Here is a 133,374-nt window from a genome sequence, read left to right as displayed (position 1 = left end):
CGTAAAGTACTCTGATTTTGGGGTTAGATGCTTGGGAAAAGGGGGTTTCGTGAGGCTTGATCACGCCTTTGTGTATGCCAAGCTTCCTTCCACATGACCTTTGACATCGGCGGAGTTCCTCACGCTGGCCCCCAGCAACTCAGTGACTTCACTTTTACTTTTCACTTTCATGCACTGGAGAAGGAAAAGGCAATCCACTCCAGTGTTCTTGCCTGGAGAATCCCAGGGATGGGGGAGCCTGGTGGGCTGCCATCTATGGGGTCACACAGAGTCGGACACGACTGAAGTGACTTAGCAGCAGCAGCAGCAGCAGCAGCTTGGTATATATATCTGTAGGTCTCTTTCTGTTGTACATATACTTTTTTTTTGTATTATTTTTTAGTTTCCACATATAATGGTTATCATATAGTATTTGTCTTTGTCTGATTTAATGTCCATCCATTTTCTGTAATTGGAAGAATTTCATTATTTTTATGACTGGGCAATATTCCATTATATGCATATACTAAGTCTTCTTTATTCATTCATATGTTGACTGATACTTAGCTTGCTTTCAAATCTTCACTATTGTAAATAGTGCTGCTAGGAATATTGGGGTGCAAATGTATCATTTCAAATTAGGATTTTCATTTATTCTCAATATATACCCAAGATATGCCCAAGATTGCCAGGAAAAAATATCAACAACCTCATATATGTAGATGATACTACTTTAATGGCAGAAAGTGAAAAGAAACTAAAGAGCCTCTTGATAAAGGTGAAACAGGAGGGTGAAAAAACTGGCCCAAATCACAACATGCAAGAAACAAAGATCATGGCATTGAGTCCCATCACTTCATGGCAAATAGATGGGTGGAAGGTGGAAACAGTGACAGATTTTACTTTCCTGGGCTCCAAAATCACTGCAGACAGTGAGTGGAGAATTTTTAATGTCCTTTAAAATTAAAAGACATTTGCTCCTTAGAAGAAAAGCTGCGACAAACCTAGACAGCATACTAAGAAGCAGAGATATCACTTTGGCAACAAAGGTCCATATAGTCAAAGCTATGACTTTTTTAGTAGTCATGTATGTATGCATGTGAGAGTTGGACCATAAAGAAGGTTGAGAACTAAAGGATCGATGCTTTGGAATTGTGGTGCTGGAGAAGACTGCTGAGAGTCCCTTGGACTGCAAAGAGATCAAACCAGTCAATCCTAAAGGAAATCAGCCCTGAATAATCATTGGAAGGACTGATGCTGAAGCTGAAGTTTCAACACTTTGGCGACCTGATATGAAGAGCAGACTCCTCGAAAAAGATCCTAATGCTGGGAAATTTCAGTTCAGTCGCTCTGTCATGTCTGACTCTTTGTGACCCCATGAACCGCAGCACGCCAGGCCTCCCTGTCCATCACCAACTCCTGGAGTCTACCCAAACCCATGTCCATTGAGCCGGTGATGCCATCTCATTCTCTGTCACCCCCTTCTCCTCCTGCCTTAACTCTTTCCCAGCATCAGGGTCTTTTTAAATGAGTCAGCTGTTCGCAGCAAGTGGCCGAAATGTTGAGTTTCAGCTTCAACATCAGTCCCTCCAATGAACACCCAGAACTGATCTCCTTTAGGATGGACTGGTTGGATCTCCTTGCAGTCCAAGGGACTCTCAACAGTCTTCTCCAACACCACAGTTCAAAAGCATCAATTCTTTGGCATTCAGCTTTCTTTATAGTCCAACTCTCACATCCATACACGACTACTGGAAAAACCATAACCTTGACCAGACAGACCTTCGTTGGCAAAGTAATGTGTCTGCTTTTTAATATGCTGTCTAGTTTGGTCATAACTTTCTTTCCAAGGAGTAAGCATCTTTTAATTTCATGGCTGTAATCATCATCTGCAGTAATTTTGGAGCTCAGAAAAATAAAGTCAGCCACTGTTTCCACTGTTTCCTCATCTATTTGCCATGAAGTGATGGGACCTGATGCCATGATCTTCGTTTTCTGAATGTTGAGCTTTAAGCCAACTTTTTCATTTTCCTCTTTCACTGTCATCAAGAGCCTCTTTAGTTCTTTACTTTCTGCCATAGGGTGGTGTCATCTGCATATCTGATGTTATTTATATTTCTCCTGCAATCTTGATTCCAGCTTGGGCTTCATCCACCCCAGAATTTCTCATGGTATACTTTGCATATAAGTAAAATAAGCAGGGCGACAATATACAGCCTTGATGTACTCCTTTTCCTGTTGGGAACAAGTGTGTTGTTCCATGTCCAGTTCTAACGGTTGCTTCCTGACCTGCATATAGGTTTCTCAAGAGGCAGGTCAGGTAGTCTGGTATTCCCATCTCTTTCAGAATTTTCCACTGGAAATGAATGTTGGGAAAGATTGAAGGCCAAAGGAGAAGGGGGCAACAAAGGATGAGATGTTTGGATGGCATCACTGACTCAATGGACATGAGTTTGAGAAAACTCTAGGAGATAGTGAGGGACTGGGAAGCCTGACGTGCTGCAGTTCATGGGGTTGCAAAGATTCAGACACGACTTAGTGACTGAACAACACAATACCCAAGAGTGGAATTGCTGGTTCTATTTTAGCTCTGTGTGGAACTTCCTTACTACTGATATTTTTCTTAGTGGTTACACCAATTTACATTCCTATGTCTTAACATCTGCTCCATTTGTTTTTTTTGTGGTCTTTTTGATGATAGCCATCTGACAGGTGTGAGATATCTCATTGTTTTGATTTTCATTTCTCTATTAATCAAGAATGTTGAGCATCTTTTCATGATCTTGTTAGCTTTTAGTGTGTCTTTGTTTTTTTAAAATTTATTTTAATTGGAGACTAATTACTTTACACTATTGTAGTGGTTTTTGCCACACATTGACATGAATCAGCCATGGGAGTACATGTGTTCCTCATCCTGAACTCCCCTCCCTCCTCCCTCCCCATCCCATCTCTCTGGGTCATCCCAGTGCACCAGCCCTGAGCACCCTGTCTCATGCATCGAACCTGGACTGGTGATCTGTTTCACATATGATAATATACGTGTTTCAATGCTATTCTCTCAGATCATCCCATCCTTGCCTTCTCCCACAGAATCCAGAAGACTGTTCTATACATCTGTGTCTCTTTTGCTGTCTCACATACAGGGTTATCATTACCATCTTTCTAAATTCCATATATATGCATCGGTATACTGTATTGGTGTTTTTCTTTCTGGCTTACTTCACTCTGTATAATAGGCTTCAGTTACATCCACCTCATTAGAACTAATTCAAATGTATTCTTTTTAATGGCTGAGTAATACTCCATTGTATATATGTACCACAGCTTTCTTATCCATTCATCTGCTGATGGACATCTAGGTTGCTTTCATGTCTTGGCTATTATAAACAGTGCTACGATGAACATTGGGATACTTGTGTCTCTTTCAATTCTGGTTTCCTCGGTGTGTATGCCCAGCAGTGGGATTGCTGGGTCATATGACAGTTCTATTTCCAGTTTTTGAAGGAATCTCCACACTGTTCTCCATAGTGGCTGTACTAGTTGGAGTTCCACCAACCGTGTAAGAGGGTTCTATTTTCCCCGCACCGTCTCCAGCATTTATTGTTTGTAGATTTTTGAATAGCAGACATTCTGACCAGCGTGAGATGGCACCTCATTGTGGTCTTGATTTGCATTTCTCTGATAATGAGTGATGTTGAGCATCTTTTCATGTGTTTGTTAACCATCTGTATGTCTTCTTTGGAGAAATATCTGTTTAATCCCTTGGCCCATTTTCTGATTAGGTCATTTTTTTGGTTTTTCTTTCTGGAATTGAGTTGTAGGACCTGCTCGTATATATTTGAGATTAATTCTTTGTCAGTTGCTTTGTTTGCTATTATTTTCTCCCATTCTGAAGGCTGTCTTTTCTCCTTGCTTATAGTTTCCTTTGTTGTGCAAAAGCTTTTATGTTTAATTAGGCCCCATTTGTTTATTTTTGCTTTTATTCCCATTACTCTGGGAGGTGGGTAATAGAGGATCCTGCTGTGACTTATGTCAGAGTGTTTTGCCTATGTTTTCCTCTAGGAGTTTTATAGTTTCTAGTCTTACGTTTAGATCTTTAATCCATTTTGAGTTTATTTTTGTGTATGATGTTAGAAAGTGTTCTAGTTTCATTCTTTTACAAATGATTGTAAAAGAATTGTTGTACAAGTTGTCCCAGCACCACTTGTTAAAGAGATTGTCTTTTCCCCATTGTATATTCTTGCCTCTTTTGTTGAAGTTAAGGTGTCCATGAGTGCATGGATTTATCTCTGTGCTTTCTATTTTGTTCCATTGATCTATATTTTGGTCTTTGTGCCAGTACCATACTGTCTTTATGACTGTGGCTTTGTAGTAGAGCCTGAAGTCAGGCAGGCTGATTCCTCCAGTTTCATTCTTCTTTCTCAAGATTGCTTTGGCTATTCGAGGTTTTTTGTATTTCCATATAAATTGTAAAATTTTTGCTCTAGTTCTGTGAAAATACCGTTGGTAGCTTGATAGGGATTGCATCGAATCTATAGATTGCTTTGGGTAGTATACTCATTTTCACTATATTGATTCTTCCAATCAATGAACACGGTATATTTTTGCATTTATCTGTGTCATCTTTGATTTCTTTCAACAGTTTTTTTAAAAATTGTATTCTATATATAGGCTTTTGTTTCTTTAGGTAGCTATATTGCTAAATATTTTATTCTTTTAGTTGCAATGGTGAACGGAATTGTTTCCTTAATTTCTCTTTCTGTTTTCTCATTGTCACTGTATAGGTATGCAAGGGATTTCTGTGTGTTAGTTTTATATCCTGTAACATTACTATATTCATTGATTAGCTCTGGTAATTTTCTGGTGGAGTCTTTGGCATTTTCTATGTAGAGGATCATGTCATCTGCAAACCCAGTGAGAGTTTTACTTCTTCTTTTCCAATTTGGATTCCTTTTATTTCTTTTTCTGCTCTGCTGTGGCCAAAACTTCCAAAACTATGTTGAACAGTAGTGATGAAAATTGGCACTCTTGTCTTGTTCTTGAGTTTAGGGGAAATGCTTTCAATTTTTCATTATTGAGGATAATGTTTGCTGTGAGTTTGTCATATATAGCTTTTATTATGCTGAGGTATGTTACTTCTATTCCTGCTTTCTGGAGGATTTTTTTTTTTTTTATCATAAATGGATGTTGAATTTTGTTGAAGGCTTTCTCTGCATCTATTGAGATAATTAAATTGTTTTTATCTTTCAATTTTTTATTGTGGTGTATTACATTGATTGATTTGCATATATCAAAAAATCCTTGCATCCTTGGGATAAAGCCCACTTTGTCATGATGTATGATGTTTTTAATATGTTGTTGGATTCTGTTTGCAAGAATTTTGTTAAGGATTTTTGCATCTATGTTCATCAGTGATATTGGCCTGTAGTTTTACTTTTTTTTGTGGCATCTTTGTCTGGTTTTGGTATTAGGGTGATGGCGGCCTCATAGAATGAGTTTGGATGTTTATTTCCTCTGCAAGTTTCTGGAAGAGTTTGAGTAGGATAGGTGTTAGCTCTTCTCGAAATTTTTGGTAGAATTCAGCTGTGAAGCCATCTGGACCTGGGCTTTTGTTTGCTGGAAAATATCTGATTACAGTTTTGCTTTCATGTTTGTGATGGATCTACTAAGATTTTCTATTTTTTCCTTAATTTTAATAAGTTGTACTTTTCTAAGAATTTGTCCATTTCTTCCAAGTTGTCCATTGTATTGGCATATAATTGCTGAGAGTAGTCTCTTATGATTCTTTGTATTTCTGTGTTGTCTGTTGTGATCTCTCCATTTTCATTTCTAATTTTGTTGATTTGATTTTTCTCCGTTTGTTTCTTGATGAGTCTGGCTAATGGTTTGTCAATTTTATTTATCTTCTTAAAGAACCAGCTTTTAGCTTTGTTGATTTTTGCTATTGTCTCTTTTGTTTCTTTTGCATTTATTTTTGCCCTAATTTTTAAGATTTCTTTCCTTCTACTAACCCTGGGGTTCTTCATTTGTTCCTTGTCTAGTTGCTTTAGGTGTAGAGTTAGGTTATTTATTTGATTTTTTTCTTGTTTCTTGAGGTATGCCTGTATTGCTATGTACCTTCCCCTTAGCACCACTTTTACAGAGTCCCACAGGTTTTAGTTTGAAGGTTTAATAGGGAAAGTGGAGATGTGCTGCTTGCAAACAGGATGTTCTGCTAAGGAGATGGACACAGCCTTGAGATTAATGGTCCCTTGCAAATAAGGGAACATTCCCTTCTTGTGATAAGGGCTCTGGACAGACTCTGCAGTAAGCTGGAATTTCACTTCCTCTTTCTGTATGATAACATTTATGCACATGCGCTGTACTGAATAAGTTTGGTCATACAGTCTGGAATTCTGCCCAGGGGGGGCTATATAAAAATAGACCGTGAGCTTGCTTGCTTGGGCAGTTATTATTTTTCCTCTGGCCAGAGTGGTGTCTGTCTCTTGTATGTGTGTCTTGTTTTGTGTCATTTCACTCGTAATCTCCAGAAATCTCCTACATCTGGTGTCCAACGTGGGGCTCGAGTGAAACCGAAAGGGTGAGTAACCCCGGGGGGATTTTAAATCCATAGCAGGGGAACTTTCAGGAAAATCTTGGGGAATTCCTCACCCTAGCAGGGGAACTTTCAGAAAATCATGGAGAATTGCTAGGGGAATTCATGTACATGGAGTTAGTCAAAGGACTTCTCCACTCCATAGGCGCTAAGGCCTCGACTCGTCGATTGAGTGGGCTCTTTCGCTTGGTGGAGCAATATTGTCATTGGTTTCAATATCAAACTAAGTTACAATTAAATTTGAAGAAATGGAAAATAATTTAAAAAAATTAAAAAAACAACATCAGAAGGGTAATGTGATCCCTTTGAAGTTATGGACTTTATGTAATGCTATAATACAGGCTTTGACTTTGCTATCTACTGATAATGAGATTAAATCTAATACTTCAATGAAGGAAGAAACAATTTATGAAGATGTGCCAAACGTTGGTGCGGTTTCTGCATTGCCTGAAGGTAAGGATACAAGTAAGCCTCCTTCTGGAAATGGTGAAACATCTGATAGTTCAGAATCAGATTCAGAGGCTTCTTCAGTTTCGTCAGAGGAGGGTAAAGAGATTAAAGAAATCACCCATCTATTTCAGGAATGGTGGAAATCCTGTAGGGAGGAGAAGAAATCTGCGCCTTCTGCTCCTCCTTATGCTTCTCTTCTCCCCACTGCAGTTGGTCAACCCGATGTGGGGCAGGGAACATTGTCGGTTCTCCTTTCCTTTGTCTATGTTTCATGATGATGACTTGCCTGCTCCCCCTAGTGGTTTTATCGATCCTCCACAATTATTTCCCATCCAGAGACAGCAAGATGGCAATGTGATAAATATTCAATACACTCCTTTGGAATATAAAATTTTTAAAGATCTTAAAGCTGCAGTAGTGCAATACGGTCCTCAATCTCCCTTTGTTTTGGCTATGCTGGAATCATTGGGAAAAGGCAAATTAATCATTCCATTAGATTGAGAAACATTTGCCCCTGTGTCTATTAGTCCCTCAAAGTTTTTTCCTTGTATAATCAAGGAGAGAATAGGGCAAGAATCTTTGATAAGCATTTCCCAAAATATATGTCGCCCAGTACTTCCAAATCCTCCTGTTCGTTCATTAGGAAGAGCCAAAAAGGGTTGGGGTAGGCGGGACGGCAGAAGGACAAGGAGGAAAAGTCCCCAGTATACGTTTGCATTCAGTATTTGCATTCTCAAATGCTAAAGTTTGTAATCATATCTGAAATTTCATCCCTCCCTATAGCTCGTTCCATAGCCATCCTCAATCTTGCTAAAAGATCAGTATATGGCTCATTGGGGCCTTGCATTGTCTTAATAAAGGAGGGCCGGGCATGGCCAGTAAGCACCACATGATGACATGCTCGTAAAAAGACCTGGCGGATTTGTTGTAGCTCCTGATCAGAGTATTGACCCTGTCCTCTTAAAGCCCGATAATGGCCCTCTCCCATTAATTTATCCTTGAGGGGACCAGGGGGATTCTGTCCTTCATTAATCTGAGCCTGCTTTCTAGCTTCTTCCTTCCAGTTATGAAGTTGCAGCCATTGAGAACCCTCCAATACAGTTTTCTCTTGCCTCATTTCCTGGTTCATTTTCTAATCATTATCCGTCTTCTAAATTGATTGATTTTCTCCAGACTAACTCTATGATATCTTTATCCCCAATTTCAGATGTTCCAGTTAAGGGACCCACTATTTTTACAGATGCAAATAAAAATACTGCTGGATATTGGTCCCCGGAAAGTTCTAAGGTTCTTCCCCACTCATTTTCTTCTATACAGCCTGCTGAATTGTGGGCTATCTATTTAATTTTACAAGATTTTCCCCAAATTCCTATTAACATTGTTTCAGATTCTCGATATGCTATTCTCCCTTGCCTACAGCTTCCCCATGTCTCCCTTACACTGACCCTTAAAACAGCTATTGATAAATTGTTTTACCAAGTACAACAATTGCTCTTGCAGCATTCAGAATTAATTTTCTTTACTCACATTCGTGCACATTCCACCCTTCCTGGACCCTTATCATTCAGAAATGCTACAATTGATGCCTTACTTTATCCTATAGAAGCAGCAAAACAAGAACATCTCTTACAGCATACCAATTCCAAAGGGTTAAAAAAATCTCATGCTATTACTCGAAAACAAGCTCAAAATATTGTTCGTTCTTGTTCCATATGTGCACCCTTTGCTTTACCGTTTACCTCACCAGGTGTCAACGTAAGAGGACAACAAGCAAATCAAATATGGCAAATGGATGTAATTTACACTTATTCTTTCGGACAACAAAAATATGTGCATCATACTATAGATATGTATACACATTTTCAATGGGCCACTGCATTACATTCTGAAAAGGCTGACGCTTTTATTACTCATTTGTTATCTTCTTTTGCAGTTATGGGATTACCAATTGAATTGAAAACTGATAATGCACCTGCCTACCAATCTGCGAAATTAGCTCACTTTTTATCCCAATATCATATAACTCATACTTTTGGTATTCCTTATAATAGTCAAGGGCAAGCTATCATTGAAAGAGCTAATCGTACCTTGCGTGAATATCTTGAAAAAATAAAAAGGGGGGAACAGGAGAGATTTATGAAACCTAAAGACATTTTGAATAAAACCTTACTTACCCTAAATTTTTTGAATATTTGGAGTATGGGAAATCTATCAGCAGCAGAGTTGCATTTTCAAGGGAAAAAAGAAGACAAGAAGATCTTGAATACGCCTATTTGGTATAAAGCTAAAGAGAAAGGCTGGATCCCAGCATCATTAATATATCTGGGACGAGGGTATGCTTTCATTTCTGTTAATAATTATAGGTTTTGGACCCCAGCGAGATTGATTAAAATCAACAATGGCTGATTCCTTTGTTCAAAAATGTTAACTTTTGCTTCTTCTTCTCTAGAATCTTTGGAATGGGAACGTTGCCGAGGTCATCGACCCTTTAAAGTCATGAATTATTCTGGGTCTATCATTATAGATTGGAGTCCAGATTATGGGCAATTCTTAGAAAAATGGTCAAATAAATCTCTTAGGTGGCATCGTGCAAATAGCACTTTGATGGGTAATGAGAATGAAACAATTAAATGGCAGCAATTTGCACTTGTCCCTCCTCAATTACAATTGCAGGGATATCCACATATTCAAAGGGATATTTGGAAACTATGGGCGGTTTCTGGTAATCTCACTATCTGGTCAGGAAACTATAATTTGGACAGTGGTGACTCTTCGGGTCCATTCCATGTTAATTTACATGTTAATAAATCTTATTCCACAATGGCATGTGTAAAATATCCTTTTGCATTGTTATATGGGAATTGGACCTGGAATGATACTGTGCAGTCTATGTCATGTGATTATTGTAATCTAACTCAATGTGTAAATCAGTCTTGGTGGAAAGAATTTGTAAAACAAGCCTGTAACTCCAATTTTTCGTTAGTAATTGTTAAAGCTCGGACAGAAGTATGGTTGCCTATAAATCTGACTAGGCCATGGTCAGATTCTTTTGCTGTCTCTCATCTAGTAACTGCTGTACAGACTTTGCTGCATCGATCTCGACGTATGCTTGGTGTGGTCATTGCTTCGATTCTAGCAATTGCATCAGTAACTGCAACAGCGGCGATGGCAAACCTTGTGTTACACCAAGGAATTCAAATAGCTGATTTTGTTCGGGACTGGCATAAAGACTCTCATTTGTTATGACAAGAACAGCAAGATTTGGATGCACAACTTGCTACCGACTTGCTCAATCTTCAACATACCCTTTCCTGGCTTGCAGATCAATTAGCTGTTTTATCTACACGAAGTGTGTTGAAATGTGATTGGACTTCTTCTCAGTTTTGTATAACACCTCTACCATTTAACATGAGCCCTTCAAGAAATTAACCGAGACATATAAATAAAAAGAGTTCTAGATGCCCATCATCTAGAGAGATTCCGCCTCGCCCCCAAAAGGTGGCTGGATAGCCAATGACGGGTAAGACCCTCAGAGGAGGGCAACCTAAGACAGGCACAGCCACAAGAGGGGCTGGCGAGGCTGGAGGTTGGCCGCCTACAGCTTTACACCTTGCTCTACAGAACATCGATACAAATGTCTTGATGGCTTAAATAAAATAAAAAAGGGGGAGATGAAGGGTTAATGCAGTCAATAGGGAAAGTGGAGATGTGCTGCTTGCAAACAGGATGTTCTGCCAAGGAGACGGACACAGCCTTGAGATTAATGGTCCCTTGCAAATAAGTGAACATTCCCTTCTTGTGATAAGGGCTCTGGACAGACTCCGCAGTAAGCTGGAATTTCACTCCCTTTTGCTGTATGATAACATTTATGCACATGCGCTGTACTGAACAAGTTTGGTCATACAGTCTGGAATTCTGCCCAGGGGGGCTATATAAAAATAGACCATGAGCTTGCTTGCTTGCGCAGTTATTATTTTTCCTCTGGCCAGAGTGGTGTCTGTCTCTTGTATGTGTGTCTTGTTTTGTGTCATTTCACTCGTAATCTCCAGAAATCTCCTACATTAGGTTGTTGTGTTTTCATTTTCATTGGTTTCTATGCATATTTTGATTTCTTCTGATTTGTTGGTTATTCAGAAGTGTGTTGTTTAGCCTCCATATGCTGGAATTTTTAATAGTTTTTTTCCTGTAATTGACATCTAATCGTACTGCATTGTGGTCAGAAAAGATGCTTGAGATGATTTCAATTTTTTTGAATTTACTAAGAAAAGTTATGACCAACCTAGATAGTATATTCAAAAACAGAGACATTACTTTGCTGGCTAAGGTCCGTCTAGTCAAGGCTATGGTTTTTCCTGTGGTCAAGTATGGATGTGAGAGTTGGACTGTGAAGAAGGCTGAGTGCCGAAGAATTGATGCTTTTGAACTGTGGTGTTGGAGAAGACTCTTGAGAGTCCCTTGGACTGCAAGGAGATCCAACCAGTCCATTCTGAAGGAGATCAACCCCGGGATTTCTTTGGAAGGAATGATGCTGAAGCTGAAACTCCAGTACTTTGGCCACCTCATGAGAAGAGTTGACTCATTGGAAAAGACTCTGATGCTGGGAGGGATTGGGGGCAGTAGGGGAAAGGGATGACCAAAGATGAGATGGCTGGATGGCATCACAGACTCGATGGCCATGAGTCTGAGTGAACTCCGGGAGATGGTGATGAACAGGGAGGCCTGGCGTGCTGCGATTCATGTGGTCGCAAAGAGTCGGACACGACTGAGCGACTGAACTGAAGTGAACTGAAGGCTAGATTTATCATGCAGGATGTGGTCTATCCTGGAGAAGTTTCCATATGCAGTTGAGAAAAAGGTGGAATTCATTGTTTTGGGGTAAAATGTCCTATAGATATCAAATAGGTCTAACTGGTCCATTGTATCATTTAAAGTTCCTGTTTCCTTGCTAATTTTATGTTTAGTTGATCTATCCATAGATGTGAGTGGGGTATTAAAGTCTCCCACTATTATTGTGTTATTGTTAATTTCTCCTTTCCTACTTGTTAGCATTTCCTTACAGATTGCAGTGCTCCTATATTGGGAGCATATATATGTATAATTGTTATATCTTCTTGGATTGATCCTTTGATCATTATGTAGTGTCCTTCTTTGTCTCTTTTCACAGCCTTTAAAAGTCTATTTTTTCTGATATTGGTATTGCTACTCCTGCTTTCTTAGGGTCTCCATTTGCATGAAGTATGTTTTTCCAGCCCTTCACTTCAGTGTGTGTGTGTGTACCTTGTTTTGAGTTGGGTCTCTTGTAGACAGCATATACAGGGGTCTTGTTTTTGTATCCATTCAGCCAGTCTTTGTCTTTTGGTTGGGCCGTTCTGCCCATTTACATTTAAGGTAATTATTGATAAGTATGATCCCATTGCCATTTACTTTATTGTTTTGGGTTCAAGTTTATACACCTTTTCTCTGTTTCCTGTCTAAAGAAGATCCTTTAGCATTTGTTGAAGAGCTGGTTTGGTGGTGCTGAATTTTCTGAGCTTTTGATTGTCTGTAAAGCTTTTGATTTCTCTTTCATATTTGAATGAGGTCCTTGCTGGTACAGTAATCTGGGTTGTAAGTTTTTCTCTTTCATCAGTTTAAGTATGTCCTGCCATTCCTTCCTGGCCTGAAGAGTTTCTATTGAAAGATCCGCTTTTATCCTTATGGGAATCCCCTTGTGTGTTATTTGTTGTTTTTCCCTGGCTGCTTTTAATATTTGTTCTTTGTGTTTGATCTTTGTCAATTTGATTAATATGTGTCTTGGATGTTTTGCCTTGGGTTTATCCTGTTTGGGACTTTCTGGGTTTCTTGGACTTGGGTGGCTATTTCCTTCCCCATTTTAGGGAAGTTTTCAACTATCATCTCCTCAGGTGTTTTCTCATGGCCTTTCTTTTTGTCTTGCTCTTCTGCAACTCCTATGATTCGAATGTTGGGGCATTTGACATTGTCCCAGAGGTCTTTCAGGTTGTCCTCATTTCATTTAATTCTTTTTTCTTTTTTCCTCTCTGCTTCATTAAGTTCCACCATTCTATCATCCACATCACTTATCCTATCTTTTGCCTCCATTATTCTACTGTTGGTTCCTCCAGAGTGTTTCTGATCTCAGTTATTGCATTATTCATTATTGACTGACTCTTTTTTATTTCTTCTAGGTCCTTGTTAAACATTTCTTGCATCTTCTCAATCCTTGTCTCCAGGCTATTTATCTGTAACTCCATTTTGTTTTCAAGATTTTGGGTCATTCATACTATCATTATTCTGAAATTTTTTTCAGGTAGACTCCCTATCTCCTTCTCTTTGGTGTGGTTTGGTGGGCATTTATCATGTTCCTTTACCTGCTGAATGTTTCTCTGCCTTTTCATCTTGTTTAGATTGCTGTTTGGGGTGGCCTTTCTGTATTCTGGCAGTTTGTGGTTCTTCTTTATTGTGGAGGTTCCTCTCTGTGGGTGGGGTTGGACAAGTGGCTTGTCAAGGGTTCCTGGTTAGGGAAGCTTGTGTCAGTGTTCTGGAGGGTGGAGCTGGATTTCTTCTCTTTGGAGTGCAATGAAATGTCCAGTAGTGAGTTTTGAGATGTCTATGGGTTTATTGTGACTTTGGGCAGCCTGTATATCGAAGCTCAGGGCTCTGTTCCTGCGTTGCTGGAGAATTTGTGTGGTATGTCTTGCTCTGGAACTTGTTGGCTCTTGGTTGGAGCTTGGTTTCAGTGTAGATATGGATGCTTTTGGATGAGCTCTTATCGATTAATGTTCCCTGGAGTCAGGAGTTCTCTACTGTTCTCAGGTTTGGGGCTTAAGTCTCCTGCCTCTGCTTTTCAGTCTTATCCTTACAGTAGCCTCAAGACTTCTCCATCCATACAGCACCGATGATAAAACATCTAGGTTAATGGTGAAAAGATTCTCCACACTGAGAGATACCCAGAGAGGTTCACAGAGTTACATGGAGAAGAGAAGAGGGAGGAGAGAGATATAGGTGACCAGGAGAAGAAGAGGGGGAATCAAAAGGTGCGAGAGCAATCTAGCCAGTAATCAATTCCCTATGTGCTAGTGTGTCATTGTAATAATGACTGTTCAGATCTTCTGCCCACTTTTTGATTTGGTTTGGTTTTTTATATTAAGTTGTATAAATTGTTTTATATATTTTGAATATTAACCTCTTGTTGGTCATATCATTTGCAAATACTTTCTTCCTGTCTGTAGATTACCTTTTCATTTTGTTGATGGTTTCATTTGCTGTGCAACAGTTTTTAAGATTAATCAGGTCAGGTTTGTTTATTTTTGCTCTTGTTCTCTTTGTTTATATATTTTGAGCATTAGCTCTTTATTGGTAATATCATTTGCAACTATTTTTTCCTGTTCATTAGATTGTCTTTTTGTTTTGCTGATGGTTTATCTGCTGTGCTTTCACAACTGCTTGTAAGACACATTTAGTGGTGATAAATTCCCCCAGCTTTACTTTATGGAAAACTCTTCTTTTTGTTAATATGGTTACCTCTGCTATATAATAGGATCTTGTTTTTTTACACTTTACTTAAAATGTTTTTGTTTTTTTTAAATTGAAGCATAATTGCTGTATAGAATTTGTTATTTTCTGTCAAACCAATATGAATCAGCCATAGGTATATATATATCCTTTCCCTTTTGAGCCTCCCTCCCTTCTCCCTCCCCATTCCACAGCTCTAAGTTGATGCAGAGCCCCTGTTTGAGTTCTTGAGACATACAACAAATTCCCATTGGTTATCTTGTTTACATATGGTAATGTAAGTTTTCATGTTACTCTCTCCATACATCTCACTCTCTCCTTCCCTCTCCCCATGCCCATAAGTCTATTCTCTATGTCTGTTTCTCCACTGCTGTCCTGCAAATGAATTCTTCAATATCATTTTTCTAGATTCTCTATATATGCATTAGTATACAATATTTATCTTTTTCTTTCTGACTTACTTCACTGTGTATAATAGGTACTAGGTTCATCAACCTCATCAGAACTGCCTCAAATGCATTCCTTTTTATGACTGATGCTGAAGCTGAAACTCCAGTACTTTGGCCACCTCATGCGAAAAGTTGACTCATTGGAAAAGACCCTGATGCTGGGAGGGATTGGGGGCAGGAGGAGAAGGGGACGACGGAGGATGAGATGGCTGGATGGCATCAGTGACTCAATGGACATGAGTTTGGGTAAACTCCAGGAGTTGGTGATGGACAGGCAAGCCTGGAGTACTGCGATTCATGGGGTCTCAAAGAGTCGGACATGACTGAGCGACTGAACTGAACTGAACTGAATATTCCTTTGTGTGTATGTACCACAACTTCATCCATTTATCTGTTGATGGACATCGAGGTTGCTTCCAAGTTCTAGCTATTGTAAATAGTGCTGCAATGAACAATGGGACATATGTGTCTTCTTCAATTTTGGTTTCCTCAGGGTATATGCCTAGGAGTGGGATTGCTGGGTCATATGGTGCTTTGATTCCTAGTTGTTTTTTGTTTTTTTTTTTTTTTTAAGGAATCTCCATACTGTCTACCATAGTGGCTGTATCAATTTATATGTCCACCAACAGTGCAAGAGAATTCCCTTTTCTCCGCACCCTCTCCAGCATTTATTGTTTGTAGACTTTCTGATGATGGCCATTCTGACCGGTGTGAGGTGATATCTCATTGTAGTTTTGATTTAAATTTCTTTAATAATGAGTGATGTTTAGCATCTTTTCATGTGTTTGTTAGCCATCTGTACGTCTTTGGAGAAATGTTTGTTTTGGTCTTTCCCCCACTTTTTGATTGGGTTGTTTTTCTGGTATTGAGTTGTATGAGTTGCTTGTATATTTTGGAAATTAATCCTTGTCACTTGTTTCATTTGCTATTATTTTCTCCCATTCTGAGGGCTGTCTCTTCACCTTGTGTACAGTTTCCTTTGCTATACAAAAGCTTTTAAGTTTAATCAGCCCCCACTTGTTTACTTTTGTGTTTATTTTTACTGGAAAATTCTTTATCTTGCCTTCACTTCTGGAGAATAACCTTACTGGGTAAAACATTCTTCATTGGCAGGTCTTTTTTTTTTTTTTGGTTGTTGTTCTTAGAACTTTGAATGTATCATCCCATTATCACCTGGTCTGCAAGGTCTCTGTTGAGAAATATTTCAATAGCCTTAAGGTTGGGTCCCTTTTCTAAGAGAAATATGTTTTCTCTTGTTGCTTTTAAAGCTCTCTCATCTTTGATTTTAAATAGTTTCATTATGCATGTTTTTGGAGAAGATTGTTTTCTATTGAAGTTTTGGGGTGATCTATTTGCTTCATGAACTTGAATAGCCAAATCTCTCTCCAAGTTTGAGAAGCTGTTAGCCATTATTTCTTTAAGTAAATCCTTCACTCCTTTTGCCTACCTTTCTCCTACTTGGACTCCAGTGGTGCATACATTATTTCTCTTGAAGATGTCCAATAAATTCCATCACTTTTTTCATTCCTTCTCTGCTGCTGCTGCATTGTTTTATTAATTTACTCCTCTGAAAATATAATTTCAATCTTCTGTCTTCAGGCCCACTGCTTCTTTTCTTTGCTTGCTCCAGTCTGCTGTTGAAACTGTCTATTGTTCAGTCATTGTACTCATAAGCAATGTTTTGTTCTTTTTATATTTTCTATTTCTTTGTTGAACTTCCCATTTAGTTCTTTTATTGTCTCCCAATATTGTTAAGTTGTTTATCTGTGTTCTCTTGTAGCTCTCCGAGCACCGTTAGAACAATTGTTTATAATGCTTTGTTGGGCAATTCCTAGATCTCCATTACATTAGGGCTAGATACTGGAGATTTACTGTGGTCTTCTGAATCATTTCCCCCTGATTCTTTGGTGATCCCCAGAACCTTCCACATAAGTCTACAGATTTGAAAAAGCATCCACCTCTTTCAGGCCTATGGACTATCTTTAGTAAGAGAAGATTTTAACCTGTGAGTGGGAGTATGCCGATGTATGCTGTTACTCTAGGTCAGGTGCTGCAAATTATGAGTTATGGGAGCATGTGGAAGCACTGAGTCTGAGAAAAGGGGCATGATGTCTCTTCGGCTCAAGTCATGGTACCACAACACTGACAAACTGTGTGGACCTTGATGAACACTGCTGGGGTTGCCCAGTGGCTGTAAGGATAATAGGCATTTTCAGTGGTGCCTAAAAGCTCAGTGGCTAGGAAACAGGACAGGCATTGATCATGGCCAGAGAAAGTGGTGGACAGAAACTCAGCAGCATGAGTCAGCTACAGGTCTTATGTTGGGGCAGAAGCCAGGTGCAGACATATGTGTAATGTATAGGAAGCAAGAATCAGGCCAAGTAAGGGCTCACTGGCAGTTGCAGGGGTCCTGGATGTTGGCAGATTCTCCTATAGCTGCAAACTCTCCTTCTAGACATGTGCATTGCAGTGGAGGCTACACACAGGGCTCAGGTTGGGTGTTTGCAGGTGCTCTGCTGGAGTGGTTAGTCTAAGTGTATGACCAGCAGTGAGTATCAGCCAAAGGAGTCTAGGCTTGCTTCTTGCACTCACACAGCCTCAGAAAAAAGAGCTGGCTTTGGGTATGGGGACTCTGGACTCTGGCTGGGGTCTGGGGACGGACTGGGAAGGGGCTCCAGTGGCCACATCAGCAAATGTGAATACCTGTAGTGCAAAATCTGGTGTCATCTGCAGGAAATGCCAGGTGGCTTGCAAGATCTTTGTTTGATCAGTGGTGGAATCCACTTAGTTTGTCTCTTAAGTAGGTCCCTGTGAACTGTAACAACTTCTGCTGTGTGGCTGCTATTAGTAGTCCCTGCTTTTCTTCTTGTTCCTCACATCTCTATACATATGAGCTTTGTGAGTCTGGGTAGGGTGAAATCAAAGCAGGACGTTTGTACAATGACCCCAAAGGCTGGAGAAGCCTGTTGCTCAGAATTCTCTCCCTCTCCTGGCGAGAGAACTCTTTACCTGGGAGGTTCCCTCACCACACGGAACATTGCTAACTTGGGGGATGGTGTGATCTTTTTAGCCTCAAATAATGCCTATTCGCTACCCACTCACAAATTAGAGTTCTGGTCAGTTCAGTACAGTTCAGTCACTCAGTCGTGTCTGACTCTTTGCGACCACATGAATCGCAGCACCCCAGGCCTCCCTGTTCATCACCATCTCCCCGGGTTCACTCAGACTCATGTCCATCGAGTCCATGATGCCATCCAGCCATCTCATCCTAGGTCATCCCTTTCTCCTACACCGCCAATCACTCCCAGCATCAGAGTCTTTTCCAATGAGTCAACTCTTCGCATGAGGTAGCCAAAGTACTGGAGTTTCAGCTTTAGCATCACTCCTTCCAAAGAAATCCCAGGGTTGATCTCCTTCGGAATGGACTGGTTGGATCTCCTTGCAGTCCAAGGGACTCTCAAGAGTCTTCTCCAACACCACAGTTCAAAAGCATCAATTCTTCGGCACTCAGCCTTCTTCACAGTCCAACTCTCACATCCATACATGACCACTGGAAAAACCATAGCCTTAACTAGATGGACCTTAGTCAGCAAAGTAATGTCTCTGCTTTTGAATATGCTATCTAGGTTGGTCATAACTTTTCTTCTAAGGAGCAAGCTTGTATTAATTTCATGGCTGCAGTCACCATCTGCAGTGATTTTGGAGCCCCCAAAAATAAAGTCTGACACTATTTCCACTGTTTCCCCATCTATTTCCCACGAAGTGATGGGACTGGATGCCATGATCTTCGTTTTCTGAATGTTGAGCTTTAAGCCAACTTTTTCACTCTCCTCTTTCACTTTCATCAAGAGGCTTTTTCACTCCTCTTGGCACTCCACTTTGTGCCATGAAGATGGTGTCATCTGTATATCTGAGGTTATTGATATTTCTCCTGGCAATCTTGATTCCAGCTTGTGTTTCTTCCAGTCCAGCATTTCTCTTGATGTACTCTGCATAGAAGTTAAATAAGCAGGGTGACAATGTACAGCCTTGACCTACTCCTCTTCCTATTTGGAACCAGTCTGTTGTTCCATGTCCAGTTCTAACTGTTGCTTCCTGACCTGCATACAGATTTCTCAAGAGGCAGGTTAGGTGGTCTGGTATTCCCATCTCTGTCAGAATTTTCCACAGTTTATTGTGATCCACACAGTCAAAGGCTTTGGCATAGTCAATAAAGCAGAAATAGATGTTTTTCTGGAACTCTCTTGCTTTTTCCATGATCCAGTGGATGTTGGCAATTTGATCTCTGATTCCTCTGCCTTTTCTAAAACCAGCTTGAACATCAGGGAGTTCACGGTTCACGTATTGCTGAAGCCTGGCTTGGAGAATTTTGAGCATTACTTTACTAGCATGTGAGATGAGTGCAATTGTGCGGTAGTTTAAGCATTCTTTGGCATTGCCTTTCTTTGGGATTGGAATGAAAACTGACCTTTTCCAGTTCTGTGGCCACTGCTGAGTTTTCCAAATTTGCTGGCATATTGAGTGAAACACTTTCACAGCATCATCTTTCAGGATTTGAAACAGCTCTACTGGAATTCCATCACCTCTACTAGCTTTGTTCATAGTGATGCTTTCTAAGGCCCACTTGACTTCACATTCCAAGATTTCTGGCTCTAGATTAGTGATCACATCATCATGATTATCTGGGTCGTGAAGATCGTTTTTGTACAGTTCTTCCGTGTATTCTTGCCATCTCTTCTTAATATCTTCTGCTTCTGTTAGGTCCAGACCATTTCTGTCCTTTATCGAGCACATCTTTGCATGAAATATTCCCTTGGTATCTCTAATTTTCTTGAAGAGATCTCTAGTCTTTCCCATTCTGTTGTTTTCCTCTATTTCTTTGCATTGATCGCTGAGGAAGGCTTTCTTATCTCTTCTTGCTATTCTTTGGAATTCTGCATTCAGATGCTTATATCTTTCCTTTTCTCCTTTGCTTTTCGCCTCTCTTCTTTTCACAGCTATTTGTAAGGCCTCCTCAGACAGCCATTTTGCTTTTTTGCATTTCTTTTCCATGGGGATGGTCTTGATTCCTGTCTCCTGTACAATGTCACGAACCTCATTCCATAGTTCCTCAGGCACTCTATCTATCAAATCAAGGCCCTTAAATCTATTTCTCACTTCCACTGTATAATAATAAAGATTTGATTTAGGTTATACCTGAATGGTCTAGCGATTTTCCCTACTTTCTTCTATTTCAGTCTGAATTTGGTAATAAGGAGTTCATGATCTGAGCCACAGTCAGCTCCTTGTCTTCTTTTTATTGACTGTATAGAGCTTCTCCATCTTTAGCTGCAAAGAATATAATCAATCTGATTTCGGTGTTGACCATCTGGTGATGTCCATGTGTAGAGTCTTCTCTTGTGTTGTTGGAAGAGGGTGTTTGCTATGACCAGTGTGTTCTCTTGGCAAAACTCTATTAGGCTTTGCCCTGCTTCATGCTGCTTTCCAAGGCCAAATTTGCCTGTTACTCCAGGTGTTTCTTGACTTCCTACTTTTGCATTCCAGTTCCCTATAATGAAAAGGACATCTTTTGTGGGTGTTAGTTCTAAAAGATCTTGTAGGTCTTCGTAAATCCGTTCAACTTCAGCTTCTTCAGCATTACTGGTTGGGGCATAGACTTGGATAACTGTGATATTGAATGGTTTGCCTTGGAGACGAAGAGATCATTCTGTCGTTTTTGAGATTTCATCCAAGAACTGCATTTTTTTTAAAATTTTTATTTTTACTTAATTTTACTTTACAATACTGTATTGATTTTGCCATACATTGACGTGAATCCACCACGGGTGTACATGTGTTCCCAAGCATGAACCCCCCTCCCACCTCCCTCCCCATAACATCTCTCTGGGTCATCACCGTGCACCAGCCGCAAGCATGCTGTATCCTGCGTCAGACATAGACTGGCGATTCGATTCTTACATGATAGTATACATGTTTCAATGCCATTCTCCCAAATCATCCCACACTCTCCCTCTCCCTCTGAGTCCAAAAATCCATTATACACATCTGTGTCTTTTTTGTTGTCTTGCTTACAGGGTCGTCATTGTCATCTTTCTAAATTGCATATATATATGTGTTAGTATACTGTATTGGTGTTTTTCTTTCTGGCTTACTTCACTCTGTATAATCGGCTCCAGTTTCATCCATCTCATTAGAACTGATTCAAATGTATCCTTTTTAATGGCTGAGTAATACTCCATTGTGTATATGTACCACAGCTTTCTTATCCATTCATCTGCTAATGGACATCTAGGTTGTTTCCATGTCCTGGCTATTATAAACAGTGCTGCGATGAACATTGAGGTACATGTGTCTCTTTCAATTCTGGTTTCCTCGGTGTGTATGCCCAGCAGCGGGATTGCTGGGTCATAAGGCAGCACTATTTGCAATTTTTTAAGGGATCTCCACACTGTTCTCCAAAGTGGCTGTACTAGTTTGCATTCCCACCAACAGTGTAGGAGGGTTCCCTTTTCTCCACAGCCGCTTCAGCATTTATTGCTTGTAGACTTTTGGATCACAGCCATTCTGACTGGTGTGAAGTGGTACCTCATTGTGGTTTTGATTTGCATTTCTCTAATCATGAGTGATGTTGAGCATCTTTTCATGTGTTTGTTAGCCATCCGCATGTCTTCTTTGGAGAAATGTCTATTTAGTTTTTTGGCCCATTTCTTGATCGGGTTGTTTATTTTTCTGGAATTGAGCTGCATAAGTTGCTTGTATATTTTTGAGATTAGTTGTTTGTCAGTTGCTTCATTTGCTATTATTTTCTCCCATTCAGAAGGCTGTCTTTTCACCTTGCTTATATTTTCCTTTGTTGTGCAGAAGCTTTCAATTTTAATTAGATCCCATTTGTTTATTTTTGCTTTTATTTCCCGAATTTTGGGAGGTGGATCATAGAGGATCCTGCTGTGATTTATGTTGGAGAGTGTTTTGCCTCTGTTCTCCTCTAGGAGTTTTATAGTTTCTGGTCTTACATTTAGATCTTTAATCCATTTTGAGTTTATTTTTGTGTGTGGTGTTAGAAAGTGATCTAGTTTCATTCTTTTACAAGTGGTTGACCAGTTTTCCCAGCACCACTTGTTAAAGAGATTGTCTTTACTCCATTGTATATTCTTGCCTCCTTTGTCAAAGATAAGGTGTCCATATGTGTGTGGATTTATCTCTGGGATTTCTATTTTGTTCCATTGATCTATATTTCTGTCTTTGTGCCAGTACCATACTGTCTTGATGACTGTGGCTTTGTAGTAGAGCCTGAAGTCAGGCAGGTTGATTCCTCCAGTTCCGTTCTTCGTTCTCAAGATGGCTTTGGCTATTCGAGGTTTTTTGTATTTCCATACAAATCTTGAAATTATTTGTTCTAGTTCTGTGAAAAATGTGGCTGGTAGCTTGATAGGGATTGCATTGAATTTGTAAATTGCTTTGGGTAGTATACTCATTTTCACTATATTGATTCTTCTGATCCATGAACATGGTATATTTCTCCATCTATTAGTGTCCTCTTTGATTTCTTTCATCAGTGTTTTATAGTTTTCTATATATAGGTCTTTAGTTTCTTTAGGTAGATATATTCCTAAGTATTTTATTCTTCTCATTGCAATGGTGAATGGAATTGTTTCCTTAATTTCTTTTTCTACTTTCTCATTATTAGTGTATAGGAATGCAAGGGATTTCTGTGTGTTGATTTTATATCCTGCAACTTTACTATATTCATTGATTAGCTCTAGTAATTTTGTGGTGGAGTCATTAGGGTTTTGTATGTAGAGGATCACGTCATCTGCAGACAGTGAGAGTTTTACTTCTTCTTTTCCAATTTGGACTCCTTTTATTTCTTTTTCTGCTCTGATTGCTGTGGTCAAAACTTCCAGAACTATGCTGAATAGTAGCGGTGAAAGTGGGCACCCTTGTCTTGTTCCTGACTTTAGGGGAAATGCTTTCAATTTTTCACCACTGAGGATAATGTTTGCTGTGGGTTTGTCATATATAGCTTTTATTATGTTGAGGTATGTTCCTTCTATTCCTGCTTTCTGGAGAGTTTTTATCATAAATGGATGTTGAATTCTGTCAAAGGCCTTCTCTGCATCTATTGAGATAATCATATGGTTTTTATTTTTCAATTTGTTAATGTGGTGAGTTACATTGATTGATTTGCGGATATTGAAGAATCCTTGCATCCCTGGGATAAAGCCCACTTGGTCATGGTGTATGATCTTTTTAATGTATTTTTGGATTCTGATTGCTAGAATTTTGTTGAAGATTTTTGCATCTATGTTCATCAGTGATATTGGCCTGTAGTTTTGTTTTTTTTGTGACATCTCTGTCAGGTTTTGGTATTAGGGTGATGGTGGCCTCATAGAATGAGTTTGGAAGTTTACCTTCCTCTGCAATTTTCTGGAAGAGTTTGAGGAGGATAGGTGTTAGCTCTCCTCCAAATTTTTGGTAGAATTCAGCTGTGAAGCCGTCTGGACCTGGGCTTTTGTTTGCTGGAAGATTTCTGATTACAGTTTCAATTTCCGTGCTTGTGATGGGTCTGTTAAGATTTTCTATTTCTTCCTGGTTCAGTTTTGGAAAGTTGTACTTTTCTAAGAATTTGTCCATTTCTTCCACGTTGTCCATTTTATTGGCATAGAATTGCTGATAGTAGTCTTTTATGATCCTTTGTATTTCTGTGTTGTCTGTTGTGATCTTTCTATTTTCATTTCTAATTTTATTGATTTGATTTTTCTCTCTTGGTTTCTTGATGAGTCTGCCTAATGGTTTGTCAATTTTCTGTATCCTCTTAAAGAACCAGCTTTTGGCTTTGCTGATTTTTGCTATGGTCTGTTTTGTTTCTTTTGCATTTATTTCTGCCCTAATGTTTAAGATTTCTGTCCTTCAGCTAACTCTGGGGTTCTCCAATTTTTCCTTTTTTAGTTGCCATAGGTGTAGAGTTAGGTTATTTATTTGACTTATTTCTTGTTTCTTGAGGTATTGCCTGTATTGCTATGAACTTTCCTCTTAGCACTGCTTTTATAGTGTCCCACAGGTTTTGGGTTGTTGTGTATTCATTTTCATTAGTTTCTATGCATATTTTGATTTCTTTTTTGATTTCTTCTGTGATTTGTTGGTTATTCAGAAGTGTGTTGTTCAACCTCCATATGTTGGAAGTTTTAATAGGTTTTCTCCTGTAATTGAGATCTAATCTTAATGCATTATGGTCAGAAAAGATGCTTGGAATGATTTCGATTTTTTTGAATTTATAAAGGTTAGATTTATGGCCCAGGATGTGATCTATCTTGGAGAAGGTTCCATGAGCACTTGAGAAAAAGGTGAAATTCATTGTTTTGGGGTGAAATGTCCTATAGATATCAATTAGGTCTAACTGGTCTAATGTATCATTTAAAGTTTGCGTTTCTTTGTTAATTTTCTGTTTAGTTGATCTGTCCATAGGTGTGAGTGGGGTATTAAAGTCTCCCACTCTTATTGCATTATTGTTAATTTCCTCTTTCATACTTGTCAGCATTTGTCTTACATATTGTGGTGCTCCTATATTGGGTGCATATATATTTATAATTGTTATATCTTCTTCTTGGATTGATCCTTTGATCATTATGTAGTGGCCTTCTTTGTCTCTTTTCACAGCCTTTGTTTTAAAGTCTATTTTATCGGATATGAGTATTGCCACTCCTGCTTTCTTTTGGTCTCTATTTGCATGGAATATCTTTTTCCAGCCCTTCACGTTAAGTCTGTATGTGTCCCTTGTTTTGAGGTGGGTCTCTTGTAAGCAGCATATAGAGGGGTCTTGTTTTTGTATCCATTCGGCCAGTCTTTGTCTTTTGGCTGGGGCATTCAACCCATTTACGTTTAAGGTAATTATTGATAAGTATGATCCCGTTACCATTTACTTTATTGTTTTGGGTTCGGGTTTATACACCCTTTTTTTGTTTCCTGTCTAGAGAATATCCTTTAGAATTTGCTGGAGAGCTGGTTTGGTGGTGCTGAATTCTCTCAGCTTTTGCTTGTCTGTAAAGCTTTTGATTTCTCCTTAATATTTGAATGAGATCCTTGCTGGGTACAGTAATCTGGACTGTAGGTTATTTTCTTTCATCACTTTAAGTATGTCTTGCCATTCCCTCCTGGCCTGAAGAGTTCCTATTGAAAGATCAGGTGTTATCCTTATGGGAATCCCCTTGTGTGTTATTTGTTGTTTTTCCCTTGCTGCTTTTAATATTTGTTCTTTGTGTTTGATATTTGTTAATTTGATTAATATGTGTCTTGGGGTGTTTCGCCTTGGGTTTATCCTATTTGGAACTCTCTGTGTTTCTTGGACTTGGGTGATTATTTCCTTCCCCATTTTAGGGAAGTTTTCAACTATTATCCCCTCAAGGATTTTCTCATGGTCTTTCTTTATGTCTTCTTCTTCTGTGACTCCTGTAATTCGAATGTTGGAGCATTTCATGTTGTCCTGGAGGTCTCTGAGATTGTCCTCAATTCTTTTAATTCATTTTTCTTTTTTCCTCTCTGATTCATGTATTTCTACCATTCTATCTTCTATTTCACTAATCCTATCTTCTGCCTCCGTTATTCTACTATTTGTTGCCTCCAGAGTGTTTCTGATCTCATTTATTGTGTTATTCATTATATATTGACTCTTTTTTATTTCTTCTAGGTCCTTGTTAAACCTTTCTTGCATCTTCTCAATCCTTGTTTCTAGGCTATTTATCTGTGATTCCATTTTGATTTCAAGATTTTGGATTATTTTCACTATCAATATTCAGAATTCTTTCTCAGGTAGATTCCCTACCTCTTTCTGTTTTGTTTGGTTTGGTGGGCAACTCTCCTGTTCCTTTACCTGCTGAGAGTTCCTCTGTCTCTTCATCTTGGTTATATTACTGCGTTTGGGGTGGCCTTTTTATATTCCAGTAATTTGTGGAGTTCTCTTTATTACGGAGCTTCCTCACTGTGGGTGGGGTTGTATCAGTGGCTTGTCAAGGTTTCCTGGTTAGGGAGGCTTGTGTTGGAGTTCTGGTGGGTGGCGCTGGGTTTCTTCTCTCTGGAGTGCAGTGGAGTGACCAGTATTGGGTTATGAGACATCAAAGGTTTTGGAGCAACTTTGAGCTGCCTGTATATTGAAGCTCAGGGGTGTGTTCCTGTGTTGCTGGAGAATTTGCGTGGTATGTCTTGCTCTGGAACTTGTTGGCCCTTGGGTGGAGCTTGGTTTCAGTGTCGGTATGGAGGCATTTGATGAGCTCCTATTGCTTAATGTTCTCTGAATTCAGGAGTTCTCTGATGTTTTGAGGCTTTGTACTTAAGCCTCCTGCTTCTGGTTTTCAGTTTTATTTTTATAGTAGCCTCTAGACTTCTCCATCTATACAGCACTCATGATAAAACATCTAGGTTAAAGATGAAAAGTTTCTCCACATTGAGGGACACCCGGAGAGGTTCACTGAGTTACAAGGAGAAGAGAAGAGGGAGGGGGTAGTTAGAGGTGACTGGAATGAGATGCAGTGAGATCAAAAGAGGAGAGAGCAAGCTAGCCAGTAGTCACTTCCTTATGTGCGCTCCATAGTCTGGACCGCTCAGAGGTATTTACGGAGTTATACAGGGAAGAGGAGAGGGAGGAAGTAGGCAGAGGTGGCCAGGAGGATAAGAGAGAGGAATGAGAAGGTTAGAGACAAATCCTGCCAGTAACCAGTTCCTTAGGTGTTCTCCACCGTCTGGAACACACAGAGATTCACAGAGTTGGATAGAGAAAAGATGGGGGAGGAAAGAGACAGAGGCCACCTGGTGGAGAAAAAGGAGAGTCCAAAGGAGGAGAGAGTGGTCAAGCCAGTAATCTCGCTCTGAGGTAAACTTGGGTAGTGAAGTTTGGGCTTTTAAATGTACAAAATTGCCAACAAAAACCAAAAAGCAAAGATTAAAAATCTAGAGTAGAGGTTGGATTTTCAAAAATACAATATTAAAGAAAAGAAGCAGAAGGAAAAGGAAAAAAGGAAAAAAAAAAGCCACAAGAATTATTAAATAAAACCACCAACAACAACCACTGAAAGACTATATATGGTGTTTGCCTTAAAAAAAAAGTCTTTTTTTTTGAAAAGTAATAGTAGGTTATAGAAATAAAAATTAGAGGAGAAATAGAAGACTTAACAATTTAAAAAAAAGTTAGAGAAAAAAAGAAGAAAAAAAGGGAATGATTTTAAAAATAGTAAAAATATATCTCGCCCTTCTCTGATGTTGTGGACAATGTGGGGTCACTTCCAAGGCTGTTCCCTCTGTTTAATTTCTTCTGTTTGCTGGTTTTTTAGGCTCAGTAGTTCAGTCGCGCTGTGGGGAGGGGGGGATGCTGCAAAGAAACAGCACTGTCGTGTGCACACAGTGTCTTAGCCCCGCTGGACCTGTCCCTTCTCGTGGCGCACAAACGCTCCGGCTCTCTGATTCTCAGCCAGGAACCATCTGAGGCCGGCCCTAGGCTGTGTGCACTTCCCCGGACTAAGCTGCTCAGGTTCGGCGCTCAGGCAGCCCTCAGAGGCACAGATTCGGTTGGGACTGCGTTTTGTGCCCTTCCCAGTTCTGAGTAGCTCAGGGTTTGGTGAGCGCGATCGCTGCGACTTGTCGCCTTTTCTGACTCTGCTGCTCAGTTTTCTGGGTGGACGGCTGGCGCCCCTTGTGAGGCAGATGGTGACTGTCCAGCACCCCCAGAAGTCTTAGCAACGAAGCCTGCTTACAGTTTGGTTAGTAAAGTCTCTCCGGGTCTGCAATTGCCCCTTTCCAGCCCTTACGGCTCTGGCTGCCTGTCCCCGGCGGGGGATGGTCTGCAGCCGGCTTTTTCCGTTCTGTCCTTTGTTCTGTGCGCGGTCCTGGTGGCGTTTTATGTTTGAGCTTTTCGCGTGGTAGCTATCCCACAGTCTGGTTTGCTAGCCCAAGTTAGATCATTCTGGTTGCACGTGGGGGCGTTCCTGCCCGATTCTTACAAAGCACTGCAGCCTGCTCCTCCTGCTCTTCCCTGCCCTGCCCCCACTTCCTAGTTGTGGATGCAGGCATCTGTGCTGCTTTTCCGCTGGCGGAGTTACTGTTGGGCTTGTAATCTGTTGGTTTTAATTATTTATTTATTTTTCCTTCCTGTTATGTTGCCCTCTGTGTTTCCAAGGCTCGCCACAGATTCGGCAGGGAGAGTGTTTCCTGGTGTTTGGAAACCTCTCTTCTTAAAATTCCCTTCCCAGGACAGGCTTCCCTTCCCGGGACGGGCTTCCCTTCCCGGGACGGAGCTCCCTCCCCACCTCCTTTGTCTCCTTTTTCGTCTTTTATATTTTTTCCTACCTGTTTTTGAAGACAATGGTCTGCTTTTCTGGTTGCCTGATGTCCTCTGCCAGCCTTCAGAAGTTGTTTTGTGGAGTTTACTCAGCATTGAAATGTTCTTTTGAGGAATTTGTGAGGGAGAAAGTGGTCTTCCTGTCCTATTCCTCCGCCATCTTAGGACCTCCCCTCCAAGTACTGCATTTTGGACTCTTTTGTTGACCATGATGGATACTCCATTTCTTCTGAGGGATTCCTGCCTGCAGTAGTAGATATAATGGTCATCTGAGTTAAATTCACCCATTCCAGTCCATTTTAGTTTCTGATTCCTAGAATGTCGACATTCACCCTTGCCATCTCTTGTTTGACCACTTCCAATTTGCCTTGATTCATGGACCTGACATTCCAGGTTCCTATGCAATATTGCTCTTTACAGCATGGGACCTTGCTTCTATCACCAGTCACATGCACAACTAGGTATTTTTTTTGGCTCCATTCCTTCATTCTTTCTGGAGTTACTTCTCCACTGATTTCCAGTAGCATATCAGGGACCTAATGACCTGGGGAGTTTCTCTTTTGGTATCCTATCATTTTGCCTTTTCCTATTGTCCATGGGGTTCTCAAAGCAAGAATACTGAAGTGGTTTGCCATTCCCTTCTCCAGTGGGACCTAGAAAGCAGATTCTGTCCTCAAATATTCTGATATATTCTTTACTTAGAATTTTGGTGATCATCGAAAGCAAAGGGCAAGAGAGTATGTCTTCTATTACATCCCAGTTTCTTTTTGAGCTCTGATTGAGGAAAAGACTGTTGTTCCCTAAACTTTGATGTCCCTACTATCTGGGATAAGACAGATTATCACACACTTTCGTGGAAAAGGGTGTTTGCTATGACCAGTTTGTTCTCTTGTCAAAACTCAGTTAGCCTTTGCCCTGTTTCATTTTGTATTCTAAAAGGCCAAACTTTCCTGATACTCCAGGTATCTCTTGATTTCCTACTTTTCCATTCCAATCCTCTGCCATGAAAAGGACATCTTCTTTTGGTGTTTGTTTTATCTTGTAAGTCTTCATAGAATTGGTCAGCTTCAGCCTCATTGGCATCAGTGGTTTGGGCATAGATTTTGATAACTGTGATGTCGAATGGTTTGCCTTGGAGATGAACGTAGATCCTTTTGTCATTTAAGATTGCACCCAAGTACCACATTTCAGACTCTTTTATTGATTGTGAGGGTTACTACATTTCTTCTAAGGGATTCTTAGAACAATTGCTGACAGTAGTGGATATAATCGGAGAAGGTAATGGCACCCCACTCCAGTACTGTTGCCTGGAAAATCCCATGACGGAGGAGCCTGGAAGGCTGCAGTCCATGGGGTCGCTGAGGGTCGGACACGACTGAGAGACTTCACGTTCACTTTTCACTTTCTTGCATTGAAGAAGGAAATGGCAACCCACTCCAGTGTTCTTGCCTGGAGAATCCCAGGGACAGGGGACCCGGCTGGGCAGCTGTCTATGGGATCGCGTAGAGTCGGACATGACTGAAATGACTTAGCTGCAGCAGCTGTGGATATAATGGTCATCTGAATCCCAAAAGAATAACAACAACAAAAACAACTCTTCTCCCAGCACCAGAATGTCCTGAGGCAGTGCACAGTAGGTATGGGGTTGTGCACACCTAGTAAGTGCTTTTCTTTGAAATAAAATTCTTTGAATCTGTGAATCTGGATTCCTGAGGTTCTAAAGATTTCAAAGGGACAAACTTTTCTGACCTCTTATTTTTATTTACTTATGATGAAATTGCTGACTCAGCAACTTTTTAATCCTAAACGGATTTTCATGCCAAAATGAGGCTTCAAGATACATAACATTTACTCAGCAAATGTAGAACGTATTTGACTTGAAACACTTTCCAATGCAGAGTTCACAAGTTACAAAACCAGAGTTGAAGTCTTATATTATGCCTTAGAAATAGTAATTTGAATGCATCCCTCCAGTTCTAGTTCTTATTCTCTTCATCTGTAAAATGGATTGAAATATATCTGTTTTATGAGTTAATGATGAGAGTCAAATAATAAGGCAGCCACAAAAGTGCTTCATAAACTTTCTACAAATAAAAAGAATTATTTTTTAGTTAAGGGAAGCCATTTATTTTCTTAAAAAAAAAAGCACTTTAGAATTCTAGGCACACTGTTGAAAAGTCTAATAGTGGCTTTAAATAAGACTGCTTTTAAATTTGGCTCTTTTGATTTTATTACATTTAGATGCTAATTTAAATATGTTGTATTCTTATCTGTGGAATATGGACATGGTGGTCTTTCCAGACTGGGTTGTTATTGGATGTGGTTAGTTCCCCAGCCTCCACCCTGATCCGTGCTCCTCTGCTGCTTCAAAAGCTTTGGAGGCAAGCTCTTGTCTCAGAGAACCTTCTTGCTGACTTCCATGTTGAAAACTAAGTAACACTGGCTGTCCTGATTGAGTTTTATATGTGCACAGCTCTTTTTTTTTTTTTTTGCTGGAAATGGTCTTTTTTAAAAAAAATTATTTATTTTAATTGGAGGTTAATTACTTTACAATATTGTATTGGTTTTGCCATACATCAACATGAATCCACCACAGGTATACAGGTGTTCCCCATCCTGAACCACCCTCCCTCCTCCCTCCCTGTATCATCCCTATGGGTTATCTCAGTGCACCAGCCCCAAGCATAGAGTATCATGCATCAAACCTGGACTGGCAATTCGTTTCATATATGATATTATACATGTTTCAATGCCATTCTCCCAAATCATCCCACCCTCACCCTCTCCCACAGAGTCCAAAAGACTGTTCTATACATCTGTGTCTCTTTTGCTGTCTCGCATACAGGGTTATCATTACCATCTTTCTAAATACAATATATATGTGTTAGTATACTGTATTGGTGTTTTTCTTTCTGGCTTACTTCACTCTGTATAATCAGCTCCAGTTTCATCCACCTCATTAGAACTGATTCAAATGTATTCTTTTTAATGACTGAGTAATACTCCATTGTATATATTTACCACAGCTTTCTTATCCATTCATCTGCTGATGGACATCTAGGTTGCCTCCATGTCCTGGCTATTATAAACAGTGTTGCGATGAACATTGGGGTACACGTGTCTCTTTCAATTCTGGTTTCCTCGGTGTGTATGCCCAGCAGTGGGATTGCTAGCTTGTATGGCAGTTCTATTTCCAGTTTTTGAAGGAATCTCCACACTGTTCTCCATAGTGGCTGTACTAGTTTGCATTCCCACCAACAGTGTAACAGGATTCCCTTTTCTCCACACCCTCTCCAGCATTTATTGCTTGTAGACTTTTGAATAGTAGCCATTCTGACTGGCGTGAAATGATATCTCATTGTGGCTTTGATTTGCATTTCTCTAATAACGAGTGATGTTGAGCATCTTTTCATGTGTTTGTCAGCCATCCGTATGTCTTCTTTGAAGAAATGTCTATTTAGTTCTTTGGCCCATTTTTTGATTGGGTCGTGTATTATTCTGAAATAGAATGCGGGATGGAATGGAATAGAGCTGCGGGAGTTGCTTGTATATTTTTGAGATTAGTTGTTTGTCAGTTGCTTCATTTGCTATTATTTTCTCCCATTCTGAAGGCTGTCTTTCAGCTTGCTTATAGTTTCCTTTGTTGTGCAGAAGCTTTTAATTTTAATTAGATCCCATTTGTTTATTTTTGCTTTTATTTCCAATATTCTGGGAGGTGGGTCATAGAGGATCCTGCTGTGATTTATGTTGGAGAGTGTTTTACCTATGTTCTCCTCTAACAGTTTTCTAGTTTCTGGTCTTATGTTTAGATCTTTAATCCATTTTGAGTTTATTTTTGTGTGTGGTGTTAGAAAGTGTTCTAGTTTCATTCTTTTACAAGTGGTTGACCAGTTATCCCAGCACCACTTTTTAAAGATATCGTCTTTTCTTCATTGTATATTGTTGCCTCCATTGTCAAAGATAAGGTGTCCATAGGTGCATGGATTTATCTCTGGGCTTTCTATTTTGTTCCATTGATCTATATTTCTGTCTTTGTGCCAGTACCTTACTGTCTTGATAACTGTGGCTTTGTAGTAGAGCCTGAAGTCAGGCAGGTTGATTCCTCCAGTTTAATTCTTCTTTCTCAAGATTGCTTTGGCTATTCGAGGATTTTTTTTTTTTTGTATTTCCATACAAATCTTGAAATTTTTTGTTCTAGTTCTGTGAAAAATACCATTGGTAGCTTGATAAGGATTGCATTGAATCTATAGATTTTTTTGGGTAGTATACTCATTTTCACTATATTGATTCTCTGATCCATGAACATGGTATATTTCTCCATCTATTAGTGTCCTCTATGATTTCTTTCACCAGAGTTTTATAGCTTTCTATATATAGGTCTTTAGTTTCTTTAGGTAGATATATTCCAAAGTGTTTTATTCTTTTTGTTGCAATGGTGAATGGAATTGTTTCCTTCATTTCTCTTTCTATCTTCTCATTATTAGTGTATAGGAATGTAAGGATTTTCTGTGTATTGATTTTATATCCTGCAACTTTACTATATTCATTGATTAGCTCTAGTAATTTTGTGGTGGAGTCTTTAGGGTTTTCTATGTAGAGGATCATGTCATGTGCAAACAGTGAGAGTTTTACTTCTTCTTTTCCAATTTGGATTCCTTTTATTTCTTTTTCCACTTTGATTGCTGTGGCCAAAACTTCCAAAACTGTGTTGAATAGTAGTGGTGAAATGGGCACCCTTGTCTTGTTCCTGACTTAGGGGAAATACTTCAATTTTTCACCATTGAGGATAATGTTTGCTGTGGGTTTGCCATATATAGCTTTTATTATGTTGAGGTATGTTCCTTCTATTCCTGCTTTCTGGAGAGGTTTTTTTTTTTTTTAATCATAAATGGATGTTGAATTTTGTCAAAGGCTTTCTCTGCATCTATTGAGATAATCATATGGTCTTTATGTTTCAATTGGTTTTTGTGGTGTGTTACATTGACTGATTTGTGGATATTACAGAATCCTTGCATCCCTGGGATAAAGCCCACTTGGTCATGATGTATGATCTTTTTAATATGTTGTTAGATTCTATTTGCCAGAATTTTGTTAAGGATTTGTGCATCTATGTTCATCAGTGATATTGGCCTGTAGTTTTCTTTTTCTGTGGCATCTTTGTCAGGTTTTGGTATTAGGGTGATGGTGGCCTCACAGAATGAGTTTGGTTGTTTACCTTTCTCTGCAAGTTTCTGGAAGAGATTGAGTAGGATAGGTATTAGCTCTTTTCTAAATTTTTGGTAGAATTCAGCTGTGAAGCCGTCTGGACCTGGGCTTTTGTTTGCTGGAAGATTTCTGATTACAGTTTCAATTTCCGTGCTTGTGATGGGTCTGTGATTTTCTATTTCTTCCTGGTTCAGTTTTGGAAAGTTGTACTTTTCTAAGAATTTGTCCATTTCTTCCAAGTTGGCCATTTTATTGGCATAGAATTGCTGATAGTAGTCTCTTATGATCCTTTGTATTTCTGTGTTGTCTGATGTGATCTCTCCATTTTCATTCCTAATTTTATAGATTTGATTTTCTCCCTTTGTTTCTTGATGAGTCTGGCTAATGATTTGTCAATTTTATTTATCTTCTCAAAGAGCCAGCTTTTGGCTTTGTTTATTTTTGCTATGGTCTCTTTTGTTTCTTTTGCATTTATTTCTGCCCTAATTTTTAAGCTTTCTTTCCTTCTACTAACCTTGGAGTTCTTCATTTCTTCCTGTTCTAGTTGCTTTAGGTGTAGATTTAGGTTGGTTATTTGACTTTTTTCTTATTTCTTGAGGTGTGCCAGTATTGCTTTCCCCTGAGCACTGCTTTTGCAGTGTCCCACAGGTTTTGGGTTGTTTTGTTTTCATTTTCATTAGTTTCTATGCATATTTTGATTTCTTTTTTGATTTCTTCTGTGATTTGTTGGTTATTCAGCAGCGAGTTGTTCAGCGTCCATATGTTGCAATTTTTAATATTTCAGATGTCTGTAATTGACATGTAATAGTACTGCACTGTGGTCAGAAAAGATGCTTGGGATATTTCAATTTTTTTAAAAAAAATTACAAAGGCTAGATTTATGGCCCAGGATGTGATCTATCCTGGAGAAGGTTCTGTGTGCGCTTGAGTAAAAGGTGAAATTCATTGTTTTGGGGGTTAAATGTCCTATAGATATCAATTAAGTCTAACTGGTCTATTGTATCATTTAAAGTTTGTGTTTCCTTGCTATTTTTCTGTTTAGTTGATCTATCCGTAGTTGTGAGTGGGGTATTAAAGTCTCCCACTATTATTGTACTATTCTTAATTTCCCCTTTCATACTTGTTAGCATTTGTCTTACATATTGTGCTGCTCCTATGTTGGGTGCATATATATTTATAATTCTTATATCTTCTTGGATTGATTCTTTCATCATTATGTAGTGTCCTTCTTTGTCTCTTTTCACAGCCTTTGTTTTAAAGTCTATTTTATCTGATATGGATATTGCTACTCTTGCTTTCTGTTGGTCTCTCTTTGCATGTAGTATCTTTTTCCAGCCCTTCACTTTCAGTCTGTATGTGTCCCTTGTTTTGAGGTGGGTCTCTTGTAGACAACATATATAGGGGTCTTGTTTTTGTATCCCTTCAGCCAGGCTTTGTCTTTTGGTTGGGGCATTCAACCCATTTACATTTAAGGTTATTATTGATAAGTATGATCCCGTTACCATTTACTTTATTGTTTTGGGTTTGAGTTTATACACCCTGTTGACGTTTCCTGTCTAGAGAAGATTATTTAGTATTTGTTTGAGAGCTGGTTTGGTGGTGTTAATTCTCTCAGCTTTTGCTTGTTTGTAAAGCTTTTGATTTCTCCTTCATATTTGAATGGGATCCTTGCTTGGTACAGTAATCTGGGCTGTAGGTTATTTTCTTTCATCACTTTAAGTATGTCCTGCCATTCGCTCCTGGCCTGAAGAGTTTCTATTGAAAGATCAGGTGTTATCCTTATGGGAATCCCCTTGTGTGTTATTTGTTGTTTTTCCTTTGCTGCTTTTAATATTTGTTCTTTGTGTTTGATCTTTGTTAATTTGATTAATATGTGTCTTGGGTTGTTTCGCCTTGGGTTTATTCTGTTTGGGACTCTCTGTGTTTCTTGGACTTGCGTGATTATTTCCTTCTCCATTTTAGGGGAGTTTTCAATATTATCTCAAGTATTTTCTTATGGTCCTTCTTTTTGTCTTCTTCCTTTGGGACTGCTATGATTCGAATGTTGGGACGTTTAATATTGTCCTGGAGGTCTTGAGATTGTCCTCATTTCTTTTAATTCATTTTTCTTTTTTCCTCTCTTTTTTATTTATTTCTACCATTGTATCTTCTACTTCACTTATCCTATCTTCTGCTTCCGTTATTCTACTATTTGTTGCCTCCAGAGTGTTTTTGATCTCATTTATTACATTATTCATTATATATTGACTCTTTTTTAATTTCTTCTAGGTCCTTCTTAAACCTTGCTTGCATCTTTTCAATCCTTGTCTCCAGGCTATTCATTTGTGATTCCAATTTGTTTTCAAGATTTTGGATCACTTTTATTATCATTATTTGGAATTCTTTATCAGGTAGATATCTTATCTCTTCCTCTTTTGTTTGGTTTGGTGGGCATTTATCCTATTCCTTTACCTGCTGGGTATTCCTCTGTCTCTTCATCTTGTTTATATTGCTGTGTTTGGGGTGACCTTTCTGTATTTTGGCAGTTTGTGGAGTTCTCTTTATTGTGGAGTTTCCTCACTGTGGGTGGGGTTGTACAGGTGGCTTGTCAAGGTTTCCTGGTTAAGGAAGCTTGTGTCTGTGTTCTGGTGGGTGGAGCTGGATTTCTTCTCCCTGGAGTGCAATGAAGTGTCCATTAATGAGTTATGAGATGTCAATGGGTTTGGAGTAACTTTGGGCAGCATTTTTATTGAAGCTCAGGGCTGTTTTCGTGTGTTGCTGGAGAATTTGTGTGGTATGTCTTGCTCTGGAACTTGTTGGCCCTTGGGTGTTGCTTGGTATCAGTGAAGGTATGGAGATGTTTGATGAGCTCTTGTCAATTAATGTTCCCTGGAGTCAGGAGTTCTCTGGTGTTCTCAGGATTTGCACTTAAGCCACATGCTTCTGGTTTTCAGTCTTATGTTTACAGTAGTCTGAAGACTTCTCCGTCTGTACAGCACCATTGATAAAACATCTAGGTTAAAGATGAAAAGTTTCTCCACAGTGAGGGACACCCAGAGATGTTCACAGAGTTACTCGAAGAAGAGAAGAGGGAGGAGGGAGTTAGAGGTGACCTGAATGGGGTGAGGAGGAATCAAAAGTGGAGAGAGCAAGCTAGCCAGTAATCACTTCATTATATGCGCTCCGTAGTCTGAACCGCTCAGAGATGTTATGAAGTTATACAGAGAAGAGAATAGGGAGGAAGGAGACAGTGCTGGCCAGGAGGATAAAGGGGAGAATCAAGAGGAGAGAGACAGATCCAGCCTTTAATCAGTTCCTTAAATGTTCTCCACCTTCTGGAACACACAAAGAGATTCACGTAGTTGGGTAAAGAAGAGAAGGGGGAGGGAGGAGATAGAGGCGACCTGGTGTAGAAAAAGGAGAGTCCAAAGCAGGAGAGAGCAGTCAAGCCAGTAATCTCGCTCCCAAGTAAAAATGGGTACTGATGGTTGGGTTCTTAAAGGTAAAAAATTGATAACAAATACCAAAAAGCAAAAATTAAAAATCTAGAGTAAAGGTTGGGTTTTCAAAAATACAATATGAAAGAAAAGAAAAGAAAAAGTCACAAAAATTATATAAAAATAAATATATATGAGGTTTTCTTTAAAAAATAGGGTCTTCTCTCTTTTTTTTGGTAAAGTAATAGTAGGTTATATAAATGAAAATTAAAGGAGTAATAGAGGACTTAAAAATTAAAAAAAATTAAAAAAAGAATGATAGTAAAAATAGTAAAAACATATGTAGGACTTTCTCTGGTGGTGTTGTGGGCAGTGTGGGGTCAGTTCATTTTCAGATAGTTCCTTGGTCCGGCTTATATTTCTCAGGATCTATAGGCCCCTTCCTATGTAGTCGGTACTATCTACAGGGTTTCAATCTACTGCATCTGTCACTTCCAACACTCTGTTTTAGCTTCTTCTGTTTGCTGGTCACTTCAATGTCTGTTTTCTGCCCTGAAACAAGAGGGGCGGTAGTGGACACTTTTATAGGCTCACTTGTTCAGTCGCGCTGTGGGGAGGGAGGGATGCTGCAAACAAATAACACTGGCATGTGCTCCCAGTGCTTCAGCCACACTGGGTCTGCCCCTGCTCAGGGCGTGTGTGCCTTCCCTGCCCACACTGCTCAGGCTCTAGGTTGCTCCACCAGGAACCGTCCAAGGCCAGCCCTGGCCTTCATGCACCTCCCAGGTCTAAGCTGTTCAGGTTCAGGCACTCAGGTAGTCCTCAGAGGCGCAGACTCGGTTGGGCCTGCGTTTTGTGCCCTTCCCAAGTCCAAGCAGCTCAGGTGATGATGTGTTTGGTGAGCGCGGTCCCTGTGACTTATTGCCTCCCCCATCTCTGCCACTCGGTTTTCTGGGTGTACAACCAGCGCACCTTCTCAGGTGAATGTTGACCATCCAGAACCCCAAGAAGTCTTAGCAAAGAAGCCTGCTTGCAGTTTGGTAGATAATGTCTCTCTGGGGCTGTGATTGCCCCCTTCTAGCTCTGGCTGCCTGTCACTGGAGGGGGATGATCTGCAGCGGGTTAGCTATGTTCAGTCCTTTGTTCTGTGAGCGGGCCTGGCAGTGTCTTAGGTTAGGGCTTTTCGCATGGTCACTATCCCACAGTCTGGTTTGCTAGCCCAAGTTAGTTCCCTCAGATTGCTCTCGGGGCATTCAGGCCCAGTCCTTACTCTAAGCAATGCAGCTCGCGCCTCCCTGCCCAGCCCCCGCTTGCTAGTGGCGGGTGCAGGCATCTGCGCTGCTTCTCTGCTGGTGGAGTTACTGTTGGGCACGTAATCTGTGGGTTTTAATTATTTATTTATTTTTCCTCCCAGTTATGTTGCCCTCTGTGGTTCCAAGGTTCGCCACAGACTTGGCAGTGACAGTGTTGCCTGGTGTTTGGAAACTTCCTTCTTTTTAAGACTCCCTTCCTGGGGTGGAGCTTGGTCCCTACCTCTTTTGTCTCTTTTTTGTCTTTTATATTTTTTCCTACCTCCTTTCGAAGACACTGGGCTGCTTTTCTGGGTGCCTGATGTCCTCTGCCAGCATTCAGAAGTTGTTTTGTGGAATTTACTCAGTGTTTAAATGTTCTTTTGATGAATTTGTGGGGGAAAAAGTGATCTCCCCATCCTATTCCTCCGCCATCTTAGGAGTGCCCCAAACCAGTTTCTTTTTTAAAGTTATAGTTGGCATATGTGGAGTGGCAGATGTCTTAGGTTCCATTCCATCTCTACCCTTTATTAACTGGGCAGGGAGGTATCAAGTAATTCAGCTGAAACATTTCTGTTCAAAGCATCTTATGAAGATCAAGTGAGCTAACTGAGTGGGAAATATCTGGCACAAAAGAGCCAGTAAAATATTTCCTCAATCAATCTTATCTTGTTGGTTATATGCTAGTTGTGTTTTATTATTCAATTCGGCTTCTTAAATATTAGGAAGTATTTATTAACTACATTGAGCTTCCCAGATAATGCTAATGGTAAAGATCCCGCCTGCCAATGCAGGAAATATAAGAGAGGTGGTTTCAGTCCCTGGGTTGGGCAGATTTCCTGGAGGAGGGCATGGCAACCCACTCCAGTATTCTTGTTTGGAGAATCTCATGGACAGAGGAGCTTGGCGGGCTATAGTTCATGGGACTGCAAAGAGTCAGACATGACTGAAGTGACTTAGCATGCATGTATTACCTAAATTAATTAATTAAATGTTATTCAAACTAAGTATTTAGATATACCTGAAATAAATGTTATTGATGTACTTGCTAGCAATAAAGGACATTCTAGAACTATTTTCCATACAACTTTTGGGATAATTTTCATCATTGCTATTGTTTGCACTTGATTTTTGTACACAGAATTCACTTTTAGCCTTCATATTTCTTCGGTCCATACTGGTCTTGGGCAGTATATTCAGGAGGTGCTTCTGATAAAAACCCATGCAGTCTTTGCAGGAAATGAGAAGTCATAGAGCCTCACTTGATGATTTTTACCTCATGCTTAATAGACTTCATTATTTTATATTGTCCTTAGCTGGACTGATCAAGCTTTCTACATTTCATCTTGCTTTTATTCTATTAAAAGGAAAGATATTTTATTGTATTTTAAACTTTCAGGCAAAATTTTGGTATTGTAATTGCTTGTATCTGTCTATATAATTAAAAATTAGAATTACTATTGATAGCCTTACTAGAATAAGACAGACCACTCTCTAAATGCTGAAAACTTCCTACCCTCTATATCAGCTTGAATATTTTGTCAGAAACATTTAGAATTTTAGCCCTCTTTTCCTTGTGAAAAACAACTTGATAATTTCTTTAAGCTTTGCTACCACATTCTCAGTCATTATTTAGACTCAAAAGTTTTGCTTGCCTTTTGTACATCATTAATTTTGTGTCCCACTTTCTCCACTTTGGGGCATATGTTTTTATTTTTTTTGGAATTTTTCCTCAGGTAATTATTTCAGAAATGATTTCAAAATTATAAAACTCTGAATGGTCACATGTCCAAAAGTGTCTATATGTTTCTTACTTATTTTATTTTGGGCTCTACCACACAGCACAGGACCTTAGTGCCCTGACCAGGGATTGAACCCGTGCTCCCTGCAGTGGAAGCATGGAGTCTTAACCACTAGACCACCAGGGAAGGCCCCCAAATGTCTAAACTTCGACCTTATGGTTGAATTGAGTTTATCAGGTATAGAATAACAATTTTGAAAATTATTTCCTATTTTGCTTTTGAAGATTTTACTTGACTGTTTTTAATCATTTATAAACATTGTGTAAGGAAAGATTCTTGAGAGTCCCTTGGACTGCAAGGAGATCCAACCGGTCCATTCTGAAGGAGATCAACCCTGGGATTTCTTTGGAAGGAATGATGCTAAGGCTGAAGCTCCAGTACTTTGGCCACCTGATGCGAAGAGTTGACTCATTGGAAAAGACTCTGATGCTGGGAGGGTTGGGGGCAGGAGGAGAAGGAGACGACAGAGGATGAGATGGCTGGATGGCATCATGGACTTGATGGACGTGAGTCTGAGTAAACTCCAGGAGATGGTGATGGACAGGGAGGAAAGGGGTGGTGGGATTCACGGGGGCGCAAAGAGTCGAACACGACTGAGCGACTGAACTGAACTGAACTGAACTGAAGGAAAGATATATTCTAAATTGAGTCTCATTCTTTGTAGCTTCCCTTTTCTCTTTAAGACTTTTCAGGATTTTATTTTCCCTTATTATTCTCATGTTTCACAAGATTTTGGGAGTGTGGGTCTTTTCTCTGTAATCCTGTTTAGAATTTGGTGGATTCTTTGGATTTTTCATCATTGTAGGAAAAATGTATTCAATTTCCTTTGCTTATTATTGTTTGCTTATTTTTTTCTCTCCTCAAAACTCCTGTGATAAAGTAACTAGGATTTCTATTGATAGAACTATTTCCTATACTACTTAATTTGTTTAATGTTTTCATCATTACTATTTTGTACTCTATCCTTGTGGAAACCCATGTTACTGCTAAATCTTACTGCTGTTAAAAACAAGTGAAAATGGAACTAAATCTATCTTATTACTCAGCGTATCCATTTATTGAAAAATATTTTTTGCCACCACATACTTAATTACCAAGAACCTCTCAGTTTTCTAACAACTTTTTCTTTTTCATGGCTAAATTTATCTGATGATACACTTATGTTAACTATTCTGTTTTCAGTAAGTTAAGTCCTTCAAGGAATATTTTTCTGACTTTTAGGTTTGATGCTTATTATGCAATTGGAGGTCATCAAATATCTTTTGAGTCTTGAAATTTTGTTCATATCTGTGAATTTCTAGACATATTCAAATATTATAGTATTGAATGCTGGAGTGTATTTTTTGACCTAGGTGTGAACATAAAATGTTTGCTCTGGCTATGTGATGTTTATTGGAAATGGGTATGCAAAGAAGCGGGGTGGGTGATATGCAGCCACGGGACCTTCCACTGATGTCTTTGAGTGATTTCTTTCCTTGACTTGTTATGCCTGTTCCTGTCTACTGTCTGCTGACCAGCATCTCCTCTGGAAGCAAGTGGTGTCAGAACTCCCGGCACAAAAAAAGGGCTCTGTGAGGACTAGTGGGATAGCTCTACTCTTTTCTAAGATAAGACCAGCCCCTTATTCCTTTCTTTATTTGTCCTGCCCCCTTATGTTTTCACCTGGCCTTTCCGTGGATTTTATGAGAAAAAGCTCTAAGAGAGTGTTTCTTTTTCTGCTTATACGATGAGCAGAGACGTTCTCATCATTTGTTGTGATTGTGAATTCCAGTCCTTTGAAACTCTGATAGCTTCAATTTTACTAGTAAAATGTGGCCATCTCTGAGAAAGTGAAATAATGTTTAGTTGAGATTTCCATTGAAACTTACATGTTTATCAATACTAATGTAACCTTTAGTTTAAATATCTATTGACAAGCCAAAGTGCACTGATGATAAAGCAATATTTATTTAAAAGTTCAAGACTTATTGCATGTTTGGTGATAAGCTTGCACTTTGTTTGTTTTTTTCTTTGCACTCAGTTTTTATAAAGTGTTTGGATTGTAAACTTTCAGCTGCCCTCACACAAAGTGCACCAATGGATCTCTTTGCAGTTCTGGTGATCTGTCTTTCTATTTTGATTTTCCTTTTTCTATGGAATCAGAGGCATGGCAAAGGGAAGCTGCCACCTGGGCCCACTCCTCTCCCAATTATCGGAAATATTCTCCAGATAAATATTAAGAATATCAGCAAATCCATAAGCAAGGCAAGTATGACTACTTTTCTTCCAGTCGTTTGTAATGAGTAAATAAGACTGCCCTATGTTTTGTCCCAGACTCCATAGTCCCAGACACCATGTTTGTTAAAAGTGGTTTTAAAGGGGAGTTCCCACTGGACACCTGGACATGGTTTTATTTATTTATTTATTCATTGTTATTTATTTTTATTTTTGGCTGTGCTGGGTCTTCATTACTGTGCACAGGCTTTCTCTAGTTGTGGCAAGCAGAAACTACACTCTAGTTGTAGTGTGCAGGCTTCCCCTTGCCATGACTTCTCTTGTTGCAATAGACAGACTCTGTGGCTCATGGGCTTCAGTAGTTGCCCTTCACAGTCTCCAGAGCATAGGCTCAGTAGCTGTGGCACTCAGACTTGTTGTCTACAGCATGTGGGGTTTTCCCAGACCAAGGATCAAACCAGATTCCCTTGCACTGCGAGGCAGATTCTTAACAACTGGATTACCAGGAGAACCCTGTTAATTTATTTTCAACTGAGCTAAAATTGATTTACAATATTATGTTAGTTTCAAGTGAGAATATAGAAAATTTTATAGATTATGCTCCTTTGAAATTTATTATAAATTATAGGCTATATTCCCTGTGCTGAACAATTTATCCTTGTAGTTTATTTGTTTTATACATAGTAGTCTATAGTTTTTAATCCGCTTCCACTTATTTCCCCTTCCATTTTTCTTGTTTTCCACTGGTAACCACTAGTTTGTTCTCTACATATGTGAGCCTGTTTATATTCTGTTCAATTTATTCATTTTATTTTTAAAAAATATTCCACATATAAACGACAACATATTTTTCCTTCCCTGTCTGACTTACTTTACTAAGTGTAATGCCCTCCAGATTCATTTATGTTATTGCAAATGGCAAAATTTCATTCTCTTTTATGGTAAAGATGGCAAAGAATCTGCCCATAATGTGGGAGACCTGAGTTCGATACCTGGGTTGAGAAAGATCCCCTGGAGAAGGGAATGGCTACCCACTTCAGAATTCTTGCCTGGAGATTTCCATGGACAGAGGAGCCTGGTGGGCTACAGTCTTAGTTCAGTTCAGTCACTCAGTCGTGTCCGACTCTTTGTGACCCCAAGAATTGCAGCACGCCAGGCCTCCCTGTCCATCACCAACTACCGGAGTTCACTCAGACTCATGTCCATCGAGTCGGTGATGGCATCCAGCCATCTCATCCTGGGTCGTCCCCTTCTCCTCCTGCCCCCAATCCCTCCCAGCATCAGTCTTTTCCAATGAGTCAACTCTTCGCATGAGGTGGCCAAAGTACTGGAATTTCAGCTTTAGCCTCATTCCTTCCAAAGAACACCCAGGATCGATCTCCTTTAGAATGGATTGCTTGGATCTCCTTACAGTCCAGTCTAGGGGATCACAAAGAGTTGGACACAGCTTAGTGACTAACACTTTCACTTCACTAGGAGGCAGATCCAAAAATATATGCTATGAGTCATGTCAAGGAGTATACAGCCCATGTTTCCTTCCAGGTGTTTTATGGTTTCTGGTCTTACATTTAAATCCTCAACCCTTTTCGAGTTAAGATTTATATATAGTATGAGAAAATATTTGTTTCTGTGTTGTTCAGTCACTGAGTCTTGTCTGACTCTTTGTGACCCATGGACTACAGCATGCCAGGATACTCTGTCCTCCACTATCTCCTGGAGTTTGCTCAAATTCATGTCCATTGAGTCAGTGGTGCTATCTAACCATCTCAGCGTCTGCCACCCTCTTCTCCTTTGTCTTCAGGCTTTCCCAGCATGAGGGTCTTTTCCAATGATTTGGCTCTTCCCATCAGGTTGCCAAAGTATTGGAGCTTCAGCTTGATTAACAGTCCTTCCAATGAATATTCAGGACTGATTTCCTTTAGGATGGACTGGTTGGATCTCCTTGCAGTCCAAGGGACTCAAGAGTCTTCTCCAATACCATAATTCAAAAGCATCAGTTCTTCAGTGCTCAGCCTTCTTTATGATTCACCTCTCACATCCATACATGACTACTAGAAAAACTATAGCTTTGATTATATGGACCTTTGTCAGCAAAGTGATGTCTCTGCTTTTTGATATGCTGTCTAGATGTGTCATAGCTTTTCTTCCAAGGAGGAAACATCTCTTAATTTCATGGCTGCAGTCACTGTCCCCAGTGATTTTGGAACCCAAGAAAATAAAATCTGTCACTGCTTCCACTTTCCCCCTTCTGTTTGCCATGAAAAAATGGGACCGGATGCTATGATTTTCATTTTTTGAATGCTGAGTTTTAAGTCAGCTTTTTCACTTTTCTCTTTCACCCGCTTATAGTTCCTCTTCCCTTCTGCCATTAGATTGGTATCATCTGCATATCTGAGGTTATTGATATTTCTGCTGGTAATCTTGATGCCAGCTTATGATTCATCCAGCCCAGCATTTCATATGATGTACTCTGCATATATATTAAGATATACTCTCCATATAAGCAGGGTGACAATATACAGCTTTGTTTTACTCCTTTCCCAATTTTGAACCAGTCAATTGTTCCATGCTCAGCTTTAACTGCTGCTTCTTTACCCACATTCAGGTTTCACAGCAGACAGGTAAGGTGATCTGGTACTCCCATCTCTTTAAGAATTTTTCACAGTTTGTCGTGATCCACACAGTAGAAGGATTTAGTGTAGTCAATGAAGCAGACATAGATAATTTTCTGGAATTCGCCTGCTTTCTCCTAGAAGAGGATGAGATGGTCGGTTGGCTTCACTGACTCAATGAACATGAGGTTGAGTAAACTCTGGGAGTTGGTGATGGACAGGGAGATGTGGCGTGCTGCAGTTCATGGGGTCACAAAGAGTTGGACATAACTGAGCAACTGAACTGAACTGAACCTGCTTTCTTTATGATCCAATGAATGTTGGCAGTTTGATCTCTAGTTCCTCTGCCTTTTCTAAACCCAGCTTTTGCATCTGGAAGGTGTCTATTCATCTGCTGCTGAAGCTATCTTAAAAGATTTTGAGCCTAACCTTACTAGCATGTGAAATATTTTAATTTAATTTTTTTTTACATGTAGCTGTCTAGTTTTCCTCACACCACTTAGTGAAGAAATGTCCTTTTCCCCACTGTATGTTTTTGTGTCCTTTTTCACGGATTCGTTGTTCATGTAAGTGTGGGTTATTTTCTGGGATATATGTTCTGCTCCATAGACCTGTGCCCATTTTTGTGCCAGAACAATTCTTTTTGATTACTGTAACTTTGTACTGCAGTCTGACATCAGGGAGTATGGTACTTTCAGTTCTGTTCTTTCTTTGGATATCTTTGTCTACTTGGGATCTTTTGTGTTTCCATACATATTTTAGAATTACCTGTTGTAGTACTTTGAAAATTACACTGGCATTTTGACAAGATTTGCTTTGAATCTGTTGATTTCCTTGGATAATATGTAATGTGTTCTTTATAACAATATTAACTTTCCTTGTCCATGAGCATGTTATGTCTTTCCATCCATTTGTATTGTCTTTTTTGTTTTGTTTTGTTTTTTTAAATCAGCATCTTATAGTTTTCTGAGTACATGTCTTTTACTTCCTTGGTTAATTAGATTTATTCCTTGGAATTTTATTCTCTTCTATGTGATGATAAATGGGATTGGTTTATTAATTTCTCTTTCTGATAGTTTGTTCTTAGTGTTTAGAAATGGAACAGATTTCTGTATGTTAATTTTTTATCCTAAAACTTTTCCAAATTCATTCATGAGCTCTAGAAGACTTTTGTTGGGATTTTTAGAATTTTGGACAGCAAGGAGTCCAACCAGTTCATCCTAAAGGAAATCAGTCCTGAATATTCATTGGAAGGACTGATGTTGAAGCTGAAACTCCTATACTTTAGCCACCTGATGCTAAGAGCTGACTCATTGGAAAAGACCCTGATGCTGGGAAAGATTGAGGGCAGGAGGAGAAGGGGACGACAGAGGACAAGATGGTTGGATGGCATCACGGACTCAATGGACATGAGTTTGAGTAAACCCTGGGAGTTGGTGATGGACAGGGAGACCTGGAATGCTGCAGTCCGTTGAGTTGCAAACAGTCGGACATGACTGAGTGACTGAACTGAACTTTGAATTTGGTATAGATAGTATTGTGTCGCCTACAAATAAGAACAGTTTTACTTCATTATTTTCAATTTCAATTCCTTATATTTCTGTTTCTTTGATTGCTATGGCTTTGATTTCTAATATGATATTTCAATTAAAATTGGCAAGAATGGGCATCCTTGTCTTGTTCTTGATTTTAGAGAAAATGCTTTCAGCTTTTCACTGCAAAGTATGATGATGATAGCTGTGGACTTATCATATACACGATTTTTAAATTATGTTGAAGTATGTTGCCTCTATACCTACTTTGTGGAGAATTTTAAATCTTAAATGGATATTGGATTTTATAAAAAACGTTTATACATCTATTGAACTAACATATAATTTTATTTTTCCATTTGTTAGTGTCGTGTATAGCATTGATTAATTTGAGAATATTGAACCATACTTGCATCCCTGGGATTAATCCCACTTGTCCATGATGTATGACACCCAGATATGATTTTAGATGGTATACAGTTAAAGGCTGCCAGAATGGAGCAAGATCAATGAGATCATTGTTGAAACTGTCAAAAGTAGGAATTCTCTGTCCATGTTGTGACCTATGTGTCCTTTATAGCATTTATTTTTGGTGAATTCTAATGGCAATGATATTGCTTTAATTTTTAAAAACTGCATAGTTACAGAGTAACAACCCCCAAATTTCCTGAAAGAATACATTGATTTGAAATCAAAGAAATAACCAAGTTTCAAGAGATCTCACAGTTTTTGTTGTATTTGCTCAATGAATGAATAACTGTTCTATAGCTCTTTAAATCATGAAGGAATTACCTGAAATCTGACTTCTCTGGGAAAGGTAGTTATGAGAGTACCTCCCCTGGAAGCTTCTCCTTCTGTATATCAGACTCTGGTTTTGAAGAGATTGTGTCAGCACCCCAGCTCATACACTTGTTAACTCACAGCCTTGGTCAAATTTTAAAAATCTCTGAGCTTTAATGTCTATTTTTTAAAAATATGAATAATAATTATCATGCACAAATATTAATACCTGAGCTTAACAAGTTACTGAATGCCTATTTTCAGTCCCAGGTGTGTCAGATGCTGGAAATTTTCAAAGTGAAAGAGTGAAAATTTAATCACTCAGTCATGTCCTACTCTTTGCAACCCCACGGACTGTAGCCCACCAGCCAGTCTCCTCTGTCCATGGAATTCTCCAAGCAATAATACTAGAGTGGGTAGCTCTTCCCTTCTTCAGGGGATCTTCTCAACCTAAGGACTGAACCCATGTCTCCCACATGGCAGGCAGTTTCTTTAACTATCCAAGCAGTGAATTAAAACAAACAAAAAAGAGTGAGCAGTACAGAATTTACAGTCTAGATGGTAGGCATGTATTTATGAAACAATCATGCAAATAAGTGCATGATTACAAACCATGTAATAAGAACACGGTAGAAAAAGGTGATGTAGTTTAAAGGATTACAGGTAGGAGGCATAGTCAGTAAGGGTTCTCCGTGGAAGTGAAATTGGAGCTGAGATCTGAAAAATAATTAGACATTAACTGGATAAAATACAGGTAAATGTTTGTTCCATCTTTTTTTCAGTCTGGAGCAGACTTAGTTATTGGAATGTCTGAAAGAGGACCAATTTGTCGCCCAGAGAGTAGGTTAGAGCGTGGTGTGACATGAGATTAGGCAGGTAAGAAGGGACCAGAGTATGTAGATCTTACAGGGATTTTAAGAATATAGGTCTTTAGCATAAAAATATGGTGTTCTTTAACATTTGCTTTGTGAAATGGGTTGCTGTAGGGAGAGTGAATTATAAGGTGGCAAAAGAACTCAAATATTGGACAAGTTGAAAGAGTGAGTCTATACCATGTAGTACACTAAATAAGCTGCCATGACAGAAAGACCACAATAATGCAGTGACTTAAGGAAAACAGTTTATTTCTGTCTTCCACATAGAAGGCATAGAGTTAAGTGCTGCCGGGCTGCCTCTCCTCCACCAGGTCTTTCAGAGAACCGAATCTTCTCAGTCTTGTGGTTTACCATTCTGTGCTCTAAGGCTGTTGTTCTCATTTGCAGTCACAGAGGGGTCATCTCCACGCTGTCATTTCAACCTATGGATATGAGGAGAAATGAAAGATGTGTTGTCACCCATTTATGCCAGTGTAGAATTTGTGCACATCCCTTCTGCTTATCTCAGTTCGTGGAAACTTATTTACATCATCACACTGGGAAGATGGAAAATGTCGGTGGCTACGTCCTTGTGTCTTTTGAAGGTTTAGAGAGTTCTCTGGTGCTAAAGATGTAGAGAATGGATGATGAGGGGATGGGTATTAGTCTGCATGTGCGAGAGATGGAGCACCTTCCTTTAAACAGAAGAAACATATCATTTATTGCCACTATCAGAAGGAAGGAGCAATTATAGGTTTAGCAGAAAAAAGCTTAATAGAATAATATTAATGAAATTCATACTATGGCCTTTGTCACAGAGTAGGAGCTGAATAAAGAATAACTGTTGATGGTGATGATAATAATTACAGTATTCCTAATAATATAATGATAATTATCATTGTAGTAAAGTGATGTCATATTAAATTACTTGTTCTGGATATTGAAAACTTTTATAATGGGTGAATCTTAAGAAGATTAAAAATATTTCCCACATTACCTACATTTTCCTACATTATCTACATTTTCAGTTTGAAATGCTCACTGTTCTTGCATCCCCTGTTCCTTTTCCAGCTAGCAGAAGATTATGGCCCTGTGTTCACTCTGTATTTTGGCATGAAGCCCACTGTGGTGTTGCATGGATATGAAGCAGTGAAGCAAGTCCTGATTGATCAGAGTGAGGAATTTTCTGGCAGAGGTAGTTTACCAGTGGCAGACAACATCAACCAGGGATTAGGTATGCTTCTATTTGAGGAGTGTGTGGGAATTGTAGGTTGAAAGATTCAAACAGGCTAAGGAATTGAGAAATTATAGGTAATAGAGAAGTTTATGAAGGCATCATCGTTAAACAGTTTTCTATGGATCATTAATCCATATTTAAAATTATGAAGATGACACAGTCTGAATGAAACATTAAGTGCAGTGAAAACAAATCTTCCAACCACTAATGTTCTATTAATAAATTATGGCAAGGTAAGAAAATGAGAAAGAGACAGAGAGAAAAAGAAAGGAGGAAAATGACAATAAATTATCCTATTTATTGAATATTTTGCTTTCTGGCCTGAGTCATGGTTGCTAAGAGACTAGTTTTGGAAGCTTGCATAATATATACATGGAACCAACAAAAGTTTGAAGTATGTACATTGTATTCAATTTCCTATTCTTGTTAGAAAAAAAAAAAGCACAACAAATTTTTTTATCCAGTAGAATGTAATACAAAGCATAAAGCACAAATATGCTCTGAAAAGAGGGTTATGGGGAAAGACAATAATATAAATTAGAATATTAAATAAAATCTTTTGAAATCAAATACTTGCTCTATTGGTCATCAGTGTTTTAATAGTTAGACCTTAAAATGTCCCATCCTCTGTGGGTCACTGGGTTCTTACAAAAATAATGCCTGAATAGGGTCACTTCATCCTTTACATTGTTCTTTAAGGTCTTATTTGACAAGGTCCTTATGAGCATTTTCTTTTCCTCTGATCTTGTCCTTGGCTCTGGAAGTCTGACATTGAACTTTCTTGGTACAATGTAAAAAACAGATGACAGACAGTGCAAGTATTTGGTTTCTGAAGATTTTCTTTAATATTCTAATTTATATTTATTGTGTTTCCACATGACCCTCTTTTTAGAGCATTTTTGTGCTTTATGCTTTGTATTATAGACCTAGCCTAGCTGTGGGGTTATCAGAAGTGGGTGGCAGGGACCCACAGGGTAGAACACGGGAAGACATCCATATTTTGGGGAAGAGATTAGCAAATAGAGGGAAAATGTCAAAATGGGAATAGCTATGGCCATGTCCCTTACTCGAGGGATAGATTTTCATGAGCTTCCTTTCAATACACAAGTGCTGTTTATCCCTGTCTTAAGAATTGACTCTTTTGTTGTTTCTCCTACAGTTCATTTTCAGTGCACAAATCAATGCTGAAAACTTAACCTATAACTTGGACTCTATGGATTGTTAGCTGAATCATCAAAGAGCAAGCATTTTGCCTCTATGATTTTCAGCATCCTCATAAGTAAACTGGAGAAAAAACACTTGGTTCTTAGGGTTGTTCTGAATTTTGCAGGAGCTAATGGATAAGGAAGAGTGCAGTAATATATAAAACCAAGAGTCTTGACAGTAAGCTACAAGCTGGGTTAAGAGAGGAGGAGGCAGGTGATGAAGGGCCTGATAGGAATTCCTGAGGCTGTCACCACTATGTTTAATCCTGGCTGAGGTGTCCTGTTATTTCCTGGTTTAAAGACTCAGCTAGAATTCATGGCAATGGATGATTCTTTATTTTTGGTTTTCATCCTGATAGGAATTATTTTCAGCAATGGAGAACAATGGAAGCAAACTCGACGTTTCTCCCTCATGATTTTGAGAAATATGGGGATGGGGAAGAGGACTATTGAACACAGAATTCAAGAGGAAGCCTTGTGTTTGGTGGAAGCATTAAAAAAAACCAATGGTGGGTATTTCTTCATGTAATTAGCAGTAACTGCTTGGGCAGACCAAATGCTATTACAAGTAGACTACAGAGTGGTAACGGCTCAAATACAACAGAAGTTGACTTTCTGCTCCCATGACAGTAATAGGAGATGAAGTTGCTGGCATAATGGCCTTTTCAAGCACCTGGTTTCCAGGGCCTTTGTTGCCTTCAACATATGAATGCCTTCCTGTGGCTCCCAGAGTTCATCTCTTTGAATGGTAGAGCGGTGGGGGGGGCGGGGGGGTAGTAAAGAAGAAAGAAAAGAACAAATAATGTTTTTAATAGGTGAGATATGGCACTCACACACAAAAGTTCTTTCCTATCGCATGGGCTGTAACTCAGTCACAAGGCCACACCTAAATGTACAAGGAACTGGGAAATGTGGTTAGCTGTGTGCACAGGAAGAAGAGGAGAACATGGATTCTGGTAATCTGCTAGTAACTTGAAAGTCTAAGTTCTCAGGTAACTTCTTGAGAAGCATTTAAAATATTTTGCAACATATGCATGTCATGTCATTATGCTATATAGCACCTTAAACTTGAACAGTCCTGTCTATCAGTGATATCTTAGTAAAACTGAAACAAAATTAGTGGTTCAGGTGTGGGCTTCCACTAAATCCCTCTCTGAGTAGGCCTGTATTACAGCTCCCCTGTGGGTGTGTGGGGAGGGAGCTTCAGTAGCACACATCCACATGTGTGGATGCCCAAGCAGGACAGGAAGAGGGGATAGGAGAGAAAGGGGTGAGTCTCCTGACTTGACAGGGAAGGAGTAAGATGAGGATCTTAAGACTGTGCTTTTGTAAAACAAAATGTTTAAATTTGAAGAACATTATGAACTTAATAACACTATATTCTAAACGGTGCTAAACTTCAAGTTTTTTTTTTTTTTTAATCAGTGTTATATTATTGTCCAGATCGGTTTTGCCCCTCAGTTTTTGGTGTTACTCATATAAATAATGCAATTATTACAAATATTTGCTTGATTTGCGTTTCTTCTTTTGAGTAAGTTTCTCAAGATGGCAATAAAGTGTCAATGAACTCATTTGAATTTGGTCCATATTATCTAGGAATGGGTGGGAAATCTGGCAGAAGAAGAACACAAGGCTCATCTTGCATAGATTGTTCTCTACTCTGTTGCTCAAATTTAACATATTAAATAAATATTTTCACATGATTAATTTTTAAATGTTTATCATGAATATTGTTAACAAAATAGAATAGTAGTTCATTATTTTGCATGTATCATAACTCATTTTAGGCCAAATAGATTGCTTTCTGTTTTTTGTTGCTAATAATATTAAACAATGCAATCTATATTAATTATTGAACATCCCTGATTATTTTCTAGAGTAAAATTTTGGAAATGCAGTTAACAAATCAATAAATACTAGGTTTTAGCATGTTGTTGTTGTTCAGTCACTAAGTGATACCTGACTGTTTGTGACCCCATGGACCACAGCACACCAGGCTTCAATGTTTTTCAATAAATATCCCCCAGTGTTTGCTCAAATTCATGTACATAAGGCTGGTGATGCCCTCCACCCATCTCATCCTCTGTCACCCCCTTGTCCTCCTGCCCTCAATCTTTCCCAGCATTAGAGGTGGCCAAAGAATTGGAGCTTTAGCTTCAGCGTCAGTCTTCCAATGAATATTCAGGGTTGATTTACTTTACGATTGACTTGATTGATCTCCTTGCTGTCCGAGGGACTCTCAAGAGTCTTTTCCAGGACCACAATGGGAAAACATCAATTCTTTGGCACTCAGCCTTCTTTATGATCCAACTCTCACATCCATGCATGACTACTGGAAAAACCATAGCTTTGACTAGATGGATCTTTGTCAGCAAGCTGATGTCTCTGCTTTTTCATATGTTATCTAGGTTTGTCATAACTTTTATTTCAAGGAGCAAGTATCTTTTAAACAGCTTATTATTAACTGGTTAAATTTTCCCATAGTGAATATGACCTTCTCTCAGCTTCCTTGCCTATGACCACCCAGACTGCTCGAATCCACCTAACTATGGAGACCTCATCCTCTTGGGGTAGCCCAGTTTGTCACTGGTTAACTAACTGTCGTAAGTTTATTTCACACGTTGGGCAGAACCTTTTTTCTTGTAATTTCTACTTTTTGATCCCTACTAAGTTTTTTCATTCTGTAGTAAAGTGTTGTGGTACTAGTTGCCAGGCAGAAGCAGGATGGATTTCCCACTGAAAATTTAGTATAGCTGTTGAGGTTGGTAGTGATACACACATCTCAACAGGATATGAAAAGTTCTATTACTCACATAATGAGGCTTTCGGGGTAAGGCACGGTAGCTAGAAAACCGACCGAAAAATGCCTGGAGAAAGCCGGAAAAGGATACCGGCTTGGGATATTAACGGTGGTTAGGGGCTGGAGTGGGGAAGAGGGTTCCAATGTATAGACCAGGGTTTGTGTGGTTTAAACTTCCTGCTTGTGCCAAAGAAGCAATCACATCAGCTAGTCCATGTGTGAGTAGAAGAAGAAAAAGTAAGAGTTAAAAGTTGCCAGGACTCAAACAACAATAAATGGTGTCATATTCTCTATTTTATATTATTAACCTGTTTATAGTTCAGTTCAGATCAGTTGCTCAGTTGTGTCCGGCTCTTTGCAACCAAATGGACTGCAGCATGCCAGGCCCCCCTGTCCATCACCAACTCCCAGAGTCCACTCAAACTCATGTCCATTGAGTTTATGATGCCATCCAACCATCTCGTCTTCTGTTGTCCCCTTCTCCTCCTGCCTTCAATCTTTCCCAGCATCAGAGTCTTTTCGAATGAGTCAATGCTCCTCATCAGGTGGCCAAAGTATTGGAGTTTTAGTTTCAATATCAGTCCTTCCAATGAATATTCAAGACTGATTTCCTTTAGGATGGACTGATTGGATCTCCTTGCAGTCCAAGGGACTCTAAAGAGTCACCTCCTACACCACAGTCAAAAGCATCAATTCTTCAGCTCTCAGCTTCCTTATAGTCCAACTCATATCCATACATGATTACTGGAAAAACTATAGCTTTGACTAGACAGATATTTGTTGGCAAAGTAATGTCTCTGTTTTTTAAATATGTTGTCTAGGTTGGTCATAGCTTTTCATCCAAGGAGCAAGCGTCTTTTAATTTCATGGCTGCAATCACCATCTGCGTTGATTTTGGAGACCCCTAAAATAAAGTCTGTCACTGTTTCCATTGTTTCCCCATCTATTTGTCATGAAGCGATTGGACCAGATGCCATCATCTTATTTTTCTGAATGTTGAGCTTTAACCCAGTGTTTTTACTCTCCTTTTTCACTTTCATCAAGAGGCTCTTTAGTTCTTCTTTGCTTTCTGCCATAAGTGTGGTATCATCTGCATATCTGAGGTTATTGATATTTCTCCCTGCAATCTTGATTCTAGCTTGAGCTTCACCCAGCTCAGCATTTCACATGATATACTCTGCATATAAGTTAAATAAGCAGGGTGACTATATACAGCTTTGATGTACTCCTTTACCAATTTGGAACTAGGCTGTTGTTCCATGTCCAGTTCTAACTGTTGCTTCTTGACCTGCTTACAGGTTTCTCAGAAGGCAGGTAAGGTGGTCTGGTAGTCCCATCTCTTGAAGAATCTCCCACAGTTTGTTATGATCCACACAGTTAAAGGCTTTGGTCTAGTCAATAAAGCGGAGGTAGATATTTTTCTGGAACTCTCTTGCCCTTTCTATAATCCAACTGATGTTGGCAATTTGATCTCTGGTTCCTCTGCCTTTCCTAAATCCAGTCTGAACATGTGGAAGTTCATGGTTTACACACTGTTGAAGCCTCGCTTGGAGAATTTTGAACATCACTTTGCTGCGTATGAGATGAGTGCAACTGTGTGGTAGTTTGAACGTTCTTTGGCATTGCCTTTTTTTGGGATCAGAATGAAAATTGAACTTTTCCAGTAATGTGGCCGCTGCTGAATTTCCAAACTTGCTGGCATATTGAGTGTAGCACATTCACAGCATCATCTTTTAGAGTTTGAAATTGCTCAACTGGAATTCCATCACTTCCACTAGCTTTGCTTGTGGTAATGTTTCCTAAGGCGACTTGACTTCACATTCCAGGGTGTCTGGCTCTAGGTGGGTGACCACACCATCCTGGTTATCTGGGTCATTAAGATGTTTTTTGTATAGTTCTTCTTTGTATTCTTGCCACCTCTTCTAACTATCTTCTGCTTTTGTTAGGTCCATACCGTTTCTGTCCTTTATTGTGACCATCTTTGCATGAAATGTTCCCTGATTTTCTTGATGCCATCTCTAGTCTTCAACCCCTCTCATTGTCTTCTGAGAGAAAGGCACATTCAACATTTTTCAATGAATTTTGTAAAATATGATTTCAATTCTCCTCAGTCTCCTTACCTTCTTATTATATTGGTCAGTTTCTTCTGGGTATTTTGAAGAATATCAACACCAAGAGCTAAATTTTATAATTTTAAAGACATTTCAAAATGATCTTCTTCTTGTGTGTTACCTTGTGGCTTTAATTGGAGAATGATATAAATAGAATAATTGGGAGAAATTTAATAAATAAATTACACCGGATTGTATAATTTTGCTTAGGGAAACACAATTTTATTTTGTTGTTTTTGTTGTTTAGTTGCTAAGTCATGCCCTACTCTTCACAACTCCATGGACTATTGCATGCCAGGCTTTTCTGTCCTTCACTACCTCCCAGAGTTTGCTCGAACTCATGTCAGCCCCTTCTCATCTTGCCCTCAGTCTTTCCCAGCATCACAGTCTTTTCCAATGAGTCAGCTCTTCGGATCAGATGGCCAAAATATTGGCGCTTCAGCTTTAGCAGCAATGAATATTTAGAACTGATTTCTTTCAGAATTGACTGGCTTAATCTTGCTGTCCAAGAGACTCTCAGGAGTCTTCTCTAGCACCACAGTTAGAAAACATCAATTCTTTAGCACTCAGCCTTCTTTATTGTCCAACTCTCTAGGCATGTTGAATTTATAGTGATGATGGCAGGTCCAGGTTGTTCTAATAATAAAAAGAAATCTTAGGAATCAAACTTTCTCCATTATTTTATACAGTAAACATAAGATTTACTTGAAAATTATATTCCAACTTTCATATATTATTTTTAGGATCTCCATGTGATCCTACTTTCCTTCTGACCTATGCTCCCTGCAACGTGATCTGCTCCATTATATTCCGGAATCGTTTTGAATACAGTGATGAAAACTTTCTAACCTTGGCAAAGTATATTCATGAAAATGCAACAATTTTTAGCACCCCCTGGATTGAGGTAAGGTCAAGGTTCTCTTTAAATAAGAAATAACTTTTAATCTAAAGTGATTACCACATTTCTTTGTGCTATTGTTTGGTACCACTTAGTGAGTTATCATGGAGAAGGAAATGGCAACCCACTTCAGTATTCTTACATAGAGAATCCTGTGGCTGGAGGAGCCTGTTGGGCTGCTGTCCATAGGGTTGCACAGAGTCAGACATGACTGAAATGACTTCGCATGCATTGGAGAAGGAAATGACAGCCCACTCCAGTATTCTTGCCTGGAGAATCCCAGGGACGGAGGAGCCTGGTGGGCTGCCATCCATGGGGTTGCACAGAGTCGGACATGACTGCAGTGACTTAGCAGCAGGAGCAACAGTGAGTTATCAAAGCAATTGAATGTGTTGAAATGAATTTGTAAACAAAATATAAGAATAGCAATAAAAAATAGTGCAACAATTATAGCAAGGTTTTTTCTTTTTTTGAGAAATCTTTTTTCTCCTGATTTTTATGTGTATAAATAGGATGTATATATATTGTATTTTTACTATTAGTAAACTGTCAGAAAAATAACTTATGTTGTACTACTAACAACTAAAATTCCATGGATCATAATGTTACGATGTTTTCTACCTGGGAAGGACTCTAGAGAGCAAGTAGTCTATGGAACAGAAAACTCACCTGGAAATACTGAGCTTATTTTCAAAATAACCTAACCAAAAGAAGAATGAGTTAGATATAAAAACTAGATTTCTTGATTCTCTAAGATAGCAGCTGAATAAATTTCTTCAGTACCTACTGAGGGTATTAAGTCATGAAGATACTATTTAAAAAGGATTCTGTAGACTCTAGGACTATGATGGTCAAATGAATGTGTACATTTCTGAAGATGTAAAATGCCTAAATAAAAGTAAGTTAGGTAATATAGGCATTTCCTTAGTCTTTCTGGTATATTTTCTTCATTTAAAAAATGGTATGGTGTGAATAGACTTAAATGGAGTTATCGACAGTAGTACAATAATACTAGGAGACATTAACACATCATTTACATCAATGGACAGAACAGTTCAGTTCAGTCACTTACTCGTCTCCGACTCTTTGCAGCTCCATGGACAGAGCAGCCAAACTAAATTAATAAGAAATCATTGGCCTTAATCATCACATTAGACACGATGGACTTGATAGATTTATATACAACATTCCATCCAAATGTAGCAGAATACACATTCTTTTCAAGTACACATGAAACATTTTCCAAGATAGATCATATGCTGTTACAAAACAAATGTCAGTAAATTTAAGAAATTGAAATTATATTGAGCATCTTTTTGGCCACAATGGCATGAAACTAGAAATCAATTACAAGAAAAAAAAACCTGGAAAAAAACACAAACACACAGGAGCTGAATATGTTGTTATATTGTTAGCTGCTACTAAACAACAATGGGTCAAAGAGGAAGTCAAAATACCTTGAGAGAAATGAAAATGGAAACAACATTCCAAAATCTATGTGACTCACAAAAGCAGTTCTAAGAGGGAAGTTCATAGTGAAAGAGGTCTACCTCAGGAAACCAGAAAAATACCAAGTAAGCAATCTAACCTTACACATAAAACTAGAAAAAGAGTGGGCACTCTCCATCCCCCTTCTGATGTCTATGTCAGAAGGATTCTCTGTCCCTTTTCTTTCTTTAATAAAACTGCTACACAAAAGCTCTTGAGTGATCAAGAATGATCCCTGGTCCTGAAGCTAAATCTTCTTCTGAGATCACGAATCCGACACAGTTCACCACAAGCTATCATCTTGGGGGCTCATCCGGGATTTTCAGGACAAGGTAAGAACACTCAAGAGCTCTAGCCTCTCTGCTTTCTCAGTATACGCATTTTTTTTGCTATACTTTACTAACGCTATGGTGTGCTTGTGTGAATGAATGACATGCCTTGCACGAAACAAGTGATGAGCCCCGTTCTGTGGTTATGAGGTGCCTCATAATGATTGAAAGCAGCTCCCCAAAGGGGAGCCTTGTTGGGGGTTTATGCTGACCTGCCAATGCCAAGAGGCACTCAACCTCCCTTCAAGGGGAGTGGCCAGAAATGGGCAAAGCTTGTGGAGTGAACTTTCCTTTCTTGGTCACTTTTTTTCTGGTCTTTTTGACCATTCCATAACTGCCTACTAACCTACTCTGTCAAGAAAGCTGAGTGCCAAAGAATTGATGCTTTTGAACTGTGGTGTTGGAGAAGACTGTTGAGAGTCCCTTGGACTGCAAGGAGATCCAACCAGTCCATCCTAAAGGAGATCAGTCCTGAGTGTTCATTGGAAGGACTGATGTTGAAGCTGAAACTCCAATACTTTGGGCACCAGATGTGAAGAGCTGACTCATTTGAAAAGACCCTGATGCTGGGAAAGGGCAGGAGGAGAAGGGGATGACAGAGGACGAGATGGTTGGATGACATCACCGATTCGGTGGACATGGGTTTGGGTGGACTAAGGGAGTTGGTGATGGACAGAGAGGCCTGGCGTGCTGTGGTTCACGGGGTTGCAAAGAGTCGGACATGATTGAGCTAATGAACTGATACTGAACCTAATCTGTCAGATCATAGACTATCAAGGGAATTGGGATTCATGCCAATACTACATATTTTTACTTAGACCCCAAGTGTGGAAGCGCCTAGCCTTGCTAGGAGGCACAATTTACAAGAGCATGTTTGGGAGCCAGCCAGAGCTCTAACTCCAGGAATGTCTCTCAGGCTAGGGGTCACTCTCTTGACTGCCTAACTCAGGGCCCACAGTCCTAAAAGTCAGTCTTTGTCATGGCTGTGCCTCCTACCTATGTGGATAAAAGCACTGCTGGTGACTTTTGAGGACATCGATTGGGAATTGCAGGATCTGCTCAGATTGGAAGTCCAATGGGCTTCTTCCTTTGGTAGTGCTAGCTATTAGAAGACCAGAGAAAGCTCTCCAATGGCTTCTGTCTCAACTCCCTAGATATTCCTTTTGTGGAATCTGTGGAAAGGAACTGAAAGGAATGGACCTAGTAGCTTGAGGACAAAAATCATTTTCCTCACTGTCCAGCCCTCTACCACCTTTGCTATTACATATACTGGCATGGTGCTACTCAGAAGGGACATCTTGGTTGTTGTTCATCTCTTTATGTCTCACCACTTCTACTGCAGTCAGGACTGTATTTAGGAATGTACATGGGCACACATAAGATGGATGCTTCCTCTAGTAGTCCTAGCTTGGGAAACATTCTGGGAAACTACTCTGGCAAATCAAATAAAGGTCATGGTGGTAAGGAACTAGAAATCAATCTGGGATGCCATCAGGTCTACCCCTGGTGCATCTCCACCCCATCTTGGTGGTAGAACTGGGAGGGATGAGAAAGATGTCTTTGTCAGTAAGGGACAGACTAATTCTGACCAGGGAAGGAAAGCTTCAGTGGAAAGTCTGTCTGCACACCCATCTAGAGCAGGGAGGGACGCTTCTGGCGGAAAGAAGCCACAGCCGTGGATGCTGCTTTTTTCTCTCTTACAGATGGGAGCTAACAGATCCAGAACCACTCCTTTAAAATGTTAAAAAACTTGGGACAAGTTTGATCCCCAGAGTTTAAAAAATACACACCTGGTTCTTCTTCTGTGATACTGAATGGCCACATTATCCTTTGGAAAATGGGGAACACTGGCCAGTTAAAGGGTCTCTCAATTATGATACCATATTACAACTAGACCAGTTCTATAGAAAACAAAGGAAATGGGTTGAAGTGGCATATGTGTTGCTCTTTATCTCTCTGTGAGACATGCCAGACTTATGTACAAAGTGTGCAGATTTGGGTGTGAAGCCTTCAGCTGCCTCCTGTTCTCTTACTTTGCCCCTGTATCTGGGGCTCCCAACTGAACAGGCTGAGAATCAGGGTACCCTTCCAGGAGGGGTGGCCTTAGTCTCAGTAGAAATTCCAACAGTCCCAACTGTGGTTGAGACTATTTAGAGTATCCAAAAAGTACATAGAAAGTTTTATGGGACTAACTTTACTTTAGGACCTTACTTGGAGAGATGTAATGTATGTCTTGGGACAGACACTGACTCCTGATTCAAAAACTCAAGTTTTGGGGGAAGCTACTGCTTTTGTTTTTTCTTTTCTTTTCTTTTGACTCAAGAAAAACATTTATTATTTCTATGTTTCCACTTGTTCTGTAGATTCTTTCGGATATTTTTTTCTTCTTTCCTTTTCTTTTCCCACTTTGTTGTAGTTGTCAATTTTAATGGCATTATAAAATCTAATTAAGGTTTTGAGATTTTTTTTCCCCTCAGTCACATTTTTTTTCATCTTTTATTTTTTATTTTATTTTTTTAACTTTTTATTTTTACTTTATTTTACTTTATAATACTGTATTGGTTTTTCCATACATTGACATGAATCCACCATGAGTGTACATGCGATCCCAAACATGAACACCCATCCCACCTCCCTCCCCACAACATCCCTCTGGGTCATCCCCATGCACCAGCCCCAAGCATGCTGTATCCTGCGTCGGACATAGACTGGTGATTTGATTCTTACATGATAGTATGTATGTTTCAATGCCATTCTCCCAAATCATCCCACCCTCTTCCTCTCCCTCTGAGTCCAAAAGTCTGCTATACACATCTGTGTTTTTTGCTGTCTTGCATACAGGGTCATCATTGCCATCATTCTAAATTCCATATATATGTGTTAGTATACTGTATTGGTGTTTTTCTTTCTGGCTTACTTCACTCTGTATAATCAGCTCCAGTTTCATCCATCTCGTCAGAACTGATTCAAATGTATTCTTTTTAATGGCTGAGTAATACTCCATTGTGTATATGTACCACAGCTTTCTTATCCATTCATCTGCTAATGGACATCTAGGTTGTTTCCATGTCCTGGCTATTATAAATAGTGCTGCGATGAACATTGGGGTACATGTGTCTCTTTCAATTCTGTTTTCCCTGGTGTGTATGTCCAGCAGTGGGATTTCTGGGTCATATGGCAGTTCTATTTGCAATTTTTAAAGCAATCTCCACACTGTTTTCCATAGTGGTTGTACTAGTTTGCATTCCCACCAACAGTGTAGGAGGGTTCCCTTTTCTCCACACCCTCTCCAGCATCTATTGCTTGCAGATTTTTGGATTGCAGACATTCTGACTGGTGTGAAGTGGTACCTCATTGTGGTTTTGATTTGCATTTCTCTAATAATGAGTGATGTTGAGCATCTTTTCATGTGTTTGTTAGCCATCCGTATGTCTTCTTTGGAGAAATGTCTATTTAGTTCTTTGGCCCATTTTTTGATTGGGTCTTTTATTTTTCTGGAATTGAGTTGCATAAGTTGTTTGTATATTTTTGAGATTAGTTGTTTGTCAGTTGTTTCATTTGCTATTGTTTTCTCCCATTCAGAAGGCTGTCTTTTCACCTTGCTTATATTTTCCTTTGTTGTGCAGAAGCTTTCAATTTTAATTAGATCCCATTTGTTTATTTTTGCTTTGATTTCCAGAATTCTGGGAGGTGGGTCATAGAGGATCCTGCTGTGATTTATGTCTGAGAGTGTTTTGCCTCTGTTCTCCTCTAGGAGTTTTCTCGTTTCTGGTCTTATTTTTAGATCTTTAATCCATTTTGAGTTTATTTTTGTGTGCGGTGTTAGGAAGTGATCTAGTTTTATTCTTTTACAAGTGGTTGACCAGTTTTCCCAGCACCACTTGTTAAAGAGATTGTCTTTACTCCATTGTATATTCGTGCCTCCTTTGTCAAAGATAAGGTGTCCATATGTGTGTGGATTTATCTCTGGGCTTTCTATTTTGTTCCATTGATCTATATTTCTGTCTTTGTGCCAGTACCATACTGTCTTGATGACTGTGGCTTTATAGTAGAGCCTGAAGTCAGGCAGGTTGATTCCTCCAGTTCCATTCTTCTTTCTCAAGATGGCTTTGGCTATTCGAAGTTTTTTGTATTTCCATACAAATCTTGAAATTATTTGTTCTAGTTCTGTGAAAAATATGGCTGGTAGCTTGATAGGGATTGCATTGAATTTGTAAATTGCTTTGGGTAGTATACTCATTTTCACTATATTGATTCTTCCCATCCATGAACATGGTATATTTCTCCATCTATTAGTGTCCTCTTTGATTTCTTTCATCAGTGTTTTATAGTTTTCTATATATAGGTCTTTAGTTTCTTTAGGTAGATATATTCCTAAGTATTTTATTCTTCTCATTGCAATGGTGAATGGAATTGTTTCCTTCATTTCTTTTTCTACTTTCTCATTATTAGTGTATAGGAATGCAAGAGATTTCTGTGTGTTGATTTTATATCCTACAACTTTACTATATTCATTGATTAGCTCTAGTGATTTTGTGGTGGAGTCATTAGGGTTTTCTATGTAGAGGATCACGTCATCTGCAAACAGTGAGAGTTTTACTTCTTCTTTTCCAATTTGGATTCCTTTTATTTCTTTTTCTGCTCTGATTGCTGTGGCCAAAACTTCCAGAACTATGTTGAATAGTAGCGGTGAAAGTGGGCACCCTTCTCTTGTTCCTGACTTTAGGGGAAATGCTTTCAAGTTTTCACCATTGAGGATAATGTTTGCTGTGGGTTTGTCATATATAGCTTTTATTATGTTGAGGTATGTTCCTTCTATTCCTGCTCTCTGGAGAGTTTTTATCATAAATGGATGTTGAATTTTGTCAAAGGCCTTTGTCATATGGCTTTTATTTTTCAATTTGTTAATGCGGTGAATTACACTGATTGATTTGCAGATATTGAAGAATCCTTGCATCCCTGGGATAAAGCCCACTTGGTCATGGTGTATGATCTTTTTAATGTGTTGTTGGATTCTAATTGCTAGAATTTTGTTGAGGATTTTTGCATCTATGTTCACCAGTGATATTGGCCTGTAGTTTTCTTTTTTTGTAGCATCTCTGTCAGGTTTTGGTATTAGGGTGATGGTGGCCTCATAGAACGAGTTTGGAAGTTTACCTTCCTCTGCAATTTTCTGGAAGAGTTTCAGTAGGATAGGTGTTAGCTCTTCTCGAAGTTTTTGGTAGAATTCAGCTGTGAAGCCATCTGGACCTGGGCTTTTGTTTGCTGGAAGATTTCTGATTACAGTTTCAATTTCCGTGCTTGTGATGGGTCTGTTAAGATTTTCTATTACTTCCGGGTTCAGTTTTGGAAAATTGTACTTTTCTAAGAATTTGTCCATTTCTTCCACGTTGTCCATTTTATTGGCATAGAATTGCTGATAGTAGTCTCTTATGATCCTTTGTATTTCTGTGTTGTCTGTTGTGATCTCTCCATTTTCATTTCTAATTTTATTGATTTGATTTTTCTCTCTTTGCTTCTTGATGAGTCTGGCTAATGGTTTGTCAATTTTCTGTATCCTCTCAAAGAACCCGCTTTTGGTTTTGTTGATTTTTGCTATGGTCTCTTTTGTTTCTTTTGCATTTATTTCTGCCCTAATGTTTAAGATTTCTGTCCTTCAGCTAACTCTGGGGTTCTCCAATTCTTCCTTTTTTAGTTGCCATAGGTGTAGAGTTAGGTTATTTATTTGACTTATTTCTTGTTTCTTGAGGTATTGCCTGTATTGCTATGAACTTTCCTCTTAGCACTGCTTTTATAGTGTCCCACAGGTTTTGGGTTGTTGTGTTTTCATTTTCATTCGTTTCTATGCATATTTTGATTTCTTTTTTGATTTCTTCTGTGATTTGTTGGTTATTCAGAAGTGTGTTGTTCAACCTCCATATGTTGGAATTTTTAATAGTTTTTCTTCTGTAATTGAGATCTAATCTTAATGCATTATGGTCAGAAAAGATGGTTGGAATGATTTCAATTTTTTAAAATTTATCAAGGTTAGATTTATGGCCCAGGATGTGATCTATCCTGGAGAAGGTTCCATGAGCACTTGAGAAAAAGGTGAAATTCATTGTTTTGGGGTGAAATGTCCTATAGATATCAATTAGGTCTAACTGGTCTAATGTATCATTTAAAGTTTGCGTTTCTTTGTTAATTTTCTGTTTAGTTGATCTGTCCATAGGTGTGAGTGGGGTATTAAAGTCTCCCGCTATTATTGTGTTATTGTTAATTTCCCCTTTCATACGTGTTAGCATTTGTCTTACATATTGCGGTGCTCCTATATTGGGTGCATATATATTTATAATTGTTATATCTTCTTCTTGGATTGATCCTTTGATCATTATGTAGTGGCCTTCTTTGTCTCTTTTCACAGCCTTTGTTTTAAAGTCTATTTTATCTGATATGAGTATTGCCACTCCTGCTTTCTTTTGGTCTCTATTTGCGTGGAATATCTTTTTCCAGCCCTTCACTTTCAGTCTGTATGCGTCCCTTGTTTTGAGGTGGGTCTCTTGTAAGCAGCATATAGAGGGGTCTTGTTTTTGTATCCATTCGGCCAATCTTTGTCTTTTGGTTGGGGCATTCAACCCATTTACGTTTAAGGTAATTATTGATAAGTATGATCCCGTTACCATTTACTTTATTGTTTTGGGTTCAGGTTAATACACCCTTTTTGTGTTTCCTGTCTAGACAATATGTTTTAGAATTTGTTGGAGAGCTGGTTTGGTGATGCTGAATTTTCTGAGCTTTTGCTTGTCTGTAAAGCTTTTGATTTCTCCTTCATATTTGAATGAGATCCCTGCTGGGTACAGTAATCTGGGCTGTAGGTTATCTTCTTTCATCACTTTAAGTATGTCTTGCCATTCCTTCCTGGCCTGAAGAGTTTCTATTGAAAAATCAGCTGTTATGGGAATCCCCTTGTGTGTTATTTGTTGTTTTTCCCTTGCTGCTTTTAATATTTGTTCTTTGTGTTTGATCTTTGTTAATTTGATTAATATGTGTCTTGGGGTGTTTTGCCTTGTGTTTATCCTATTTGGAACTCTCTGTGTTTCTTGGACTTGGGTGATTATTTCCCTCCCCATTTTAGGGAAGTTTTCAGCTATTATCCCCTCAAGGATTTTCTCATGGTCTTTCTTTTTGTCTTCTTCTTCTGAGACTCCTATAATTCGAATGTTGGAGCGTTTCATGTTGTCCTGGAGGTCTCTGAGATTGTCCTCATTTCTTTTAATTCATTTTCCTTTTTTCACTCTGATTCATGTATTTCTACCATTCTATCTTCTATTTCACTAATCCTATCTTCTGCCTCCGTTATTCTACTATTTGTTGCCTCCAGAGTGTTTCTGATCTCATTTATTGCATTGTTCATTATATATTGACTCTTTTTTATTTCTTCTAGGTCCTTGTTAAACCTTTCTTGCATCTTCTCAATCCTTGTCTCTAGGCTATTTATCTGTGATTCCATTTTGATTTCAAGATTTTCAATCATTTTCACTATTAATATTCGGAATTCTTTCTCAGGTAGATTCCCTACCTCTTCCTCTTTTGTTTGGTTTGGTGGGCAACTCTCCTGTTCCTTTACCTGCTGAGTATTCCTCTGTCTCTTCATCTTGGTTATATTGCTGCGTTTGGGGTGGCCTTTCTATATTCTGGGAATTTGTGGAGTTCTCTTTATTATGGAGCTTCCTCACTGTGGGTGGGGTTCTATCAGTGGCTTGTCAAGGTTTCCTGGTTAGGGAGGCTTGTGTTGGAGTTCTGGTGGGTGGAGCTGGGTTTCTTCTCTCTGGAGTGCAGTGGAGTGACCAGTACTGGGTTATGAGATGTCAATGGTTTTGGAGTAACGTTGAGCTGCCTGTATATTGAAGCTCAGGGGTGTGTTCCTGTGTTGCTGGAGAATTTGCGTGGTATGTCTTGCTCTGGAACTTGTTGGCCCTTTGGGTGGAGCTTGGTTTCAGCGTAGGTATGGAGGCATTTGATGAGCTCCTATTGCTTAATGTTCCCTGAATTCAGGAGTTCTCTGATGTTCTCAGGCTTTGTACTTAAGCCTCCTGCTTCTGGTTTTCAGTTTTATTTTTACAGTAGCCTCTAGATTTCTCCATCTATACAGCACCAATGATAAAACATCTAGGTTAAAGAGGAAAAGTTTCTCCACATTGAGGGACACCTGGAGAGGTTCACTGAGTTACATGGAGAAGAGAAGAGGGACGGGGTAGTTAGAGGTGACTGGAATGAGATGAGGTGGGGTCAAAAGAGGAGAGAGCAAGCTAGCCAATAGTCACTTCCTTATGTGTGCTCCATAGTCTGGACCGCTCAGAGGTATTTACGGAGTTATACAGGGAAGAGGAGAGGGAGGAAGTAGACAGAGGTGTCCAGGAGGATAAGAGAGAGGAATGAAAAGGAGAGAGACAAATCCTGCCAGTAACCAGTTCCTTAGGTGTTCTCCACCGTCTGGAACACACAGAGATTCACAGAGTTGGATAGAGAAGAGATGGGGGAGGAAAGAGACAGAGGCCACCTGGTGGAGAAAAAGGAGTGTCCAAGGAGGAGAGAGTGGTCAAGCCAGTAATCTCGCTCTCAGGTAAAGTTGGGTAGTGAAGTTTGGGTTTTTAAATGTACAAAATTGCCAACAAAAACCTAAAAGCAAAGATTAAAAATCTAGAGTAGAGGTTGGATTTTCAAAAATACAATATTAAAGAAAAGAAGCAGAAGGAAAAAAGAAAAAAGAAAAAAAAAGCCACAAGAATTATTAAAAAACTCCAACAACAACCACATAAAGACGATATATGGTGTTTGCCTTAAAAAAAGAGTCTTTTTTTTGAAAAGTAATAGTAGGTTATAGAAATAAAAATTAGAGGAGAAATAGAAGACTTAACAATTAAAAAAAAGTTAGAAAAAAAAAGCAAGAAAAAAAAGAAAAAAATAGAAAAAAAAAAAGGAACGATTATAAAAATAGTAAAGATATTTCTGGCCCTTCTCTGATGTTGCGGGCAGTGTGGGGTCACTTCCAAGGCGGTTCCCTCTGTTTAACTTTTTCTGTTTGCTGTTTCTTTTAGGCTCAGTTGTTCAGTCACGCTGTGGGGAGGGGGGGATGCTGCAAACAAATAGCACTGTCATGTGCACACAGTGTCTCAGCCCCGCTGGACCTGTCCCTTCTCGTGGCTCACAAACCGCTCCAGTTCTATGATGCTCAGCCAGGAACCGTCTGAGGCCGGCCCTAGGCTATGTGCACCTCCCCGGTCTAAGCCACTTAGGTTCGGCGCTCAGGTAGCCCTCAGAGGCTCAGATTCGGTTGGGACTGTGTTTTGCTCCCTTCCCAGGTCCGAATAGCTCAGGAGTTTGGCGAGCATGGTGGCTGCGAGTTATCGCCTTTTCTGTCTCTGCTTCTCAGTTTTCTGGGTGTACCACTGGCGCCCCTTGTGAGGCAGATGGTGACTGTCCAGCACCCCCAGAAGTCTTAGCAACGAAGCCTGCTTACAGTTTGGTTAGTAAAGTCTCTCCGGGTCTGCAATTGCCCCTTTCCAGCCCTTACGGCTCTGGCTGCCTGTCCCCGGTGGGGGATGGTCTGCAGCCGGCTTTTTCCGTTCTGTCCTTTGTTCTGTGTGCGGTCCTGGTGGTGTCTTATGTTCGAGCTTTTCGCGTGGTAGCTATCCCACAGTCTGGTTTGCTAGCCCAAGTTAGATCTTTCTGGTTATGTGTGGGGCGTTCCTGCCTGATTCTTACAAATCTCTGCAGCCCACACCTCCCGCGCTTCCCTGCCCTGCCCCCACTTGCTAGTGGCGGATGCAGGCGTCTGTGCTGCTTTTCTGCTTGGGGAGTTACTGTCGGGCTTGTAATCTGTTGGTTTTAATTATTTATTTATTTTTCCTTCCTGTTATGTTGCCCTCTGTGTTTCCAAGGCTCGCCACAGACTCGGCAGGGAGAGTGTTTCCTGGTGTTTGGAAACCTCTCTTAAAATTCCCTTCCCGGGACAGGCTTCCCTTCCCAGGACAGAGCTCCCTCCCCACCTCCTTTGTCTTTCTTTTCGTCTTTTATATTTTTTCCTACCTGTTTTTGAAGACAATGGTCTGCTTTTCTGGTTGCCTGATGTCCTCTGCCAGCATTCAGAAGTTGTTTTGTGGAGTTTGCTCAGCATTGAAATGTTCTTTTGAGGAATTTGTGAGGGAGAAAGTGGTCTTCCTGTCCTATTCCTCCACCATCTTAGGACCGCCCCCCTTGAAGCTACTGCTTTTGGAGATGAATGGCTTGAAGGCAAGGGGAAAGAAGGAACATGAAATAACCCTGCTTCCTACTGGGAGCCACGTGGTTCCAATAACAGAGCCAGATTGTCGGATGTGTTCTTGAAGGGCTCAAGCGAGCACAAGGACTTTATACTATGCTAAGTTGACTGACATAGAACTGGGAGAGAAGGAAACTCCTGGTAAATTCCTAGATAGACTACAGGGGGCTCTTGGCAAGTTTACTGATGTTGATCTTGAAATTACAGAGGGGGAAATGATCTTAAAAGGTAGTTTTTTCACTCAGTCATCTCCAGATATCTGCTGTAAGTTTCAAAAACAGGCATTCGGACCAAAAAGTCTTTAGAAAAACTGTTGCAGCTGTCTCAGACAGTATATTTTGGTGGAGAATATGAGGAGGAAAATGAGACAAAAAAGAACCAGGCAAAAGACTAAAGCCCCAGCTGTTAGATCCACTCTGAAACAGCCTGAGGAAAAATGCCCAGAGGGACCCAGGTGAAAAGGGATGGACTTGTTATTACTGTGGAAAGGAGGGGCATCTTAAGTGGGATTGGCCTGAGGCATATAAGCCTCCCCAGGCTCCATGTCCAGTCTGCAAAGGACCATAATGGAGAAGAGACTGCCTTCCGAGGTGTGAAAAAGTGAAGTTGTGTCCGACTCTTTGCGACCCGTGGACTGTAGCCCACCAAGCTCCTATGTCTATGGGATTCTCCAGGCAAGAATACTGGAGTGCGTTGCCATTTCCTTCTCCAGGGGATCTTCCCTACCCAGGGATCAAACCCAGGCCTCCCACATTGCAGGCAGATGCTTTAACCTCTGCACCACCAGGGAAGCCCTTAAAGACAAGAATACAGTCTCTCAGAAAACCTCCTATAGAGACACAGAACTTCAGATCCAAGTACTGACATCAAAGATTTCAAGGGAGGAAAGGAAGCCAGGTTGAAAGAAGAAGAGGGAGGAGGCGGGAGAGGGGAGGCCAAAGGGGTGGCCTTACAGATGTCTCCTGCCACCTACAGATACCCAGGTGTTATGGGACTTTTCCTTGGGCCTCCAGAGAAGGGAGGACTGGAACTCAGCCCTACCAGAAATCAGACCAGACCAGAATCAGAATTTGAGTTCTCTGCCAAGAGGAGGGGATCAGCCTCCAATCCTCAGCTCAGGCTGAGAGCCCTTCGACCAGATTCCTGCATCCAGGACTGGGGGACTAGAAAAACACGGAAGGATAGGAAGAGTTAAGGAGAGGAAAGACAGAAGCAAGGGGAGAGAGGTCAATAAAGTCTCTTGTTCAGAGGTGTAGGCCCCAGGGGTTGGACTCTCAAGACAATTGGGACTGAAGGTGCCTGGGGGTCTCCACACAAGCTCCCATCCTAATTACACCTGAGGAACCCTGGGTATTAATAACTGTGGGGGCCAGTCAATTTCTTTTGGACACTGGGGCAACCTTCTCAGTGCTCACTGAAGCCTCTGGTCCTCTTTCCTCCTGATCCACTACTGTAATGGGACTGTCTGGATAAGCCAAACCTTATTATCTCAGTTGTCCTTTAAACTACAACTAGAACTCTGTGCTATTTTGTCGGGTTTCTAATCGTGCCAGAATATCCTTTACCCCTTCTGGGGAGGGATATACTGAACAAGGTCCACGCCTCTGTTTTCATGAATATGGAGCCTGCCCTTTCTCTCCTGTTAATTGAACAAATATAAACCCTGAAGTGTGGGCTAATGAAAAAACTGAGGGTTGAACACAAAATGCTGTTCCTGTCGTTATCAAGCTCAAAGACCCTCACCTATATTCACATCAAAAGCAGTACCTGCTAAAGCCTGAGGTTAAGGAAGGGTTAAAACACATCATTGAAGATTTAAAGGAAAGGGGCTGTTAACTCCCTGTAATAGTCCATGTAACACTCCTATTTTGGATGTAAAAATGTCAAATGATAAATGGAGACTTATTCAAGATATACAAATAATAAGTGCCTAATCCTTATATTTTATTGTCTGAAATTCCTAAATGAGCCAAATATGACTTTAAGATAATTGAGAAGATTTGGGTGCATTACAGGCTACTGCCACATTTGGATTCCGGATTATGGAGAACTTGCCTGACCTTTATATGAACTTATAACTGAAATTCAGCAGGCCCAAATCGACAAGCTGGTTAGGCCCCCAGAGACTCAAAAGGCTTTTAAGGCTTTTCAAACTGCTCTCTTGCAGGCTCCTGCTTTGAGCTTACCCATAGGATCAGAGTTTAGTTTGTTCCTTAGTTAAAAAAAAACTTATGGCCACATTCCTTAAGGGTAATTGCTACTATTGTTTTGCTAATGTCTATAGCTCATAAGTTGACTAATGGGCAAAATCTTACTGTACTGACTTCTCATTGTTACGCGAGTGTATGTTCCTAGGTTCTTTGTCTCCTCACAACAAAGATTTGGAGCGACGGATATTAAAGCCCTCGGTGCATCACAGCTCTCAGGTCTTGGACAAACCATGTTATAGCTCTTAGGCAAATCAGTGTTACGGCTCTATTTTATTTAGAAGATAGCAGGAGAATCCATTCTTGAAGCGTGAGGGCATACCAACCCAAAGACTTGAAGAGAAGAGAGTGGAGGAGTGCTTGGGGGAAGGAGAGAGAGAGAGAGAGAGAGAGAGAGAGAGAGAGAGAGAGAGAGAGAGAGAGAGAGAGAGGGAGAGAGAAAGAGTGCACACATGCGGGAGAGAAAGAGAGAGAGAGAGTGCTTTGGCTCTTCCTTTTATATGTTTTTGCCTCCACCTGGGCCTGCTCTATGCAAGTTGGGCTTAGCCAGGAGTGCTGTTTGTTCTACCTGAAGTCTTTACTCTGGTCCTCGGACCTTCCTTTGACCTTCCTTGTTTTTTTAGTCACCACCATTTTGGATTCCATTTCCCTGTTCTACCTACCTAACGTGATGTAAGTGAGATCTTAAACTCTAAAGTTCAGAGCAACAATGGCTCCGTCTTTAAAGCTGCTGTAACTCAAGGGGCGTGGAAGACTCTATGAATAGACTATCATTTACACAGTTCCTGGAGACCCCAATCTTCAGTAAAAGTTGAAAAGGCTAATGACATAATTAAGAGGCATCCGTGTAAGTGAGCTCAGGAAACATAAGACGGTTGGTTTAAAGTTCTACCTGTAGCTTTAGTGAGGGCTCAAACTGCCCCTAAAAAGGAAGGTCTGTCCCACTTTGAATGTATCTATGGAAGACCCTTCTTACACACAGACATTGTTATACACTCTGAAGCCTTAAAATTAACCATGTGACTCAGCTTTCAGCTTTTCAATCTCCTTATCAATTGAAGGCTTTCCGTGGTGGGTTTCTCCACTTCAAGGAAAGGACTTTCTTTAACTCTTCACCACAACAATCCTATGTGACACCTCTTCTTGATCTGATGACTGCTAGCAATCCTAAGATGGACTGATGTAACTATGGACATAATGTACTTTTAATTTTGATTATGTTTTAACTTGGTTTAAAGACTATTTTGCCTCACATCTGTAAAGGGGTTTGTTTTTAACTGTCTGAAAGCCTTTAGGTTACAAATGGTTGTCCAGGCTCCTACGAGTGCCACAGCCTCCTCCAACGATTACTTGGGGCCCTTGGGTCAGAGACCCTCAATATGAGGGTTAGGAGAACAATTTAGGGATGATGCCTCTCAACAGTAGGAAGTAGTTATGGAATGAAAACGATGTCCTTTTCTCTTGGCAATATAATTGTCCTAAAAGAAAAAGGGGGAATGAGAGAGTCAATTCCTAGGCAGGATGATAAGAAGTCTGAGATCCCTGAGGAGGAGAAAGGGATCTGGGGCTCATGAAGTGGAGACAAGGGTCTGGAATTCTCAAGAAGGAGGAAAAGACAAACATCTTTTTCTCCCTCTACATTCGTTAGTCTTAGTCACATAAAACGTTTCTGTAAGCCTGGTACTGATGATTACACAACAAACTCAGTTTAAACTCTGTACCAAGAATTATGTAGCAACAATACATCATGCTTGAGGACAGTTTCTCCTTCCTGAAAACTTTCTGGCTAATCCTGTTATCTTAAAATGTTAATTATGGGAGTGGATCTAGTAAGATCTTTACAACCTTGAGACATTCTTTTTATTTATCATAATAACTAATTTAAAAAGTATGTAACTCCCTTGCTTAGACTGAGGAGGGCATTCTCTGTCCCTCTTCTGATGTCTATGTCAGAAGCTTTCTCTGTCCCTTTTCTTACTTTAATAAAACTGCTGCACACACACACACAACACAAACTAGAAAAAAGAACAAAGCCCAAAGTTAGCAGAAGGAAGGAAATAATAAAGATCAGAGACTAAATAGACAATAGAGACTAAAACAGCAATAGAAAATATTCAGTTCAGTTCACTTCAGTTCAGTCGCTCAGTTGTGTCCGACACTTTGCGACCCCATGGACCGCAGCATGCCCGGCATCCCTGTCTATCACCGACTCCCGGAGTTCATCCAAACCCATGTCCATTGAGTCGGTGATGCCATCCAACCATCTCATTCTCTGTTGTCCCCTTCTCTTCCTCCCCTCAATCTTTCCCAGCATCAGGGTCTTTTCAAATGAGTCAGCTATTCACATCTGGTGGCCAAAGTACTGGAGTTTCAGCTTCAACATTAGTCCTTCCAATGAACACTCAGGACTGATCTCCTTTAGGGTGGACTGGTTGGATCTCCTTGCAGTCCAAGGGACTCATAAGAGTCTTCTCCAACACCACAGTTCAAAAGCAATTTTTCAGTGCTCAGCTTTCCTTATAGTCCAACTCTCACATTCATACATGACCACTAGAAAAACAATAGCCATGACTAGACGGACCTTTGTCGCCAAAGTAATGCCTCTGCTTTTTAATATGATGTCTAGGTTGGTCATAACTTTTCTTCCAAGGAGTAAGCGTCTTTTAATTTCATGGCTGAAGTCATCATCTGTAGTGATTTTGGAGCCCCCAAAATAAAGTCACCCACTTTAGAAAAGATTAGTGAACCTAAAAGCTTGTTCTTTGAAAGGATAATCACATTGGATAAACTCTAGCCAGACTCATCAGAAACAAAGAACACGCAAATAAATAAGATCATAAATGAAAGAGGAACATATACCACAGAAATTCAAAGAATTATGAGCGACCACAATGAATAATTATATACCTACAAATTGAACACCTAGTGAAAATGGATAAATTCATATCAACACATATACCAAGATTGAATCAGGAAGAAACAGATAATCTGAAGACTGAACACTAGTAATGAAATAAAACCATAAATCAAAACTCATCAAAACCAAAAATCTAGGACCAGATGGCCTCACGAGTGAATTATACCAGATATTTAAAAAAGAACTAATGCCTGACCTTTCCAAACATGTCCAAATGAACATTTTCAAAATTTTTCTATGATGCCAACATTATACTTAAACATAAATTAGAAAAGAAAAAAAAACACTAAAAAGAGAATAATTAAGGTCAATACTTTTGATGAAGCTAGATGCAAAACTCCTCAACAAAATATTCAGTTCAGTTCAGTCGCTTAGTCATGTCCAACTGTTTGTGGACTGTAGCATGCCAGGATTTCCTGTCCATCACCAACTGAAGGATCTTGCTCAAACTCATGTCCATTGAGTTGCTGATGCCATCCAACCATCTCATCCTCGTCAACCCCTTCTCCTTCTGCCTTCAATCTTTCTCAGCTTCAGGGTCTTTTCTAATGAGTCAAGTCTTCACATCAGAAGGCCAAAGTATTTGAGCCTCAGCTTCAGCATCATTCCTTCCAATAAATTTTCAGGACTGATTTCCTTTAGGATGGACTGGTTGGATCTCCTTGCAGTCCAAGGGACTCTCAAGAGTTTTCTCCAACAGCACAGTTCAAAAGCATCAGTTCTTTCGTGCTCAGCTTTCTTTGCCAACTCTCACATCCATACACGACTAGTGGAAAAACCATAGCTTTGACTGGATGGGCGTTTGTCAGCAAATAACATCTCTGCTTTTTAATATGCTGTCTAGGTTGGTCATTGTTTTTCTTCCAAGGAGCAAGTGTCTTTTAATTTCATGGCTGCAGTCACCATCTTCAGTGATTTTAGAGCCCAATAAAATTGTCATTGTTTCCATTGCTTCCCCATCTATTTGCCACGAAGTGATGGGACCGGATGCCATGATCTTTGTTTTTGAATATTGAGTTTTAAGTTGTATTTTCACTCTTCTCTTTCACTTTCGTCAAGAGGCTCTTTAGTTCTTCTTTGCTTCCTGACATCAGGGTGGTGTCATCTGTATATCTGAGGTTATTGCTATTTCTCCAGGAAATCTTGATTCCAGCTTGTGCTTAATTCAGCCCAGAAAGCCCCATGATATACTCTGCATATAAGTTAAATTAGTAGGGTGACATACAGCCTTGAGGTACTCTTTTCCTGATTTGGAACCAGTCCATTTTTCCATGTCCAGTTCTAACTGTTGATTCTTGACCTGCCTACAGGTTTCTCAGGAGGCAGGTCAGGTGGTATGGTATTCCCGTTTCTTGAAGAATTTTCCAGTTTGTTGTGATCCACAGAGTAAAAGTCTTTGGTGTAGTCAGTGAAGAAGTATATGTTTTTCTGGAATTCTCTTGCTTTTTCAATGATCCAACAGATGTTGGCAATTTAATCTCTGGTTCCTATGCCTTTTCTAAATCCAGCTTGAGCATCTGGAGTTTTCCAGTTCACATACTGTTGAAGACTTACTTGGAGAATTTTGAGCATTATTTTGTAGTATGTGAGATGAGTGCAAATGTGTGGTAGTTTGAACATTCTTTGGTATTGCCTTTCTTTCGGACTGGAATGAAACGGACCTTTTCCAGTCCTGTGGCCACTGCTGAGTTTTCAAAATTTGCTAGTGTATTGAGTGCAGCACTTTCACAGCATCATATTTTAGGATTTGAAATTGCTCAACTGGAATTCCATCATTCCACTCATTTTGTTTGTAGTGATTCTTCCTAAGGCTCACTTAACTTCACATTCCAGGATGTCTGGCGCTTTGTGAGTTATCACATGTCATCGTTATTTGGGTCATTAAGACTTTTTTTTAAAAAAATAGTTCTTCTGTTTATTGTTGTCACCGCTTCTTAATATCTTCTGTTTCTGTTGCATCCATACTATTTCTCTCCTTTATTGTGCCCATCTTTGCATGAAATTGAAATCAGCAATACATTAACATGTTATAATCTATAAATGAGCCAAATTTATTTTGGGGATACAAAGATGGTTCAGTGCTGGGGTCCAGCACTGGTCCTCCAAAGAGATGGTGTTGGCGACAGAGAGAGAGAGAGAGAGAGAGAGAATGTTGCAGTTAAGAAAGTAGAGGAGGAGCAGCTGCGAGGGCGCTGGCGGAACGACGCGCGGGTCTTGGCTGGTCACACACCCCAGCTTCTAGCGCACAGAATTTACTTTCTACTTGCGTTGCGTTGGGTACCCAGGACGGAGTTATCTGAGAGGGAGAGAGTCTGCTCCCGGTGAGCCCGAGCCGCCCCAGCAATGCGATGGCTGAGGAGCGGGCACTGAGGACCTGACCGAGATTAAGTTTCAAACCAAGGTACTGGATTCTCCTAGATTAAAAAGTGTCAGTGAAAATGGCATAATCTGCATTAACATCCCACAACGTGAAGACATGACAATTAAGGAACATACACGGACTTGTGGCACGAGGAAACATGTGCACAGAAAAAGGAAATCTGTAATTCTTTAAAAACTGGAAGACATTCTTCCTTACCAAAATGGGTACATTCTGCTCAGTTGTCAAGTTTGAAAATCTCCAAGAATTAAAGTGACTTTGTCACTGGGGTCCCATTATAGCCCTTGGTGTTATAGCAATATGTTCTACCATGGCCATGATTGACTCTGTGTTGTGGTATTGGCCCTTACATACCACTGGAGGAAGCGTGAATTTCATTATGTTGATAAACTGGACTGTCATGATTCTTTATAATTACTTCAATGCCGTGTTTGTTGGCCCTGGCTTCGTCCCTCTGGGGTGGAAACAGAAAAATTCTCAGGATAGCGTGTACCTCCAGTATTGTAAAGTCTGCCAAGCACACAAGGCACCACGGTCACATCACTGCAGAAAGTGTAACAGATGTGTGATGAAGATGGACCATCACTGCCCTTGGATCAACAACTGCTGCGGCTATCAGAATCATGCTTCCTTCACGCTGTTCCTCCTTTTAGCACCACTGGGCTGTATTCAGGCTGCCTTTATTTTTGTCATGGCAATGTATATGCAGCTTTATAATCGGATGAAAATAATTCTCAGAAACAAAACTTCTATTGAATCATGGATTGAAGAGAAGGCTAAAGATCGAATTCAATATTATCAACTAGATGATGACTTTGTTTTTCCTTATGATATGGGAAGTAGATGGAAGAACTTCAAACAAGTATTCACATGGTCAGGGGTCCCTGAAGGAGATGGGCTGGATTGGCCAGTTAGAGAAGACTGTCACCAGTACAGCTTAACAATAGAACATTTGAAACAAAAAGCAGATAAAAGAGTCAGAAGTGTCCGGTATAAAGTGATAGAAGATTATAGTGGTACCTGCTGTCCTTTGAATAGAGGAATCAAAACATTCTTCACAAGCCCCTGTACTGAAGAACCTCGGATAAGGCTACAGAAAGGGGAATTTACCTTAGCTACAAGGGGGTTACAATACTGGTTGTATGGAGACAAAATTCTTGATGATTCTGTTTTAGAAGGTGTTTCAAGAATAAGAGGATGGTTCCCTAGAAACTGTGTAGAAAAGTGCCCCTGTGACGCTGAAACAGATCAAGCCCCAGAGGGCAAGAAGAAAAACAGATAGCTGCTTTTGAAGTAAAATTCCTCTCAGTCCGCTCCATTACTTGAAAACTGTACATATTACTAAAGAATTATGCAATGAGCCTATCTGGTTAAGGTGTTCTTTTCCTCAAAGGTGCCCTAGTGCCATAATATAGATATTTTTGTTACCACTTTGAAATGGAGAAGCCATTCTGCACTTGCCTTTGAATTCCTGCACCTCTCTGCCACCTCTCCCCTCCCCAAAAGGAAAAACACTTCACCGAAGCGAGTCAATTGCATTTTCTCTAGAGTTTTGTGTGCGCTGCACACAGTGGACCTGACGTGCAGATAGAGGTCCCCCTCTACCAGGAGCATCTGCATGTGATGCTTTTATCCTCTGTCCCCCTCGGCCAAATTTCTGATATTCCAGATACTATAGAACTTAACTTGTCAGATTCAGTGTAAGCTCAGATTTTATTACCCGTCTTTTAATAATGATGATTTTGTCAAATCAAATAAAGATCAATGGCCGTTCTGTATAAATCATAGTTTTTACTCCAGTCATCTTTCTTTTGCTGACTAAAAAGGAGTGTTATTTCCTATGGAAAAACTGCTGCTTTACTGCCTCTTGGAAAATTCACATCTTTAATCATAAGTCTTAAGACATATATATTTGCCTCAAATAAATAATTAATGGCATGTTGAAAAAAAAAAAGAAAGTAGAGGAGAGGAAGAGGTTGATATTCCTTGGTTTACAAAGAAAGCCAATAAAGCCCCTGCATGGGACTTGCTCTGTTCACGAAGGCCTCAGGCACCCTCTTGATGTGGTGAAGGTGCAGAGCACCTTCTTGAGAGGGTCTTAGAAGCCCAGGCAGGAAACTGAACTCAGAGAGCCTCTGCGCTCCAGGGGATCAACCTGAAAAGGAAAGAGAAAGAGAGAGAGAGAAGGAAAGAATAACGCTTCTCTTTCCTGAAAAGGAAAGAGAAAGAGAGAGAGAGAGAGAGAGGAGGAAAGACTGACACGGGGAGACCAGGCCCGCAACTTTATTTTCAAAAGGAGCTTTTATACCTTAAGTTGTACATAGAGAATAATGGAAGATGCAAAGTCATGCAGGGTCAGCAGTCCTGACCCTTATCAAGACCAGGCTTTATTTCTGCATACCTTTCTATTTACAAAGGTCTTAGGTGATTTACATCATCTTCTGCCAGGAGGCCTGATAACATATGACTTTCTTCTGATAAAGGTTAATCAACCAAAAAACTTATTTTCTCTAAAGGTGATTTTTCTAAAGTCTTGTGCCATTCTCTGAAAGCACTAGATAAAGTTGCATTCCTATAGGGCAAAGGTGCAGTGGGGTATAAGAAAGAAAGAATTTATTAACTCAAGGTTTGATGTTGTTAATACCAAGGCTACTACTTATATTTCTATATATCAACTATATTAATTAATGCACTCCCAGGCACACAATGAAAGATATGAAAACTTAACAGCAAGCATTGGCTCAACAATGAAACCCTCCACCAGTACTATCCTAATAATTTTTAACTCCTCAAAAGGCTCTATATTTTTTAAATGTTTTAAGCTTCCCATGCCTCTCGTGGTTGGGAGGCTGTGAACAATTGCAGGCATGGTTGTAAAAGTCCGGATAAACCTGTCAGGCAAGTTAGGAAGCCATCAGAGGGGTTTGAATTGAAACACTCCAATTATGCCCAGGAGACTTATTAACTAGAGCTCTAAGTTGATTTCCTTTAGAGAGAGGTGGTCGTGGATAGCCCCCCATTAATGTCAGAGGAGTTGGTGAAAGGCATAAAATGGTAAGACAGACAGATTCTGGTTTGGGGGTAGGTGCTGAGCAGGTCCAGGGGGTCCTTTGAGTCCTGATCTGCCTTGCCTATCAGGTCTCTTCCACATGACCTTGTCATGGGTGGGATCTCCCGTGTTGGCTCCCGGCAGTTCAGTGTCTGCAAATCAACCTATGTGATACATCACATTAAAAATGAAGAATAAATCATATGATTTTTTAAGTTTTGCAAGAAAACTTTTGGACTGAATTCAACATCCATTATGATAAAAACTCCAGAGTGAATAGAGAGGGAACATACCTGAATATAATAAAGCTCCCATCATTCTCAATGGTGAAAACTTGAAAGTATTTCCTCTCAAATCAGGAACAACACAAGGATGCCCACTCTCCCCACTTTTATTCAGCATAGTACTGGAAGTTCCAGCCACAGCAAGCAAAGAAAAAGAAGTGTGGTACTGGGACAAAAGCAGACATAATCAATGGAACTGAAGAGACAGCTTAGATATAACCCACACTTAGTAGGTAATTAATATATAACAAAAGAAGCTAGAATACAGAATGTAGAAAAGACACCCTCTTCAATCAATGGTATTGGGAAAACTGGACAGTTACATACAAAAGAATTAAACTGGATGCCTTTATACACCACATATAAAAATAAATTCAAAAGGGATTAAGGATTTAAATGTAAGAACCAGAACTATAAAAATTCTAGAAGTAATCATAGATGTGCACTCTTTGACATTAATCTTGTTGATCTTTTTTTGGTTATGCATTGTTATGCAAGGGAAACAAAAGCAAAAATAAAGGAATGTGACCTAATTCAATGTAAAAGCTTTTGCACAGTGAAGGTAACTATCAACAAAACAAAATGCCTGCCTGCTGAATAGAATATATTTGCAAATGATGTATCTGAAAAGGAGTTAGTGTTCAAAATACACAAAGAACTCATACACTTCAACAACCAAAAGAAAACCCAATTAAAAAATGGACAGAAGGTTCAAATAGGTATTTTTCCAATGAAGACAAAACAGTTGGCCAAAGGCACATGGAAAGATGGTCAGACACTAATTATCAGGAAATACAAATCAAAACACTGAAAGATTTTACTTCACACCAGTCAGAATGGCTATTATAAGAAAGAAAAGAAATAATAAGTGTTGGGAGGATGCAGAGATAAAGGAACACTCATGCACTGTTGGTAAGAAAGTAAATTGAAACGGTCATTATGGCACACAGTATAGAGGTTCCTCAAAATGTTAAAAATAGATCTCCTATAAGATCTGGGACTTAACTGGGTACTTCTCTCTAGAAAACTTCTGGGTATTTATCTGAAGAAAAAAAACTTACTCAAAAAGATATATGCACCCTTATATTCATTGTAGCACTGTTGACAGGTAAGATATTGAAATCACCTAAGTGTCCATTGATAGATGAAAGGATAAAGAAGAAGTGATATATATATATATATATATATATATATATATATATACACACACAAACACACACTGAAATATTACTCAGCCATATAAAAGCATGAGATTGTGCCATTTATACAGCATGGATAGTCCTAGAAGATATTATACTAAGGGAAGAATGTTAGGCAGACAAAGACAAATATATGATTTACTTCATATTTAGAATCTAAAAGTTAAAACAAACAAATAAAGCAGAAGCAAATTCATAGATACAGAGAAGAAACTGTTGTCCTCAGAGAGGAAGAAGTAAAGGGATGAATGAAATAGGTAAAAGGGATTAAGAAGTATAAACCAGATATAAATGTAATAAGTCATGGGGATGTAACATACAGCATAAGGAATAAGAGTCAATAACATTTCAATGACTGTATGATGACAGATGATTCCTAGGCTTATCATGGTGATCGATTTGTAATGCATGTAAATGGTCAATAACCATTTTGTACACCTGAAACTAATATAATATGTGTCAACTGTTAATATATTTCATAAAAATAAATGTAGAAAAAGTGTATGATCTCTGTACACTGTTTAGGTGACTCTCTGTAGACATGTGTGTAGTATAAACTGGGATAAACACTGTCACTACCTCTGTCACTAGTTTTGTGACTTAGACTGGTTGACTAACCTTTCTGAACCTCAGTACCCTCATTTGGAAAGATGTGGTAAGATCCTGAATTTCTTCAGAGTTATGGTTAGGAAAATAATTCGCATGGTTTTGAAATTAGTTGTTACTTTGTGCATACTGTCACTCAGGCCATTTCATCAGTTCCCTCTCCTTCAAATCCCAAATGGGTTCCAGTGCAAGAAGCATATCTTACTCATCTTTATTTACTCATTTAATAGCAATATGCCTGCACCATAATATGGGCTTGTAAATGTTTGCTGAATGAATTGACTGTTTCTTTTCTTTTTCAGCTCTACAATGCTTTCCCCTCTTTACTACATTATCTCCCAGGGAGTCATAACACATTATTTAAAAACATGACTGAGCAAAGAAAGTTTATTTTGGAGAAAATAAAGGAACACCAAGCATCCTTGGACCTCAACAACCCTCAAGACTTTATTGATTACTTCCTGATTAAAATGGAAAAGGTAAAAGGGGACCCAGATTTGCTGCTTCATCTTTGTATGTGGAGTGATGTGATGCATGGAATAGCTTTGTTCTTCTCAGTGGAATCAGTTTATTAAAACAAATGCTCCTTCTTAAAGATATATTCATTGCTTGTGCAAATTATTATTGTGCAAACCATACTGGATGTCTTGAATTATTTCTGCATTGTTACTGAAAATTGCTTGGAAGTTTGTATATTTACCATGTTAAAGCTGGTTCTTTATTTGAGAACAGATTGAAACACACACACACGCATTCAAGATAAGTGATAAGATAGTATATTCTCCTTCTTTTTTTTTTTTATTCTCTTTCATTAAATAAATTCCATGAATGGGTGATGTAAGAAATGAGAGAAGGCAGAAATGGATGGGCATCTAGAAAGGCTTACTCTTGGAAAGACAGTAGGAAACAGATGAAGTAGGTTTTGAGGATTAACAGAGATGACAAAATTGGTTCAGGGAAAGATAAGTGCAGTGATGAAGTGTGTGGAATTTTTAGAGATTGTCTTGATAGTAACTGAGGAACTGTCATGGGTTTAATGACTGATGAATTTGGGAATAGTGTTTTAGTTTGAGGATAGGTGGTTCTGAAGGCCTGAGTGAGAAATTCAGATATGATGATATAGACAATAGATGCCTGAACTGATGGTGAGTAGCAGTGATGATTTGATAAGGGTCAGATTAGAAAGAAATTATTGAAGAACTGATTTACTCCATTGGGTGAGAAAGTGAGGAATCAGAAAGGACTTGTTAGAAGTTTAACTCTGGTTATATTTTAATTGAAGAAATTCTAACAACTGATCTAGCTTTACCATCATCAGTAGCATACTTTAATGTTTGGTTTAATTTGTCAAATTCGTAAATGTAAACAATTATGTTATGTTGTTATATGGAATTATTGCAAGCTGCTTTTACTTATTAAGTAATCCTAATACATCATTGCTAGGAGAAACACAATAAACAGTCTGAGTTTACCATGGACAACTTGATCACCACTGTATGGGATGTGTTTACTGCTGGAATAGAGACAACAAGCATCACTCTGAGATATGGACTGCTGCTCCTGCTGAAGCACCCAGAGGTCACAGGTAGTATCACAGATGATGGACAGGATGAAATTCTGGTTAGAAATTGGCAGGCAACATTGATGACTTTTCTACTCTTCATCTGCCTAGAAGATGTACAAGAAAAACTTCCACCCTTAGTACATATTCCTATCATTGCATGAATTGCATTTAAATTAGAGTATAGTAAAACAGGAGAATGAAATATTTAACCAGTAGCAGAGTTATGGCGGAAAAGGCAATGGCACCCCACTCCAGTACTCTTGCCTGGAAAATCCCATGGATGGAGGAGCCTGGTAGGCTTCAGTCCATGGGGTCGCTAAGAGTCGAAGACAACTGAGCGACCTCACTTTCACTTTTCCCTTTCATGCATTGGAGAAGGAAATGGCAACCCACTTCAGTGTTCTTGCCTGGAGAATCCCAGGGACTGGGGAGCCTGGTGGGCTGCAGTCTATGGGGTCACACAGCGTTGGACAGGACTGAAATCACTTAGCGGCAGCAGAGTTATGGAGGGCATAGATCACTGTCCTCCCTACTGTGGTGGAGTATCCTTGATTTGCATCAGGTCAGGTGCAGTAGGGCTTCCATGGTGGCTCAGATGGTTAAGAATCTTCTCTACAATGATATTGCTTGATAACCCTTCCAAGTCCAGATAAATGTACTTTTGTCAAAAGTTAATTCTACTCAGGTGCATTTGCAATGGAAGGATTGACTGAACAAAATCACAATCTTTCTTCATCAAAAAACCTCACTCTTTAAATTAAAAAGTTATACACAAAAATTCTGTTCAAATACACCCTTTTGGCAAAAAAAAAAAAAAAATCCTAAAAATGTAATTTCTCATCCTCATTTTTTTTCTTTATTCAGTCCTCATCTAAGAGAATATTTCCTTTACTCTATCATGCTTTGTGCTTTGATCTATTAAGACCTATTATTTTTAGTTTTTTGAGTTTAATTGTTTTCCGATGTTGTACTAGTTTTTGCTGTCAATGAAGTGAGCCAGTTATATGTATATGTATTTTCGGGCTTACCAGGGGGCGCTAGTGGTAAAGAACTCATCTGCCAACGTGTGTGTGAGACATAAGAGATGTGGGTTCATTCCCTGAGTTGAGAAGATCCCCTGGAGGACAGCATGTCAACCCACTCCACTATTCTTCCCTGGAGAATCTCATGGACAGAGGAGCCTGGTGGGCTATGGTCCAAAGGATCGCAAAGAGTCAGACATGACTGAAACAACTTAGCACTATTATAAATCTATATGCATATAGATTTATAATTGTTATATCTTTTTGTTGGATTGATTCTTTCATCATTATGTAATGTCCTTTTTTCTCTTGTTCCATACAGTCTTTGTTTTAAAGTCTATTTTGTGTAAGAACTGTTTCCTCAACTTTCTTTTTCTTCCATTTGTATTCAATACATTTTACTTGTGGAGTAGCTGCTGGGTGATGGTGGGTGGGCTGGGTCATGTGGCAGCTGGTTATGAAACCCCATGGGGTCCTGTCTAGTGCTGGCCCTCTGGTGGTTAGAGCTGGGTCAAGGCCTCATCCTGGGGCCCAAGATGTCTTCTAGTGGCACTGGCCTGCTGTTGAGTAGGCTGGATCTTGACATGGTTGGCTGCAGGACTGCTGTGGTCCTGGGGCTGGGGTTGGCCTGCTGGTTGGTGGATCAGGCCCCAGGAGTCTTGAGGATAGTACCTGCCTTCTGGTGTATGAGACCACATCCTGGCTTCTCTGGCTGCAGGGTCTTGGGTATCTTGGTGGGGGGAGCCAGATCCTGTGTTCTCTGACTGTAGGACCGTAGGGGTCCTGGAGTTGCAGATGGCCTGCCCGTTATCTATATGGGGGCCCAGGGGGACCTGGGGTTGGTGTCTCCCAACGGGTGAGAGGAGTTGGGCTCAGGGGCAGCTGGGGCTCAGGGCTGTTATAGTATGTGGCATGCTGGTGGGTAGGACTATGTCCCAGCCTAGCTAGCTGCTTGGCCTCCCATACCCAAGAACGGGTGATAACTGGCTGATCAGAAGGGCCAAGTTCTGGCACTAATAAGCCACAGGGAAGATTCTGAAAATGCACTTACTATCATCCATGTCCATGTGCTGGGATGAGCTCTCCAAAGTAGCTGCTACCAGCATATGTGTTCCAGAGGTGAGCCATAACTTCCCTGTGCCTCTCTGGGAGGCTGTGCAAGATCAATAAATGGGTCTGATCCAGGCTCCTTTCAAATTAGTGCTCCTGCTTCTGGGTCCCAGAGTGGGTGAGATTTTGTATATGCTCTTTAAGAGTGGAGTCTCTACTTCCCTCAGCTCACTAGACCATCTGAAATAAGCCCTGTTGGCCTGCAAAGCCAAGGTCTCTGGGGGCTCATCTTCCTGGTTCAGCACTCCTGGGTTAGGGAGCCCAGTGATGGGTTCAGACCCCCCCACTCCTCAGGAAGAACCTCTGTAATTGTAATTATCCTGTTCATGGGTCTCCTACCTGGGGGTACAGTCTTAACTGTGCTATGTTTCTGCTTCTCCTATGCATCTCGTGATTCCATCTTTATGTCTTTAGTTGTTGAAGAACTTTTCTCTTAGACTTCAGGTTGTTCTTTTATTGATAGTCGCTCTGTAAATCATTGTATTAATCATTTTGTAATGCTTGTGGGAGGAGATGATCTCAGAGTCTTTCTACTCTGTCATCTTGGATATTCTCCCTTAACTTATTATTCCTATGTGTTGAGTCAACAAAGCATCTTGTTCAGTTGGTCCATTTATTAAGTATTTACTGCATGGAGTACTTCTACTCTCTTAGAACTTTTATAAAATAAAACTGACATAAACAAAATGGTTAAACTGCATGAAGTGAGCCTTTGAGATCCCACATCCCTGAGTTTATTTTAAAAAATACACAAAGGAGAGAATCAGAATTAAGAAATGAATTTCATGATGTAACTGTGTTTTATATGTAGGTGTATTTAAGTCTGTAATGAAATTCCGATTTGCCCATGACACTGAAATTCTTTTTCGTCTTTTCCCCTGTAGGGAAACACATGTAATTTTTCCTTCTCTCCATATCCTACCACTGTGTAATCATGATTAAGAAGATAAAACGTATCTTTATCACTTGACATAAATTCTGATTTCTACCTTCCAGCTAAAGTCCAGGAAGAAATTAACCGTGTGGTTGGCAGAAACCGGAGTCCCTGCATGCAGGACCGGAGCCACATGCCCTACACAGATGCTGTGATCCACGAGATCCAGAGATACATTGACCTTGTCCCCAACAACCTACCCCATGCAGCAGCTCAGGACATTGAATTCAGAGAATATCTTATTCCCAAGGTAAGAGATATTTCACATATACTCCTCATTAAGACTCTTAGGTTTCAGCTATCACAGCAGTAGATGCATAGATTGCCTAATTGTCTACATTATTGCACAGTCATGTCTCAGGTATTTCACCCTCTGACCACATGCTTCCTTCCTTTTAGTTTGTAGATACATTTTAATAAATATAAAAGTGCTTAGACTCCCCAAGGATTCTCAGTACATTGTTAGTACATTGCCTGTTCATTAGGCTACTCTTCCATCCAATCCTTATTTTCCAGTGTATGTTTTATTACTTTTTCCACTCAATCAGTAAGCACCTCCCTATCTGTTTCACGTGTCAAAAGTCTAATGCAACAGTTTTCTTCCTCGCTACCTGCATTTGAGCTACTGATCCCTTCTGGAAGACCATGCAGCTCCTCAGGGTAATATTACTGTCACCAACTCAGTCAGTTCAGTTTAGTTCAGTTGCTCATTCATGTTCAACTCTTTGTGACACCATGGACTGCAGCACGCTAGGCCTACCTGTCCATCACCAACTATCAGAGTCCACTCAAACTCAATGTCCATTGAGTCAGTGAAGCCATCCAACTATTTCATCCTCTGTCATCCCCTTCTCCTTCTGCCTTCAATCTTTCCCAGCATCAGGGTCTTTTAAAATGAGTCAGTTCATTGGATCAAGTGGCCAAATTATTGGAGTTTCAGCTTCAACATCAGACCTTGCAATGAACACCCAGGACTGTTCTCCTTTGGGATGGACTGGTTTGCTCTCCTTGCTGTCCAAGGGACTCTCAAGAGTCTTCTCCAACAACAGAATTCAAAAGCATCATTTCTTCAGTGCTCAGCTTTCTTTATAGTCCCACTCTCATTTCCATACATGACTCCTGGAAAAACCATAGCTTTGACTAGACAGACCTTCATTAGCAAAGTAATGTTTCTGCTTTTTACTATGCTGTCTAGGTTGGTCATAACTTTTCTTCCAAGGAGTAAGCGTCTTTTTATTTCATGGCTGCAATCACCATCTGCAGTGGTTTTGGAGCCCCCCAAAATAAAGTCAGCCACTGTTTCCACTGTTTCCCCATCTATTTCCCATGAAGTGATGGGACTGAATGCCATGATCTTAGTGTTCTGCATGTGGAGCTTTAAGTCAACTTTTTCACTCTCCTCTTTCACTTTCATCAAGAGGTTCTTAGTTCTTATTCACTTTCTGCCATAAGGGTGGTGTCATCTGCATATCTGAGGTTATTGATATTCCTCCTGGCAATCTTGATTCCAGCTTGTGCTTCCTCCAGCCCAGTGTTCCTCATTATGTACTCTGCATATAAGTTAAATAGGCAGGGTGACAATATACAGCCTTGATGTACTCCTATTCCTATTTGGAATCAGTCTATTGTTCCATGTCCAGTTCTAACTGTTGCTTCCTGACCTGCATACAGGTTTCTCAAGAGGAAGGTCAGGTAGTCTGGTATTTCCATCTCTTTCAGAATTTTCCATGGTTTATTGTGATCTGCACAGTCAAAGGCTTTGGCATAGTCAGTAAAGCAGAAATAGATGTTTTTCTGGAACTCTTTTGCCTTTTCAATGATCCAGCAGATGTTGGCAATTTAATCTCTGGCTCCTCTGGCTTTTCTAAAGCCAGCTTGAATACCTGGAAGTTCACAGTTTATGCATTGCTGAAGCCTGGTTGGAGAGTTTTGAGCATTACTTTACTAGCATGTGAGATGAGTGCAATTGTGTGATAGTTTGAGCATTCTTCCTCAAATAATCATTCTCGTTTTTTCTTTATTCTCTCCTTCCTTGTTGGCTCCTTTCCATTAGCATTTAAACATATCCAATTCTCTTGCGTCTTAAGAAAAATTTTCCCGAACTATGGAGGTCAGTCCTAAGATGGCGGAGGAATAGGATGCGGAGACCACTTTCTCCCCAACAAATTCAAAAGAACATTTGAACTCTGAGTAAATTCCACAAAACAACTTCTGAATGTCAGCAGAGGACTTCAGGCACCCAGAAAAGCAGCCCATTGTCTTTGGAAGGAGATGCTTTATCAACGGTGCTGTATAGATGGAGAAGTCTTGAGACTACGGTAAAAATAAGACTGAAAACCAGAAGCAGGAGTCTTAAGTCCAAATCCTGAGAACAACAGAGAACTTGTGACTCCAGGGAACACTAATCGACAGAAGCTCATCAAACGCCTCCATATCTTCATTGAAACCAAGCACCACCCAAGGGCCAACAAGTTCCAGAGCAAGACATATCACACAAATTCTCCAGCAACACAGGAACATAGCCCTGAGTTTCAATATACAGGCTGCCCAAAAGTCACTCCAAACCCATTGACATCTCATAACTCATTAATGGACACTTCATTGCACTCCAGAGAGAAGAAATCCAGCTCCACCCACCAGAATACCGACACAGGGTTCCCTAACCAAGAAACTTTGACAAGCCACCCATACAACTCCACCCACAGCCAGGAAACTTCACAATAAAGAGAACTACACAAACTGCCAGAATACAGAAAGGCCACCCCAAACATAAGAATATAAATAAGATGAATAGACAGAGGAATACCCAGCAGGTAAAGGAACAGGATAAATGCCCATCAACCCAAACAAAAGAGGAAGAGATAGGGAACCTACCTGATAAAGAATTCAGAATAATGATAGTGAAAATGATCCAAAATCTTGAAATCAATATGGAATCACAGATAAATAGCCTGGAGACAAGGATTGAGAAGATGCAAGAAAGGTTTAACAAGGACCTAGAAGAAATAAAAAAGAGTCAATGTATAATGAATAATGCAATAAATGAGATCAAAAATACTCTGGAGGGAACAAGGAGAATAACAGAGGTGGAAGATGGGATAAGTGAGGTGGAATATAGAATGGTAGAAATCAATGAATCAGAGAGGAAAAAAGAAAAACGAATTAAAAGAAATGAGGGCAATCTCAGAGATCTCTGGGATAATGTTAAACACCCCAACATTCGAATCATAGGAGTTCCAGAAGAAGGAGACAAAAAAAAAAGACCATGAAAAAATGCTTGAGGAGATAATAGTTGAAAACTTCCCTAAAATGGGGAAGGAAATAATCACCCAAGTCCAAGAAAACCAGAGAGTCCTAATAAGATAAAGCCACTGTAAAACTCCCCAAGACACATATTAATAAAATTAACAAAGATCAAACACTAAGAACAAATATTAAATGCAGCAAGGGAAAAACAACAAGTAACACACAAGGTGATTCCCATAAGATAACAGCTGATCTTTCAATAGAAACTCTTCAGGCCAGGAGCGAATGGTAGGACATACTTAAAGTGATGAAAGAAAATAACCTACAGCCCTGATTACTGTACCCAGCAAGGATCTCATTCAAATATGAAGGAGAAATCAAAAGCTTTACAGACAAGCAAAAGCTGAGAGAATTCGGCATCATCAAACCACTCTCCAACAAATGCTAAAGATCTTCTCTAGACAGGAAACACAAAAAGGGTTTATAAACTCAAGCCTAAAACAAAAAGTAAATGGTAATGGGATCATACTTATCAATAATTACCTTAAACGTTAATTTGCTAAATGCCCCAACCAAAAAAGATTGGGTGAATGAATACAAAAACAAGACCCCTATATATGTTGTCTACAAGAGACCCACCTCAAAACAGGGGACACATACGGACTGAAAGTGAAGGGCTGGAAGAAGATATTCCACGCAAATAGAGACCCAAAGAAAGCAGGGGTAGCAATACTCATATCAGATAAAACAGACTTTAAAACAAAGGCTGTGAAAAGAGACAAAGAAGGACACTGCATAATGATCAAAGGATCAATCCAAGAGGAAGATATAACAAGTATAAATATCTATGCACCCAAGATAGGGACACTGCAATATGTAAGACAAATGCTAACAAGTATGGACGGGGAAATTAACAATAACACAATAATAGTTGGAGACTTTAATACCCCATTCACAACCATGGATAGATCAACTAAACAGAAAATTAACAAGGAAACACAAACTTTAAAAGGTACAATAGACCAGTTAGACCTAATTGATATCTATAGGATATTTCACCCACAAACAATGAATTTCACCCTTTTCTCAAGCACACACAGAACCTTCTCCAGGATAGATCACATCCTGGGCCATACATCTAGCCTTGGTAAATTCAAAAAAATTGAAATCATTCCAAGCATTTTTTCTGACAACAATGCAGTCAGATTAGATCTCAATTACAGAAGAAAAACTATTAAAAATGGCAACATATGGAGGCTGAACAACATGCTGGTGAATAACCAACAAATTACAGAAGAAATAAAATAATAAATCAAAATATGCAATGAAATGAATGAAAGTGAAAACACAACAACCCAAAACCTGTGGAACACTGTAAATGCAGTGCTAAGGGGAAGGTTCATATCAATACAGGAATACCTCAAGAAACAGGAAAAAAATCAAATAAATAACCTAATGTTACACCTAAAGCAACCTGAAAAGGAAGAAACAAAGAACCCCAAGTTTAGTAGAAGGAAAGAAATCTTAAAAATTAGGGCAGAAATAAATGCAAAAGAAACAAAACAAAAGAGGCCATAAAAAAACCAACAAAGCCAAAATCTGGTTCTTTGAGAGGATAAATAACATTGACAAACCGTTAGCCAGACTCATCAAGAAACAAAGGGAGAAAAATCAAATAAATAAAATTAGAAATGAAAATGGACAAATCACAACAGACAACACAGAAACACAAAGGATCATAAGAGACTACTATCAGCAATTATATGCCAATAAAATGGACAACTTGGAAGAAATGGCAAATTCTTCAAAAAGTACAACTTTCCAAAACTGAACCAGGAAGAAATAGAAAATCTTAACAGACCCATTACAAGCACGGACATTGAAACAGTAATCAGAAATCTTCCAGCAAACAAAAGCCCGGGTCCAGACGGATTCACAGCTGAATTCTACCAAAAATTTAGAGAACTAACACCTATCCTACTCAACCTCTTCCAGAAAGTTGCAGAGGAAGGTAAACTTCCAAACTCATTCTCTGAGGCCACCATCACCCTAATACCAAAACCTGACAAAGATGCCACAAAAAAAGAAAACTATAGGCCAATATCACTGATGAACATAGATGCAAAAATCCTTAACAAAATTCTGGCAAACAGAATCCAACAACATATTGAAAAGATCATACACCATGACCAAGTGGGCTTTATCACAGGGGTGCAAGGATTCTGTAATATCCACAAATCAGTCAATGTAACACACCACATTAACAAATTGAAACATAAAGACCATATGATTATCTCAATAGATGCAGAGAAAGTCTTTGACAAAATTCAACATCCATTTATGATAAAAACTCTCCAGAAAGCAGGAATAGAAGGAACATACGTCAACATAATAAAAGCTATACATGACAAAACCGCAACAAACATTATCCTCAATGGTGAAAAATTGAAAGCATTTCCCCTAAAGTAAGGAACAAGACAAGGGTGCTCACTTTCATCACTGATTTTCAACATAGTTCTGGAAGTTTTGGCCACAGCAATCAGAGCAGAAAAAGAAATAAAAGGAATCCAAATTGGAAAAGAAGAAGCAAAACTCTCACTGTTTGCAGATGATATGATCATCTACATAGAAAACCCTAAAGACTCCACCGGAAATTTGCTAGAGCTAATCAACGAATATAGTAAAGTTGCAGGATCTAAAATCAACACACAGAAATCCATTGCATTATTCCTACACACTAATAATGAGAAAATAGAGGGAGAAAGTAAGGGAACAGTTCCATTCACCATTGCAAAGAAAAGAATAAAATACTTAAAATATATGTACCTAAAGAAATTAAAGACTTAAATATAGAAAATTATAAAACACTGGTGAAAGAAATCAAAGAGGACACTAATAGAGAAATATACCGTGTTCATGGATTGGAAGAATCAATATATGAAAATGAGTATACTACCCAAAGCAATCTATAGATTCAGTGCAATTCTTTTCAAGCTACCAACGGTATTTTTCACAGAGCTAGAACAAATAATTTCACAATTTGTATGGAAATACAAAAAATCTCGAATAGCAAAAGCAATCTTGAGAGAGAAGAATGTAACTAGAGGAATCCCCCTGCCTGACTTCAGGCTCTACTACAAGCCTACAGTCATCAGGACAGTGTGGTACTGGCACAAAGACAGAAATATGGATCAATGGAACAAAATAGAAAGCCCAGGGATAAATCCACGCACCTATGGATACCTTATATTTGACAATGGAGGCAAGAATATACAATGGAGAAAAGACAATGTCTTTAACAAGTGGTGCTGGGAAAACTGGTCAACCACTTGTAAAAGAATGAAACTAGAACACTTTCTAACACCATACACAAAAATAAACTCAAAATGGATTAAAGATCTAAACATAAGACCTGAAACTATAAAACTCCTAGAGAAAAACATAGGAAAACACTCTCCAACATAAATCACAGTAGGATCTTCTAGGACCCACCTCCCAGAATACTGGAAATAAAAGCAAAAATAAACAAATGTGACCTAATTAAAATTAAAAGCTTCTGCACAGCAAAGGAAACTATAAGCAAGGTGAAAAGACAGCCTTCAGAATGGGAGAAAAAAATAGCAAGTGAAGAAACTGACAAACAACTAATCTCAAAAATATGCAAGCAACTCCTGCAGCTCAACTCCAGAAAAATAAACGACCCAATCATAAAATGGGCCAAAGACCTAAACAGACATTTCTCCAAAGAAGACATACAGATAGCTAACAACCACATGAAAAGATGCTCAACATCACTCATTATCAGAGAAATGCAAATCAAGACCACAATGAGGTATCATTTCACGCCAGTCAGAATGGCTGCGATCCTAAAGTCTACAAGCGATAAATGGTGGAGAGGGTGTGGAGAAAAGGAAACCCTCTTATCCTGATGGTGGGAAGGCAAGCTAGTACAGCCACTATGGAGAACAGTGTGGAGATTCCTTCAAAAACTGGAAATAGAACTGCCATATGACCCCTCAATCCCACTGCTGAGCATACACACTGTGGAAACCAGAATTGAAAAAGACACATGCACCCCAATGTTCATCACAGCACTGTTTATAATAGCCAGGACATGGAAGCAACCTAGATGTCCATCATCAGACGAATAGATAAGAAAGCTGTGGTACATATACAGAATGGTGTGTTATTCAGCCATTAGAAAGAATACATTTGAATCTGTCCTAATGAGGTGGATGAAACTGGAGCCGATTATACAGAGTGAAGTAAGCCAGAATGGAAAACACCAATACAGTATACTAACGCATATATGTGGAATTTAGAAAGATGATAACGATAATACTCTATGTGAGATAGGAAAAGAGACACAGATATATAGAACAGTATTACGGACTGTGTGGGAGAGGGTGAAGGTGGGATGATTTGGGAGAATGGCATTGAAACATGTATAATATCATATGTGAAATGAATCACCAGTCCAGGTTTGATGCATGATACAGGATGCTCTAAGTTGGTGCACTGGGATGACCCAGAGGGATGGTATGGGGAAGGAGGTTGGAGGGCAGTTCAGAATGGGGAACACGTGTATACCCATGTTGGATTCATGTCGATGTATGGCAAAAGCAATACAATATTGTAAAGTAAAAAAAAAAAAGAAAGAAAAAAGAAAAAATTTCCCAAACCCTGACCCCTCTGTTCAGTATAAGTGGTGATTCTGTCTTACTGATCTTAATGGAAAAGTTTTCACCTTTTCACTATTGAGTATCATATTGACTGTTGGGTTGTCATATATAGCTTGTATTAGGTTGAGGTACCTTCCCTCTATACCGCTTTGTTGAGAATTTTTATGATAAATGAATGTTGAATTTCATCAAATGCTTTTTTTTCCTGAATCAACTAGAGGATTCTATGATTTTTATTCCTCATTTTGTTAATGAGTTCTATCACACCAGTTGATTTACACATGTTGAACCATCCTTGCATCCCTGGAATAAATCCAGCTTGCTCATAAATCCACCTGTTATTGTATTCGTCAATTCAGTTTGCTAATATTTTGTTGAGGATTTTTGCATCTATGTTTATCAAGGATTGTTGTTGTTTTTCAGTCCTTAAGTCGTGTCTGACTCTTTATCCCCATGGACTGCAGTAAGTCACTCTTCCTTGACTTTCACCATCTCCCATAATTTGCTCAAATTCATGTCCATTAAGGTGGTGATACTAACTATTTCATTCTTTGCTGCCCTCTTCTCCTTTTGCCTTCAGTTTTTCCAAGCATCAGTTTCTTTTCCAATGAGTTGGTTCTTCAAATCACGTGGTCAAAGTATTGGAGCTTCAGCTTCAACATCAGTTCTCCAAGGAATATTCAAGGCTGACTTCCTTTAGGATTGATAGGTTTGATCTTGCAGTCCAAGGGACTCTTCAAGAGTCTTCTCCGGCAGCACAATTCGGAAGCATCAATTTTTTTTGGCACTCAGCCTTCTTTATGGTCCATCTCTCATATCCATACATAATTAACTGGAAAAACCATAGCTTTGACTGTACGGACTTTGTTGGCCACGTGATGTCTCTGCTCTTTAATGTGCTGTCTAGGTTTATCGTAGCTTTTCTTCCAAGGAGCAAGTGATCTTTAATTTCATGGCTGTGGTCACTGTCTGCAGTGAGTTACTTTGGAGCCCAAGAAAACAAAATCTGTCACTCTTTCCACTATTCCCCCTTCTATTAGCCATGCAGTAGTTATCTGAATTGAATTCACCCATTCCAGTCCATTTTAGTTCGCTGATTCCTAGAATGTCGACGTTCACCCTTGCCATCTCTTGTTTGACCACTTTCAATTTGCCTTGATTCATGGACCTGACATTCCAGGTTCCTATGCAATATCACTCTTTACAGCATCGGATCTTGCTTCTATCACCAGACACATCCACAACTGGGTATTGTTTTTGTTTTGGCTCCATTCCTTCATTCTTTCTGGAGTTATTTCTCCACTGATCTCCAGTAGCATATTGGGCACCTAATGACCTGGGGAGTTCCTCTTTTGGTATCCTATCATTTTGCCTTTTCATGCTGTTCATGGAGTTTTCAACAAAGGAGTCCGAAATGCAGTACTTGGATGCAATCTCAAAAACGACAGAATGATCTCTGTTCGTCTCCAAGGAAAACCATTCAGTATCACAGTTATCCAAGTCTATGCCCCAACCAGTAATGCTGAAGAAGCTGAAGTTGAACGGTTCTATGAAGACCTACAAGACCTTTTAGAACTAACACCCAAAAAAGATGTCCTTTTCATTATAGGGGACTGGAATGCAAAAGTAGGAAGTCAAGAAACACCTGGAGTAACAGGCAAATTTGGCCTTGGAATGCGGAATGGAGCAGGGCAAATACTAATAGAGTTTTGCCAAGAAAATGCACTGGTCATAGCAAACACCCTCTTCCAACAACACAAGAGAAAACTCTACACATGGACATCACCTGATGGTCAACACCAAAATTAGATTGATTATATTCTTTGCAGCCAAAGATGGAGAAGCTCTAGACAGTCAACAAAAACAAGACCAGGAGCTGACTGTGGCTCAGATCATGAACTCCTTATTACCAAATTCAGACTTAAATTGAAGAAAGTAGGGAAAATCGCTAGACCATTCAGGTATAACCTAAATCAAATCCCTTATGATTATACAGTGGAAGTGAGAAATAGATTTAAGGACCTAGATCTGATAGATAGAGTGCCTGATGAACTATGCAATGAGGTTTGTGACATTGTACAGGAGACAGGGATCAAGACCATTCCCATGGAAAAGAAATGCAAAAAAGCAAAATGGCTGACTGAGGAGGCCTTACAAATAGCTGTGAAAAGGAGAGAGGCAAAAAGCAAAGGAGAAAAGGAAAGATATAAGCATCTGAATGCAGAGTTCCAAAGAATAGCAAGAAGAGATAAGAAAGTCTTCTTCAGCGATCAATACAAAGAAATCGAGGAAAACAACAGGATGGGAAAGACTAGAGATCTCTTCAAGAAAATTAGAGATACCAAGGGAACATTTCATGCAAAGATGGGCTCGATAAAGGACAGAAATGATATGGACCTAACGGAAGCAGAAGATATTAAGAAGAGGTGGCAAGAATACACAGAAGAACTGTACAAAAAAGATCTTCGTGACCCAGATAATCATGATGATGTGATCACTCATCTAGAGCCAGATATCCTGGAATGTGAAGTCAAGTGGGCCTTAGAAAGCATCACTACGAACAAAGCTAGTAGAGGTGACAGAATTCCAGTTGAGCTATTTCAAATTCTGAAAAATGATGCCATGAAAGTGCTGCACTCAATATGCCAGCAAAATTGGAAAACTCAGCAGTGGCCACAGAACTGGAAAAGGTCAGTTTTCATTCTAATCCCAAAGAACGGCAATGCCAAAGAATGCTCAAACTACTGCACTATTGCACTCATCTCACATGCTAGTAAAGTAATGCTCAAAATTCTCCAAGCCAGGCTTCAGCAATACATGAACTGTGAACTCCCTGATGTTCAAGCTGGTTTTAGAAAAGGCAGAGGAACCAGAGATCACATTGCCAACATCTGCTGGATGATGGAAAAAGCAAGAGAGTTCCAGAAAAACATCTATTTCTGCTTTCTTGACTATGCCAAAGCCTTTGACTGTGTGATTCACCATAAACTGTGGAAAATTCTGAAAGAGGTGGGAATACGAGACCACCTAACCTACCTCTTGAGAAATCTTATGCAGGTCAGGAAGCAACAGTTAGAACTGGACATGGACCAACAGACTGGTTCCAAATAGGAAAAGGAGTCCGTCAAGGCTGTATATTGTCATCCTGCTTATTTAACTTATATGCAGCGTACATCATGAGAAGCGCTGGACTGGAAGAAACACAAGCTGGAATCAAGATTGCCAGGAGAAATATCAATAACCTTAGGTATGCAGATGACACCACCCTTATGGCAGAAAGTGAAGAGGAACTAAAAAGCCTCTTGATGAAAGTGAAAGAGGAGAGTGAAAAAGTTGGCTTAAAGCTCAACACTCACAAAACGAAGATCATGGCATCCGGTCCCATCACTTCATGGGAAATAGATGGGGAAACAGTGGAAACAGTGTCAGACTTTATTTTTTTGGGCTCCAAAATCACTGCAGATGGTGACTTCAGCCATGAAATTAAAAGAAGCTTACTCCTTGGAACAAAAGTTATGACCAACCTAGATAGCATATTCAAAAGCAGAGACATTACTTTTCTGACTAAGGTCCATCTAGTCAAGGCTATGGTTTTTCCTGTGGTCATGTATGGATGTGAGAGCTGGACTGTGAAGAAGGCTGAGTGCCAAAGAATTGATGCTTTTGAACTGTGGTGTTGGAGAAGACTCTTGAGAGTCCCTTGGACTGCAGGGAGATCCAACCAGTCCATTCTGAAGGAGATCAACCCCTGGGATTTCTTTGGAAGGAATGATGCTAAAGCTAAAACTCCAGTACTTTGGCCACCTCATGAGAAGAGTTGAGTCATTGGAAAAGACTCTGATGCTGGAGGGATTGGGGGCAGTAGGAGAAAAGGACGACAGAGGATGAGATGGCTGGATGGCATCACGGACTCGATGGACATGAGTCTGAGTGAACCCCAGGAGATGGTGATGAACAGGGAGGCCATTCACGGCGATTCATGGGGTCGCAAAGAGTCGGACATGACTGAGCGACTGAAGTGAACTGAACTGATTAGCCATGCAATGATGGGACCAAATATCAAGGATATTGGCCTATAATTTTCATTTCACATAATATTCTTTTTGGTTTAGAAGGGTAATGTTGGCTTTTCAAAGTTAGTTTGGAAGTGGCCTTTCCTCTTCTATTTTTGGAAGAGTTTGAGAATTGGTATTCATTTCTCTTTATATATTTGTAGAATTAATCAGTGAAACTGTCTCATCCTGCACTTTGTGTTTTGGGAGTGTATGATTGCCAGTTCAATCTCCTTACTCATGATTCATGTATTCAGATTTCTAATTCTTCATGATTCTTTCTTGATAGGTTGTAGGTTTCTAAGAATCTATTTTTTCTATGTTTTCCAATTTGTTCCAGTATGGTTCATTATATTAATACTTTGGTATGATTCTGTGTATTTGTCTGGTATCAGTTGTAATGTTTCCTCTTATTTCTGTTTATTTTAGTCTTATTTCTTCTTTTCTTGGTAAGTCTAGCTAAAGGTTTGTTAGTTTTGTTTATGGCTTTAAAAAGCCAGCTCTTAGTCTCTCTCTCTCTCTCTCTCTCTCTTTTTCTTATTGGTCTCTGTTTCTTTTATTTACTTTATTATTTCTATTTCCTTCCTTCTGCTGACTTTGAGCTTTGTTTTTTCTTCTTTTTCTAATTCTTTAGGTGTCAAGTTAGGTTGCTTGTTTGATATCATTCTCATTTCTTAATGTCGGCATTTATCACTGAACTTTTCTCTTAGAATTGCTTTTCCTGACCTCACAAGTTTTCGTATGCCATGTTTACCTTTTTTTTTTTTGTCTCAAGGTACTTTTTGATTCTCTTTTGATTTATTCTTTGATCCTTTGATTGTTCAATAGCATATTGTTTAATATCCACATCTCTGTGAATTTTCCAGTTTTCTTATAATTGATTTCTCAATTTTTAACATTTTGTTTGGAAATATACTTGATATGATTTCAGTCTTCTAAAACTTCTTAATACTTGTTTTGTGCCATAACAGATGATCTATTCTGGATAATGTTTCATGTGTGCTTGAGGGGAATGTGTTCTATTGCTTTTGGATTGATTGTCCTTATATGTCTATTAAGTGCATTCTACTTTTAAAATTGGAGTGTTTAGTTTATTGCAATTTAATATAATTACTGATATGGTGGGTTTATATTTGCAGATTCATCATTTGTGTCCTGCTTATCCACCAAGTTCATAATTCTACTCTTCCTTCGTTACTCTCTTCTCTTGGGAATAACTGTATTTTTAAATAATAGTTTTTTGTTTGTTTGTCCCTCTTTTTTTGTATCTCTCTGCTTCTCATTTCCTGCCTTCCTCTGGATTAGTAGATTTATTTTTCAGGATTGTAAATATCTATTGTCATTGAACTATTTTTTAAATGATTTGTCTTGAGATTACAATATATATTCTTAAATTTTTACAATCTTATTAAAATTAAACTTTAAATTAAAGAATAAAAGAACACTGCAATCGTATATGACTATTTAACCTGTTGCTCTTCCTTTATACCAAAGTTATCACATGTATAATATGTATATATATGTATGTATAACCATTAGTGTTACAATTAGTACCCTAAACAGGGTTGCAAACATCTCTTTAAGAGGCCAAGTAGTGATACAGATTTTGTGGACCATGTGGTCTCAACTTGCCATTGTAGAATAAAGGTAACCATAGATAATACTTTAAGAAATAGGCAGGGATGTATTCCAATAAAATTTTGTTTACAACAGGTGGATATCTGGATACAGATTACTGTGTTAATCGAGTATAAATTTTTTCTCTTTAGCACTTTGAATATTTCATTTTATTATTTTCTTTTCATTTTTTTTAAAATGTAAATCTATTTATTTTAATTGGAGGCTAATTACTTTACAATATTGTATTGGTTTTGCCATACATCAATATGAATCCACCACGGATGTACACGTGTTCCCAATCCTGAATCCCCCTCCCACCTCCCTCCCCATATCATCCCTCTGGGTTATCTGAGTGCACTAGCCCCAAGCATCCTGTATGCTGCATCAAGCCTAGACTGGTGATTCGTTTCTTATATGATATTATACATGTTTCAATGCCATTCTCCCAAATCAACCCACCCTCTCCCTCTCCCACAGAGTCCAAAAGACTGTTCTATACATGTGTGTCCATTTTGCTGTGTGGCATACAGGGTTATCATTACCATCTTTCTAAATTCCATATATATGCATTAGTATACCGTATTGGTGTTTTTCTTTCTGGCTTACTTCACTCTGTATAATTGGCTCCAGTTTCATCCACATCATAAGAACTGATTCAAATGTACTCTTTTTAATGGCTGAGTAAAGTCTGTCTAGTCAAGGCTATGGTTTTTCCTGTGGTCATGTATGGATGTGAGAGTTGGACTGTGAAGAAGGCTGAGCACCGAAGAATTGATGCTTTTGAACTGTGGTGTTGGGGAAGACTCTTGAGAGTCCCTTGGACTGCAAGGAGATCCAACCAGTCCATTCTGAAGGAGATCAGCCCTGGGATTTCTTTGGAAGGAATGATGCTGAAGCTGAAACTCCAGTACTTTGGCCACTTCATGAGAAGGGTTGACTCATTGGAAAAGACTTTGATGCTGGGAGGGATTGGGGGCAGGAAGAGAAGGGGACGACAGAGGATGAGATGGCTTGATGGCATCACTAACTCGATGGACGTGAGTCTGAGTAACTCCGGGAGTTGGTGATGGACAGGGAGGCCTGGTGTGCTGCGATTCATGGGGTTGCAAAGAGTCGGACAAGACTGAGCGACTGAACTGAACTGAATACTCCATTGTGTATATGTACCACAGCTTTCTTATCCATCCATCTACTGATGGACATCTAGGTTGGTTCCATGTTATGAACAGTGCTGCGATGAACTTTGGGGTACACGTGTCTCTTTCGATTCTGGTTTCCTCGGTGTGTATGACGAGCAGTGGGACTGCTGGTTCATAAGGCAGTTCTATTTCCAGTTTTTGAAGGAATCTCCACACTGTTCTCCATAGTGGCTGTACTAGCTTGCCTTCCCACCAACAGGGTAAGAGGGTTCCCTTTTCTCCACACCCTCTCCACCATTTATTGCTTGTAGAATTTTGGATCACAGCCATTCTGACCGGCATGCAATGATACCTCATTGTGGTTTTGATTTGCATTTCTCTGATAATGAGTGATGTTGAGCATCTTTTCATGTGTTTGTTAGCCACCTGTATGTCTTCTTTGGAGAAATGTCTGTTTAGCTTTGGCCCATTTTTTGATTGGGTCGTTTATTTTTCTGGAGTTGAGCTTCAGGAGTTGCTTGTATATTTTTGAGATTAGTTGTTTGTCAGTTTCTTCATTTGCTATTATTTTCTCCCATTCTGAAGGCTGTCTTTTCACCTTGCTTATAGTTTCCTTTGCTGTGCAGAAGCTTTTAATTTTAATTAGGTCGCATTTGTTTATTTTTGCTTTTATTTCCAGTATTCTGGGAGGTGGGTCATAGAGGATCCTGCTGTGATGTATGTTGGAGAGTGTTTTGCCTATGTCCTCCTCTAGGAGTTTTATCATTTTATTATTTTCTGGAATGTAGTTTTACTGATAAGTAGTCAGCAGTCATTTGAATTCTTGTTCTTGTGTAGGTAATGGGCCATTTTTCTTTGACTGCCTTCAAGTTTTCTCTGTGTATTTGACTATATTTTAACTATAATATATTTATGTTTAAGTCTGGTTTTGTTTTTACTTATTCTATTTGTCTACATTGTAGATGTCTACATTTTCTTCATTATTTTCTCATTTTTTTTTTTTGCCCATCCTCTCTTACTTATTTTCTTTCTTTTCTTTTCTTTTTTTAGTACTCCAATCTCCTTATGGTGTTGTTGAAAAGGTTCCTTAGGTTCTGGTTGCTTATTTGTTTTCAATTTTTTCTTTTTCTCCAGACTGAAAAAAGTTTTATTTATCTTCTATTTCACCACTTTTTCTTTCAAACTATTGTAAAGCCTATTTAATAATTAATATAATCAACCATAAATTTTAGTTTTGGAATTTCCATTTGGGTTCTCTTTACAATTTATATTTTGATCATTCATTCATTAACATTTTACTTAATGTTAATTCATTAATTCATTTCCTTGAATATAATAGTTATGATTATAAATTCAAATTTTGACTCTGATTCAAAATTCTTATCTGTTTATTCCATTATCACTATCATTATCTTAGTGTTACTGTTGTTCTTTTTATCTTGTGTATGGGTCACATTTTCTTGGGGTGTGTGTGTTTGTATGTATGTGTGCCTAATTATTTTGGATTTTGTCCTACCTATTTTTAATGATATATCATAGGGACTCTTGATTCATTTATGTCCTTTGAGGAACATCAAGCTTTGTTCATTTGCTTGTTTTAGCATGTGGTTAACTATGTTGTTCTCAACTCAAAGTTCTGAGTTTTATAATTTAGTTTTTTTTTCAACTTTAGGGTACTTATCTGGAATTTATTCCACATGTAATTCAAGGCTTATAGGGTTGTCAGAGATTTGGGATATTTCATATAGGGAATTTAAGGTTCGTCTTCTCTGGCTCTTTCTTTTATGGTATTACCTCCCCGCCCCCCCACCCCCTTTTTTTCATTTCTGTGCAGTAGGTACAGCTGAATGTTGTCATTAATTCTTTAAAGCAGTGAGACTTGGCTTATGGCCATGTTGTAGTCACTCAATATTTTGTTGTCTGAGACCTGTCCTCATGATAACATCTTTAAAATGGAAAACTCACCCAGTATCTTTTTCTCTCCTCATATGTTTTCTACACGTCAGTATCTTCATGCTTTTGGCTACCTTGCAGAATGTGTGTGTTTGTGTGTATTTCATAGTTTATAATTACTGTCTGTTGGAAAGTTCTTCCAGTAGGGGCTTCTCAGCTGTTACTCTATTGATATGTCTCTAAATTCACTAACCTTTTCTTTTGCAGTCTCTAATGTTTTTAATTCAATCCAGTAAAAATTTCATTTCTAAAATTTCTATTTTTACAGTTTTAAATCTCTGTTGAGATTTCTTATTTGTTCTTTTTTTGTTATTAATTATTCCTTTAAGAACTTGGAGATACTTATGATAGATGGTTTGTAGTTCTTGTGTAGTTCTTAGATAATTCTAATATCTAGGATAATATGGGTTCTACTTCTATTGGCTCTTTTTCCTTCAAATTTGGGTCACATTTCCTTCATTTCACATTTATTTTAAATTTTCTGTTGTATAGAGAACATTTTGAATGATGTCTTATGGGGAGTCTGGATTACCCTTTCTTTAAAGGGCACTGAATTTTATTTTGATAGGCAGCTAAATTACTGACAGATGTCCTTTAGTCTCTTAAGCTTACTATAATTGTTTGTCATTGTGATTTAATTTCAATTTTTGATTTAATCTTAGGGTATGACCCTTAGTCCAGGGTGGGTTCACTAATCCAACAACTTAGAATTTGGGGGATCAATCATGACAGAAAACCTGAGTTGCCAGGAAAGTTCTTTCCACTCTCACTGGGTTGGAACCTTAACTTCTCTATCACTGTACAGTATCTGGTATCCACCTTCAGTTCTCACCTCCCCAGGAGTCATACTCTAATTGGGGTCCTGAAGCTGCCCAACCCACAGACATGAAAGTACAGAGAATAGTCTCATATACTTTTGAGATCTTCCTTGTTTATAGATTCTTCCTGACTTGTGTCCTTCCTCATGAGTTGTAGGCATCAGGTTTTGATCTCTGTCTCCTTAGCTCAGAAAGGGTCCCGCTTTGCTTGGCTGCCACCTCCCTGCACTCTAGGAGGAAAATGTTTTCAGAAGTATATTAGGAGTAAATATAGGGCCTACCAATTCCTCTTTATTAAAGTATCACAATCCTGGATTGCTTCTTGTTCAATGCTGGAAAGCTGTTACTTTGTGTTTTTTTTCCCCCGTAGACTTCAGAAAGTATTATCTAATTTGGCTGCACTGGGTCTTCATTGCTGCATGTGGGTTTTTGCTAGTTGCAGTGAGTACAAGCTAGTCTCTAGTGCAGTGCCTGGACTTCTCATTGCAATGGTTTGTCTTGTTGCAGCATGCAGGCTGTAGAGCATGTGGGCTCAGTAGTTGTAGTGCACGGACTTTGTTGCCCCGAGGCATGTGGGATGTTCCCGGACCAGGGATCAAACCCATGTCCTGTGGCAGGCAGATTCTTCACTACTGGACCACCAGGGAAGTCCTCCTCTCTGTATTTATGTATATTTCACGTTTGTGAGGGCAACTCAAAAGCAGTTACTCTGTTATACCTTGAAGTAGATGGTCCCATCTTCCTCAGATGGGAAGATCCCTGGAGAAGGACATGGCAAGCCACTCCAGTATTCTTGCCTGGGAAATCTCATGGACAGAGTGGTCTGGCAGGCTATAGTCCTCCAGGTCACAAAGAGTCAGACACAACTTAGCAACTAAACAGCAACAGATGGTCCCATTATCCAGGATAAATTTTTTGCCACTAATTAACTTTATATGAAAGCCTTTGTACTGTGGCCATACTATCTTCCTGTACTTCATGCTCAGGGCATATCTCTAAGCCCACCCAGGTCAGGAAATGAATCACAAGAGTTGCTGTGTCATAACGAAGAGGTTCAGGAAAGACTGAAACTTCAGTTTCTCCTTTATTTCAGTCAGTTCAGTTACTCATTCATGACCAACTCTTTGAGACCTCATGGACTGCAGCACACCAGCCCTGCCTGTCCATCACCATCTCCTGGAGCTTGCTCAAACTCATGTCCATTGAGTTGGTGATGCCATCCAATCATCTCACCCTCGGTGGTCCCCTTCTCCTCCTGCCTTCAGTCTTTCCCATCATCAGGGTCTTTTCGAATGAGTCAGTTCTTTGCATTAGGTGGCCAAAGTAGTGGAGCTTTAACATCAGTCCTTCCAATGAACTTTCAGGACTGATTTCCTTCAGGATTGACTGGTTTGATCTCCTTGCAGTCTAAGGGACCCTCAAAAGTCTTCTCCAACACCACAGTTCAAAGGCATCAATTCTTTGGTGCTCAACGTTCTTTATGGTCCAACTCTATATGTGACTATGGGAAAACCATAGGTTTAACTAGATGGAACTTTGTCAGCAAAGTAATGTCTCTGCTTTTTAATATGTTGTCTAGGTTTTCTTCCAAGGACTAAGCATCTTTTAATTTCATGGCTGCAGTCACCATCTGCAGTGATTTTTGAGCCCAAGAAAATAAAGTCTGTCATGTTTCCGTTGTTTCCCCATCTATTTGCCATGAAGTGATGGAACTGGATGCCCTGACTTTAGTTTTTTGAATGTTGAATTTTAAGTCAATTTTTTCACCTTTCACTTTCATCAAGCGGCTCTTTAGTTCCTCTTCACTTTCTGCCATAAGGGTGTTGTCATCTGCGTATCTGAGGTTATTTTTGTTTCTCCCGGCAATCTTGATTCTTTTATTTATTTGCCCACATGGAAATGACAGTCCGCCTTTCAATTCATGACGTGTTGGAGTGGGAAGTATATCATGTATTTGGAAAGGCCATACAGTATACCAGAAGGCATTCAGATGAATCTGAATTTGAATTTTGTCTCTGTAGTATTATGATCCCAAGATATTGTGAAAAAAAATCATTGTTATCATAACAATAGCAAAATTTCTACTTATTGAGCATTTTAGCTTGTGGTAATAACCTCTGTTTAAAAAGTATTTCTTATATTATCTCATTCTATAATAAAATAATGCAAATTTATCGTTTATTTTGTTGTTGTTGTCACTTTAGCTTTTTTTGGCATTCTGAGCCACTTGTGAGATCTCAGTTCCCCAATCAGGGATTAAACCTAAGCTACAGATTAAACCGTAGCCACCAAGGAATTCCCTGTTTATATTTTACTTGTGATGAAAATGAGGCATGCAAATGTTAAAAAAAAAAAGACAAACAAAAAACTTCCCTATAGTCACGGAGATTGATTTAGCAGAGAAAAATGTTCAACTGATTCTAAAAACTAAACTCTAAACTCTAAATCGTCATGTTACATGGTATCTTTGAGTTTAGGAAAACCTTACAAGAAACCAGAAATGCCATCCGACTTCGGGAAGAATATTCAACAAATACATTGAAAAAACATAGCAGGAGGAGGGTATGCTTACCAGTTTCTCATCTTAGTAGGAGAAGAAAATAGTTTTCAAAAATATGGCCACTCATATAGTTTTTCTTTTTTTGTTTTCCAGTTTATATATATATATATATTTTTTTTTTAATTTTAAAATCTTTAATTCTTACATGTGTTCCCAAACATGAACCCCCCTCCCACCTCCCTCCCCATAACATCTCTCTGGGTCATCCCCATGCACCAGCCCCAAGCATGCCGCACCCTGCGTCAGACATAGACTGGCGATTCAATTCTTACATGATAGTATACATGTTAGAATGCCATTCTCCCAAATCATCCCACCCTCTCCCTCTCCCTCTGAGTCCAAAAGTCCGCTATACACATCTGTGTCTTTTTTGCTGTCTTGCATACAGGGTCGTCATTGCCATCTTCCTAAATTCCATATATATGTGTTAGTATACTGTATTGGTGTTTTTCTTTCTGGCTTACTTCACTCTGTATAATTGGCTCCAGTTTCATCCATCTCATCAGAACTGATTCAAATGAATTCTTTTTAACGGCTGAGTAATACTCCATTGTGTATATGTACCAAAGCTTTCTTATCCATTCATCTGCTGATGGACATCTAGGTTGTTTCCATGTCCTGGCTATTATAAACAGTGCTGCGATGAACATTGGGGTACATGTGTCTCTTTCACTTCTGGTTTCCTCGGTGTGTATGCCCAGCAGTGGGATTGCTGGGTCATAAGGTAGTTCTATTTGCAATTTTTTAAGGAATCTCCACACTGTTCTCCATAGTGGCTGTACTAGTTTGCATTCCCACCAACAGTGTAGGAGGGTTCCCTTTTCTCCACACCCTCTCCAGCATTTATTGCTTGCAGATTTTTGGATCACAGCCATTCTGACTGGTGTGAAGTGGTACCTCATTGTGGTTTTGATTTGCATTTCTCTAATCATGAGTGATGTTGAGCATCTTTTCATGTGTTTGTTAGCCATCTGTATGTCTTCTTTGGAGAAATGTCTATTTAGTTCTTTGGCCCATTTTTTGATTGGGTCATTGATTTTTCTGGAATTGAGCTGCATAAGTTGCTTGTATATTTTTGAGATTAGTTGTTTGTCAGTTGCTTCATTTGCTATTATTTTCTCCCATTCAGAAGGCTGTCTTTTCACCTTGCTTATAGTTTCCTTTGTTGTGCAGAAGCTTTTAATTTTAATTAGGTCCCATTTGTTTATTTTTGCTTTTATTTCCAATATTCTGGGAGGTGGGTCACAGAGGATCCTGCTGTGATTTATGTCAGAGAGTGTTTTGCCTATGTTCTCCTCTAGGAGTTTTATAGTTTCTGATCTTACATTTAGATCTTTAATCCATTTTGAGTTTATTTTTGTGTGCGATGTTAGAAAGTGATCTAGTTTCATTCTTTTACAAGTGGTTGACCAGTTTTCCCAGCACCACTTGTTAAAGAGATTGTCTTTACTCCATTGTATATTCGTGCCTCCTTTGTCAAAGATAAGGTGTCCATATGTGTGTGGATTTATCTCTGGGCTTTCTGTTTTGTTCCATTGATCTATATGTCTGTCTTTGTGCCAGTACCATACTGTCTTGATGACTGTGGCTTTGTAGTAGAGCCTGAAGTCAGGCAAGTTGATTCCTCCAGTTCCATTCTTCTTTCTCAAGATTGCTTTGGCTATTCGAGGTGTTTTGTATTTCCATACAAATCTTGAAATTATTTGTTCTAGTTCTGTGAAAAATGTGGCTGGTAGCTTGATAGGGATTGCATTGAATTTGTAAATTGCTTTGGGTAGTATACTCATTTTCACTATATTGATTCTTCTGATCCATGAACATGGTATATTTCTCCATCTATTAGTGTCCTCTTTGATTTCTTTCATCAGTGTTTTATAGTTTTCTATATATAGGTCTTTAGTTTCTTTAGGTTGATATATTCCTAAGTATTTTATTCTTTTCATTGCAATGGTGAATGGAATTGTTTCCTTAATTTCTTTTTCTACTTTCTCATTATTTGTGTATAGGAATGCGAGGGATTTCTGTGTGTTGATTTTATATCCTGCAACTTTACTATATTCATTGATGAGCTCTAGTAATTTTCTGGTGGAGTCTTTAGGGTTTTCCATGTAGAGGATCATGTCATCTGCAAACAGTGAGAGTTTTACTTCTTCTTTTCCAATTTGGATTCCTTTTATTTCTTTTTCTGCTCTGATTGCTATAAAAATATGGCCACTCATATAGTTTTGAAGAAGATGTCATATTTGATTCCAAAGAGAAAGAGCTAGAGTTTAAGTGACATCTGCAAGTTTAACCAATGACTTTTTTTTTTAATCAAGAAAAGTGCAGCTCCTTTAATTTACTGGAAAGCAAGCACAGTAGGTAGGCTACAAGCTGGAGACGATTATCTTGGAGTCAGGTTTTAACAGTGCCCTGAACTGGCATTATAGAATTTAAGATCTGTTAGTCTTGGTCATTGGGCTTCCCTGGTGGCTCAGACAGGAAAGAATCTGCCTGCAATGAGGGAGACGTAGGTTTGATTCCTGGGTTGGAAAGATCCCCTGGAGGAGGGCATGGCACTCCAGTATTCTTGCCTGGAGAATCCCCATGGACAGAGGAGCCTGGTGGGCTACAGTCCACGGGGTTGTAAAGAGTCGGACATGACTTGAGGGTCTAAGCACAGCACAGGCTTTGTCATTAATTTGTTCTCTGACATGGAAAGAACAATTTTTGTGTGTGTGTGTGTGTGTGTGCCTCAGTCATCTCATCTACAAGAGAAAAGGATTAGACAAGGTTTTTTTTTTTTTTTTTTTTTTTTTCGAGCTCCATGACCATTTTTAAAATCCAGTTAATCTGTTTCTTTTTATCTCAGGGCACAACCATATTACCATCTCTGACTTCTGTCCTGCATAATGACAAGGAGTTTCCCAACCCAGAGAAGTTTGATCCTGGTCACTTCCTGGATAAAAGTGGTAACTTTAAGAAGAGTGATTACTTCATGGCTTTTTCAGCAGGCAAGCATGCTTCATTTTTGTCTGTACTTCAGTGTTGAAATGAGAGAAGGAAGGGCTTTGTATGGAGGCTAGTCTGGGCTGGACAAATTGTCATTTGCATGAGGCCAGAGGCACCATTCCCAAAGTGCAGATAATTTCTCATTGATTGGAGGCTGTATTTCCTGACTTCTGCTCTCTTACTCACTACTGAGTCTTCTAAGAACTCCTCCTAGATGTCTAGTTCCACTGTGACTTTTCTCCCCTGCCCTGAGAAGTCAATTCACTCAATGAAGTGAATTCACTCGATGTAGTCTATGTACCTTATATGTAGTAGACTCGTGCTCACTCATGTCCAGAGATACAAATGTGAGTAACAGATGCATTCTTCCTCTAAGAAAGAGGAATGCAGGTTAAAGGCAAGGATACTCCAGAGAGAAAATACTCTTCAAAGTGTTTCTGCGGGCTCCCAGATAGAGAAGCTCCTGAATCTTGCATTTTGAGGGCCAGGGCAGAGTAGTTGGAAGATAAAGGAAGTGTTCTTGCAGGAAGAAATATTTTATATTTAGTATTTTCCTTTAATTTGTCAGGGTCCCTGAAAGAAAGAGGTAGGATACTTAAGACAGTTTAATGAAGAAACTGTTTTCAGAGGTGCAGACACAATTAAGGGAAATGGCAAGGAGTGGTCAGGTACTCAGGGATTAGCATCAGTAGGACGATGTTACCATCCTATGTCGAAGGGGTCGGGAGAAGGAGGGTGTTGCTGAAACTCAAGCAGATTTTTAGCAAAGAGAGAATGGCTGCCTCAGCAGGAGATGGGTCTGTAGGTTGGAGAATACAGCCCCTGCTGAACTGTGGCCTGACAGGCTGGGACTGAGGGAAGGCATACTCTAACCTTCTCAATGTCCAATCCTCTGAGTTTACTCACAGTGAAGAAGATAACTACTGGGGTTATGCATCCCACAGAAATCAACTTCTTAAACACAGAGTAGGTGCAAAAGAAAAACAAACAGAATGGATCTGGGAAGATGGAGAAACATTCCCAGACTATGAACAATGCCCAGAGGTCATCGCATAGAGACCTGCTAATCTCCTTACCTTCTTCCTGAATTTTGGGTCCATTGTTACATAATGAGCCTGCTCAAGATTTCTGCTCAGTTTACAGGGTTTGTGGGATTGCTTTTGTCCTGACACTGTGCTACCATTATAAGATCTAAGGCTTTACCTTATGAGCTTATATTCCAGTGTGTGGGGACAGAGGAATAATTACAATTTCATGTGAAATATTCTGTACTAGAAGCATTAATAAGTCTTGTGGAATACCAGTGAGGGAGTAAATTGTATCCACTTGAATAGATAAAAGAAATTTTGTAGAATAAATGACACCTGTGGTGGATCTAGAAGGGTGTAGAGAATCTCAGCTAGCAGAGCTCAGGGGACGAGTATTTCAGTTGCAGGAATGACTGGAAATTCCTAGCACTTGAAATAGCTTATGTGTCCAGGCTTGGTGAACATGTAGTAATACTTGTGTCTAGTTTGTGACATTTTTTTTATACCTGATAGTGGTAAACTCTTAAAATAGTGTTAAAGCAGGGACATGGCAAGGTAAAGATTATTTTTAGAAATCAAATGAAGTGAATCAAACCTGTTGTTGAGACTTGGGTTGGAGGTAGATGGAGAATGCATAGTGTGTCTCATGTCAATTGGGATGAGCGAGTGTGTGTATATATGTTTCTGTGTGTATATGTCTTTGTGTTTGTGTATATCTGTGTGTGTGTGTGTGAGTGTAGAAAAATGTCACTGGCCACCCTCAGGAAAGCAATTCCAACATGGGTGTACAGAAGAGATTTTAAAAACTATATTAAATAGAATGTACACAGAAATATGTTCTGAAGGAATGAAGCAGACCAGATTTTGGTGTAAATAGGAGAAGCCATTGATTATTTGATTTTCCTTAGTTTATCTATTTGTTTACTCTAGTCTTTCATTTCATATTTATCTACACCTCCCTGTGCACTAGGTCAAATGAGAATTATATGGATATTTCATTTATGTCTCATTTTTAGGAAAAAGAGTTTGTGTTGGAGAAGGCCTGGCCCGTATGGAGCTGTTTTTACTCCTGGTCAGCATTTTACAGCAATTTACCTTGAAACCTCTGGTCGATCCGAAGAACATTGACACTACACCACTTCTGAAAGGGTCGGGCTCTATACCACACTTCTACGAGGTCTGTTTCATTCCAGTCTGAAGAAAAGGCCGCTGCCAGATCGCAGACGAGCCTCTCCAGCTCTGTCTACACAAGCTGGTGCTCTTTGCCCTTGCTGTTAGCTATGGTCTACCTCTCCCTTAATGTCAGTAGTAACATTCCTGAGCCCTGTCTCTTCTGATTTTCTTTAAGATTCAGTTCAAGTTTTGCTTCATGAACTACAGCTCACTGTTTTGTCTTCAATAAAATGTGTTTTGTAATTCTATCCTGAGATCTTAAGCTGTAACTTATCTACAGAGAAAAGGTATCTTATAAATGTCATATTTAGTAGAAAATTATCACATGTGTTAAAAAATATATGTGTATAATGTACTCATCTCTTACTGCTATTATCCCTTTGGGGAGTAATCTCTTGACAGTTTGGCATGTACAATTTCTGTTTTTTTCAATGTTCATTAAAGTGTAATTATATGTGTGATATATATGTTTTTATATATGTATACATATATATATGTATACATATATATATGTGTATATATATATACACACACACATACATACATACATGCAGGAAGAAAGCAGAGGAAGATTGCTCCAGCTAGGGGGAATAACATGAGATAAAAATTACATTTGCTGGTTATTTTCAAGGCTGTCCTTTTTCTTTTCCCCTACTTATTAAACACAGACCCACACATAGACCCAGTTACAGATATACAGACATATTAAGGCAAAAAAGAAGGAAAATAATATGTATTTATGGTTATATTTGAACACACACAGAAATATGCATGTGTGTTTCTGTGGGTATGTACGTATTATTTATATTATATCTCTGACTTCTTGATGACATTAGATTTTAGCAACAGGTACTCTCACAATCTATCTAAATAAATGTATCTCATAATACTATATTTCATGCCTATAATAATCTTAAAAAATATCATAGTGTTCAAGGATATTTAGATTAATTTTGAACCTTTGTTAATATAGAAATGCTCCTACTTGCATACATCTTTTATTATTCTTGTACTATTTCTTTGGGATAGTTTGGTAGCAGTGAAGTGTCTGCACATATATGTGCATTTTTTTCATCAATAGTGAAGAATAATACCCTAAAAAGTATGTATCTATTTACTTTTCTGCCATGACTCTAATAGAAAGACTATTTGTCTGAACCCTTTTATACGCTAAGAACTGAATTCTATGGTAGATTTAGTAACTTTAGCTTCCTTTCATGGATTTTTCAAGTGGGAAATTTTATCATCTACAAATAATATATAATTGCTATGACCAGAAACTTCTTGATATAAACTATATTTATGTCTGTATTTTCTTCCTCTGTCTGGCTCATCCCAGACACACACACACACACAAACACATGCCTATGTACATATATATTTGTCAGCAGGGAGGAGAGTTCAAAGTTGTGAGGATTTCTGGGGACAAGAAAGCAGAGGGTTTGAGAAATCCATATTAGGAATCCTGTTATTTGATGTGATTTTACCTCTGAAGTGATTGTTGATTTGAAATCAGGAGCTGAGAGTCTGAAGGGCTGACTATAAAATGTTATGTAGGAGATTTAGAAACCAAAAAAAGAAAAAAAATTTGAAATGTTCTGAGTGCTCAGAGGAAAAAACAAACAAACAAACAAACAAAAACAAAACTGGAGTCTAGAGATTGCCAAGTAAGAAGGATGAAGTAAATGTTCGAACTTCAACTGACCTGAAGATTATGAAGATCTGTAAACAAGCCTTAAGAATAAAACTGAAGTTGAAGAGTAGTTATAAGACTAGAGTTTGTCTTTAAGTAATTTTAAACATTGCTTAAATTACATTGATTCACCCCTAAACATTTTCCTCCTGCTGGAATATACTTTCTGCTGGAGAAAACTAATGTCACCCCGAGTCCCATGTTATCATTGCATTATTTGATTTACAATGTGTAGCATAGACACAAACCTAGCTGATGGAACAAGTGACCTTCTCAGTTCAGTTCAGTTCAGTTCAGTCGCTCAGTCTTGACTCTTTGCGACCTCATGAATCGCAGGACGCCAGGCCTCCCTGTCCGTCAACAACTCCCGGAGTTCACTCAGACTCACGTCCATCGAGTCCGTGATGCCATCCAGCCATCTCATCCTCTGTCGTCACCTTCTCCTCCTGCCCCAATCCCTTCCAGCATCAGTCTTTTCCAATAAGTCAACTTTTCGCATGAGGTGGCCAAAGTACTAGAGTTTCAGCTTTAGCATCATTCCTTCCAAAGAAATCCCAGGGCTGATCTCCTTTAGAATGAACTGGTTGGATCTCCTTGCAGTCCAAGGGACTCTCAAGAGTCTTCCCCAACACCACAGTTCAAAAGCATCAATTCTTTGGTGCTCAGTGTTCTTCACAGTCCAACTCTCACATCCATACATGACCACAGGAAAAACCATAGCCTTGACTAGACGGGCCTTAGTCAGCAAAGTAATGTCTCTGCTTTTGAATATACTATCTAGGTTGGTCATAATTTTTCTTCCAAAGAGTAAGCATCTTTTAATTTCATGGCTGAAGTCACCATCTGCAGTGATTTTGGAGCCCCCCCAAATAAAGTCTGACACTGTTTCCACTGTTTCCACATCTATTTCCCATGAAGTGATGGGACCTGATGCCATGGTTTTCATTTCCTGAATGTTGAGCTTTAAGCCAACTTTTTCACTCTCCTCTTGCATTTTCATCAAGAGGCCTTTTAGTTCCTCTTCACTTTCTGCCATAAGCGTGGTGTCATCTACATATCTAAGGTTATTAATATTTCTCCCGGCAATCTTGATTCCAGCTTGTGTTTCTTCCAGTCCAGCGTTTCTCATGATGTACTCTGCATAGAAGTTAAATAAGCAGGGTGACAATATACAGCCTTGATGTACTCCTTTTCCTATTTGGAACCAGTCTGTTGGTCCATGTCCAGTTCTAATTGTTGCTTCCTGACCTGCATACAGATTTCTCAGGAGGCAGGTCAGGTGGTCTGGTATTCCCAACTCTTTCAGAATTTTCCACAGTTTATTGTGATCCACACAGTCAAAGGCTTTGGCATAGTCAAGAAAGCAGAAACAGATGCTATTCTGGAACTCTTGCTTTTTCAGTGATCCAGCAGATGTTGGCAATTTGATCTCTGGTTCCTCTGCCTTTTCTAAAAGCAGCTTGATCTTCAGGAAGTTCATGGTTCACATATTGCTGAAGCCTGGCTTGGAGAATTTTGAGCATTACTTTACTAGCGTGTGAGATGAGTGCAATTGTTGGGTAGTTTGAGCATTCTTTGGCATTGCCTTTCTTTGGGATTGGAAAGAAAGCTGACCTTTTCCAGTCCTGTGGCCACTGCTGAGTTTTCCAAATTAGCTGGCATATTGAGTGCAGCACTTTCACAGCATCATCTTTCAGGATTTGAAATAGCTCTACCGGAATTCCATCACCTCCACTATCTTTGTTCCTAGTGTTGCTTTCTAAAGCCCACTTGACTTCACATTCCAGGATGTCTGGCTCTAGATGAATGATCACACCATCGTGATTATCCGGGTCGTGAAGATCTTTTTTGTACAGTTCTTCTGTGTATTCTTGCCACCTCTTCTTAATATATTCCACTTCTGTTAGGTCCATACCATTTCTGTCCTTTATTGAAGTAAATGTACAACGTTTGATAATGGTTAACATTTTTTAATGATAAACATTCTCTGTAAATTGAGAAACATTCTGAAAAACAGAGGTCTCTAAAATCCTAGAAACTATTTTCATTATTGGTGAAATATTGATCCCATTCCCCATAAGTTTGAAAAAAGTAACAGTAACCACTTTTCATTACTTCCTTTCAAAATTAGACCGAAAGATGTCAGCAAATGTGGTATGGAGTAATGACTTCTAATAATTCTCTCTGATATATAACAATGAAAGCACAAGTAAAAATTATCAGGTCTGCTTTTTCAGATCTTTGGCCATTAGCCAAGACATGCATCAATCTGCAGAGTGTTTCTTCAAGAAAATGGAAAAACCTCAGTAATAACAGTGAGGTTTGTCATGTTTTGCCTTATTCCCTTCTATCTTCCCAGCTTTGAGGTAGCCTTGAAAAGCTACAGACTATAATCATGGGAAAATCATCAATAATATATCAGCCACAAGCAGGAGGCAGTGAGTGGAGATGGAACTCCTTCAAAACCCTGTTCCCAAATAATCATTATTATTTGACATGCTTATGGTCACTGTGGAAGACTACATTCAGGATTGATCTCAGAACTTTCCCAGTATGAACAGCCTTTCCACAGACACATTTGTTGAGAACGGTCAGGGGAAGTTTTTGACTATTGTAGATGCCCGAAGCTATAGAAATCAATACACTAACCAAAAAGCTTAAAAGGAAAAGTTGAGGAATGAGATATTCATGGAAGGCTTTGAAAACCTGATGAATTCCTGAGACACTGCGTGTGTTTGCGCACGTGCTAAGTCACTTCAGTTGTGTCTGACTCTGTGCAACTGTAAGGACTATAACCAGCCAGGCTCGTCTGTCTATGGGATTCTCCAGGCAAGAATGCTGGACTGGACTGCCATGCCCTCCTCCAGGGGATCTTTCTGATCGAGGGATTGAACCCTCATCTCTTATGTCTCCTGCCTTGTCAGGCAGGTTCTTTACCACTAGCAACACCTGGGGTGCCCTCCTGAGACATTAGAAATCTACAACTGTTCTGAAAAGACTGGAGAAGACCTTAAATTTTCACCTCTGGCAAACCTGGAGGTTCTGTGCAAGCAGGAAGTGAAGGATACAGCAAAACTATAAAGTGTCTGGATGTATGTTGAAAGCATGCTCCAACATATCTATAAAGTGTCTTGCAAATAGTAGGAGCTACTTTTGTTCCTAAAACTAGTAAGTAAATATCTGTCCAATTATTAGATGAGCACTAAGCTAATTGAGTAGTCTTTAGTGGACATATATGACAAAGAATAGAAACTTTATGTGAGTTTCAAGGAGCTGCTAAACAAAAATAAAGGAAGGGAACTGTTGTCTTCCTTAGGTCTTGAGAGTGTTGCACCTGAGAATGCAATAGAAGTACACTGCTCATGGCAAAGTAGAGTGGCCTGAGAACTGGCTATGAGGTTAATTAAAAAAATGAATTGAAAAGAATTAATTGTACTGCTTTGTGCTAAGATCAAATAATTAAATAATGATACGGATAAAAGAAATATTTTAAATAAGCTAACAATTCCCCACTAATATCTAGGGCTGAATCAAATGAATAATGTGAAACACTTCAATATTTCAAATTTCACAATGTTGCTGGGAGAAATTATACCCAAATATAGAGTTATACCATGTTCATAAATTTAGAAAAATCAATATTGTTTAAGTGTCAATTCTGTCAATGTAGAGATTCAATGAATTCTTAGTAAATATCAGAGGTTCTGAATTGATCAATTGATCTAAAATTTGTGTGGAAATACAAAGAAGCTAATATAATCAAGAAGAAGGAAGAATAAAGGTAGAAGACCTACACCAGATATGAGGACTTAGTTTAAAGCTATAATAATTAGGACAATATGGTATTGGCACAAGAATAATAGCTTGAAATACACTAGAATAGGAAAAACTTCAGAAACAGATTCACACCTATATGGCCATGTGATAGTGCTATTTAATTAACATGGAAAGAATAATCTTCATGCTAGATGAAATTAATATTGGGAAAAAATCACCTTGTTCCTTACAAGTTGCTTACAAACACTTATTTGAGATGGATCATGGACATAAGTATGAAAAATAGAACTGTAAAGCCTCTGCTGTGAAACATAAGAGAAAGTCATTATGACTTTGAACTTGACAAAGTTTTAAGAAAATAGAACAAAAAAAGCACTAATTACAAGAGATCAACAAATTGGTCTTTATTTAAATTAATTTTAAAATTCATCTTCTTCAAAAGATATCATTTAATATCATCAAAAAGCTAGCCAGAGTCTGGGAGAAATATTTACACTGAATAAATCTGATGAAAGACTTACATCCAGATTACATCAGTAAAATGAAAGACTTCCATTCAGATATTTTTTTAGATGGGCAAAATGTTTGAACAAATTCTTCACAGAAAAGAATATCCATATGGTCAATAAATATGAAGAAAGGTACTCAATATTTTTAGTTATGTGGGAAATAAAAATTAAAATCACAATGGACTACTACTAGTACGTACCTACCAGAATTTTTAAAAGTCCTGAAAATTCCAAGTATTCATGAGGAAGTGGTTCTACTAGACCTACCATACATTTTGGTGGGAGGACAAACTGTTTCAAAACCTTGAAATTTTTAACCATATGTTCTAAAGCTAGACATCAGCCTTCTCCTGGAGCCCGAGGACTTTAAGCTGTGTATTCTTGAAAAATGTCAGCCTGTATCTAAGATCACACATGGGAAAAAGTGTTCACAATAGCTTTATATTGGCTTCAAACTGGAATCAACTCAATATCTATTAGCATAATAGTGGGTAAATATAACACATCACATTCATGGAATAGGGTACTGCCATCAATAAAAAAAGACAATCCTCTGCAACTTGTGGAAACATGGAAGAATCTCCAAGATGAAGTTAAATGAAAGTGTCCAGACACCAAAAGGTATATTCTGTAAGATTCTGTTTCTGTCTAGCATAGGCAGAACTAACCTTCATTGAGAGGAGTCAGAAAAATGATTTATTGACTGGGGTAGAGAGACTGGAAAAGGAAGTGAGAGAGCCTCCTGTGGTATAGGACCATGTTCTAGATTTTGATGTAGATGGTGCTCAGGAAGGTGTACACATATGTAAAAATTTTCCAAAGTGTACACTTAAGATTAATACACTTTATTGCATATATTTTATATTAATATTCTATCAAGGGAAAAAATTTAAAAAATAGACATAAAAAACAAGATGCACACAAAAGTGTGAGGATAAAAAGTAGACAATAGAAAGAAAAACCTGTTAAATCTGTGTATTGGAATTATCTGAAAATAACAGGTATGATGAAAAATTATGGAAATGAAAAGAGAGAGAATGCTAGAATAAAAAGCAGAAAAGAAGATATTTAAGGTGCAATGTAATGGTTTTATATGAATACATTGTGAATTATTACCACAATTATTCCATAATTATCATTGACATTAAAGCAGGTATGAGGAGATGCCTATCTATGGTTTTTTTTTATTGCATTTCCCTGGTAACTAGAGATGTTGAGCATCTTTTAAGAAACCTTTAGCCATTTGGAAACTTTCTTTGGAAAAATGTCTGTTCAGATCATCTGCCCATTTTTTAAAAACTTTTTTATTTTTTATTGGGTTATGACTGATTAACTATGTTGTGCTAGTTTCAGGTGAACAGTGAAGAGACTCAGCCATACATATATGTGTACCCATTCTCCCCTAAATACCCCTCCCATCCAGGCTGCCACAAAACATTGATCAGAGTTCCACATGTTATACAGGAGGCCGTTCCTGGTTATCTATCTTAAATATAGCAGTGTGTACATGTCCAACCCAAACTCTCTAACCATCCGTTTCCCCTGGCAACCATAAACCTACTCTGTAAGTCTCTGTTTTGCAAGTAATTTCATTCATATAATTTCTTTTTAGATTCCACATATAAGAACATCTGCCCTTTTTAAAAAACTGAGTATTTTTAAAAATTGTGTTATATGAGTTCTTTTTCTTTTTTCTTTCTCTATTCTTTATGGATATATGAAAAAGTTTTTTATTTATTTACACATTTAAGCATCAGTTCAGTTCAGTTCAGTAGCTCAGTCATGTCCGACTCTTTGCGACCCCATGAATCGCAGCACGTCATGCCTCCCTGTCCATCACCATCTCCCCGAGTTCACTCAGACTCAGGTCCATTGAATCAGTGATACCATCCAGCCATCTCATCCTCGGTCGTCCCCTTCTCCTCCTGACCCCAATCCCTCCCAGCATCAAAGTCTTTTCCAATGAGTCAACTCTTTGCATGAGGTGGCCAAAGTACTGGAGTTTTAGCTTCAGCATCATTCCTTCCAAAGAAATCCCAGGGTTGATCTCCTTCAGAATGGACTGGTTGGATCTCCTTGCAGTCCAAGGGACTCTCAAGAGTCTTCTCCAACACCACAGTTCAAAAGCATCAATTCTTTGGCCCTCAATGTTCTACACAGTCCAACTCTCACATCCATACATGACTACTGGAAAAACCATAGCCTTGACTAGGCGGACCTTAGTCGGCAAAGTAATGTCTCTGCTTTTGAATATACTATCTAGATTGGTCATAAGTTTTCTTCCAAGGAGTAAGTGTCTTCTAATTTCATGGCTGCAGTCGCCATCTGCAGTGATTTTGGAGCTCCCCCAAATAAAGTCTGACACTGTTTCCCTATCTATTTCCCATGAAGTGATGGGACCAGATGCCATGATCTTCGTTTTGTCAATGTTGAGCTTTAAGCCAACTTTTTCGTTCTCCTCTTTCACTTTCATCAAGAGGCTTTTTAGTTCCTCTTCACTTTCTGCCATAAGGGTGGTGTCATCTGCATATCTGAGGTTATTGATATTTCTCCCAGCAATCTTGATTCCAGCTTGTGTTTCTTCCAGCCCAGCATTTCTCATGATATACTCTGCATAGAAGTTAAATAAGCAGGGTGACAATATACAGTCTTGATGTACTCCTTTTCCTATTTGGAACCAGTCTATTGTTCCATGTTCAGCTCTAACTGTTGCTTCCTGACCTGCATACAGATTTCTCAAGACATTTAAGCATAGTTGATTTATAATATATGTTTCACATGTGCAGTATAATGATTTAGTATTTTGTAGAGTATACTCCCTTAAAAATTGTAACAGAGTAGTGGCTATAATTCCCTGTGCTATACAATATATTTTTGTTGCTTATCTATTTTATAGATAGTAGTTTGTAACTTTTAACCTCACCTTGAGTGAGTGAGTGAGTGAAGGTGCTCAGTCGTGTCAACTCTTTGTGACCCCATGGACTGTAGCCTACCAGGCTCCTCCCTCCACGGGATTCTCCAGGCAAGAGTACTGGAGTGGGTTACCATTTCCTTCTCCAGGGGATCTTCCCGACCCAGGGATTGAACCCGGCTCTCCCGCATTTCAGGCAGATGCTCACCTTAATTGACCTTTAATTCTGGGCATGAGGTTAAGAGTTACAAACTACTATCTACAAAATAGATAAGCAACAAAAATATGTTGTATAGCACAGGGAATTATAGCCACTACTTAACTTTTAAGGGAGTATACTCTACAAAATACTAAATCATCATACAGCACATGTGAAACATATATTATAAACCAACTATGCTTAAATGTGTAAATAAATAAAAACTTTTTCATATATCCATAAAGAATAGAGAAAGAAAGAAAGAAAAAGAAATCATACAACTCAATTTTTAAAAATACTCTGTTTTTTAAATGGGCAGGTGTTATTATATATGGAATCTAAAAAGAAATGATATGAATGAAATTACTTACAAAACAGAGACTCTTTTGGCAACCACTAGCTTGGTATAAGGAGAAGGCAATGGCACCCCACTCCAGTATTCTTGCCTGGAAAATCCCATGGACAGAGGAGCCTGGTAGGCTGCAAGCCATGGGGTCGCTCAGAGTCAGGCACGACTGAATGACTTCACTTTCAGTTTTCACTTTCATGCATTGAAGAAGGAAATGGCAACCCACTCCACTGTTCTTGCTTGGAGAATCCCAGGGACAGGAGCCTAGTGGGCTGCCATTTATGGGGTTGCACGGAGTCAAACACGACTGAAGCTACTTAGCAGGAGCAGCTTGGTATATCTCGACAGGGCCGCCCCTCCTGGCATTGAACGTGGAGTAGCTCCTCTCAGCCATCCTGCCCCTGTGCAGCCACTGCTCTTTGGACGGGGGGTTGCTCCTCTCGACTGCCGCCCCTGACTTTGGGTGTGGGGTAGCTCCTCTAGGCTGCTCCTGTGCCGTGGCAGACTGGCACTCTCGGTCGCCACGCCTGACCTTGGGTGAGGGGTAGCTCCTTTTGGCCACACTTCTGCAGGGTCTGTTGGAGCCGGCAGGAGCAGCTGGTGCACTTTGCTGGAGTGCCATGAAGAGATACCCCATGTCCAAGGTAAGAGAAACCCAAGTAGATGGTAGGTGTTGTGAGAGGGCAGACACACTGAAACCATAATCACAGAAAACTAGCTAATCTGATCACATGGACCACAGCCTTGTCTAACTCAACGAAACAGCCATGCCATGTGGGGCCACCCAGGACGGGTGGGTCATGGTGGAGAGGTCTGACAGAATGTGGTCCACTGGACAAGGAAATCGCAAACCACTTCAGTATTCTTGCCTTGAGAACCCAATGAACAGTATGAAAAGACAAAATGATAAGACACTGAAAGAGGAACTCCCTGGGTCAGTAGGTGCCCAATATGCTACTGGAGATCAGTAGAGAAATAACTCCAGAAAGAATGAAGGGATGGAGCCAAAGCAAAACAATAGCCAGTTGTGGATGTGACTGGTGGTAGAAGCAAGGTCCGATGCTGTAAAGAGCAGTATTGCATGGGAACCTGGAATGTCAGGTCCATGAATCAAGGCAAATTGGAAGTAGCTAAACAGGAGATGGCAAGAGTGAACATCAACATTCTAGGCATCAGCAAACTAAAATGCACTGGAATGGGTGAATTTGACTCAGATGACCACTATATCTACTATTGTGGGCAGGAATTCCTTAGAAGAAATGGAGTAGCCATCATGGTCAACAAAAGAGTCTAAAATGCAATACTTGGATGTAATCTCAAAAACTACAGGATGATCTCTGTTTGTTTCCAAGGCAAATCATTCAATATCACGGTAATCCAAGCCGATGCACCAAGCAGTAACAGTGAAGAAGCTGAAGTTGAATGGTTCTATGAAGACCTACAAGACCTTTTAGAAGTAATACCCCAAAAAGATGTCCTTTTCATTTTAGGGGACTAGAATGCAAAAGTAGGAAGTCAAGAAACACCTGGAGTAACAGGCAAATTTGGCCTTGGAGTAAAGAATGAAACAGGGCAAAGGTTAATAGAGTACTTCCAAGAGAACTCACTGGTCATAGCAAACACCTTCTTCCAACAACACAAGAGAAGACTCTACACATGGACATCACCTGATGGTCAACACCAAAATCAGATTGATTATATTCTTTGCAGCCAAAGATGGAGAAGCTCTATATAGTCAACAAAAACAAGACCAGGAGCTGACTGTGGCTCAGATCATGAACTCCTTATTGCCAAATTCAGACTTAAATTGAAGAAAGTAGGGAAAACCGCTAGACCATTCAGGTATGACCTAAATCAAACCCCTTATGATTGTACAGTGGAAATGAGAAATAGATTTAAGAGACTAGATCTGATAGACAGAGTGCCTGATGAACTATGGACGGAGGTTCGTGACACTGTACAGGAGACAGGGATCAAGACCATCCCCATGGAAAAGAAATGCATAAAAACTAAATGGCTGCCTGAGGAGGCCTTACAAATAGCTGTGAAAAGAAGAGAATCGAAAAGCACAGGAGAAAAGGAACGATATAAGCATCTGAATGCAGAATTCCTAGCAAGGAGAGAAAAGAAAGCCTTCCTCAGTGATCAATGCAAAAAAATAGAGGGAAACAACAGAATGGGAAAGACTAGAGATCTCTTCAAGAAAATTAGAGATACCAAGGGAACATTTCATGCAAAAATGGGCTCGATAAAGGACAGAAATGGTACAGATCTAACAGAAGCAGAAGATATTAAGAAGAGTTGGCAAGAATACACAGAAGAACGGTACAAAAAAGAGCTTCACGACCCAGGTAATCACGATGGTGAGATCACTCACCTAGAGTCAGACATCCTGGAATGTGAAGTCAAGTTGGCCTTAGAAAGCATCACTACAAACAAAGATAATGGAGGTGATGGAATTCCAGTTGAGCTATTTCAAATCCTGAACGATGATGCTGTGACAGTGCTGCACTCAATATGCCAGCAAATTTGGAAAACTCTCAGTGGCCAGAGGACTGGATTGGATTGGATTTCATTCCAATCCCAAAGAAAGGCAACACCAAAGAATGCTCAGACTACCACACAATTGCACTCATCTCACACGCTAGTAAGTCAGTCAATTGAGTGCTCACTCATATCTGACTCTTTGCGACCCTATGAATTGCAGCATGCCAGGCCTCCCTGTCCATCACCAACTCCCGGAGTTCACTCAAACTCACATCCATCGAGTCGGTGATGCCATCCAGCATCTCACCCTCTGTCGTCCCCTTCTCCTCCTGCCACCAATCCCTCCCAGCATCAGGGTCTTCTCTAATGAGTCAACTCTTCATGAGGTGGCCAAAGTACTAGAGTTTCAGCTTTAGCATCATTCCTCCCAAAGAACACCTAGGACTGATCTTCTTCACAATGGACTGGTTGGATCTTCTTGCAGTCCAAGGGACTCTCAAGAGTCTTCTCCAACACCACAGTTCAAAAGCATCCATTCTTTGGCTCTCAGCCTTCTTCACAGTCCAACTCTCACATCCATACATGACCACAGGAAAAACGATACCCTTGACTAGACAGACATTTGTTTGCAAAATAATGTCTCTGCTTTTGAAGATGCTATCTAGGTTGGTCATAACTTTCCTTCGAAGGAGTAAGCATCTTTTAACTTCATAGCTGCAATCACCATCTGTAGTGATTTTGGAGCCCTAAACAATAAAGTCTCATGCTGTTTCCACTGTTTCCCCATCTATTTGCCATGAAGGGATGGGACCAGATGCCATGAAGTGATGGGACCAGATGCCATGATCTTCGTTTTCCAAAGTAGAGCTTTAAGCCAACTTTTTCACTCTCCTCTTTCACTTTCATCAAGAGGCTTTTTAGTTCCTCTTCACTTTCTGCCATAAGGGTGGTGTCATCTGCATATCTGAGGTTATTGATATTTCTCCCGGCAATCTTAATTCCAGCTTGTGCTTCTTCCAGCCGAGCATTTCTCATGATGTATTCTGCATAGAAGTTAAATAAGTAGGGTGATAATATATAGCCTTGATGTACTCATTTTCCTATTTGAAACCAGTCTGTTGTTCCATGCCCAGTTCTAACTGTTGCTTCCTGACCTGCATATAGGTTTCTCAAGAGGCAGGTCATGGTCTGGTAGTCCCATCTCTTTCAGAATTTTCCACAGTTTATTGTGATCCACACAGTGAAAGGCTTTGGCATAGTCAATAAAGCAGAAATAGATGTTTTTCTGGAACTCTCTTGCTTTTTCCATGATCCAGCGGATGTTGGCAATTTGATCTCTGGTTCCTCTGCCTTTTCTAAAACCAGCTTGAACATCTGGAAGTTCACAGTTCACGAATTGCTGAAGCCTTGCTTGGAGAATTTTGAGCATGACTTTACTAGCATGTGAGATGAGTGCAATTGCGGTAGTTTGAGCATTCTTTTGCATTGCCTTTCTTTGGGATTGGAATGAAAACTGAGCTTTTCCAGTCCTGTGGCTATTGCTGAGTTTTCCAAATTTGCTGGCATATTGAGTGCAGCACTTCCACAGCATCATCTTTCAGGATTTGAAATAGCTCCATTGGAATTCCATCACCTCCTCTAGCTTTGTTCGTAGTGATGCTTTCTAAGGCCCACTTGACTTCAGATTCCATGATGTCGCTCTAGATGAGTGATCACACCATCGTGATTATCTGGGTCATGAAGATCTTTTTTGTACAGTTCTTCCATGTATTCTTGCCGCTTCTTCTTAATATCTTCTGCTTCTGTTACATCCATACAATTTCTGCCCTTTATTGAGCCCATCTTTGCATGAAATGTTCCCTTGGTATCTCTAATTTTTTTGAAGAGATCCCTAGTCTTTCCCATTCTGTTCTTTTCCTCTGTTTCTTTGCATTGATCGCTGAAGAAGGCTTTATTATCTCTTCTTATTATTCTTTGGAACTCTGCATTCAGATGCTTATATCTTTCCTTTTCTCCTTTGTTTTTTCCTCGCTTCTTTTCACAGTTATATGTAAGGCCTTCCCAGACAGCCATTTTGCTTTTTTGCATTTCTTTTCCATGGGGATGATCTTGATCCCTGTCTCCTGTACAATGTGTCAAACCTCATTCCGTAGTTCATCAGGGACTCTATCTATCAGATCTAGGCCCTTAAGTCTATTTCTCACTTCCACTATATAATCATAAGGGATTTGATTTAGGTCATACCTGAATGGTCTAGCGATTTTCCCTACTTTCTTCAATTTCAGTCTGAATTTGGTAATAAAGAGTTCATGATCTGAGCCACAGTCAGCTCCTGGTCTTGTTTTTGTTGTCAAGTGCTGCAAGATATGAGTTATGGGAGCATGTGGAAGCACTGAGTCTGAGGAAAGGGGCATGATGTCTCTTCAGTTCAGGCCACTGGTACCAAAACACTGACATACTATGTGGACCTTCATGAACACTTTTGGGGTTTCCCAGTGACTGCAAGGATAATAGGCATCTTCAGTTTTGTCTAAAAGCTCAGTGGCTAGGGAACAGGACAGGCATTGATGGTAGCCAGAGAAAGTGGTGGACACAAATTCAGCAGCATGAGTCAGCTACACGTCTTATGTTGGAGCAGAAGCCAGGTGCAGACATATATATCTATATATCTATATATCTATATATCTATATATCTATATCTATATCAAGATCAGGCCAATTAAGGGCTTACTGGCAGTTGCAGGGCTCCTGGCTGTTGGCAAATTCTCCCACAGCTACAAACTCTCCCTCTAGACGTGCACTACAGTGGAGGCCACACACAGTGCTCAGGCTGGAGTCTCAGCCAGAGGAGTCTAGGCTTGCATCTAACACTCACACGGCCTCAGAAAAAAAAGCTGACTTTAGGTGTGGCTCTTGGACTCTGGCAGGGGTCTGGGGACAGACTGGGAAGGGGCTCCAGTAGCCACATCAGCAAATGTGAATACTTGTAGTGCAAAAACTGGTGTCATCTGCAGGAAATGCCAGGTGACTTGCAAGATCAGTGGTGGAATCTGCTGAGTCTGTCTCTTAAGTAGGTCCCTGTGAACTGCAACGACTTCTGCTGTGTGGCTGCTATTAGTAGTCCCTACTTTTCTTCTCGTTCCTCACATCTCTATACATCTGAGCTTTGTGAGTCTGGGTAGAGTGAAATCAAAGCAGGACATTTGTACAATGATCCCAAAGGCTGGAGAAGCCTGTTGCTCAGACTTCTCTCCCCCTCCTGGTGAGGGGAACTCTTTCTACCTGGGAGGTTCCCTCACCACACTGAACATTGCTTACTTGGGGGATGGTGTGACTTTTTTTAGCCTTAACTAATGCCTATTCTCTATCTACTCATAAATTAGAGTTCTGGTCAGGGACCTAGAAAGTAGATTCTGTACTCAAATATTCTGACATATTCTTTATTTAGAATTTTGTGGATCACTGAGAGCAAAGGGCAAGAGAGTATGTCTTGTTATTAACACCCCAGTTTCTTTTTGAGCTCTGATTGAGGACTTTATGTAGAAGACTGTTGTTCCCTAAACTTTGATGTCCCTACTATCTGGGGTAACACAGGTTATCACAAACTTTCATAACCTTTCAGCTTTCTCATGTTAATCTACTAGAGAGTTAAAATTTAATAGTATGTGTTTACTATGTTCAATATTTACAATTTCTTCAGATTCACATGATTAAAAAACTCATATTTGAGAAAGCAAAGACTTTTCAACTGGAAGTTCTGATATTAACCCACTGTGTGATTATGTGTGAAAGTCTTTGCCTCTCTGAGCCATTATCACATTGCTCTTAAAACACAGATATAAGGCATTTTATTAGACTATTCCTAAGATCTGTCCCTGCTCAACAATTTCTGTGTTTTCTTCCTTCTCTGAAGAGTAAAGTGGTTAGGCATATGAGACCCTAGGATTTTTGCATAGAAAAAGGGAAGTCACAAGTTTTTCACATAAACAGATTGCTCTGGAGAAATAGAGAGAATAGTTATCATTCAAAAATCTACTCTTCTATGTAGCTTCCATTGATTTTCTACATAAATGATCATATACTCTGCAAATAAAGACAATTTTTTTTTGTTTCCCAAAATTATTTCTGTTATTCAGTCACTAAGTCATGTCCACTCTTTGCAACCCCATGGACTGTAGCATGCCAGGCTTCCCTGTCCTTCACTGTCTCCCAGAGTTTGCTCAAATTCATGTGCATTGAGTGATGCTATCAAACCATCTCATCCTCTGCTGCCCTCTTTTCCTTTGGCCTTCCATCTTTCCCAGCATCAAGGTCTTTTTCAAGGAGTCCACTGTTTACTCATGTGGCCAAATTATTGGAGCTTCGGCTTCAACATTAGTCCTTCCAATGAATATTCAGCATTGATTTCCTTCAGGATTGACTGGCTTGATTTCCTTGCCATCCAAGAAACTCTGAAGAGTCTTCTCCAGCATCACAGTTTGGAAGCATTAATTCTTTGGTGCTCAGCCTTCTTTATTGTCTAACTCTAACATCTGTACATGACTACTGGAAGAACTACAGCTTGGACTACATGAATCTTTGTCAGCAAAGTTATGTCTCTGCATTTTAATAAACTGTTTAAGTTTGTCATAGCTTTTCTTCCAAGGTGCAAGCATTTTTTTTTTTTTTTGTAGTTTCATGGCTGCAGTTATCATGTGCAGTGATTTTGGAACCCAAGAAAATAAAATCTGTCACTGTTTCCACTTTTTCCTCTTCTCTGCCATGAAGTGATGGGACAATATATCATGATCTCAAATTTTGGAATGTTGAGTTTTAAGCCAAGTTTTCCCACTTTCTTCTTTCACTTTCATCAAGAGGCTCTTAAATTCCTCCTCACTTTCTGCTATAAGTATGGTGTCATTGGCATATCTGAGGTTGTTGCTATTTCTCCTGGCAATCTTGATTCTAATTTGGGATTAATTTGGCCTGGTATTTTGCATGATGTACCCAGCATAGAAGTTAAATAAACAGGGTGACAATACACAGCCTTTTTGTACTCCTTTCCCAAGATTGAACCAGTAAGTTGTTCCATGTAATGTTTTAACTGTTGCTTCTTGACCTGTATATAAGTTTCTCAGGACATAGGTAATGTGGTCTGGTATTCCTATCTCCTTAAGAATTTTCCACAGTCTGTTGTGATCCACACAGTCAAAGGCTTTAGGGTAGTCAATGAAGCAGAAGTAGATATTTTTCTGGAATTTCCTTGCTTTCACAATGATCCAAAAAATGTCGACAATTTGACCTCTGGTTCCTCTGCCTTTTCTAAACCCAGCTTGTACATCTGAAAGTTCTCAGTTCACACACTGCTTAAGCCAGATTTGAAGGATTTTGAGCATAACCTTACTAGCATGAGAAATGAGTGCAATTGTTTAGTAGTTTGAACATTCTTTGACACTCTTCTTCTTTGAGATTGGAATAAAAACTGACCTTTTCCAGCCCTGTGGCCACTGCTAAGTTTTCCAAATTTGCTGACATATTGAGTGCTACACTGTAACAGCATCATCTTTTAGGATTTGAAATAGTTCAGCAGGAATTCCATCACCTCCACTAACTTTGTTTGTATTAATATTTCCTAAGGCCCACTTGACTTCACATTCCAGGATGTTTGCCTCTAGATTGGTGGCCACATCATCATGGTTATCCAGGTCATTAACCTTTTCTTGTGCAGTTCTGGGTATTCTTGCCACCTCTTCTCAATTTCTTCTTCCTCTGTCAGGTCTTTACAGTTTCTCTTCTTTTTTGTGCCTATCTTTGCGTTAAATGTTCCTTTGATATTATCAATTTCTTGAAGAGATCTCAAGTCTTTCCCATTCTATTGTTTTCATTTACATTTCTTCATTATTCATTGAAGAAAGCTTTCTTATCTCTCCTTGCTATTCTCTGAAACACTGCCTTCATTTGGGTATATATTTCCCTTTCTCCCTTGCTTTTTCACTTCTCTTCTTTCCTCAGCTATTTGTAAATCCTCCTCAGATAACCACTTTGCTTTCTTGTTTTCTATTTTCTTGGGATGGTTTTGGTCACTGCCCCCTATACAATGTTAGAAACCTCTGTCTATTCTTCAGGCACTCTGTCTACCAGATCTAACCCCTTGAATCTATTTGTCTCCTCCTCTGTATAGTTATAAGGGATTTGATTTAGGTCATATCTGAATGTTCTATTGGTTTTCCCTACTTTCTCCAATTTAAGCATGAATTTTTGCAATAAGGAGCAATTTTGCAGTTAGGATGATCTGAGCCACAATTAGCTCCAGGTCTTTTTTTATTGACTGCATAGAGCTTCTCCATCTTGAGCTGCAAAGAATATAATCGATCTTATTTCAGTATTGACCATTTGGTGTTGTCCATATGTAGAGCCATCCCTTCTGTTGTTGGAAAGGGGTGTTTGTTATGACCAGTCTGTTCTCTTGTCAAAACTCTGTTAGCCTTTGCCCTGTTTCATTTTGTATTCTAAGGCCAAACTTGCCTGATACTCCAGATATCTCTTGACTTCCTACTTTTCCATTCCAATCCCCTCTCATGAAAAGGACATTTTCTTTTGGTGTTCATTCTATCTTGTAAGTCTTCATAGAACTGGTCAACTTCAGCCTCATTGGCATCAGTGGTTTGGGCATAGATTTGGATTACTGTGAGGTCAAATGGTTTGCCTTGGAAATGAATGTAGATCATTTTATCATTTAAGATTGCACCCAAGTACTACATTTCAGACTGTTTTATTGATTGTGAGGGCTACTCCATTTCTTCTAAGGGATTCTTAGAACAATTGCCCACAGTAGTGGATATAATGGTCATCTGAATCCCAAAAGAATAACAACAACAAAATCAACTCTTCTTCCAGTCAAGAATGTCCTCAGGCAGCACACAATAGGTATGGGGTTGTGCACCTAATAGGTCCTTTTCTTTGAAATCAAATTATTTGAATCTGTGAATCTGGCTTCCTGAGGTTCTAAAGATTTCAAAGGGACAAACTTTTCTGAACTCTTATTTTTATTTACTCATGATGAAATTACTGACTCAGTAACTTTTAAATCCTAAACGGATTTTCATGCCAAAATGAGGCTGCAAGATATATAACATTTACTCAGCAAATGTAGAATGTATTTGACTTGAAACACTTTCCAATGCAGAGGTCACAAGTTACAAAACCAGAGCTGAAGTCTTGTACTATGCCTTAGAAATAGTAATTTGAATGCATCCCTTCAGTTCTGGTTCCCATTCTCCTCATCTGTAAAAGGGATTGAAAGATATGTTTTATGAGTTGATGATGAGAGTCAAATAATAAGGCAGCCACAGAAGTGCTTTGTAAACTTTCTACAAATAAAAATAATTATTTTTTAGTTAAGGGAAGCCATTTATTTTCTTTAAAAAAACCACTTTAGAATTCTAGACACACTATTTAAAAATCTAATAGTGGCTTTAAGAAGACTGCTTTTAAACTTGGTTCTTTTGATTTTATTACATTTAGATGCTAGTTTAAATATGTTGTGTTCTCAACAACCCAAAACCTGTGGGACACTATAAAAGCAGTGCTAAGAGGAAAGTTCATAGCAATACAGGCATACCTCAAGAAACAAGAAAAAAGCCAAATAAATAACCTAACTCTACAACTAAAGCAACTAGAAAAGGAAGAGTTGGAGAACCCCAGAGTGAGTAGAAGGAAAGAAATCTTAAAAATTAGGGCAGAAATAAATGCAAAAGAAACAAAAGAGACCATAGCAAAAATCAACAAAGCCAAAAGCTGGTTCTTTGAAAGGATAAATAAAATTGACAAACCATTAGCCAGACTCATCAAGAAGCAAAGAGAGAAAAATCAAATCAATAAAATTAGAAATGAAAATGGAGAGATCACAACAGACAACACAGAAATACAAAGGATCATAAGAGACTACTATCAGCAGTTGTATGCCAATAAAATGGACAACATGGAAGAAATGGACCAATTCTTAGAAAAGTACAATTTTCCAAAACTGAACCAGGAAGAAATAGAAAATCTTAACAGACCCATCACAAGCACGGAAATTGAAACTGTAATCAGAAATCTTCCAGCAAGCAAAAGCCCAGGTCCGGATGGCTTCACAGCTGAATTCTACCAAAAATTTCGAGAAGAGCTAACACCTATCCTACTCAAACTCTTCCAGAAAATTGCAGAGGAAGGCAAACTTCCAAACTCATTCTATGAGGCCACCATCACCCTAATACCAAAACCTGACAAAGATGTCACAAAAAAAGAAAACTACAGGCCAATATCACTGATGAACATAGATGCAAAAATCCTCAACAAAATTCTAGCAATCAGAATCCAACAACACATTAAAAAGATCATACACCATGACCAAGTGGGCTTTATCCCAGGGATGCAAGGATTCTTCAATATCCGCAAATCAATCAATGTAATTCACCACATTAACAAATTGAAAAATAAAAACCATATGATTATCTCAATAGATGCAGAGAAGGCCTTTGACAAAATTCAACATCCATTTATGATTAAAAACTCTCCAGAAAGCAGGAATAGAAGGAACATACCTCAACATAATAAAAGCTATCTATGACAAACCCACAGCAAACATTATCCTCAATGGTGAAAAATTGAAAGCATTTCCCCTAAAGTCAGGAACAAGACAAGGGTGCCCACTTTCACCACTACTGTTCAACATAGTTCTGGAAGTTTTGGCCACAGCAATCACAGCAGAAAAAGAAATAAAAGGAATCCAAATTGGAGAAGAAGAAGTAAAACTCTCACTGTTTGCAGATGACATGATCCTCTACATGGAAAACCCTAAAGATTCCACCAGAAAATTACTAGAGCTCATCAATGAATATAGTAAAGTTGCAGGATATAAAATCAACACACAGAAATCCCTTGCATTCCTATACACGAATAATGAGAAAGTAGAAAAAGAAATTAAGGAAACAATTCCATTCACCATTGCAATGAGAAGAATAAAATACTTAGGAATATATCTACCTAAAGAAACTAAAGACTTATATATAGAAAACTATAAAACACTGATGAAAGAAATCAAAGAGGACACTAATAGATGGAGAAACATACCATGTTCATGGATCGGAAGAATCAATATAGTGAAAATGAGTATACTACCCAAAGCAATTTACAAATTCAATGCAATCCCTATCAAGCTATCAGCCACATTTTTCACAGAACTAGAACAAATAATTTCAAGATTTGTATGGAAATACAAAAAACCTCAAATAGCCAAAGCAATCTTGAGAAAGAAGAATGGAACTGGAGGAATCAACTTGCCTGACTTCAGGCTCTACTACAAAGCCACAGTCATCAAAACAGTATGGTACTGGCACAAAGACAGACATATAGATCAATGGAACAAAATAGAAAGCCCAGAGATAAATCCACACACATATGGACACCTTATCTTTGACAAAGGAGGCACGAATATACAATGGAGTAAAGACAATCTCTTTAACAAGTGGTGCTGGGAAAACTGGTCAACCACTTCTAAAAGAATGAAACTAGATCACTTCCTAACACCGCACACAAAAATAAACTCAAAATGGATTAAAGATCTAAATGTAAGATCAGAAACTATAAAACTCCTAGAGGAGAACATAGGCAAAACACTCTCAGACATAAATCACAGCAGGATCCTCTATGATCCACCTCCCAGAATTCTGGAAATAAAAGCAAAAATAAACAAGTGGGATCTAATTAAAGTTAAAAGCTTCTGCACAACAAAGGAAACTATAAGCAAGGTGAAAAGACAGCCTTCTGAATGGGAGAAAATAATAGAAAATGAAGCAACTGACAAACAACTAATCTCAAAAATACACAAGCAACTTATGCAGCTCAATTCCAGAAAAATAAACGACCCAATCAAAAAATGGGCCAAAGAACTAAATAGACATTTCTCCAAAGAAGACATACGGATGGCTAACAAACACATGAAAAGATGCTCAACATCACTCATGATTAGAGAAATGCAAATCAAAACCACAATGAGGTACCACTTCACACCAGTCAGAATGGCTGTGATCCAAAAATCTGCAACCAATAAATGCTGGAGAGGGTGTGGAGAAAAGGGAACCCTCCTACACTGTTGGTGGGAATGCAAACTAGTACAGCCACTATGGAGAACAGTGTGGAGATTCCTTAAAAAATTGCAAATAGAACTACCTTATGACCCAGCAATCCCACTTCTGGGCATACACACCGAGGAAACCAGAATTGAAAGAGACACATGTACCCCAATGTTCATTGCAGCACTGTTTATAATAGCCAGGACATGGAAACAACCTAGATGTCCATCAGCAGATGAATGGATAAGAAAGCTGTGGTACATATACACAATGGAGTATTACTCAGCCGTTAAAAAGAATTCATTTGAATCAGTTCTGATGAGATGGATGAAACTGGAGCCGATTATACAGAGTGAAGTAAGCCAGAAAGAAAAACACCAATACAGTATACTAACACATATATATGGAATTTAGGAAGATGGCAATGACGACCCTGTATG

General features: G+C 39.2%; 2 protein-coding genes across 2 annotated transcripts; both read left to right on the top strand.

Moving 5' to 3' along the window:
• Nucleotides 1–41,571: 41,571 nt before the first annotated feature.
• LOC138427956 (cytochrome P450 2C21-like) lies at nucleotides 41,572–111,369 on the top strand. The gene is made up of 9 exons (XM_069568083.1): nucleotides 41,572–42,265; nucleotides 49,085–49,247; nucleotides 50,815–50,964; nucleotides 56,110–56,270; nucleotides 81,326–81,502; nucleotides 82,467–82,608; nucleotides 85,716–85,903; nucleotides 108,575–108,716; nucleotides 110,759–111,369. Exons 1-9 carry the CDS (start codon nucleotides 41,993–41,995, stop codon nucleotides 110,938–110,940), a joined length of 1,578 nt encoding a protein of 525 aa, XP_069424184.1. The 5' UTR covers nucleotides 41,572–41,992; the 3' UTR covers nucleotides 110,941–111,369.
• LOC138427958 (palmitoyltransferase ZDHHC6-like) lies at nucleotides 76,205–79,731 on the top strand. Its single transcript, XM_069568085.1, has 2 exons — nucleotides 76,205–76,444; nucleotides 76,537–79,731. The coding sequence occupies exons 1-2, from the start codon at nucleotides 76,308–76,310 to the stop codon at nucleotides 77,165–77,167; spliced, it is 768 nt and encodes a 255-aa protein (XP_069424186.1). The 5' UTR covers nucleotides 76,205–76,307; the 3' UTR covers nucleotides 77,168–79,731.
• Nucleotides 111,370–133,374: the final 22,005 nt, after the last annotated feature.

The sequence above is a fragment of the Ovis canadensis genome, chromosome 22, assembly GCF_042477335.2.
Source record: "Ovis canadensis isolate MfBH-ARS-UI-01 breed Bighorn chromosome 22, ARS-UI_OviCan_v2, whole genome shotgun sequence".
Classification (NCBI taxonomy): domain Eukaryota; kingdom Metazoa; phylum Chordata; class Mammalia; order Artiodactyla; family Bovidae; genus Ovis; species Ovis canadensis.
Note: the sequence above shows the minus strand (reverse complement) of the source record. Positions and strands in the feature narration are given on the sequence as shown.

Coding starts and splice junctions, on each gene's coding strand:
- LOC138427956 (XM_069568083.1), top strand. CDS start 41,993: ATGTTTGGTGATAAGCTTGCACTTTGTTTGTTTTTTTCTTTGCACTCA. Junction 42,266..49,084: donor TCAGCAAATCCATAAGCAAG/GCAAGTATGACT, acceptor TTCCTTTTCCAG/CTAGCAGAAGATTATGGCCC. Junction 50,965..56,109: donor AGCATTAAAAAAAACCAATG/GTGGGTATTTCT, acceptor TATTATTTTTAG/GATCTCCATGTGATCCTACT.
- LOC138427958 (XM_069568085.1), top strand. CDS start 76,308: ATGCCGTGTTTGTTGGCCCTGGCTTCGTCCCTCTGGGGTGGAAACAGA. Junction 76,445..76,536: donor ATCACTGCAGAAAGTGTAAC/AGATGTGTGATG, acceptor GTTCCTCCTTTT/AGCACCACTGGGCTGTATTC.